The following is a 144,179-nucleotide window of genomic DNA, read 5'->3' as shown; positions in this document are numbered from 1 at the left end:
TTCTCATAATGATAAATTATATGATGACAATGTTATTCATACAAATCTTGAACAAGAAATTAACCTAACTAGGCCCAACCACGATAGTCATTTTGTCAAACAGATAGTGAACATGTGAAATATAGGTCACGATTGCATATTTGATCATAGGAGTCTGAAACTTATCTAAGAATCACCAAGAAGGTTTAATGCCTTCTCGTAATAGCTTCAATAACACTTGTTATCCCATGCATTCATTAACCTTCATATACCTATCAAATCATGAACAAAGCCATAGATAAAGTACATTACATATCCATGCTTATAACCAACATATAACTAGATTATTAACCATGACATAAAATCCATCAAATCATCTAATGTCAAGTATAAGTGCTCATAGAATACAATAGGAAAATAACTCTTCTTAACTAATGGAAAAGCCAGCCGAATCAGGGACTTCCAAGTACCACCTGACCATAAATTGAGTTGAACCCAATCTTTCTTTCAGCCAATCACCCACGTGCCATATTCCAAGCATGAATGTGGTATCTAAGGACATAAACAACTAGGGTTCTCGGAGATTAAACCACCTCCACCCTCAAGCTATCGTGATCTTGCCAAAACCGGTCAAGAGATCACGAAACCCAAACAAGTTTGGATGCCTCGGAGTTTCCTCACCATTACCTTGAGGAATTTTCCTGTCTCCACCTACCTATCGAGGGCTTCCTGAAGATTAAAGCACCTCCACCCCCAACCCTTAGGAAATTTCATGAGACCACCTCACTTGGTTCCAAAACCTTCCAACAATCCAAAGCTCAACTAGAAAAGAATCCCATCACACCATGGTTGTCAATCCTAGAGTTGGAACTTTGTTTCAGTGACCTAGACTCCCAATCGCATCCTTGACACTTCCTGCATGCGGTTGAAGGCCTTCAACCACACTCACAAGCCTTGATCCATGTGGTTATGACCTCAATTTCTCAGTTCAGTTGTGACCCCAAGTGGTCAATCCTAAATTTGGAACTTTGTTTCAGTGACCTAGACTCCCAACCTATTTACCTGCATGCGGTTGAAGGCCACCAACCACACTCACAAGCCTTGTTCCATGTGGCTGCGACCTAAGTTGCTCAGTTCAATGCCTGCGGTCCTCAGATTTGAGCCATAATTCCAGGCCAGCCTCCGACCCATACCCATAACTGCCTTAGACTTCTCATAATGATAAATTACATGATGACAATGTTATTCATACAAATATTTAACAAGAATCTAACCTAAGTATGCCCAACCATGACAATCATTTCATCAAACATATAATGAACATGTAAAATATAGGTCACCAAGCTCGTGGTGCTTGTTTGAGGCCATACAAGGACTTCACAAGTTTGCATACTTTATTTTCATGTCCTTTCACAACAAATCCTTCAGGCTGAGACATAAAAACATTCTCGTTTAGATCTCCATTTAAGAAAGCAGTTTTTACATCCATTTGATGGACTTTCCAACCGTTCTGAGCTGCTAGTGCAAATAGTGTCTGATTGGTAGCCCATTTTGCTGTGGGGGCAAAAGTCTCCTCATAATCGACCCCTTCCTTCTATGCAAAACCTTTTGCCACAAGCCTAGCTTTGTGCTTGTCAAGTGAGCCATCAACTTTATACTTGTTCTTGTAGACCCACTTGCAGCCAATTGGTTTGGTTCCTAATGGAGGATCAACCAGTTTCCAAGTGTCGTTCTTTATGAGGGCATCATACTCCTTTTGCATCGCTTCTTTCCATTCATCATGAGAAGCAGCTTCTTTGAAGGAAGTTGGTTCAAAATATGTAGACAAGTTCAATTCACAATCATAAGAAACATCCATATCAACAGGTGAATTAGAGTCATCTACATCACCTCCATTTTGTCGGTTTGAATTTCTAGTTCCTGTCTTTCCAACTTCATCAGGATGAACACTTTCAAGTGTCTTTGTCAGCCACTTTGGGGGACCTTTCTTAGATGGTCTAGGCTGCTCCATTGATTGAGTTGGGACTGAATCAAGATTGAGTCTCCCAATTCTATCAATCACATCACTTAAAGCATCATCTGTTGTTGGAGTTTCGTGCGGGGGAGAGTGTTCCTCAGAAGAAGATTCCACATGTTGATCTAGTATGGGAATTCCCCCTTCAAGATGTGGAATATGATTATCAAATTCTTGAAATGATTTTGCTTTTGCGAATCTATCAAAGCGATCAAGTTGCCGCTCAACGACATTGTTAGTTTTGGATGATTCAAGAAAAATTACATCTATAGATACAACAAACTTCTTATTTACTTCATCATAGAGACAATATGCTTTGGAGGTGTTTGAATACCCCAGAAAGATACACTTACGACTTCTAGCACCAAGTTTGTTTCTATGTACCTTTGGTATCAAGGCATAACAGGTGGAACCAAAGACCTTGAGATGCTTTACCGAAGGAACATGTCCATACCACATTTCATATGGAGTCTTGTTTCTTATAGCATTAGATGGACATCTATTCTTTATATATGCAACACATAAAACAACATCAGCCCAAAACATTATCTTTACATTTTTTAAGAAGAGCATGGATTGTACCATATTTAAGATTGTCCTATTCATTCTTTCAGCTACACCATTCTATTGGGGCTTATAAGGCACAGTTGTTTGATGTTTGATCCCATGTTGGCGAAGATAGTTTTCAAATTCATTTGATGTGTATTCTTTTCCATTATCAGTGCGAATAGACCCAATATGAGATTGTGCATCATTTTCAATCCATTTATGAAAACTCTTGAATGTTTGAAAAGCATCAGATTTGTTCTTCAATAAATAAACCCAACACATTCTGGTGTAGTCATCAATAAATGTCATGATATATTTATTTCCATTTGCAGAAGGAACAACCATTGGACCACATAAATCTGAATGAATGAGTTCAAGTTTTCTATATGCTCTTGAATGTGAATCATGAAAACACTGTTTGCTATGCTTTCCTAGAATGCAAGCATCACATGGCTTAAGTTTCCTAAGAATTGTAGGCAAACCAGCAACACCATTTTTCTTCAACAAGCGGAGGCTGTCATAGTTCAAATGTCCAAATCTAGCATGCCATAATAAACTTGATGGAAGTGTACCTTCTTCATGATGAGAATTGTATGAGAAATTTTGTGCATGAGCAGAGGTTCCTTGCAGCTTGAGAAGCCTTTCTTCTTCTATTCCCCTCATGACAAGTGAGTGGTCAGATGCTTTTCTTACCTCAAGCTTGCCATCAAACATATGAATGGAGTGACCTTGCTAGTGGATGTGGACCAAGGACAACAAGTTTCTCTTGAGATGTGGGAGATATAGAACATGATGCAGAAGAAAGTCTGGAAGACCAGGCAGTTTAAACCTGATTGTGTCAAGCTCTGATGGCTTGATTTTTTATTGGTCTGCAAAGTATACTGCTCCATCAACATTGTCAGTGAAATCTTCAAAAAAATATTTTTTATGAGTCATGTCGCAGGTTGCTCCTGAATTAAGCAACCAATCATTTTTCCAAGAAGCAAGTGAAGCATTAAATAAATATTCATTTACTCCAATATTACATTGTGCCACAACATAGTGAGCGGATTCAGGTGCTTTACCTTTGCCTGTATCATCAGTTTTACCTTTTTGTTGGTTTCTTTTCTGCTCAATTTTGTCCCATGGTAGCTTGCATGTAGAGGCATCATGTGATCCATTTCTTTTGCAGCGAATGCAATGCAAATATGCCTTTTCTCCTTGAGAATGTCTGCCCCCCCCCTGGCCTCTGAAATATCTTCCTCTTCCTCTTTGACCACTTCTTCCTCTTGAAGAATCTTGAGTAGGATGTTTTTCTTTATGAGCAAGGCACACAACCTCTTCAGAAGATTTAGGGGTTGTCTTCTTTCCAAAAGCTTTCTCTCTTTCAACAAACTTTTTCACAAGAGAGTCAAAGGTGATATCTTTGAGATTTCCATTTGCTTGCAATGACTCAATATAATTGGAGTAAGTAGGATAAAGTGCCTTGAGAAAAGCGATAAGAGGAATATCCAATTCAACCTTAGTGGATTTGATATCATGCATTATAGACTTTACTTCAGATGCAAGAGCAAGAGGATCATTATTTTGCAGTTCAAGAGTGAAGAGTTAATCATGAGTTGAACAACTTCAAGTGCAGAATGTGAGTCATAGAGTTCTTTCAGCTTTTGTAAGGCTTCAAAGGCAGTTGAATATGACGAAATATGGTGACTCGCCTCTTCATTTACAGATGCTGTGATTAATGCATAGGTTTTGCTATTCTTGTTTTCCCAAATGACGAGCTCTTTGTCTGAGGTAGGCTATACTCGTTCATTGTCTCCGTCTCCGACACACACTCCTTTCCACAACTCATTGAAAATGAGGGTGTGTTTTATCATCCCAGACCATTTAGGATAGTTCTCCTTGCCAGTGAGAATTATTCCCACCATGGATATGATTGAATGCATTCTGTAAAAAAAAATTACTTCTGCTGGCAAAAAATCTGTGTACTGTAAAAATACTTATGCTGGGAAAATGTGCTTCAAAATACTACAGCCTTATTTTCCTTCTTCATTTAATATACAAAGATCAACACTATGTTCTATGCATATAGACTATCACAATATTTTTATTTTTTTTGTTGTATTACAGTATGGTTGCAATTCAAGAGATATAATAATAAGTTATTATATAAGTCTTCAAACTCAGCTTCTGGATTTTTTTGAGCGAGTTTTCAAACTCAGCTTCTGGACTTTTGCATCTTCAAAACCTTCTTGACAATCTTTTGTTCTTCGACCAAAAATGCTCTAATAATTTGGTCACGTATAGCTGAACCAGATAAACGCCTCCATAGGCAACAGAACCAATATACCTATGTATATTGCAAAAGACTGTTGCGTGTTCAATCCACGCTCACCGCACTGTTCCCCGTTTCTTCCAAGAGGATCTACTATTGAATCAAGTCTTGTTTGCAAGTGGCAATCCAGTGTTGTTGAGTGGCTTCTGTAGGCTAAAAACAATGGTTTACAAACAAAGATAAAATACGATATCTACATTCAATTACTACTGCAACAACAACCATACATGTTGATTCCCAAAATAAAGCTTCTCAATTAAATATACGATATCTGACAACGGAACCATGAAGTCTCTTATCTTTCTGACTTAAGGTAATAAAATTCAGATAGACCGATGCACAGAGATAAAAGCATAATTCAGACTCCAAATTCCTCAAGCGATTCCGGTCACCCTATGAGGCAAACAGAATGGATTATATTGTCATATACAGCGAAACTGGAGGACACTTCACGTGGTTCAGTTTTCTTCTATAAAATCATGGAGGATCGCTGGACAGATTTCGGAAGATCTGGTTACAAGCTAGAAGAAAAAAATGATTCATAGCACCGACATTTCTGTCACAACCGGCAAGCTGGAGGCCAGCATATAGCTCTACTATCAACAGGATTATTACAGAACTTAAACATAAGACCACTTGCAGACAAAAAACTTTAGTGCAACATCAAGTTGGCTGAGTGGTCTAAGGCGCCAGACTGGGCGGACTGGTCTATGCGCAACATTTGGACAGTGGCAGTGACTGTGGAGGGGACAGAGGAACAGAGAGCCCAGCAGTGGACAGACTGCATGAAACTAATAGAAGGGAGTTACAAGACTATGCTGAAAATGGAGCTGGTTCTAATACCATGTCAGACCAGGCAGTAACTCCTCAAGGCAAAAATTGATTCTTGTATATTCCTTCAGGTAGGTCTTCATTAAATACATGAGGGAGAGATTGTTCAGTTCATCTCCCGATGACTGTTCATATTATTTATTTATCTATTTACATTATATTCACCCAATCATGAGGATTAGGTGTCAACAAAAACTAACAAAAAGCTCTCAACTAATCCTTTAATGCCTTTTTATTATTGATGCCTCTAATTCCTTCATTTTCCCTTCAATTTCCCTCTCATGTAAATTTGGGAACAGTTGTCTATAACGCGACTTTTTGAAAGCCTTTCCGGTCGAAATTCGGCAGGAATTTATTGGAATCGCAAGTTTGATAGCTAGTTTCTGCACAATGAAAGCGTCCCAGGGGTTTTCCAGGGTGCTGAATCCAAATATGCAGTTAAAAAACCATTTTAACTGCAGCAAATCAACATTTAGCCTCAATTTCTTCCGCCGGATTCCGTCACTGGAATCTCCAAAAAGTCGCATTATAGACAACTCCAATTTGGGACCCTTCATCTCCTTTTTCTCCTATTTTCCTTTATTTTTATAAATAAAATGCCAAATAATGCCTCTTTTCCTTTGCCAATTTCCTTAGCCATAAATAAACTGAAAGTGACACCCACTAGGATGTTTTTCCCAGCATTCAACTTGGAATACGTGTCTCATGAACTTGGTTTTATTTGGGCTTTTATTAAATTTTATTACATGAACTTTTAACCCAGGGCTATTACAATGATACAAGCTTTACACCATTTCAACTTGTTTATGGCCTAGAAGAAATTATGTCAATTGAGTGTTAGATCCCATCGCTAAAAGTAATTGTTGAACTTATATCTGACACCTCTGCAGAAGAGGAGTCTGACACCACTACATAAGAGGAATGTTTGTTATCAATGCATCACCTGGATGATACTCGTCGAGACACTACACTAGCTCTCGAAGCCCATAATTATGAGTTAAAACTCAATATGACAAACATGCTAAGCCTCGCTCTTACCAAGAGGGAGACCTTGTTTTAGTTTATGATCAAAAGCACAACCTCTTTGCGGGCATGAACACTTCAACCATTGTGAATTGGTCCTTATATTTTCACTAAGGTTCTTTTGAAAGGAGCCTATAAACTTCAGGACTATGATGGAATCTTGTTCGCTGGGCCCCGCAAAGGGCTTTATCTAAAAAATAAGTATGCCTAGTGTTTCATTAGGCATATGCTTTGTAATTTTTTGTATATAAGTTTTGTTTCTTTTGGCATGCTTGTTGCTTTGGCTTACTTTTGGTTATTTTTCCGATGCATGTTTCTATTTTTCACAGATGTCAACCTCACTCTCGCCATATATCGGATAATATGCAGATGGTTCCAATCGTCACACATGACACATTGCATCAATTGCTTGGGTACTTTATACACATGAATTAGAGATACTTAGTTTTGGAGGGGTCTTCCTTGGTTGTTCTACCAACAATATTGCTTAGTATAGGTTTGTCATCGAACTCCTTATGAAGTTTATATCTCTTGACATTTCAAATTTAGTGGTCAGATTAGACTCCCAACTCGTTGTTATGCATTTGAACAATCATTATCATATTCGTAATCCGATCTTGTTGAATCATTGTTAAAGAGCAAGGCTTTTGGAACGTAATTTCAATCTTTCACATTTAGTTTAGTTTCATGCATATGTGTACATTTTCATTGCAAAATTTATATTAAAAATATCAAATACACAAAATAACGCTAAAAGATATATATATATATATATATATATATATATGAATGATGATGATGATGATGATAGTGGTTAAAGTCCACTCAGACCAAATTGGTCTATTAGACCTACAATTTTCTTTGTTTTTAATTGTCTCGCTCCTCGTCTTTCTTGGCGAGATTGGTGTTGTAGCTTTCTTTTTTTTCCTCTACGGTCTTCAAACTTCCTTTATCTTGCATCTCCTTCATCTCTTTTGGTTCTTGATACATTTGTGTCTTAACTTCACGATCTATTGTGTTTGTCCTTTTGAAGATAGTCGGAGAAGAAGTTTGGTCTAGGAGATCTGCTTTGCTGTTAAATGAAGATTTATTTTATGCGGTATTCAAATCCTCATAACTGTTGTTGCTTGAGGGGTTGTCGCGTTCACTTTTTTGTTGTTGGGCGGGGATTTCTCCCTGCTTGTCTTGAGAGTTGTTTCTTTCTTGCCCGATTTCTTGTGATTCAGGGTTTTCTCTAGAGTATTCTTCTTTGATGACAGTGTAGTGTTCTTTTTGTGCTCCTTCCCACCATGTAGATCTGTGGTGGTTTTTTCTAACAGAATTTTTCTGGAGGCTTTTGGGCAATTTTTGGCTAGATGGCCTGTCTCAAAGCAGGATCGACACCTGAAGAGGATACTTTCATAATCGAGTTTCTGGTTCCACACATAGTCTTTACTTTTTAGGTTTATTTATGTTGGGAATCCGGCGCTGAAGTCCATTTCCACACAGATGCGTGCATATGTGGTTCTGGCATATTCCTCTGTTTCTCGACACCTGTAGTAAAATTTCCCAATTGCATTTCCAATGGCTTTTAGCGAGAAGAGATCCAGAGATGAGAGGATAGGCTTGGCAATCTCACCCAAACTAGTGCTGAGGTTATGACTGTTGTTGAGTGATTGAATGATGGGTTCCATGGCTTCACGAATAGGCCTGAGTTTTCCCAAAACCAAGGGTCAGAATCTAGAATACATTGTCTGCTTTCAGGATTTTCAAAATCTACTATAAAGAAACCCCTAGCACACGGGTAGATATTAATTTCATCAGAAATGACAGGCTTCCATACCTCCGAGATCCAATTGTGGAGAGCTGTCAGCCACGGCCAAAAACCATTGAACCGACAGATTAGGGCACTTTCGGACATCTTCAAAGCCTCATTGAGTGAGGCCTGGACCACCTGGACAGTGGGAGTTGGGGCTTCACTAACGATATGGGCAGGAGCTTGCCCTCCAGAAGCGGACGAAATTGAGCTAGCAGCTATTTTCGCAAAGCTCGGAGCCATATTTTACTTGCCTGTAGAACCCAACCGCAGAGAAATAAGGTAGAAGATTAGATCTAGATCTAGCCGCAAAAGATTGAACGGGTGGTTCGTCTATGAAATTGGTTGTTTCATTTGATAACCCCACAGCGTGAGTCAGCGGAGAGTGTTGAAGCACAAATTAGGAGTCGAGACCCAGCCGCAGAGAAATAAGGCAGAAGATTAGATCTAGATCTAGATCTAGCCGCAGAAGATTAGATCTAGAACCCAGTCGCAGAGTCTCAGTAAGCCTTTTAATCTACAAGAAACCCAAGATAATCAGAACCTCCAGCCACTATTATTAGGAAGTGAAGCCAGTGGAGGACCACTATTATTAGGAGGTGAAGCTAGCGAAGGAGACTATGCCCTAGCGAGTGGCTTCCTCTTCATCCAAAAACAAATCATCAGAGGTTCGCAACGCTCCATGGAAACGATCGCAAAACCCATTGCAACAGCGTTCAAGATCGTTCCCATAACCCTTGTCAACAAGAGTTCCAGGGCTGTGACCACGGTCAACCCCACCAACATAGCCCCGTCACCGAAGCTCCAATTAAAAACCACAAGCGGCTCGCTCCCAAGTCTTGTACATCCAAAAATTCCCAAAACTTGGGGTTTTTTATATAAAATGGCTTCATTGAGCTTGTCACTAACACCCTACAACTATCACCTATCCTCTTCTCCTATTGAGCCTACTGCTCATGGTATCATATCACAACCCAAAGTATCCTCATAAGATGTACCAAAAACCTTTTCGGGACACCCACTGTGTGCCGCTGTAAGTGTATTGATATCTCCCTCATGGGAAGAGGTGGCAACCCACAGTAAGACCCTAGAGGTTCCTAGCAACCTTGCAAATATTCTTAGTGGCATCTCCCCCTTTGGCATTTGTCAAAACCCTTACTGCTACTCCAACCCCAGGTAGCTTCTCATTATGCCTCTCCTGTCGAAGCACACCTGTAGGACGAACAGGTGCAACATCTGTGTCGTGACATCACTCATGTCAAAATGTTTCACCCTAACAAAAAAAAAATGCATAAAATTCAAAATTCAAAAAAACAATACTTTTGTCACTAATTTTCCTTCTTACCTACTGGTCCCCATTGAGTATTGGGTGGCAAAATCAACTTCAGATCCCTTGAGTAGTTCATCCTGGAATATGGGAAGTCCTCGATCATCGGAATCTGGCATTGCAACAGCTCAAAGAATTATGTATCAAAATAGTGTTTGATAGGTCCTTCGCTTATCCAATGTATCAAGGCTACCCATCTCTTTAGCCTGGGCTCCCTTGGACCTTCTATCGCCAAACTCACTCATGGTTTAAGAATGGGAACTCTCTCTAGCATGAAGGAAACCATTAGTGTACCATGCCAAAACTCTCTTTGGGCTAGAGTCTTTCACGCTGACAATTCTGCTTTCACCCGGATGAGAAAACTCTCACACGAATCAAATACATGTTGTTGCAGGCAATCCAACGCTAGAAGCATCTGGGATTTTTTTGCTACATGTTGACTCTTCGCCCCTACCAATCAAACTATCATACAAAGGATCAACCTCAATGGCCTTTCTCTCACTCATTTGATTGGAATTTTTTTACTAACTTTGAATACACCTCGTGTGCAATGGGCATTCATCAAATTAGTATTGGTTTTAATGCTCACATTTTCACGTGTTTATGCTCCTATGATCTAGATTGATGCTATGGTATTGATGCATTTAATGTTTATATGTCGTTATATGGTAGTATATTAAATTGTTAAGGTTTATATACGCTATGTAGATCACTTGTTGTGTGTTCTGTGTGTAGGTCTCATTCTTGGAGTTGGCTAAGCGATCTTTCTCTACTACACTAATTTCTCCAACAAAATTGTGTGAAGGATAAATAGGTCTACACTCATTGTTGCTTTGTCAATTCTTATCTACCATTAGTATGTTTGAGTGTTTCTTGCTTTGACAACCTTAGATCCCTTGATCCATCTTCCTTAGGTTCCGGGAAAACTGTGAGGGTTTCTTACTTATCTACCTATGCATTAACCCCTACAACAATAATGGTTGGCTAAGATTGAGAACGTGAAGATTGATGGCTTCCAAGGAATTTGAGATGAAATAAGCCCGAACCTTGAAAGCTGTAGGAGATCTCTCAAGAGAAACACTCGGGCTGATGAGGACTAGGATGGTGTGGCAAGGATTACAATGCAAGGAACATTAGGATGACATGGAGGTTATGCATAGACCAGCAGAGGAACCACTTCCCATGTAAGTGGGCTTATCGTAGCATTAGGAGGTTTAAAAATGGGCTCACATGGATGGGAATTTCAATGGCTATCGATAGGAACTTTCATGTCCCAAAATCTATTTCCTATAGGAGATTCGCATAATGTTTAAGGGGGAACTGGGATGACTAAGCACCGACCTACTACGAAAAAAATGAGGACCAATCAGAAGCACTGTCAGCACAATGGTGTGGACCCTCCAGGGAACATAAGCCTGAAGGTTCTTCCCTAGGAGTGCAAGTGAGATGCAAGTGGAGGGGAGCAAGATGATGTGAGACTGAGCTACGGTGGCATACATGCATTCCTGGAAACCCATTCATTGGAGCATGGAGTATGTGTGGACCGACATACATTATGCCCATAGGGTGACCCTGGCACTAATGTTAAGCATGAGATCGTAATAAGTTGAGTAACAGATCCTGAGTGACGGGAAGATTAGCGGCAGATAACAACCCGTTGTAAGTGGAACCACTTCCAACATAAGTGGGCCATATATATATATATATATATATATATATATATATATATAGATATATATATATATATGTACACAAATGCATATGATTTGCATTTTAATGGATAGTGTGGGGTTGCGGAACTTAAACCCATGAACGGGTTAGCATCCAATAAACAATTGCTCAATGGTGTCAAGAGACTAGCCAGATGGGTATAGCCACATGGTTGCCACTTGGCCAAGTTGATGACATGACATTTTCTGATGTGTTAGAAATCTGAATGGTCACGACTTTTAATCCGGAGGTTAGATTGAAGTATAAATTTTATATCACCATAATCATCCTGACAAGGCGAACACAATGGTGATGTTGAACTAAGGTTTTAAGTATTTTGAAGAGACTGAAATTTTTAGATCCCATTTCCATAACGACACATTTTTAGATCCCATTTCCATAACGACACCTTGGATCTTGGGTGAGTATAGTAACCACCCCCTCTTAATTAGTGTTATAGTGAGGATTAAGAGGGGGATAATATATACATCACATTGTTTACATGGCACCCATAAAGACTACGTGGGGCACCCAAAGGTAGCATCATGAAGATGCTATAAGGCTTGATTTGAGGACCCTTCCTCAAATTGATGGTTGATCAAGATATTTGGAAACTCATTTAGCCCTTCCAGTGCACCTTCAGAACATTTTGAGCCCTAAAATATCATGGCATCATGCTTATTAAGGGCTTACCACTCACACATGTGGGCATTTATTGGAATATTTTAGTTGTTGAACTGTTGGGTTGGCTTGTAACCCATTTACTTTGTGTCTACTCAAAATTAAACTTGTTTTAGAAACTTTTAGTGGATTGTTAGAGGTGATTAAACTCCTATAAAAGAAGAATCACCTCTTTTCGTTTATGATCATCACACTTGTGAATTTGAGACTCTCTAAAAGAGCTTGACTTAGCCTATTATACTTCACTTCTCGAGGAGATGTGATCTTCTATGGATTTTTGTTAAATGGAGACTAGTTTTTGTGTTGGAGACATCTTTTGGGATTGAAATAGCATATTCAGATAATTTGTGAGTGTTTATTACATATCTTTTATGGTTTTATACAATGAAATATTGCTAGGATTTTTATTGATTCCTTGTCTAACAAATTTTAATGGAAAATCTTGGTAAATTGTTGTATGCTTAATCTATATTCCTTGAACTCCCTAGAAAAACTCTTGGCGAGAATTTTTCTAGTTAATTTCCCCCCTCATAAAAATATAACTAAGGTTAGAAAGTGAAAACGAGGGTTTTCCCCCTTGCTCCTTGCAAAAAGTTGATATCTCCATGGTGTGAATCCTAAACACTCCATCACCCAAGTTGGGAAAAGGCATTAGGATGCCTTTGAAGATTAAAAAATAAATAAAAATTGAAAAACTTTTATCGTCCCTTTCTCTCTCTTTCTTTTTAATTCCTTCAAGGCAAGTTGCTAGGGCTAGGGCAGGGGCCAAATTTAACTAGGAGTTGAGCCACTAGAGAATTGGAGCTAATTTGGCATCTTTTCATTTTGTTCAACCTCACAAACTTAAAATTTAGTAGTTTTCTTAGTGAAATTTTCCTTATTAGGTCTGACATCATCAACCTTGGGTAAGTTAGTGCCTTAGTAAACCCTACTTCTACATAAGGCTTCTACCTAGGGCTTATTAAAGCTTTACCATTCCCTTTTGTTGATTAAATATTTGAACTAAACATTTTCATTGTGCTTCTATGACTAAAGGCACCCTTATTGAGTCATATCGTGAAACCCTATAACTTAGGTGCACTTTTATAGGCTTATTTTATGGTACGATGCTCCTTGACATAAAAAATTCTACCCTAATCCAATTAAGAATTCCCTTTATTAAGCCTTTCATTTGCATCACCTTAAACCTATTTACCTAGAATACCTCTTAGGTGACATATAATGGGAAGCCTCCCACGTGGTGAAATTCCATTAAAGAGCGGGAAATGGAGTGCTAAGGTGACAGTGACAACCACCTTATTATTGTGTCTTAGTTTGGTTCTTCCCCTTGTAAGGCTTGCTAGATTTTAAGGCAACAATACCCTAATGTCTTTCTCACTAGAAGACTTCTCTTTAAGACAATGATAAATATATAATGGAGATGGAATGGTGATGACATCATAAGAGCTCTCTTCTTCCTTATATATACAATATGAGAGGGAGTTTAATATAAAATAAGGATGCGTGTCCATGCGAGTAACCAACAAGGCAACCAAAAATGAAGCACCCTACAATAAAATAATATACAAATGCCATGCAATGGTTTATCCAACTCCTACAATAAAATCCCCTCATACATAATTCTCATTGGGCTAAATGCCCCTCCTCCAAGCTAATGTTCTCTCCAACAAGTTGTTATCCCAACACTCCCTCTTCCACGGTTTTTCGTTATCCAAGTGTCCACATGTAAGGCACTTCTCTAACAATGTGCCAAATTCCCTCCCATGCATAATGCTCCTCAACATGTGTTCCAATGTGGCCACTAAGATCCAATGCTCACCCCTGACATATGTGCTTAAGTCCATCACCAACCTCCATTAGTATGTTCCTTAACCCAACCATCTTCGAGGACACATGGACCTAAGCTCCAAGGGCCAAGTGCCCTCCTCCAAGTATCTAATAGTCCTCCTCCTAGATAGGTACCTCTCTTAATCAAGCAATCTACTCCTCCATTGTGTGAATTCAATGAGCTAGTGATGATGTCAATTAGAGTAATGACCTCCTAGATAAGGGTGTCATTTCAACACACTAACCAAGTTCCATAATCCACCCAAACTAAGACATTCATGACTCCATGAAGCATCGCCAAGGGGTTAAGAGTTCTTATATTCAATTATGGTGTGATCTTCTCTTGTGATGTTGTTATAAACCTATTGTGTTTTCTATTTTGGGTCACAGTTTGTTGAAGTCTTCACCACAAATATTTTATCTCCTAGTGATCTAAAAAAAGAACCATAGCAACAGCTTGTTATGTCACTCCTTCCACATATGAGCGATTAAATGATAATGATGCAAATTTCTTAAGCAATCCATCTCCTCGAACTACTCTTACATTGTTCAAGGACTATGCTCAAGTGGGCCATTTCCACACATTTATATGCTACCAATTTTCTTACAAACCCCTTAGGTATCTCCTCCACCATAGGCCCTCATTTCCATGGTCCATGACATGCCCACCAACTTTCGTATTCATTCACCTTTGTCCCTGTGGAGCACATTATCTACTACCAATGATCATGTTGGGTTACTAAGGTTGAGATATGGTGTTCAACAAGGGATGATATGCAATGCCATATTTATTGCAACCCTTGATTGACATTATGGAGGGGTATACTCTTAAGATGTATCGTCTTCTCTTCATGGACCCTAATTCAAATTAAGGGGAGACATTGAAACTAAGGTTGTATGTTACTCTTATAATGTAATCTCTTCTCTCCATGTTCCCCAATTCAAATTAAAAGAAGACGATGAAATTAAGGTAGTAATATTTGTTGAAATGGTAATAATCTTCAATTGTGATTACTTGTTATTATGACTAATTGCCTTCATTATTGTATTACCAAGATAAGGTTTAATAACTGACCTAGTCAACTTTATTTTATATTACGCTAGTTGGCTAAGGTTGGCCTAAGAATTTATGTGGGCCTATAACCCCCTTGTGGGGGAAGGGAACCACCACGTAAGTTATGCATAAATGAACACCTCATGAGTCATTTGCAACACCATATTCATTCATTTAGTGATTGATTATTTATCTTCTAGTCACTTACACCTTGTTCAAGGGTCATATTGTCTTCTCTTTTCAACCTCAACATTTCAGTTGTGTTTGGAATATCTCACACTACAACCATAGTGCTCTAGTTTAAGGGTATAATCAATGTTGTTGCTTAATCTTTCTGTGTGTGTGTGTTACTATAGGTTGGAGGGTTTTTTAGTGGTTCCATTTGTTATAAAAACAGAAAGGAAGAAAGATTCTCTTGTTTTGATAATTACTTGTGATATTCTTGTATTATTATTAACTTTCTTTATGTTCTTCTTTTATCTTCTTTGCATCAAGAGTAATCAAAAGAAAAACATGAATATATCCGACACGAGATATAGGCACTAAACCAAGGCTAAAACCCCTATGAATGGAAAAACCTAGTCAAACCCTTCCATGAGTAGATACACATAAAACTTTAGAAAATCCAAGACCTTAGACCAAACCAAAAGCCTCTCCTCACTCCACCAATTCAACCCTTCAAGATGATTAGAAAATATTCAATAGTTAACCTTAGTCAAACAACTTCTACCCAACTTCAACTTAGAATTTCGTCCCTCCAGCTTCTAGAATTTCAGCCCTATTGCAACTTTGAAATTTTGACCCTCTTGCAACAACCCAAAAAATTGCACATGTGGAAGAAAAGAGAGAAATTCAATTTCTTCTTACTTGGCAAGTGTCTCCTTCTCCTTTGCTAGGGTTTTCTCCTTCTCCTTAGGTATTTCGCTCTTCTTTTTCTTCTCCAGCAACTGCAGATCAAACTTGCTTTTCTTGTGGCCCAAATGAGGTTGAGTTGTTGCCTATATATAGTGGTTTATGGCTCCCAAATAAGGAGACTTGTCTTCTTTGAGGCCGACTTGGTGGAGGAGGCTTAATTGACTTATTTTACATCAAAATAATTTTCTCCCTTGATAGATAAAGCCCAAGAAGGGTCTATTACACGATGAAAAGAACTAGGACTCTGACATAAACCCTAGAAGCCTACAATGGAGGCTTTGACCTAAAAATAAATAAATAAAGCATGAAATCCATGTTAATAAATGAATTTTGTTTTACAAATAATTTTCCTTCTTCTTTCTTTTGACAAATATATTACATCACGACTCAAGTACAATTATGAAGATTGGCATTAGTTACATTCTTCAACACCATTCAATCCTCACCTGTCTTTCATGATCTCAATATGATATGAGAACCAACGTGATCCTTCTTGACCTTCTTCACTGTTGGTTAGGAATCTTTCTATGAATTTCATGTTGGGTTTTTAGAATTTGTAAACCTCACATGTGAAATGAAACCGCAACTTGAAGATGTTTTAGGCTAATTTCTCTCTCCAATGCACTTATACTAGCACATTGTTTCCTTTCTAAGGAGAGTACTACCCGAGAGATGCTATCTTCTATCCTTGGTGCAAGTTTTAGTGTGTCCACTTGCCTGGTCTTTTAGGTTTCAAAATTTACACACAAGATTGTCCTTAACCTATTGAGTGTTGGGACATTTTCTCCTATAATGTTTGTTGTACAAGGGCACCCTATTTAGAGAATTTTGGGCCCCATTTTATGCATAAAAATGGAAAATTTATGCATAGCTTCGAATGCCTAGCTTTGAAGCTTTCTTGTTGATTTATTTCACACCTATTGTTTTGGATCTCAAAGACTTTTTGGCTAGTAGGACACACCTATGCATCGCTGCTACTAGGTGGTTTTTAATGATAGGTATGTGCACAAGGGCCTTGGAAATGTTTTATGGAAGAAGATCATGCCTTAAGTCATAAAGAAAGATTTGGTGCATTCAAAGCACTCAAACAATCCTACAATGCCTTGTCCAATCACTTTAAACAACTTGCAAAATGTGTCACTGATTTGATAATCACCCTATGAGTGACATCAGTTGAAGATTTATTAAACAAAGGTATTACAGATTCATGTGTTGGTGTGTGTTCTATGTTATTTAAGCAACGGATCGATCAGATTACGAACACACAGACATTTAAATGGAAAGACAACAGAGAAATACAGTAAGCAAACACAAAGACACAAGAATTTTAATAAGGTGTTCACCCTATTCTCCAGGGCTACATCTTCAGTCCAGCTTTCTATGGTGGCCTTGTTTTATTGTGTCTTTAACATAGAATTACAATGCAGGGACTCAATGTGAGTTCTCCTCAAGCAGGTTTTCTTGGCAGGGTGGTTCTTGGATTTCCCAAGCCACTTGAGTACACAGACTTCTTCTTCCTACCAGCTTTGTGACCTTCTGGTCTACAGTGGAGAGCCCAATGTGGTGCTCAGCCCGGACAGATCCTCTATGGGATGGCTTCGATCTCTCAAGTCTTTGCTGCTTGACGCTGCCTCTAGTGAGCTCAGCCCTCTGACCTCTTTCTGCTCTTGCTTCACTGTCTTCTTTATCTGTGTATTCCATCCTCCTCTTAGGATTCTAGTCTCTCTGTCTTCTTTCTTCGTCTCTCGGACTGTTCTCCGACTTGACTGTGTATTTTTTCGTTATTCATGGCTTTGAAGCCATTCGAACCCATGGCTGTTTGGTTCCCCTTTCGCCTCTGTCGATTCGCTTTCTGCAGCTGTGCTTGGAGTTCCATGTTTGGCGTCATCATCAGTGCTCAGGGAGTGGCCACATGTCCTCCTCTAAATGCCACCAGCCTGCTTCATCGGTTCGTTTCTTCAGTTACGTCGTGGATGAAGTATTTCCTCCGCCGTGGCGGTCAAACGGATTCCAAATCTTTACAAATCACGACGAATTCCTTCGTTGATTCCACTTCCTCCATCGGGCGAAATCTCAACCCTCCAGATTTGATGCCATACGCATGTTTTATGTGGTTGACTTGCTCGACCGTTAGCACGCGATCAACAACGGTTTTCTATCACCCCCACTTGCCACGCGTCGATCGATGAATGGATTCGCTCTGGTCTCGTCCAAAACCACTTACCGTTTGAGGGCGCCCCAATCAATACCGCTGATTTTTCCAAAGTGTGGGTCCCGCCTTTGTACTTTTAATTCTTTTCGCTTTTTCGCTTGCGGTTCTCCGGCTCCCGACGCGACTGAGTGCTCGAGGCTCCTCCATTTTGGACTTATTCCCCCAACGAGCGCTAATCACGCATCAAATTCCACCTCCTTTTCCCAATCCGGGGCTCCTAGGGGCTACTTTGACCTCCTGCGCAGTCTCCATGGGCCTCAGTCAGCGCGCTTTGACTCAATGTGAGTTCTCCTGAAGCAAGATTGCTTGGCAGGGTGGTTCTTGGATTTCCCAAGCCACTTGAGTACACAGACTTCTTCTTCCTACCAGCTCTGTGACCTTCTGGTCTACAGTGGAGAGCCCAATGTTGCGCTCAGCCCGGACAGATCCTCTATGGTATGGCTCCGATCTCTCAAGCCTCTGGTGCTCGACGCTGCCTCTGGTGAGCTCGGCCCTCTATCCTCTTTCTACTCTTGCTTTACTGTCTTCTTAGACTATGTATTCCATCCTCCTCTCAGGATTCTGATCTTTCTGTCTTCTTTATTCGTCTCTCGGACTGTTCTCTGACTTGACTGTGTATTTTTTCGTTGTTCATGGCTTTGAAGCCATTCGAACCCATGCTTGTTCGGTTCCCTTTCCGCCTTTATCAATTCACCTTCTGCAGCTATGCTTGGTGTTCCCTATTTGGGTCATCATCAACGTTCAGGAAGTGGCCACATGTCCTCCTCTAAACGGTGCCAGCCTGCTTCGTTGGTTTGTTTCTTCAGTTACGTTGTGGATGAAGTCTTTCCTCCACCGAGGCGATCAAATGGATTCCAAATTTTTACAAATCGCGGAGTATTCCCTCGTCGATTCCACTTCCTCCATCAGGCGCAATCTCGGCCGTCTGATCTAGGGCCTCCAGATCCGATGCCATATGCACGTTTCATGCGGTTGACTTTCTCGACCGTTAGCACGCGATCAACAACAGTTTTCTCTCACCCCCTCTTGTAACGCGTCGATCGATGAATAGATTCGCTCCGCTCTCGAACAAAACCAATTATCATTTGAGGGCACGCCGATCAATACCGCTAGTTTTTCCAAAGCACGGGTCCCACCTTTTTACTTTTAGTGCTTTTCGCTTTTTCGCCCGTTGTTCTCTGGCTCCCGACATGACCGAGTGCTCGAGGCTCCTCCATTTTGGCTCTGTTTGCCCAGCTAAGCGCTAATCGCGCATCAAAATCCACCTCCTTTTCCCGATCCGAGGCTCTGAGGCGCTACTTTGACCTCCCACGCAGTCTCCATGGGCCTCGGTCAGCGCGCTTTGACCGAGGTCCTCGTTGTTCCACGCTGGCTGCCATTGCCACTGGTTCAAGGGTGTTTTTGATCGCGGTTCTAAACTTTAGAGATTTGTCCCGACCTAATATAGTCGTGGTTCTTTGACAGCCTTTTATGGATCCCATTCGGATCAGTCACGTGATTAGGTAATAATGGAACTGACCATGAGATATTTTCCAAATAAAATACAAATGAACGCACATGAACTTACAAGCATGCAAATGCTTAAAAAAGAACATGTGTTTAGTGTTGAAGAAAAAGGTTAACTAGGTTCAATATTTGTCAAATGTAATTTTGATCTTTGTGCTTGTGAAGAAAAGGAATTATTATTTTTATAAATTATATGAATGAGTTTCTTGCTCATTCTATAGGTCTAAGAAATTCAAAGAGTCAATATTATATTGAAGAGCTCTTCTTGAGCATTTATGTAATGAACATAAGTCAACCTAGTGTTAAGTAACCCTCCAAGACAAGCACCGTCCTTCAAAGAAGAAGCCTGCAAACAAAAGACATCATGTCGGCCTCAAAATATATATTAAATAATATATAGAGATGACATGTTGGCTCAATAAATAGACATCATTGTTCACAATGACACGTCGGCTAATATGGAAGATGAACCACTATATATACCCATTGGGGTATCTGCAAAACATAGTAAAGTTCAGACATCTCTGCAACTTCGGATGAGTACAAAGGTACAAAATTTCGGATGGGTATATTAGGGTGCAGGAACTCAGATTCATTGTAATTTTCGATGGGCACAATGCATACAGGACCTCAGATACTTCTGAAGTCTCGGTGGTGATTACAGTATGCAATTACAGTGTAACCTTCTCGGTGGTGACAGTCTCGACATAGCTGTAACAATAAGGATCTCAGTGCAGGGAAGAAAAACACAGTCATGTTCTTGGCTTAATTATTATGATGAGGATCTCAACTGTACTCTCTTGGTAAACTTCTAGATGTTGTCATAAGTCTTGGTATATTTGTGATAAGGATATCTAATATCTCGATATACTTCTAAATATAATCATGATCTTGATGGAAGACCATCTAGATGGAACACTCTTATATGTACATGTCTCAGTATAAGATATTATTGTTATGATCTCTATGAAGATGCAACAGTGTTGCAACATTAGTGATCTCAACGATGACCTTGATAGTGCAGCAGTAATGAAGAATTTAGTGAGGCAACAGTTTTGATGATGACCTCAACAACAACAAGAGGATTGGTGACTTGGTCTTGGAGTGGCCTAGTAGGTTAAGGGTTGTGGTCTTTGTGTTCATCAATTGAATCTCCATAAGAAGAATTTCGTGCAGGTTTTCCTCTCCAAGAGGGAGAGGTTTTGGCCCTGGCAAATGCCAACATCTTGAGTTCTTGTCTCTTTGTTTTTGGTAGTAGTTTGATGAAGTAAACACACACACTAATAATAAGAAGAAGATCAAGCTAAGATAAAGTGTAAAAGAACTTCACAAATTATTATCAAGTATAGAAGAATCTTACTAATCCTAACTGCCCTAGATTCTTCAACATGGTATGAGAGGTAAGGTGCTGAAGTCAAATGAAGGGCAACAAAAGAGACATACAATGATCTGTCTTCAAGGACATCAAAGCAGGTTGAAAGGATTAAAGGAGAAAGTATACAACAAGCAGGTCTACAACAGTGATGGAGTATCAACTTCAGTAATTACAGTCATGCACTCAGCTCATGTTCAATTTGATGGAGTATATGAGTGATCCTCACTTCTTGATCACTGAACTTACTCCACGCCAGAAGTAATCTAAAGAATACCTCTCACAATCCATGATTACATCACTGTATCAGTATAGTTATTACATCAACGCAATTTTGGTGATGAGACAGTCTATCTATATAGTGCCACCCACAATTTAGTTATGTTATTCATTGACAAGTTTGGGCTCTCAATACATTTCCTTTCTACACAATGCACATAGACATCATTGTCTCAGTATAGTACCATATCAATATACTTGTCACAGTCTCAAATTATGTCTACGAATATGATCTCAATAGAATGGTGCTCGGATCAGAACATAGTATCACTAACATGTCAACAATATGTTGAAGTCAAAAGTACCTTAAATGATTTGGGAAGGTCGCGAAGCAGTCCCGGTGATGTCAAGACCACTAATGTAATGGTGCTAGAAGGCCTCTAAGGAAGTCGTGATGAAAGGATACTAATGATGGGCAACTCAAGTATAAGAAGCATCAAGGTGAAGATCTCCTCTTCACACAACAAGTAAGTATTTTTCAATTTTATAATCAGATTTGGTTAAATGATTTCATGATTGCAAGGAGATTTATAAATCTGTTAGATAATAGAAAGTCCTTGCATAGAATAAGGAGGATTGTCATAATCCTCGTAGAAAAGAGTAATCATTGATATCTATGAAAAGGTCTATGAAGGTTAAGCATTGTTTGAATCCATCAAGAGATTCATAGGATTCATATGATATCACTCAAAAGTCCTCTCATACCTAAATAGCAGAAGAAGAGACATAAAGAGAGATATATGAAATGCTAGATATACGCTCGAAAATTAAATTAAAAAAAAAGTCACTTAGACCAACACAATAGTAAATGTATTAAAGAATGAAGGAATAACTTCATGAAGATCTAGCAAAGATGATAATAAGGTAGTCACCATTGATGAGCAAGGTAAAAAATATCAATGAACAAAGAAGGTTACCTCACCCAACAATTTGTGGTCTCTATGCTAGATAGAGAAAGACAAGTTGTAGTCTATAGTATTAAAGGATAAAATAATTCAACCATGTGCAGAAAGGAAAGGCAAGGTTGGTCCTCAAGCAAAGACAAAAATAACTATAGTTAAGATTCAATGATATAGAAAGATTTTGGAAGCTCATATCATTGAAAGATGGAGGCAGCTGAAGAAAAGGGCCAAAGAAAGAGGGAGTAACAAATCTCTCCTATGAGTAAGATAATATTCCTCGCAAAAGAGTCCTATCATAAGCTCCTAAATATTGTGTTATAAGATATGACAATAATAAGATGCATCATGGCATTGTGGAAGCATGAGAAACAAGAGCTCGTAACATCTCCATAAGGATCCTGAAGGATAAAAATCCATGGCAGACAACATGTAGGATATACAGCTCTTGGGAACCTTAGTGGACATTGAAGGAAAGAAAGGAGTCATCTAAGGTTGATCATACATCAAGTCAAAAAGTAAACATCTGCCAGTTGGGGATAAACAAGATTCTCAAAATTATCTAATGGAATCCTCATCGTAAGGTTCACTAATCTAGAGAGGAAGCAAGTCTTTCAACAAGAACTCCAACTTATGGAATCCATGAGATAATGGTGTGATGACATGAAGTAGATCAAGGGATTGGAGATCTCTTCAATCAAGGAAGCTGCTGGAAGAAGCTTCGATGACCTGAAGGTAAAATAAGGTATGTATGCTTGTGTTTAATATTATAATGACATGTCATATGGTTTCAGGTAAAATGGATCATTACTTCTATCTTGAGAAGCATGATCAAGAGACAAAGGATCTCCTCCTCTAAAAAGATGCAGGAAGGCACAAGTCACACTAGATTAAATCAACATAATATGTCCTCATATGAAGTATGAGGTGGTTGACTACAATTAAGAAACTCTGATTGTAAGCACCTGGGAAGGAAACATGTAAGGAAGGAAGAGATAGTGAGATATGCTACCCCAATGAAGGCAATCAACATCCAAAGACCAAGAAGACTTGACTAGGAAATCTCCCGGAAAGATATGAAGACTCTGATGGAAAAGATGAAGACCCTTGATAATGGACATCTTTGGGAGATGTGTTAACATGAATGAAGGATGTTGATACCTACAGGAAGATGTCATGATGAAGAGCCACCTAGTAAGGTATGATTTAAATTTATGTTATGATTTGATTTCTTGAATAATATGTGGATGAGTGCATGCAGGGCTACTGGAACAAGAATTGTAAATACAAGTACAACTGGCATTCATGTGGTGGATGGAAATTCCTGAAAGAAGCATGAAGGGAAAGAAGTAGTTACATGATGAAGGTTACAAATATGTATCAAGAAGGCTACTTTCCACGAAGAAATGAATGACATGGCAAAATAAGAAGGAAAGTGATCAATGGTTGTTGCCCTACACAAAAGAAGCTCAACTAAATTTCAAGACATCGAGGAGAGAAGTTGATCACGCTGCTGATGAACCCACAAAGAAGAAGTTGCTGATGTATAAAAGAGTCCCTAGATAAGAGGGAGCTTTGACAGGTCCTTGATCAAGAGGGAGTTTGAATTAGATCACCCTTGATTACAAAGGAGTGACAATTGTGTTTTTCCATTTCATGTGTCATGCACTAGACTAGGACTAACAACCTTAAGTCTAGATGAAGGCCATGAATGGAAATGTAGACACATTATAGACACAATATTCTTGTCTTCACTTGGGAAGAAAGAATGGGAGGATTGGGTAATCATCTGGCATCCGATACTCTTTGAGGATGTGTAGGGCATCCAAGATAATAGTAGGCAAGAGGATTGATATTCTTTGAGGGTTGGGAACCCAAGATAAGAATAGTCCTAGAATGTCATACTCAGTGAACACCCGGGTGGGTATGTACCTTGAGAGACAATGATGAAGGTGTCTATAAATCATTGGTCTCGTGAGCATTGTAGCTCATGATCTCATGGAGAGATGGAGCTGTTAGTCAAGCCCTTGCACTATGAGAATGTTGATTGATATGATGCTATACATATGGGATTACCAACTTGATTCTTCTTATGAGACATTCTTTAGATTGAGAATAACCAAGTACCATTGTAAATACCTGCCTAGTTAAGAGGGATTGTTGAAGAAAAAGGGTAACTAGGTTCGATATTTTTCGATCTTTGTACTTGCCAAGAAAAAAAATTATTATTTTTATAAATTATATGGTTGAGTTTCTTGCTCATTCTATAGGTATAGGAAAGTCAAAGAGTCAAAATTATATTGAAGAGCTCTTCTTGAGCATTTATGTAATGAACATAAGTTAACCTAGTGTCAAGCAACCCTCAAAGACAAGCACCATCCTTCAAAGAAGAAGCCTACAAACAAAATACATCATGTTGGCTTGCAAATATATATTAAATAATATATAGAGATGACATGTCGGCTCAGTAAATAGACACCACGGTTCACAATGACACGTCGGCTAATATGGAAGACAAACCATTATATATACCCAGCTGGGGTATCTGCGAAACACAGGAAAATTCAGACATCTCTACAACTTCAGATGAGTACATAGGTACAAAATTTTGGATGGGTACAAAGGTACAAAAATTCAGATGGGTACAACACGGTGCAGGAACTCAGTTTCACTGTAATTTTCGATGGGTAGAGTGAGTAAAGGATCTCAAATACTTATGAAATCTCGGTGGTGATTACAATACGTAATTACAATGTAACCTTCTTGGTGGCGACAATCTCGGCATAGATGTAACAATAAGGATCTCAGTGTAGGGAAGAAAAACACAGTCACGTTCTTGACTTAATTATTATGATGAGGATCTAAGTGATACTCTCTCGGCATACTTCTAGATGTTGTGATAAGTCTTAGTATATTTGTGACAAGGATATCTACTATCTCGACATACTACTAAATATAATCATGATCTTGATGGAAGACCATCTAGATGCAACACTCTTATATGTACATGTCTCAGTATAAGATCTCATTGTTATGATCTCTATGAAGATGCAATAGTGTTGCAACATTAGTGACCTCAACAATGACCTTGATAGTGCAGCAGTAATGAAGAATTCAGTGAAGTAGTAGTGTTGATGATGACCTCAACAACAAGAAGAGGATTGGTGACTTGGTCTTGGAGTGACCTAGTAGGTCAAAGGTTATGATCTTAGTGTTCATCAATTGAATCTCCATAAGAAGAATTCCATGCGGGTTTTCCTTTCCAAGAGGGAGAGGTTCTTGGCCCTCGCAAAATGCCAACATCTTGTGTTCTTGTCTCTTTGTTTTTGGTAGAAGTTTGATGAAGTAAACACACACACACTAATAATAAGAAGAAGATCAAACTAAGATAAATTGTAAAAGCACTTCACAAATTATTATCAAGTCTAGAAGAATCTTACTAATGTTCAATGCCGTGGATTAAGAGCATGCATCTACATAAAAATGTGTGCATGTTTTAATTATTGATTTATTGTTAAATTTTATGATAATAAGATTATGTTATGATAATAAGATTATGTTATCATATAAGATTATGTTAACAACGGGTCACTTTCTATCATTAATTTTTTTTTAAATGCCCAACTTGAAATATATAAATAGCAAACCTTAAGTCAAAATAAAACAATGTCTTTTAAATCCAAAGAGAACGACGTCCTTCCAAATCCACGATCGACGGCGGATTTGAAATTGGGAAAATTCGAAAGCATTTGAAATCCCTAAGCTCCGATATATCATTATCACATTTACACAGCAAACGAAGAGAGGAAGAGCAGAGAGTATCGGCCTTTCATGGCTGGGAGATGGTGGGCAAGCGAAGAGTAGAAAGTATCGGCCTTCCATGGCTGGGAGATGGTGGGCAAGGGGAAGAGTGGAGAGTATCGGCCTTCCATGGAGTAGAGGAGAACAGATTTAGGGTTTGTTGGAGAAGAGCAGAAGACATTAGAAATTGGAGTAGAACTTTGTGCTTTAGAACTCTGTGTATTTTAATACTGTGTTTTCTTTTTGGAGCATGGCCATGCTTACTTGTTTATACCTTGAATTCCCCCTGTGCATTTTTTTTGGTTTTTTTATTTAATTTGTTTCTGTTTTGAAATGGTGTGTTGGTTTAGATTTGGTTTGTCTGGTGTTTGTTTGGTTTTGGCTTGACGAGGTCGGGGTCAAGAGGGTTAAGAGGGAGAGTGACGAGGTCGGGGTCAAGAGGGTTAAGAGGGAGAGTGATGCTGCAATTAATTTAATGGTGAAGATGGGATCGCTGATTTAATGGTGAAGATTGAGAAGGTATATATAATATTTTAATGGTAATTTTACTGTCTTATGGATATATTATTATTTTGTAGAATATTTTATCTTGATTTTTTTGGGTTAACTTGTCCTGATTACTGTTCAATTGCAGATCAAGTGCAGAGGAAGGAAGAATGATACAATCAGGAAGGAAGAATTACACCACATATGCTCTGCATTTTTTTGGTTGCAGGTGAGTATTAATTTTTGGTTTCTCTGTTATCTAAATAATTTTTATTAGCATTAACTTGTGGTTTCTCTTATATCTAATTATATTTTATTGGGTATAAGGTAGGTGTGTTTAATAAGATCAGGGTTTAAATATACCTGTACGATACAGAAAGGTGGGGAAAAATTTCATAATCTTTGGTGTTTTTCTTGGTTATTCAATGTCTTTGGGTTTTATTTTTTGGTACTGGTTATTTTCAAAAGGGTTATTGATGCTGATTAGTGCTAGCATAAAACCTTCTAAACTTCTAATGCTTATATTTTATGAAGGAATTTGGTCTATCTATAAAAAAGAATTAGAAAGAACTAGAAACTTTTTGTGAGTAAAATTTTATTTGAATTTTATTATAATTCTTTTTCTCCCTGCTTTTTGCAAACATATTTCAGTCATTGGCCTTTCTTTATTTAGGGTTTAGATACACTTGTACTATGCAGGCCAAATGTTGGGAAAATTTCATAATCTTTGATGTTTTTCGTGGTTATTCAATGTCTTTGGGTTTTATTTTTAGGTACTGGTTATCTTCAATAGGGTTATTGATGTTGATCACTCCAACATAAAACCATTTAATGCTTAAATCTGAAGAAGAATTTGGGGTTTCTAGAAATTTTCTTGTAGAAACTGTTTTGTAGATGTTCAATATGTGAGTAATTTTTTATTTCAATTTTATTATAATTCTTTTTCTCCAGATTTTGGTTATTGGCAGTATTTTATTTAGGCTAGTGACCCAGTCAAAGCCATGTTGAGCTTATAAACTAATGGGCTGAGCTTATAAACTAATACTTATTTCTGGGTGAGATTATTAAACATTCAGTGACCTGTAGCAGTTAATTGGTGTGAACATAAAACCATCCTAAGCCCAAAGAAAATTTTGGGTTTCCAGAATTTTCTTTTTAGACTGTTTGAGTTTCTAGAATTTTTTTAGACACTATTTATAGGAGTTCAATAAGTAAGTTAAATTTTATTCCAATTCTATTATAATTCTCTTAGCTTCTGCATTTTGCAAACTGAATTTGGTCATTGTCCCTATTTAGCTGAGTGAACCACAATTGAGGCCATGGTGAGCTTATAAAGTATAGCACACATTTGGGGTGAGATTATTAACCAATCATATTCATCAATCTCCATTTATTGGTTTTCTAAACCAGCTTGAGCAAAGTACTTTTAGGGAGCATTGATAGACTTACTAGTCCTAGAGAAACAGTGCTGGTATGCCATCTAAGATGGATGGAATGAGACCTCCCAGGCACCTGCATTAGATGGAAACACATCAGGTAGGCAAAAGCACACTTAAAGCAAGACTTGTATGAAGTCATTTAGATTAGGCAACATCTCATTATGCAAGCGGACACTTTGAATTAAGTCCTATTTAGAAAATTATGGTTTCATGGATTTGTTGTTACCTATCTAAGTGTAAGCAAGTTGCCTGGGATCAACTCACAATAGGTGTGCTAGGGGTGACCTAGCATAGTTAAGGAAAGAGGGTTCAAATACTTATCTTTGACCTATCTTTTTCCAAAATCAATACCTACATTAATGGTTTGGAAAAGGTTGAAAAGGAGTGTAGTTCCTACATTTTCCTTCCTATTCAGTCTACCGCAAACATTTTTGTAGCCCATGCCCATAAAAATGCCTTTTATATTTTTCAATTTTAAGAGATTACTACACTTGTCTATAAGCATTGCATTCCCTTGCATATAGATCTTAGAGGGACAGAGCCCAACTCCTTGCTTATGTTTTAGTGTGTTTATTTATGTACCTAGTACTATCTAAGTGTAAGCAAGTTTCTTGGGATGAACTAAAAATAGGTGTGCTAGGGGTGACCTAGGTACTTGGCAGTGGTTAGCACCTTTGTTTAGTCTAAGGCCAGGAAAATCTTAGGTATGTGATTTTTTCTAATGAGTAGCTTCCTTTTTATTCTAGATAATATTAACTTTAAACAGATTCACCTGTCTTCTATTTCTATTTCTACCAAAGATATGGTAAGCAGCTCAGATAACATAGATAAGAAATCGACTGAAACATTATTTATGCCCTTCTTGTATTGAATTTCAAAGTAAAAAACTTGTAGTTTACTTTCCTACTTCACTAAAATTCCACTGGGAAAATAAATACTTCAAAGCTTCATGCTCCATTTGGATTTGGAGGTGCCGTCCGAATAAATATGGCTTGAATTTTTCTGTAACATAAACGTCAAAATTTCCTAATCATAGATGCATAATAACTTTTCCTTGTCAATCACAATAGGTTACTGAATTGCATGACCACTGTGTTTATGCCAGTTCCTAATACATCATATTTCACTTCAAAAGTCTATGAGAAATATGGCTGGGCCTTTTTCATTTGTCAGAAGGTAGTCCCCCTGCAACCTCCATCCATTGGCCACTGTGTTCATGCCAGTTCCTAAAGCATCATATTTCACTTCAAAAGTCTATGAGAAATATGGCTGGGTCTTTTTCATTTGTCAGAAGGTAGCCCCCTACCTTCTATTAATCCTTATTGGTAAGATCTGTGAGCTGCACCATGTTGCTTCCAAAAACATAACTTCCTATATAAATTATCCACACTCCTGGGAGATAACTTCCTATATAAATTATCCACACTCCTGGGAGTTGGTCCGTCAGGAGTGAAATTCAAGAAAAAAAAGACTGAAACAGAGCCCACCTTGGATGATTGAGAAAATTATCAGGCTTTAGGCTCCTTGATCAGGATTTGATGGGAAGCAAAACTAGCCGTTTTTCATTCTAAATATGTTGTCCTTTATACGGAAAAATAGTGAGGGAATCAATTGTAGAAAAACTTTAGTTACTAATAAAGTCATTAAGGTTAATCTTCTGTTATAAGTATTTGACAGATGCTTGAGTGTTAGAGTTTTCCTAGATAAGAAGGTAGCCTCTCTGTAGCCTCCAACCAGTTAACTCGATCCTTATTAGTAAGACAATTGAGATGTGCCATGGCTTCCAAAACCCCAGAAAAAATTCCTATGTAAATTGCATATTCTATTAAGTTCTCTCAATTGAGTCACATGTTTGGGAGTTGGCCAATCAAGGAAGTAGGTGTGAAATTCAAATAATAAAGAATGAAGTGGAGCAAGTCCTAGATGATTGAGAAAATTGTCAGGCTTCAGGTTCCTTGATCATCACAATTTGATAGGAAGCAAAACTAAACCCTTTTTCATTCTAAATATGGTGTGTTATTGCAACAATAATGTTGGGATAAATGGAACTAATGAAGTTATTTAGTTTCACCTTATGTACAAGTATATGACAGATGCTTGCTTGAGTGTTACAGTTTGCATAGGTAATAAGGGAGCCCTTTTGCAGCCTCCATCCATTTGAATCAATCCTCATCCGTTTGAATCGATCCTTATTGGTAAGATTGCTGATGTGTGCTATGATGCTTCCAAAACCCTTGACAGGCTATGTAAATTGGCTATGAGAGTCACATTCGTGGGAGTTGGCTAATCGAGGATTAAGAAGTGAAATTCAAGAAATAAAGCGTGAAACAAAGCTAGCTCTCTAGATGATTGAGAAAATTGTTAAGCCTCAGATTTACTGATCACAAGTTGATAGGAAGCAAAACTAATGGTTTTTCATTTTAAGTATTTTGTCTCCTTTGCCACAATAATGCCGGTGGGTTAAATGGAAATATACTGAGAAAATCAATTGTAGACAAACTTAAATTACTAATGAAGTCATTCGGTTTCATTTGCTGTTGCAAGTTTTTGACAGATTTCTGCTTGAGTGTTATAGTTTGCATAGACAAGAAGGTAGCCCCTTTGCAGCCTGCATCCATTTAAATCCATCCTTATTGATAAGATCAGTGAGGTGTGCCATGATGCTTCCTAAACCCCCCTTGATAAACTTCCTATATAAATTGCATATTCTATTAATTTCTCTCAACTAAGTCACATTGTTGGGAGTTGGGCAGTCGAGGAATAAGGAGTAAAAATTCAAAAAGAAAGAGTGAAACAGAACAAGCCCTGGATGATTGAGAAAAATCGTCAAAAATCGTCAGGCTTCAAATTCCTTGATCACAATTTGATAGGAAGGAAGCATAACTAACTATTTTTCATTTTAAGTATCATGTGTGTTTCTGCCACAATAATGTTGGGATAAATTGAAATATACTTGAGATAATCAGTTGTAGACTAAGTTAAGTTACTAATGAAGTCACTCAGTTTCATTCTGATACAAGTATTTGAAAGATGCCTGCTTTGCAGTGTCCACTGATTTAAATTGATCCTCGTTGGTAAAATCAGTGAGGTTTGCTATGATGCTTCCAAAACTCGTGACAAACTTTCTATATAAAATGTATATTCTATTAAGTTCTCTCAACTCAGTCACATTCTTGGGAGTTGGCCAGTAAAGGAACAAGGAGTAAAAATTAAAGAAATAGAGAGTGAAAAAGTGCAAGCTCTGAATGATCGAGAAAATTGACAGGCTTCAGATTCCTTGATCACAATTTGATAGGAAGCATAACGTTGGGATAAATGAAAATGTGTCTCAACTAAGTCACATTCTTGGGGGTTGGCCAGTCACATTCAAAAAGAAAGAGTGAAATAGAGCAAGCCCTGGATGATTGAGAAAATCGTCAGGCTTCCCATTCCTTGATCACAATTTGATATAGGGAGCGTAAAGTATTTTTCATTTTAAGTATCACGTGTTTTCTGCCACAATGATGTTGGGATAAATGAAAAGGTACCGAGAGAATCAATTTTAGACAAACTTAAGTTACTAATAAAGTCATTAAGTTTAACTTTCTGTTACAACTTTTTGACAGATGTTTGCTTGCCTGCTTGAGTGTTACTGTTTGCATACATAAGAAGATAGTGCCTTTGCAGCCTCCATCCATTAACTGATCTTATTGGTAAGATCAGTGAGGCGTGGCATGATGCGTCCGAAACCCTCGACAAACTTGCTATATAAATTGCATATTAAAGTTCTCTCGACTGAGTCATATTCTGAGTAAAATTCAGGAAATAAAGAGTGAAACACAGAGGCAGATGACAGAAAATTGGCAGGCTTCAAGTTCCTTGATCACAATTTGATTAGAAGCAATTTGTCAGGCTTCAGGTTTCTTGTGTTCTTGGCCAGAATGATGTTGGGATAAATAGAAATACACAGAGAATCACTTGTAGACAAGTTTAAGTTACTAATGAAATCATTTAGTTTCACCTTCTGTTAAAAGTATTTGACAGATCTTGAGCGTTACAGTTTGCCATGTAGAATGAGCTTTTCTTTTGTAATATTAATTCCTTGTATTTCCTTTACCTATTCAGTTGGACAAACTTTTTGAATAATGAATTACAAAAATGCAATGTGGTGAGTGTGAATTGAACATGCAACCTTCACATCTTCAGTCTAATGCTCTCCAAACTGAGTTGTCACACTACTGGATAGACAAAGGGGCTTTTACTAGGCACTATATGTTACAGGTCGAAAATTTTTGTCATCCTGTAAGGGGAATATTCTGTCATGGCCAGTATCAGTTAGTTGAGAAACAATATTTGACCCTGATAAAATAAAAACAGGTCAATTGTTGTACCATATGTAAAACATACTGAATGTTACAATGGGTTTTGTAATTTATAATGGGTGTACATCGCTATTAATTCAAAAAGGACTGAATTCAGTATGTCTTGCTATTTGGGCTTCGATCACTGTCCCATCAAGTTACTAAATTACTTACCTAATGATTCGAAGAGTTACTTCTCTGAGTGACTTGTGTGAGCGCAATGACCTCCCATCGGAGAGTCTGGCACACCTTTTGATAGTTTATGTTTTTATAACCAATTCATTATGAAATAAAAAATCCAGCAAGCAGCGACCCGCTCGCAATCAAAAATTAAATCAAGAGGTAACACACCCATGCATGTGAAAATCAAGAGATAGTTCCGTAGCGCTCAGCCTGTCTCGGCTCTTTCCCCACCCAGGCTGAACACCCAATCTAGGCAGGCTTAAAGCATATTTCTTATGGTATGTCTTTATCTCTCCAATAAGGTTTCCAGTCCAATAGGGAAACCAGAAGGAAATCCTTCAGTCGTTCGATATAGATGCCTAGTTGCTGTTCGCTTGGATTCAGTTGATTCAGTTCAGTTAATCTGATTCAGTTGCGCTTAACTTGAATCAGTTGCTTACCTTGATTCAGTTGAGCTTACCTTGATTCAGTTGCTGATATTGTTTTTGTAATGGTGAAAGTTAATATTTAATAGTAAATTTGTGATTGAAAATTTATTTATTTTCTATCTTACGAAACAGGTGTAAATTGACGGAAAGGGGAGATGGGGCTCTTGAAACAGGTATCAAGAAAGTAGATTAGAAGAAATTGGAAGTGTTTAGACTCAAAGCAGAGCTTTGAAAAGGTAAATTAAATTCTTCTCACAATTTTACGTGGGAGTGAAAAATTAATTCTTCTCACAATTTTACGTGGGAGTGAAAAATTATTTTGTATTGCATACTATTTTGAATGTCATCTTAAACCAATAATAATTGTTTTTGTTATTTATTTATTATTTTAAAATAGAGATATTATTAAAACTCTAATTTCCTTGTGGGATGAAACAGAGATCAAGAAGGTAAAATTGAAGATGGTATTACATTTGTAGAAGAATCACATATCAAGTGTTATTGAAGATGGTATTACATTTTGTAATTGTAAATTGTAGTGTATTTTTTGATGTACTCACTCACAAACTATACTGTTAATACATAATCAGATTTTTTTTTTTGAGAAGGGGTTGACCCTTCTCACAACCTCCCAAGATAGCATGGCCAAAGCTATCTTGGAGGAGTGTCATTTTTGTTTGTTTGTTTTTATTTTTATTTTTATGTTTTGGTGTATTTTCATTTTTTCCAAAGGTAGTGTTTATTTGTAAAATTTTAGTTATATTAATTCAGATGACTTTTAATGATAACTTCACATTTCAAAATTTGATTGATCATCATATTCACATTTTTTTCCAGGCAAACAATTGTTTTCACTTGATATTCTTATATAACACCTACAAATGGCCACCCATGATTTAGTGAAAATAAGCTCATAAACTTACATTATTCACAAATTTTTCACATTTACAAATTTTACAACTAGAAATGATCATAAATGATTCAGTAAAAATAAAATTATAATATTACATTATTCACATTTTTTTTACATTCACTTTTTCTTTTCACATGATACTATATAACAGACACAAATAATTTAGCAAAACTAACTCATAAAATTATATTATTCACATTTTTTTTTTCACATTTACAATTCTTTCATATGATACCCTTGTATAAAAACCACTAATAATTTTGAAAAAATGAACTCATAAATTATATCTAAAAATTTTGATTCAATATTAACTTTCACATTTAAAATAATTTTTAAAATTTTGTTATTTAAATAAAAATTAATATTTAAAATTTATACAAATAAAGACACCAAATTTTTAAGATATTACACTAATTTCTTTTATAGTTATTAATGTTGAGTTGTAATGTGCTGTGTTGTTGTGTTGTGTTATGTAATGTGTTGTTGTATTGTAATGTGTTAAGTGTTGTTTGTTTATATATTATACACATGACATTGTGTTCCATTTTAAATTAATTTAAAGTTGTGAAAAATTTAATGGTTAAAAGTAAAAATATTGGTTTTAAAAACATTTATACATTATGACATGGTTAACATGCATTAGTTATGAATAGGAATTTTGGCTAAATTTTTATTTCTATTATAATAAAAATAGACATGCATGTGGTTTTTAATTTTACATTTTAAAATTATACATTTACATCTCTTCATATAATATCATATTTATTGCAACAATAACAACAATTAAATCATTAAAAATAAATATATCAATTTTCAAAGGTCATAATATATCACCAGATACACATATTTTAAAAATGTTGCTCTTCACAACCTTTAGAAGTATAAAGGCTTTTTATTTTCAAGTAATTTTGTTTTTGTTTTTTTTGTTTACATTATAATATTAAAAATATTTATATTTTAATTTGATTAATTTGTACATGTTAAAATAATGAATTTTATGTCTTCTAAAATATGTTTATTTGTATTATTTTTTAACTTAATTAATTTGTAATGTGATATTGTGATGTGTGGGAGTAGTCAAATTTTATGGTATTTTTTAATTTATTTAATTTGTATATGTTAAAATGATGAATTGTATGTCTTTAAAAAATATAAATGAATAATATTTTTATTTATTTTTCTTCTTTCCAATGTAATTTGTTTTAGGTAAATTGAACATTGTAATATTAGAAATTTGTATATGTTTAAATGAAGAATTTTATGTCTTAAAAAAAATATAAATTAATAATATATTTATAATATATTTGATAAATATGATTATTTTTTAATTTTATTAGAGATGATATGTTTGATGAATATGTTTATTTTATTATTTTTTTAATTTAATTAATTTCTAATGTGATATTGTGATGTATTTGAGTAATGTGATCAGATTATTAAAAATTGATGTTTAATATATATATATATATATATATATATATATATATATATATATTAATAATTTAATTAATTAATTTGTGGTGTTAAATTGATGAATTTTGTCTTTTAAGAATATAAATGAATAATATATTTGATAAATATGTTTATTTTATTTTATTTTATTTGTATGAATTACTTGAAATAATAATGTATATAAATGTATATTGTCTGTAACTACTCATTTTAAAATTTGACTTTTAACAAGTTGACATTATCTTTATTTATATCAGTCATTCTTTATGTTATAAAGTATGACTATTAACCTATGGTATTTCTTTCATATGATACTTTTCATACCTAAAGTAAGTGAGTTGATACTTGAGTGGTTATTTCTTACAACATGTAAACATATTGCTAAAACTATCATGGTAAAGTCTATTTTTTAATTAAATTAATAATTTTATTACTAATTATTAAGTTTTAATTAAATTGACAATTTCAATATTAATATTAATTTTCTGGTTTTGCAAATAATAAATTTATGGTAAAAGGGATAATGATTTTGTGGCAAGTATTTTTTATTATTATTTAAATTAATAATTGTAATATTAATTTTAATTTTGTAGTTTGGCAAATAATAAATTTAGTGATAGATAGTTGAGTGATTCATTAAAATGAACTTATTGTGATTTATGGGAGTGATGTGATTAGGTTATTAAAAATTGATCTTTAATAAAATACTATTTTTTACAAATTTGTGCATTGTAATATTAGAAATTTGTATTTGTATTTTTATTAATTTTTAATTTAATTAAATTGTATATATTTAAATGAAGAATTTTATGTCTTCTAAAAATATAAATTAATAATATATTTGATAAATATATTTATTTTTATTATTTTTGAATTTGATTAACTGGTATATGTTAAATTGATGAATTTTACTCCTTATAAAAATATAAATGAATAATATATTTGATAAATATGTTTATTTTATTTTATTTGTGTGAATTACTTGAAATAATAATGTATATATTCTCTAACTTTTCATTTAAAAATTGGACTTTAACAAGTTCACATTATCTTTAATTATATCAATCACTCTTTATGCTATAAAGTATGATTATTAACCTATGGTATTTCTTTCATATGATTCCTTTCTTACCTAAAGTAAGTGAGTTACTTGAGTGATTATTTCTTATAACATGTAAACATAGCTAAAACTATTTTGGTAAAGTCTATTTTTTAATTAAATTAATAATTTTATTATTAATTATTAAGTTTTAATTAAATTGATGATTTCAATATTAGTATTACTTTTATGGTTTTGCAAATAATAATTTTATAATAAAAATGATATTTAAAAATGATTTTCCAAGTATTATTATTTTTTATTTAAATTAATAATTTTAATATTAATTCTAATTTTGGTGTTTTGCAAATAATAAATTTACAATAAAAACTATTTTTGATTAAGTGATATTGAGTGATTATTTCTTATAACATGTAAACATGGCTAAAACTATTTTGGTAAAGTCTATTTTTTAATTAAATTAATAATTATTAAGTTTTAATTAAATTGATGATTTCAATATTAGTATTAATTTTATGGTTTTGCAAATAATAATTTTATAATAAAAATGATATTTAAAAATGATTTTCCAAGTATTATTATTTTTTATTTAAATTAATAATTTTAATATTAATTCTAATTTTGGTGTTTTGCAAATAATAATTTTATAATAAAAATGATATTTAAAAATGATTTTCCAAGTATTATTATTTTTTATTTAAATTAATAATTTTAATATTAATTCTAATTTTGGTGTTTTGCAAATATTAAAAAAACAATAAAAACTATTTTTGATTAAGTGATATATAGTTGAGTGATTCATGAAAATTGAACTCATAAAGTTATATTTAAAAATTATAATTTTGGCATTTAAAATTATATTATTTAAAAAAATCATTGTACCTGTGTAACATTGTGCATAATATGATGTGTTTCAACCAATTTGAAGGTTATTAAAATTTAATGTTTAATAAAATATTATTTTTTAAAAATGTGTGGAACTCCATTTTATTAATTTGTATTTTTGTTATTTTTAATTTAATTAATTTGTATAAATTAAATTGATGAGTTTTATTTATTAAAAATATATAAATCAATAATATATATAACAAAATATGTTTATTTTAATTTTATTTATTTGTATAAATAAAGTATATGAATATATATGATTTTTAACTTATCATTATAAAATTTTATTTTTAACACATTCACATTATTTTATCTCTATATCAATCACTCTTTATGCTATAAAGTATGATTCTTAGTCTATTGTATTTTCATATGATACCTTTAATACCAAACATAAGTGATTTGATATAAATGCAATTGTGTTGTTTCTTCCCATGATATATAAAAGATTAAAACTATCTTGTTAGTTAGAGTTTACTATTTTTTAGTTAAATTAATTTTTTTATTAAAATATTTTATTTTTTATTAAATTAATAATTTTATTTTTAATTTTTAACTTTAGAGTTTTCCAAATAATAAATTTATAGTAAAAATGATTTTTGATTTAAGTGACATATAATTGAGTAATTTACTAAAAATGAGTTTGTAAAGATATTTTTAAAAATTATAACTTTGACATTTAAAATTGTATTATTTAATAAAAAATTGAAGTTTTATTAAAAATGAATTGATAAAGATATATTTAAAAATTATAACTTTGACATTTAAAATTATATTATTTAATAAAAATTGATGTGGTATATGTTTGTGTGTATATATGATTGTATTTATGTTTATTTATTATTTTTAATTTAATTAATTTGTAATGTGATATTGTGATGTATTGGAGTAATGTGTTTTATTTTAAGTAAATTGAAGGTTATTAAAAAATGATGTTTAATAATATTTTTTTTGTTGTTTAAGAATTGGTATATTGTAATATTAAAAATTTGTATTTTTATTATTTTATTATTTAAATTAATTTGTATATGTTAAAATGATGAATTTTATGTTTTTTTCAAATTATAAATGAATAATATATTTGATAAATATGTTTATTTTTATTATTTTTAATTTAATTAATTTGTATATGTTAAAATAATGAATTTTATGTTTTTTAAAAATATAAATGAATCATATATTTGATAAATATGTTATTTTTATTATTTTACAAATTTGTATATTAATTTAATTAATTTGTATATGTTGAAAAGATGAATTTTATGTTTTTTAAAATTATAAATGAATAATATGCTTATTTTTATTATTATTTTTTAATTTGTATACTTTAAAATAATGAATTTTATGTTTTTTTAAAATATAAATGAATTTTTTTCCGGGGAAAATAGAGTTCATAATTTCTATTAAGAGGTATAATAGAGATTACATGCTGTAGATGCCAAAGGCATATTCAATATAGTGGTATTTCCACCATTCAGTAGTACCATAAGATCTGTCCCATATGTGTCACTATGGATACGATAGGGCTGTATCCATTTACAAAAAGTTCAGATAAACATGTTGTTCTGTAGTGAGCAAAAGTAAATAGAGGTATAACCTCTGTTCGAAAAAATATATACATAATATGTCTGTAAGAGTCAGTCCAATATTTACATAGCATGGGCTAGAAAATTTTTAACACAAAACTCCAAAAATCAGTTGGGGAGGATTCCCCCTTGTAACAGTCCATCTATGTACGGTCGGTGGTAGAAAACGTGCATCCCCTCTGGACTGTGTTCCTCGATCATCCAATCGCCTAGAGGCCGAGCCGCCGCTTCTTTCGAGAGCCGGTCAGCAGTTGTATTTCTTTCCCTGTAGATATGTGAAACAGTGATCTGGTTAAAAAATGTTTTGAAAAAAACAATTTCTTCCAAGATATGTCTCAAAGAGTATGTGTGACAATGGGAAATATTGTTTGCCCAATCAATTACAATCTTAGAATCACCAAAAATTTGTATTTGTCTGCAGTTTTTAGAAAGAGCGAAATAGAGAAGATGTCTCAATGTGATAAGTTCGGCATGATTGTTGGTCCCCAGGCCAAGCCCCAGTTTCAGGTGAAAATAATGAGATTCTGTAATGTGGAAAAGGATACCCCCACCACACCCTTGTGCAGATGCGGCTCCATCAAAGTATGCCCACGGCATATTTCTGTTGATAATTTCGGAGGTGATCTGCCTGGGGGTATTGGTTTTATTGTCAAAGGGGATTTCAGAGAAGGCCGAAACAATAGATGGAGGAAGGTGCTGCCAGTTATCCCTGCCTGCCGCAAAGATAATATCATTACGCTTATACCAGATATACATGGCCACAATCAGAGGTAGATTCCTATCTTTTTCCGAGGAGACAGCTGACCACCATAAATCCCAGGCCGAAGAGATGTCGTCTGCGAGCCAGTCAGTTGTGATGTTTAGAATGTGTCTGACCTGCTGCCAGATTTCCCTGGTGATTTCGCAAGAGATGAATAAATGGTAGGTAGATTCCTCCGCCTTGTTGCAAAGGACACACCAGGTAGGGCCAGCGAATGAACGTCTTTTCAGTGTTTCCCCCGTTGGTAGTTTATTCGCCAGTATGTTCCACATTAAGAGCCTGGCTCTGGGCGGTGCCTGAATCTGCCAAATATTCGTCCACCATCTTTTTATCAAATCTGGCTTCTTGTCCTCAATGAGTTTCAAATAACCAGCTTTGGGAGAATATAAACCTGATTTTGCAGGTGCCCATATAAGTTCATCTTCATGCTCATGTAGCTTAATATGAGATTCAGAGAGAGCCTGTAAGTATTGCTGCCATAATACCATCCATTCATCTGTTAATTGCCACTGTTGGTCCGATCTCCAAGCTTGAGAGAAGATAGATGTTCGGATGGGGTCTCCGACCTGATCAAGGTATTTGATACCCATATAATTAAGATGTTGGATCATGTCTGCCGGGAGGAGGTGAGCATTTCCTGACCCAGGCCATGGGTCCAGCCCAATCCGCACCTGGGACCCATTGCCAATCTTCCAGAGCAGGTTTTCCTTGATGAGGGGCAGAGCTTTTAGGGTGGCTTTCCAGATGGCCGACACTCCTTGTAGTTGCCAGGTAGGTCTACGAAGCCAGTCAAGTATGTTTGAGGGCCAGATGTATTTTTTGTGTATGACTTCAGCCCATAAGCTATCCATCTTGAGGAGAGACCATCCCTGCTTTGCTGTTAAGGCGAGTGCAAAAGCGGGAAGGGATTTGAGTCCCCATCCACCCCACTGCTTGGGCATGGATACCAGGGACCATTTAGTCCAAGCAAAAATCTTTCCCTTTTTATTCCCATTCCACAGGAACCTGGAACAAATCTGTTGGATTTTCTGTAGAATGCCTTTCGGAACCCAGGTAAGGGACATCCAATATACCGGTGTGGCCTCGAGGACAGATTTGATCAGTTGTAATCTGCCCGCTTTTGAAAGTAGACGGTGGTGCCAACAAGTTATCCTCTGTTCTATTTTATTGATGAGCCACCCCCAATGTCCAGTATTGTATCCATCCGGCCTTAATCTGAATCCCAAGTATTTTATGCCCTCCAGGAGATTGTTCTCCTGGAAGGGAAAGAACTGAGCAGCCAAAAGAGATTCTTGTTGAGTGCATCTCATCACAGATCTAGTAGATTTGTCCCTGTTGATTTCCATCCCCGTCGCTTTGCAGAAGAGTTGAAGGATGCGGTTCAGGGCCGTACTATCTCTAACACTGCCATTAAGGAATATAAGAATATCATCCACGAACAGTAGATGTGTAATGGAGAGCTGTTCGGTAATTTTGAGGCCACTTAACTCCCCATTTCTTTTGGCATCCGCAATAAGCCTGCTCAAGCCTTCCATAACAATGAGAAAGAGTAGTGGGGAGAGAGGGCATCCTTGCCTGATACCCCTGTCGATGTAAAACCGATCTGATGCAGCTCCATTGATGAGAATGGAAAAAGAGACAGATGTAACACATCCCATGATCCAGTTAATGATAAGCAGGGGGAAGCCCAGGTGTATAAGCGTCATCTTAAGGTAAAGCCAATTTACCTTGTCGAAAGCCTTAGTAAGATCAATCTTTAAAGATACACTTTTCAGATTCTTCAGCTTGATGGAATGTAGGGTTTCCTGAGCAGAACCAATAGCCTCATAAATATGACGATTCCGGAGGAAAGCAAATTGTTCAGCAGATATGTGGGAGGAGAGAATCGGCTTAATACGATTGGCAATTATCTTGGCTATGATTTTGTATAGGCAATTGCAAAGGGAGATAGGCCGGAAGTCATTGTAAGATGAGGGTTCATCAGCTTTGGGGATCAAGGCTATATAGGTCCGATTCATAGGAGGGTGGATGTGCCCCGAGAGCCTGCTTTCCTCGACAACGGCTAAAATCTCCTCACCCAACAGTTCATAAAACGCCAGATAGAATTCCACCGGCCATCCATCCGGTCCCGGACTCTTCTCTTTCTTGAACCATTTGAGAGTATTCTCGAGCTCCAGAGATGTAACAGGAGCTGTAAGGTCTTCCAGATCCTCCTGGCCAACAAAACGAGGGAGTTTTTCAGCAGTTCTAATAATATCTGGAAGATTTATTTCTGGTGGAGCTGTAAAGAGACCCTTGAAATGGGATACCCCAAGACTAGCCAATTGCTGGTGGGTGGTAGCCCAACCATCTGGCACACTGGGGAGTCGCCAAATGGTGTTCGAAGCCTTCCTGCCGTTGGCTAAGTTGTGAAAGTATTTAGTGTTGCAGTCCCCCGCTTTGAGCCAAATGGCTCTACTTTTGAGCCTCCAATGCTCCTCCTTTTCCAGTAGAATTTTTGCTTTTTGTCCATACAGACCGTTGAGCAAGACTTTAGATTCATCAGAGAGGTAACCCGATCCATTTTCATCAGTGAGAGAGGCTATCTGTGATTCAGTGTCCGTCAAAATCTGTTCATCTCTTTTCCTCTTGGCTGTCGCCCACTCTTCAGTAAGCACTTTGAGTTTATTAAGCCTAATACAGAAATCATGGGCCTTGCGATGAGACCGCAGAGGGGGCTGGGCAACCCAGAAGTTCGTGACCATGAGGTTATAATCCGGATCCTTGAGAAAGCCAGCGAAGAATTTGAAAGGGGATCGCGGCTTGGGATTATTATCACTAATCTGTAAAAAAATTGGATGATGGTCAGAGAGACCCCCAATGCCAACCCATTGTCTGTATAGTGGACAAATCTGAATGAGATCCTGGTGCATCATGAATCTATCTAAACGCCTCCCCAGTGCAGCCTCCCCTATGCGTTGGTTGTGCCAAGTAGGAAGTTTCTTATTCATGGGGATGTCCACCAGGTGATGAGAGTCCAGCAGTAAATTCATTTGATCCGCAATGGTATCCGACTGGGCATTGTGACCCCAAGATTCGCCAACTCCCAGAGAGAAGTTGAAATCCCCACCAATCACTGTATGCTGAGTAATATGGTTACCAGATAGAAAGTCTTGCCAGAAGGGGAGACGATGCTGGTTAGGACCATATATGTTAATAAATCTTATCGGGAAGCCCAGATCCCCTGCCATGATATCCATACCCAGGAAACCTCTGCCCCCCCAGGTGGAGATTGACTTACACTTCCTTGGGTTGATACCAATGAGTAAGCCTCCGGATCGCCCACTTGCGTCCAGTCCATGCAGAGTCCACCCCGGAAGAAAACCTTGCAGGCAGTTCACCGCCATCTCAGCAGTGCATAGAGTTTCTTGTAGAAAGATAATATCACATCTAGATACATGAAGAAGTCTTTTTAGTGCCAGTCGTTTTTTGGGGTTGGCAAGTCCCCTACAATTGAAGGAGAGCCAGATCATGATTCACCACAATGTATGGGCTCGATAGCTCTAAGCGCCCTTTCAATAGTATATTGTCTCCCCATAGCAACGTCCGCCACTGCATTTAACTTAGCCGATGAGATCTGTGATGGTCTGCCCCTCTTCTGTTTATGGAGACGACCCGGGGAAGAACCCAGTCCTAGTATTCGAGGCCTAGCCCCAGATCGAAGATGATAGCGGTGGGAACCGGATAGCTCCGGAGAGGAAGATTGATCCACGACCCCCAGGAACTGGTTAGACATGGGAGGGGTAGTAGAAATGAAAGGCGGAGGGGGGGCAATAGAGCAAGTGATGGAGGGAATAGGAGCCGATTCAGAGCGGGAAGATTGTATGAATGAGTGAATATTAGATGTCATTACATTAGAGCAAGATTGTGAAAAAGAGGGGTCGGAGTCATTACCCGGTCTAGTAGGTACAGTTGCAGCCGGATTTGATTTCTTCCCAGCAGTCCGAGAGCGGGTCCGCGGAGGTCCAGGTGCAACCAGGTCCCTGCTGCGAGCCGTTTTAGATGTGCTATCCCCCTTCTTCGAGGAGGGGATCTCCTGCTGAGGCTGTACATCTTCCGATGGCTGGTGCTCTTCTTCATTTTGATTCACCGTGTTCTGTTGGCGTGGTCCCTTGGAGTCCTCCGAAATCCCCTTCGCAAGCAGTGGGCAGTCCTTGAAGAGGTGCCCAACTTTGTGGCATCTCCTGCACCGATAAGGTACTCCTTCGTAATCAAGTGGTTGTTTGCGCGAGACATGATTGTGGTGCAGAGTGATCTTTTCCACCAGCCCAGGTCTGATATCCATATTAACCAGAATTCTTGCCATAGTCCTGATGCCCGTCTTTTCATATGACCTATCATGCTCCAGATAGGTACCTAGAGTGTCACCAATCTTTTTGAAGATGAATTGATTCCAATATTGCCAGGGTAATCCAGGGAGCCGAACCCATATGGGGCCTTCGCCTAGATGCTCTCGCTCAGGATCAAACAGGGGATCCCACCTTTTAAGTAGCACCGGCGCGAGCTCAATATGCCAATATTGGGTAAGTACCCACTGAGTGTATTCTGGTCTCTGAAAGTGTAGGGCAAACCAGCCCCTTGTAAGCACCATGACCTCCGGGAGTTCTTTGAAAAAGGAACCCCAAATCTCATTTACCCAACGCTTGAGCCGCTCCGCAGAATAATTCCTACCTCTGACTCTGCCCACTAGCACTTTACGAGCCGCCTCCATCACGTCCGGAATAGGGTCTTCGGGTCCCAAGTTGATATTGTAGTCAGGATCAATGGAGCGGAGACAGCGTCCCTTGGTCACCTTCTCGGAGCGCCTCCCAAAAGGAAAACCCTTCAGCAGGTTCCGGCACGGATCAGATGTGCTGAGCTGTGCTGATGTAGCTGAACGAGCCGGAAGCGGAGTGGTGAAGCAACCAGAGGGAATAGGAGATCGAGGGGAGGGAGTAACAGAACCCGGGAGACCGGAAACAGGGGGGATGAAGGGCTGATGATGGGATTGTGGCATGAATGATACAGAGGGGGAGTGGGAGCTTGAGGGGGGAGGAGGCGGAGGGGGAGGGTGGAGCGCAGGCCGATTAAGTTCCTGTAAGGAGACATCGAGCAAAGGGGATCCCAGGAAGCATGATCCAAGTAACTGAGCAGTGGCCGGAGAGAGCGGAGGACAAGCAATGGGCGGGGATTCCGCTGTTAAGGAAGCCGGACCCTTGTTTTTATCCGCAGCAGACAAGTGTGGTTGCAGATTCGGAACACCTGTCGTAAATCCCAAAGCAACATTTCGCGGAGTCAAAAGAGGCCTGTTGGTGTGTGCCCAAATCTCTTGATGCGGCCTAGGGTCCGCCTCGTAATCAACCAAATCCTCGTCACCCATGATAAGATGTCGGAAAAGAGCCGCGAGCAGGGTTCGAACTGAGGGCCGGTATCACCAGGTGCAGGGTGGTCAGAGCGACAGTGGGCTCAGAGGTGGGTGCCCAGGGGGGACCGCTGAAAAAAAAAATAAACCGCCCAGAACTAAAAACCAAAAAATATAAATGAATTATATATTTGATAAATATATTTATTTTTATTATTTTACTATTTTTTTATTTAATTACTCTGTATATGTTAAAAATGATTCATTTTTTTTAAAATATAATTAAATAATATGTTTTATTTATATATAAATGTATATAGTTTTAAATTTCTCATTTTTAAAATTTGATTTTTAACAAGTTCATATTACCTTGCTTTATATATATATATTAGTCTTTATGTTATAAAGTATGACTATATAACATAAAATATAATCATGACATGTAAATGTGACCAAAACTATCTAGATACAATTTACTATTCTTTTTAGTTAAATTAATAATTTTATTATATATTATTGTTTTCTTAATTAAATTAACAATTTTATTTTTAATTATTAAGTAAATTATTAATTTGAATTTTAGAGTTTTACACTACTTGATTGACACTTAGTAGCAAAATATATAATTTACACTCCCCGATCGACAGTGGCCATGGGGCGGTTTTATTTACCACCCTCATGGTGCGTTAAACAACAACCATTTTGTTTGGAGCGATATGTTCCTTCGTCGTAGGATCTAGCCACATGAATCAGCTGTGATCTGTCGTGCATGTTAGTGGGGCCTCAAGGTTAAAGGACTGAAGTCTAGGAGGTGCTATATTTTCTTCGCCGTTGGATTGATTTGGATGAAACAACGAACAGGATCAATCACGCCTTTTGATGTTCCAAACAGTTTTGGCGTGAGTCATACATTCCACTTTGTGGGTATTTTTAAAGTTTCATTTGGGTGTCTAGATATTAGGTGCTTTTTTGGGGTGTGCAGGGTTATGGGAAGTCCTTCACTTAACAAGTGACCCTTTTCTTCTTGATTGTAGTGCTGGTCAGAGACCCATGTTTCCTCATGGGTAGTTGTACGCTATGTAAATAATTTTCTGATTTAATGATTATGAAGGTTCGACTCTTGCTCAAGATAAAAAAAAAGTATTAGAGCAGTTAAACTCGGTACCTGTGAAAATTGTTTAGCTGCTTCAAAAATATCGTCAAAACTATTGTTCTCATGAATAAAAACCTTAACTTTAACAGTTGAGGTAAAATCATACACGGCCTTAATAGGGTCATACTTCCTTTTCCGAAACTCAACAAGATTTAAATAGTGAATGTGTTTGAATTCAACTTGTGCATGTGTGGAGTCGTTTAAACAATAAATGCCACACCCTTGCTAACTGTCTTGTACCCATTAATAAGGGACATACAACGGAAGTACATGTGGTAGCAGTATTTCGAAAAAATATAATATATGTAAATAATTCCTCTCCAAACCATCTTGCCACAATTTGAATATCAACCTTGGCTTCTTCAGATAACCTTGGGGCTTTCTTGTCAAAGATAGCCTGATGAATAGGGAGCATAACCCCCTGAAAAATCTGATAGAAATGTTCATTGAAACAAGATTTCTAAAGAGCTTTATGATATACATGAATTGGTGTGGGATCATGTTTGGTCAATTTAGTGTGTTCTAAATTGCTGATTAAAATGTCAATCCGGGATTCGTAAACTGACGAAGTGAAGTGTACTATATGTACAAGATAACCATTTTCTTAGTCTTTTGTCGTGTTTGAGTTTTTTTTTAGTTTGTTTTTGAATTTATCTTTTATGGATTCCCTAGTGTGTGATGGCGAAAATGAAAGTTAAGTATGGATGGTAACGATGATTTCTACAGTGATTTTCCAAACTTAAAAGTGTTCAAGAAAAAAGCTCTAAAATAACTGTAATGAATTCAATTTTTAAGAGGAAGTGAATGTATCAAACAATGAACTAATGACAATGGCCCATTATGAAAAAGAAAGTAAAAACTGAACTTCTTTCAACTCAAAGACTGAAAGAAAAATCAACTAATTCACACTACTTCAACTCTTCTGATCCTTTACCCTTCAGCTCAATCTACCTTATGGGAAGCAATCATGAACAAGTTAAGTAATATGATATCTAAATTGCAAGAAATTAAATTGCATAAAGGAAACTAATCACACTACTTCAACTCTTCTGATCCTTTACCTTTGAGCTCAATCTACCTTATGGGAAGCAATCATGAACAAGTTAAGTAATATGATATCTAAATTGCAAGAAATTATATTGCATAAAGGAAACTAATCACATTACGTCAACTCTTCTGATCCTTTACCCTTCAGCTCAATCTACCTTATGGGAAGCAATTATGAACAAGTTAAGCAATATGATATCTAAATCACACTACAATAAGTAATATTCTGATTCCTTACTAATAGAGTCACTTGACTATAGAAAGAAACCATAAATGATATCTAAATCACACTACAATAAGTAATATTCTGATTCTTTACTAATAGAGTCACTTGACTATAGAAAGAGACCATAAACAAATTAGTAGTATGATGTCTAAGTAGCAGAAAAATAAATAATCAAAACACAATTTGAAAAATGACAGTGCTGGAATTAAACTTCAGAAAATGAAAATTAGCAGGAAGGACAGGATGATCTCATACGTCAGTAGTTATCAAAAAGATGAAAATTTGCCCGGGCTGCCTAAGAAAACCTGTAGAAAAGCATTGATCAGCTGACAACGATAAGAAAACATAAATGAAAATGTAAATAGCAGTGAATTAAAAACATCAAAACAACATGTTATATACAAGCTAATAATTATGAAAGCAGAGACATAAGAAAATTAAATGAGAACTATACAGGGCTTTAGTGCGCACGGGCCCTCTGCCACCTCAGCCAATCAACGAACAGTCACAAAAACGAGCTCAGGAAAGTAGTCTTCTCATGTATTAAAGCAACAACAGAATACCTAAAATAGTGTGCAATGGGGTAATAATAACAACATTTCAAAAATTACTTCTCCAAAAACTTCTATACAGCGTTTATCAACGCGCTAAAGTGTTGTAACTAACTCCTAAATCCTATGTTGTTAACTGCGTTTCGAGAGACACGTGTATTTTCATTTTTTCCAAAGGTAGTGTTTATTTGTAAAATTTTAATTATATTTATTCAGATGACTTTTAATGATAACTTCACATTTTTTCCACGCAAACAATTGTTTTCACATGATATTCTTATATAACACCTACAAATGGCCACCCATGATTTAGTGAAAATAAGCTCATAAACTTACATTATTCACAAATTTTTCACATTTACAAATTTTACAACTACAAATGATCATAAATGATTCAGTAAAAATAAAATTATAATATTACATTATTCACAATTTTTTTGCATTCACTTTTTCTTTTCACATGATACTATATAGCAAACACAAATAATTTAGCAAAACTAACTTATAAAATTATATTATTCACATTTACAATTCTTTCATATGATACCCTTGTATAAAAACCACTAATGATTTTGAAAAAATGAACTCATAAATTATATCTAAAAATTTTGATTCAATATTAACTTTCACATTTAAAATAATTTTTGAAATTTTGTTATTTAATAAAAATTAATATTTAAAATTTATACAAATAAAGACACCAAATTTTTAAGATATCACACTAATTTCTTTTATAGTTATTAATGTTGAGTTGTAATGTGCTCTGTTGTTGTGTTGTGTAATGTGTTGTTGTATTGTAATGTGTTAAGTGTTGTTTGTGTATATATTATACACATGACATTGTGTTCCATTTTAAATTAATTTAAAGTTGTGAAAAATTTAATGGTTAAAAGTAAAAATATTGGTTTTAAAAACATTTATACATTATGACATGGTTAACATGCATTGGTTATGAATAAGTATTTTGGCTAAATTTTTATTTCTATTATAATAAAAATAGACATGCATGTGGTTTTTAATTTTACATTTTAAAATTATACATTTACATCTCTTCATATAATATCATATTTATTGCAACAATAACAACAATTAAATCATTAATATATATCACCACATACACATATTTTAAAAATGTTACTCTTAACAACTTTCAAAAGTATGATGTTAGTATGGGAAATGTTTTTTATTTTGAAATATAATTTTCTATTTTGTAATAGTTTTAACATATTTTAAAAATGTTGCTCCTCACAACCTTTAGCAGTATAAAGGCTTTTTATTTTCAAGTAATTTTGTTTTTTTGTTTACATTATAATATTACAAATATTTATATTTTAATTTGATTAATTTGTACATGTTAAAATAATGAATTTTATGTCTTTTAAAAATATGTTTATTTGTATTATTTTTTAACTTAATTAATTTGTAATGTGATATTGTGATGTGTGGGAGTAGTCAAATTTTATGTTATTTTTTAATTTATTTAATTTATATATGTTAAAATGATGAATTTTATGTCTTTAAAAAATATAAATGAATAATTTTTTATTTTTTATTTCTTTTGACCAATGTAATTTGTTTTAGGTAAATTGAACATTGTAATATTAGAAATTTGTATATATTTAAATGAAGAATTTTATGTCTTAAAAAATATAAATTAATAATATATTTGATAAATATGATTATTTTTATTATTTTTTAATTTTATTAGAGATGATATGTTTGATGAATATGTTTATTTTATTATTTTTTAATTTAATTATTTCTAATGTGATATTGTGATGTATGTGAGTAATGTGATCAGATTATTAAAAATTGATGTTTAATATATATATATATATATATATATATATATATATATATATAGTTTAATTTAATTAATTTGTTGGTATTAAATTGATGAATTTTATGTCTTTTAAGAATATAAATGAATAATATATTTGATAAATATGTTTATTTTATTTTATTTTATTTGTATGAATTACTTGAAATAATAATGTATATAAATGTATATTGTCTCTAACTACTCATTTTAATACTTTTCATACCTAAAGTAAGTGAGTGGTTATTTCTTACAACATGTAAACACATTGCTAAAACTATCATGGTAAAGTCTATTTTTTAATTAAATTAATAATTGTATTACTAATTATTAAGTTTTAATTAAATTGACAATTTCAATATTAATATTAATTTTCTGGTTTTGCAAATAATAAATCTATGGTAAAAGGGATAATGATTTTGTGGCAAGTATTATTTTTTTTTTTTATTATTTAAATTAATAATTGTAATACTAATTTTAATTTTGTAGTTTGGCAAATAATAAATTTAGTGATATATAGTTGAGTGATTCATTAAAATGAACTTATTGTGATGTATGGGAGTGATGTGATTAAGTTATTAAAAATTGATCTTTAATAAAATACTATTTTTTACAAATTTGTACATTGTAATATTAGAAATTTGTATTTGTATTTCTATTACTTTTTAATTTAATTAAATTGTATATGTTTAAATGAAGGATTTTATGTCTTCTAAAAATATAAATTAATAATATATTTGATAAATATGTTTATTTTTATTATTTTTGAATTTGATTAATTGGTATATGTTAAATTGATGAATTTTACCTCTTTTAAAAATATAAATGAATAATATATTTGATCAATATGTTTATTTTATTTTATTTGTGTGAATTACTTGAAATAATAATGTATATATTCTCTAACTATTCATTTTAAAATCTGACTTTTAACAAGTTGACATTATCTTTAATTATATCAATCACTCTTTATGTTATAAAGTATGATTATTAACCTATGGTATTTCTTTCATATGATTCCTTTCTTACCTAAAGTAAGTGAGTTGATACTTGAGTGATTATTTCTTATGACATGTAAACATGGCTAAAACTATCTTGGTAAAGTCTATTTTTTAATTAAATTAATAATTTTATTATTAATTATTAAGTTTTAATTAAATTGATGATTTCAATATTAGTATTAATTTTCTCGTTTTGCAAATAATAATTTTATAGTAAAAATGATATTTAAAAATGATTTTCCAAGTATTATTATTTTTTATTTAAATAATAATTTTAATATTAATTCTAATTTTGGTGTTTTGCAAATAATAAATTTACAATAAAAACTATTTTTGATTAAGTGATATATAGTTGAGTGATTCATTAAAATTGAACTTATAAAGTTATATTTAAAAATTATAATTTTGGCATTTAAAATTATATTATTTTAAAAAATCATTGTACCTGTGTAACATTGTGCATAATATGATGTGTTTCAAGCAAATTAAAGGTTATTAAAATTTAATGTTTAATAAAATATTATTTTTTAAAAATGTGTGGAACTCCATTTTATAAATTTGTATTTTCGTTATTTTAATTTAATTAATTTGTGTAAATTAAATTGATGAGTTTTATTTATTAAAAATATATAAATCAATAATATATATAACAAAATATGTTTATTTTAATTTTATTTATTTGTATAAGTTAGTAAAGTATATGAATATATATGATTTTTAACTTATCATTATAAAATTTTATTTTTAACACATTCACATTATTTTATCTCTATATCAATCACTCTTTATGCTATATAGTATGATTCTTAGTTTATTGTATTTTCATATGATACCTTTAATACCAAACATAAGTGATTTGATATAAATGCAATTGTGTTGTTTCTTCCCATGATATATAAAAGATTAAAACTATCTTGTTAGTTAGAGTTTACTATTTTTTAGTTAAATTAAATTTTTTATTAGAAATTTTTATTTTTAATTAAATTAATAATTTTATTTTTAATTTTTAACTTTGTGACATGACACCGGAGGAAGCGGTGCCACATGGTCACCATGGTTAGCTCCATGCATAAGACGAGCATTAACTGCGAACCGCCGCGAGGGTACTCAAGCGTGGGTGCAGAGGCGATTAGGGACGACAATTCATTGCTGCGTCCGGGGTTCAATCGAGCATTCAGTGAGCAGTTATGGCTTGTGGAGGAGGCGCATAAGAATGGTGAGGCTTGGGAAGGTCAGGTGTTCAGTCGAGTTCAGATTTCGGGAGAGGGCTTACGGTCGTCGGCCCACAGAGCTGGAGCTCACATTGCCCCTTTGGCATTTGAAAGAGGTTTCAGGTCTGAGAAGGGAGTTTCAGGTCTCAATTTCTCTGTTTACTCTTATCCTGCTGTGTTTCGTTTTCCGGCTAACAGTGGCATCATGGTCAAGCTCCGTCAGCGCCTCCTCAGCCGGCGAGGCTCTAGCAGAGGCGGGTCCTCTCGCCCCTCAGTGGCAGCTCCCCCCTCCCGCTGCTGTAGATGTCTATGCCACCAAGTGGCCGAGGCTAATCCAATCGAGTCGAGCCACTTCCTGGACTCCAGCGATCCAAATCCGGATTCAGCTCCGTTACGTGCGTTTGGAACCGCAGTCTTCTTCTCTGGGCAATTCTCGCATCAACGCCCATGTCTAAGTCCTTTTTTTGGAAGAACTGAAGGAAGAGGGCGAGGAAACAGCCCAGCTCAAAGCTGCACCAAGCTGGAAGTTCTGTGGTCACTGAGGGTCTGCCAGAGGACCACCCAGAGCATGCTGACATTCCACCTTCGACCCAGGCAGCACCTCCGCCATTGACTCAGGCAGCACCTCCGCCTGAGAAGGATAAAGCCGCATGGGACCCTCTCCGAGAAGGAATGTGCCGGATCATCAAGGAGGAACCGGACGAATAGGACTCTGTTCGCTCCGGTCTTCCCCTTCAGGCGCTGCTCAGGTTCTCTTTTGTTATGTTTCATTTGTTATCATGGCCCTCTCTTCACTGTCGTTGTTCCTGTGTGGTTCGAGATTTTTCATGTTTAATGTTTGTTAATGCCCATGCAAGGGCTCCATATGATAGCTTTCTTTCTCCTTTTTGTGCCCCTGCCTGGGATGTTAATTATCGCTTTTGCTCCTCCTAATCGGTTTACCGCCCCTGTGTGGGTGCTCTGTCTCAATGGTGGCGCCCCTGCGTGGGTGGTTTTTCTCAATGGTGATACCCCTGCGTGGGCGATTTATCTTAGTGGTGATGCCCCTGCGCCGGTGAATTGTCTACGGGTTAGAGCCCCTGCGTAGGTGATATGTCCTGAAGCTATGGCACAGGTGTGGGAGGTTTTTCTGATTACTGTGAGTCCAGAATGCCATTCTTGGCTTCTGGCAACATGACCGCATGACTGTAAATGTTTTCCTGTTTATGTACATAATAGAATAACATAGTCTTAACGAGAAAAAAAAAACTTTAGAGTTTTCCAAATAATAAATTTATAGTAAAAATGATTTTTGATTTAAGTGATATATAGATGAGTAATTTATTAAAAATGAGCTTGTAAAGATATTTTTAAAAATTATAACTTTGATATTTAAAATTGTATTATTTTATTAAAAAATTGAAGTGTTATTAAAAATGAATTGATAAAGATATATTTAAAAATTATAACTCTGACATTTAAAATTATATTATTTAATAAAAATTGATGTGGTATATGTTTGTGTGTATATATGATTGTATTTATGTTTATTTATTATTTTTAATTTAATTAATTTGTAATGTGATGTTGTGATGTATTGGAGTAATGTGTTTTATTTTAAGTAAATTGGAGGTTATTAAAAAATGATGTTTAATAAAATATTTTTTTTAAGAATTTGTATGTTGTAATATTACAAATTTGTATTTTTATTATTTAAATTAATTTGTATATGTTAAAATGATGAATTTTATGCATTTTAAAATTATAAATGAATAATATATTTGATAAATATGTTTATTTTTATTATTTTTCATTTAATTAATTTGTATATGTTAAAATAATGAATTTTATGTTTTTTAAAAACATAAATGAATAATATATTTGATAAACATGTTATTTTTATTATTTTACAAATTTGTATTTTCGTTATTTTATTAATTTAATTAATTTGTATATGTTGAAAAGATGAATTTTATGTTTTTTAAAATTATAAATGAATAATATGCTTATTTTTATTATTATTTTTTAATTTGTATTTAAAATAATGAATTTTGTGGTTTTTAAAAATATAAATGAATAATATATTTTATAAATATATTTATTTTTATTATTTTACTATTTTTTAATTTAATTACTCTGTATATGTTAAAAATGATGGTTTTTTTTAATATAATTAAATAATATGTTTTATTTATATATAAATCCATATAGTTTTAAATTTCTCATTTTATAATTTGATTTTTAACAAGTTCATATTATCTTGCTTTATATATATTAGTATTTATGTTATAAAGTATGATTATATAACATATAACATGTTTTTATGCCCACGGTGTTTTGGATTGAATTGATGGTGATGGTGAATGGGTGCACTCTTAAGGCACTCTTTGTTATAGGTCACCTGTTCAAATCCCCGTGGGTGTACCTACCAAAATATATATGTATGTATGTATGTATTTTTATTATTTTTTAATTTAAATAATTTGTATATGTTAAAATGATGATTGTTTTAAAAAAATAAAAATAAATGAATAATATATATGATAATTGTGTTTATTCTATTTTTATCTATTTTTATGAATTAGTAAAGCATATAAATATATATGGTTTTTGGGTCCATATATTAGGTGCCTTTTTGGGGTGTGCAGGGTTATGGGAAGTCTTTCAATTAACACGTGACCCTTTTTCTCTTGATTGTATTGTTGATGAGAGACCCATGTTTCCTCATGGGTAGTTGTACGCTATGCAAATAATTTTTTGATTTAATGATTATGAAAGTTCAACTCTTGCTCAAGCAAAAAAAAAGTATTAGGGCAGTTAAACTCAGTGCGTGTGAAAATTGTCTAGCTGCCTCAAAAAGATCGTCAAACCTATCGTTCTCATGAATAAACACCTTAACTTTAACAGTCGAGGTAAAATCATACACGACCTTAATAGGGTCATAATTCCTTTCCCGAAACTCAACAAGATTTAAATTGTGAATGTGTTTGAATTCAACGTGTGCATGTGTGGAGTCGTTTAAACAATAAACACCACACCCTTGCTAACTGTCGGGTACCCAATTTCTCTGGCTAATAATTTATTAGGGACATACAACGGAAGTACATGTGGTGGAGCAGTACTTTGAAAATATATAATATATGTAAATAATTCCTCTCCAAACCATCTCGCCACAGGTTGAATATCAACCTTGGCTTCTTGAGATAACCTTGGGGCTTTCGTGTCAAAGATAGCCTGATGAATAGGGAGCATAACCCCCTGAAAAATCTGATAGAAATGTTCATTGAAACAAGATTTCTAAAGAGCTTTATGATATACATGAATTGGTGTGGGATCCTAAGGAGTCCACTTCCATCCCATAATTGGAAAAGGAAAAATGAAACACATAGCATCAATGATGTAGGTACACATAAAATTGTAGTGACAAAATGGTTCTTCCTATATTCTGTGATACAGTGGGCTAAGTTATCTGACAAAATTGTGGCCCAATCCATTATTAGAGAATATAAGTAACATCAATTAGAGGTAACCATTCAACTGAAAATTTGGTAGCGTCTACATATCCAAATAATCTACATAGCAATGTGGCAATGTATAAATAAGGAGCCGAAAGAGAGGCTACTCAATACATACCAGTTCTATCCATCTTGTGTTTGCTAGGATTTGACCTCCGTTTCTTTATAACTTCGGATGGTTCTTCATTTTCAGCAACAACTTTCTCAACAAATGCTTTATCATAAACCCTGTGCGATTGAGGTAAATGATACATTCTTCTGATATCCTCTGGTTTAAAAGAGTCAATGACCACTTGACTTGAGGTTACAAATTCTCTGTCTTCAATGTTCACATTTTCAATAACCCATTTCACCATATCAGTGCACGGTAATAATTTTGGCCTAGATGCTACCTTATACAAAACAAAGCATGTGACCTTAGAATAAGAAGCGTCTGAGGATTGAATTTCATCTATCATCACTTATGTATTTCCTTCTCGAATATATCATAAACATTCTCCCAGGAGCCGACACCACACTCTGGTAGACAAGTTGTATCAGAAAATAAATATGATGATTCCAGTACATCTTTAGTCGTGGACTGTGTAACCTTTCCCTTATTCATCTTGACCATCAAGTCGAGTAATCGAATCTCTGTTATAGTACTGTCACCACAAAGAAGACGAGAATGATAGTGCGGAGGATGAAAAATAGAAATATGACGACATGCAAATATGAAAACCTTATTCAAATTAATGAAACTGAAAAACTTAAATGCACCCGTAATGGTGAGAAGACATTTTTTTCGAACTACGGAGTCATAAACATCCAAAATATTTATTGGTATCTGCGTAAGATTCATATTAACTCACATTAATGAAGTCTATTGCAAACAATCTTTTCGGAGCATATCATTAAAACTTGTTAATGTACCATCCTTAATACGTGAAATGTAATTTAATGATGTGTCAGTGGGTTTGAATTCTCTCACAAATCGGCTCTTTACAATGCCACATAATAGTTTGATTGCTAGTTTTGTGATTTTGTGATTTGCGAGATTGCGATCTCATGGATGCGAATGTGTTTTAATATTATAGTTAATTCGTTTGTTGAGTCCATTGTCATATCGCAATACGTAAAAGAAGGTTTAACATGTTTTGTTGCTTTTTTGCAATGCGAAAAGTCTCACATGATTTGACCGGAAAGGAATATTCCTGTATTCTCTGCATATCGCAAATCGGTGATGTTTCAAATGGTAACGTTAAGTGTCGCACACAAGACTTTGAGAAATGCAAAATGCAATTTAACTTGGGATCGGGGTTCTGAATTTTATTTGGATTTTTAATGATTTTAAATCAAAATATTTTCTAAAGGGTCCCCATTTATTATCTAAATGAATTTACCAAATTCGGGGGTGTTGTTGTGCAACACAACAATTGGCGATTCACTGGGAGAACGAGTTATCTCTCATAATTTTGAAGTTTCTAAAACTTCCAAAGTAAAGATAGATGAGGAAATAGGAATTGAATGAAATTTTAGATAAGTAACATTTCTTTGAATAAAAACAAACTCACCTAATTATAATTCATTTAATATCCTCTTAAAGATGAAAATTCCTTTGTCTATATTAGTCTTTACCCAATTTAAAAATAAAGTAGGGGGCTTTGGCAGATCAGATTTTTAATATACTCATTTGTCAAAGGTAGAGCCTCTGTTGCTAGCAAGCGTCCATAGCCACGACAGGGTTACCTTTTAACCAACAATGATTCAATGTCCCATCGAGATAAGAGTGTAGTTTTTAGAGATAAATCCAAAATCATATACTTATTCTCTTTTTTTCTTTTCTAAACAGTTTATTTTTTGCAAAAAAATTGTTTTTATTACTCAAAAGTCATCGTCTTTGTATGGTGGCCAAATAATGACAATGCCATTCAACGGTTGTAATTCAAGTGAACAAGCTCACTTGTGATGAGACCCCTTGTCTTAAGATTCAAATAATCTCAAGCCATTACCCTATTTTGATATGCATCATTGACAATGTCAATCTATTACTTCCCTATGAACATGGTAAGCACGCTCTTGATGAGACCTCTTATCTTTTAAGTTTTAGTATATTTTAGAATTACACTCTAAAAAGAGAAAATTTTACTTGATGGGAGAACCATTGACTCCTTAAGAGTTTTGGATGACAATTATAGAGTTGAAGATGCTTATCTGCAAATAGTCTTTACTTTGTTAAAGATACTTTTCTTGACTCGTAGTAGAACAAAAGTTTTTTTTATAAAGTTGGGGGTTTCTCAAAGAATAAATAATTTTGGTGGAAAAGAAAATTTCACAGATTCATGGAACTTAGCTAATTTTCAAATATTATAATTGTTTCCTTAACAATCTCTACTTTTAAATGTGAAAAATAAAAAATAGTTCCAAAAGATTTATTGTGAACCCAAAAGTAAATATTATTCAACATTTATTTTCCTAGAAAGCATAAAACAATGAAAGAAGATAAATGCAATAATGTTACAATTAGGAGAGGTTATCTCCTAAGAAAATAATTTCTTCAAGATAAGCATGTTAATAGGAAGAGAATCTCTTCTTCCTGATAAATCTTTTAGTATGAAGTTCGATGGGACTACTTGTTCAACAATTTGAAATGGTTTGAGCCATAATCTTCAGAATTTGGTGTGTTTTCCTTTTTCCTCATGCGCTTTGTCCCATTTCAAGACGAGATCTCCGATTTGAAATGACTTGGTGGAAACTAAACTTGCATCAAAAGAAGTTTTAACTAACTGTTGATGATGGACATGTGTCATCTTTGCTTTCTCTCTTTCATCTTCTAATTTGAGAATTTGATCTTGCCTTAATTGTAATGAAGAAGAAGGAGTTTCTTCAATGAATTGCACTAGGGCCATAGAGGGAATAGCTAGATTTGATGGAATGACAACTTCTTTCCGATAAACCAAATTAAATGGAGAAGTGCCTATTGAGGCCTTCTCACTGATTTTGTCTATCCACAGAGCAAATGTCAAAGATTTGTGCCAATTCTTTTGGCTTTGATCGACGGTCGTTTAATGATTCTAATGAGATTTTTGTTAGTTGATTATGCTAACCTATTCAGTTGAGGATAGTAATTGGAAGAATACTTCACTTTAAAACCTCTTTTTAGTGCAAATCGAGTCATAATGTTTCCAGAAAAATAAGATGTGTTGTCGAACATGAGTGCATTGGGTAAGCCAAATCTGGTTATTATAAATTGATCTATAAATTCAATGATTGCATAAGAATTGACTATTCTTAGTGGAATTGCTTCCACCCACTTGGTAAAATAATTTCTAATAGTAAGAATATATTTGTGTTGTTTTGAAGAGTTAGGAATGATCTCACCTATAACATCCAATCCCCATTGTTCAAAAGGATGTTCAATGTTGACTGGCTGTAAAGGAAATGTTGGTTTCCTTTGTCTTGCAGCATTTGTTTGACATACTTTGCATTTTCGCACTTATTCATGAGTGTCCTTGAAGAGTGTTGGCCAATAATAACGAGCATGAAGAATTTTATTTGTTGTTGTATCTCCTCGAAAATGTCTACCAGCAGGGCCATCATGGAGTTCCTGCAAAAATTTTTATGCTTCAAATTTTTCGAGGCATCTTAATAAAATGGAATCATAATTTTTTCAAAATAAGACATTATCAATGATTTGATATTGATTAGATTTTAGCCTTAAATCTCTTTTCCCTTTATAACTAAGTTCAGGAGGAGCAAATCCATTTCTCAAATAGAAAGCTAAATCAACATATTGGGATTTAGACTTGTTTAGATTTAGCTAAGATATTTGCACAATATTACTTGAATCTTTGTCTACTGATATGTTGGAAGCTCGTGCTAACATCTTGCAAAACCCTTGTCCTTGGACAATTTTAGTTGGTTTAATTTCAATGTCATATTCCTGCAATGTTGTTACCCAATTTTCCCTTTTCTCTCCTAATTCTTTTTTCCCTAGTAACTTTCTCACAAATGAGAATGGGACTATTACTTTAGTGTGTGTTTTAAGAAGAAAAGGTCTGAAATGCTTTATAGATTTGAAAACAACAAGAGCTTGTTTTTCAACGTCTCAGTATTCAATTCAGTGCCTTGCAAATTGGAGCTAAAGAAAGAGATTGGTGCTTCAATTTTCTCATCACTCATTTGTGTCAAAATGGCTGCATATGATGTTTCTGAGGAAAAAGTATATAAAATAAAATGATTAAAAAAGTTTGGGGTTGCTAAAGAGGGAGCATTTATAATTGCCTGTTTGAGAAGATTGAAAGCTTCTCGCTCACTATGCCCCCATTTAAAAACCATTTTTTTCTTTATCATGGATTGCAAGGGTAAAACAATTTGTGAAAAGTCAAGAACAAATCTTTTAACAAGATTCTTCTGACCTACGATGGATTGCATGGATCTTTTGTTGCGAGGCAAAGAGATTTCAGAAATTTCTTTTATCCTATTAGGATCTATGTGAATTCCATCTTTGGATATAATAAATCCGAGAAGTTCACCTTCGCTTAAAGCAAAGTAAGACTCCTTTGGGTATAGAGAAATTCCATACGTTTTACAATGTTCAAAGATCTGTTTTAAGTCTTTTAAATGATTACCGCGTTTCTTTGAATATATTGTTATATCATCTAAATAAATGACCACAATTTTATTTACCGTACCTTTGAAAGCTATATCCATGGCTCTCTGGAAAGTCGCACCAGCGTTGATTAATCCAAATAACATCTTTTGATAGGCGTGTGTTCCCCATTTGGTTATGAATGTGGTTTTCAGTCAATCATCTGGATGCACAAGAATTTGATTATAACCTGACAATCCATCCAGAAAAGACATTAATTATGAACCTGCGACTGACTGCAGTACCTGTCCCATAGGAGGCAGTGGAAAGTTGTCCTTCTGACAATCCTTGTTGAGATTGCGGAAGTCTATGCAAATACGAATATCACCATTATTTTTCCTGACTCGTACTAGGTTAGAAACCCATCTTGAATGTCTAACAGGAAAAATGATTTTGGCTTTAAGAAGTTTGTTTAATTCAGAGTTGATTTGATTCTCGAAATTTGGATGAATCTTTCTCAACTTCTATTGTATAGGTTTTTCGTCGGATATCATATGAATAGTGTGATGTATGATAGATGCATCATACGTTTTAAGATCATCATAATTCCAAGCAAAAACGTTTTTATATCTTCTCAAAAAATGAATGAAAGCTAACCTTTCGTGAGGTGCAAGACCAAGACCTAGATTAATATTTTGTGGTTTTAGATCAATTCCAAGATTTACTAATTCAAACCTCCATGTTGAACTTTGAAGTTTTGAATTAGTTGGTTTCTTGAATGTATCTTAAAGATCATACAGATCCTCCAGCTTAACTACAAATTTGGGTATGGGATTTTCATTTGTCTTTTGTTTAAGCTGACTATCATGTTAGCCTTCATCTATTATTTGGTCATCATATGAGCCCTCCGATGTTAAGAAGTTTATGATATCCTGATCGTCATTAAAAACCAGCCAATTGGTGATATTATCGGGAATAGACGGTCTAAAAATTAACTCTATAGAAAATCGATCACGACTATAATCCTTTGATGGTATGAGTTTGGAAGCAATGTTAGCCAAGAGATCAACACTTGCATTCTGAAGTCTTGGTATTGGAGAGATATTAAATGCCAAAAATGCGAGGTAAGGTTGTGGACTAATGATTGATAATGATTTAAATGTCCATAAAGGCAGTGAATAGTGTTCCTTACCTGTTTGATCACAATTTGAAAGCCTCCAAAGACTTGGAGGTATTTGATATCAAGGCCTATGGCTTTGTACAATTCTTGAATTAATGCCTCATACTCAGCAGTGTGCATTCAAATTCAAGTCTGCATGCCAACATATTTTTCTCTCCTTCATGGCTAACTAATATGCAACTTGCCCCTGCCCCATCATTAGATTTAGACCCATCAAAAAATAATTTCCAAAACAAAGAATTAACTACTTGTTTATCTACAAATTGATACATTTGGAAGAATCTGTTTGCGAATAATTTTCAATCTGTGAGGTAACAAAATTCTCTAGAAAAGGTGAAGTTTGTGCATTAAAATTGCCCAAAAATGATTCAACAGAATAGTTTCCAATGATATTATTGTTGTATGCAACATGCTCATTTTCTCCTTCGAGTTCAGTCACAATGTACTTTAAATACTTCTCATGATTGACCCTTATTTGATTTGGCTTGTTGTTGTAAGGAAGCCACATATGAGACCAGGCTGTTGCGAAATAGCCATGAAGAATTTCGGACCAATCTCTGTTGAGGATCAAGTCGTAAAATTCACGAATAACAGTGACTAATATGTCAATTATTTGACATACTCTCAGATTTCATGAAAGTGTGATGGTAACCGAATTAATTTCTCCTATGACTTTGACTTGTGTCTGATCTAACTGTACAAAGTGATCAACATATTTATGGGGTAAAACATTTAATTTTGTGCAGACTATTTTTAGCATAATGTTGGATGAAGCCCGTGAATAAACTAAACAATTGTGCAAATTCTTATTAAATATTTCAAAAGTCAAAAGAAAAGGAGTATGAGAATGAGATCTACCACCAATTAAAACAACATCAGTTGATTTGACTTTATTTGATGAATTAGTGGGAGGCTTACCCATTCCTTGAGCAGCTTGAGAAATTACAACAACATGAAGAGGAGAAGTAGGAACTACATTTAGTTCCTTGAGCAATAGCTTCTACTGATGTTTCAGCTTGATAAGCTCATATAGCATAATATTAGCTCTGGTCTTCTTCATGTATTCAACTATGTTGTATTCCATATCATCATAAATTACCAAGGTTTCGGCTGAAAGCGAAGGTTAATATTGAGGCGGTGATGTTTGACTAGACTTGGAAGAAAATTTCTTACCGATTGCTTTTTCTTTGATAGCAAAAGTTGATGGTTTCTGTTTTTGACTTGATTGCGGTGAATCAGTAGCGCTCTTGCTTCTAGTGGCAATAGGTAAAGCTTCTTCTTCATCATTGTCTCACAAAGGAAGAATGAAATCCCACATTCCATGTACTTCAACCAACTCTTCATCATCAGTTTGTTCTGTTGATAAATGCAATTGTGTTGTTTCTTCCCATGATATATAAAAGATTAAAACTATCTTGTTAGTTAGAGTTTACTATTTTTTAGTTAAATTAATTTTTTTATTAGAAATTTTTATTATTAATTAAATTAATAATTTTATTTTTAATTTTTAACTTTAGAGTTTTCCAAATAATAAATTTATAGTAAAAATGATTTTTGATTTAAGTGATATATAGTTGAGTAATTTATTATACCATAGCGATCGATATCGCTTTGACTACGTTTGAATTTTTAAATATCAACCGCTATTCAATATTTTAACCAAAGTTTTATGCAAAAAAGTGAATTTTTAAAATTATTTAAATATTTTTCGATGGTTTTCATTGGCTATTCAACTTTGGGGTCTTATTGCCGAGTGGAACTTGCTTTTAAGCGAAATTTGGCCTTTATCCAAAGTTTTTGGAGTATCATATAAAAAACATTTCGTCAAACAAAATTTGTATCCAAAGTTTTGTTATTGCAGGGTTTAGTTTCCATATGTAATCGTCCCTTTTAACATATGCTAAGTTGCTAAGTTGCAGGATTTTGTTTTCATCTTGGGAATCTTCAATGAAAACTATACGATGATCCTAGCCTTACATTTGGAGAACCCTAAATCTAACACCTCTCACTCATTAGGGTTGGCTTGGTAACTCATTTCAAGGAATAGACTCCAGATGGCTAACATAGGTGGCTCTTAACACTATGAAATATGCGGCCATTAGTTCAGTTGAAGGTGTACCTAGGTTTGCAGGCTCACCCCCTCATCCGGAGAAGAATCAAGTCTGGAAAGGGGTTCCTTACGGTTTTTACCTTTTTACTTTCGCAACAGGGGTTTCACTTGTCTCAATTTCACCTGCAATCTCCAGGACTGCATGGTCGGAGCAATGTCCACCACTTGCGAAGTACTAAGGTGAGGGTTTGTAATTATTATGAAATTGTTACTATATTCTTTACTGCATAGTGAACCAACTCACAAACTGCAACGATGTTGACTACAGTCATCCCTCCTTGGGTGTGAGCCACGGTCCCTCTTGCAACAACAGGTAAGCATCGACTCTTAAACGCTCTTGTCCAATTTGGTCCTTCTATTGCATTGTTCATTAATTTTAACCCATCTCCCTTGTTTGCTGCAGGTAAGGGTTACCACGCTCAAATTCTGGGTACATTGAGGGCTATGTCCTCGTTTCTGTCTAACACATAACTTATTTTCCCAGGTTCTTTTCTTGCTCTGCTCCATCACCTTAAGTTATATGGTCATGGCTACTTTCCACGAGCGTTTTCTTAGTTTTTGTTTAAGTAATATAGTTTTGTCGGATGGTATCTATGCATCCCACCGGTTGTAGTCTTACGAACCATTCAATGGTCTGAAGATTTTCTTTTCTTTTTTGTTTAACTTATAAAGACTGTAATTTTATTTTGTTTTGTTAATTTCTCTTAGTTTTTTTCTTTTTTCTTTTCTAATTTATAGGGGTTCGGCATAATATTACGATTCCAGTTTGTATCTAAACGTAGACCCACAACGAGTTAATTAACTAAATGCAATTTTGTTTTCTATGGTTCACTTATTTAAATATTTTGGTGGTTATCTGATAGCGTTGTTTCCCTCTCTCAATATTTTGTTATGTTGTAATTTAGTTCGGATTATTTCCACATTACTCTCCAGGGTTGTATTCAAGTTTAGATATGTAGAATCCATATCAGAACTGTCACCATGGCTGACTTCACGGTTGGCCGGGGGACTTAATCTGGTGTGTTGTTTTTCAGATGAAAAATTGCATACTATTCTATCAGTTTGATTGTTTCTCGTTGGGAAATGATTATGTAATTTTCTTCATGCATAAATGTGGTATCTATATGTATATGCATTGAACCAGATATTTTCCATTTTATAATGTTTGGCTCGAACGCAACTGCCTAAGAGTACGTGTAGGCTTGCTTCTCAATCCTTTTTTGTTTAATGTTGTGTTTGTATTTCTATAATATCTATGAGTGAACTATGCAATTAGTACGAATATATTACGTGTATGATCTTATCTTTACTTTGCTAACAGTTCCATTCTGATTTTTTATGCAGCTCCGAACACAGTTCTATACCGCACTGGTAAATACAATTTGATTGTATACACTCTTTTGATTTCTATATGTATTGTCGTATTCTTGTTTTATTTATCAAGATTCCCTGTTTATTTTAATCTGTGCAGGTATATACAATTACCACAGTGGTCCTAGTTTGGCAAACTTTATATTATGGCCACATCCGCACGTGGCGGAAGACAAGGAAAGCGAAATCCTCTCCCGAGGTATGATGGTTGATATGAATTTGACATAACAGTAATCTTCTTGTATATCCTATCAGAGTTATCTTTCCATTGCAATCTGATATAGTTTTTAATGGATATAGAACCGTATAAAGTAACTTTAATGGATATATATAATTTTTTTTTTCTCTAAATCTGATGGGAAATCTGAGTACTTTCCATATTTTGTGGATGGTCATCTACTTTATCTAATGAAGGGGTTTGTTTGAAATGAAAGTAGGGAAATCTGAGTGCTTTCCATATTTTGTGGATAGCCATCTACTTTATCTAATTAAGGGGTTTCTTTGAAACGAAAGTTTGGAAATTTGAGTGCTTTCCATATTTTGTGGATGGATTAGTAGATTTCCATATTTTGTGGATGGCTATCTACTAATCTAATTAAGAGGTCTATTTTAAGGAAATCAAAGAGAGCCTAATTCATCATCAACAACCATATTAGTAACATTTTTTTAAAAGGGTTTATTTTAAGGAAATAAAAAAGAGTCTAATTCATCATCAACAACCATATCATTTTTTGTTATAATCTATTTCTTTAGACTATTAGACCAAATTCTTGAACTTACTTTAACTCATATATAATAATGTAAAGTTATAATAATGTAAAGTTAATGAGAATCAAATTCATCATCAACAAAAATATCAAAAACAAACCTTAAACTTACTTTAGCTCATATATAATAATTTAAAGTTATATTATTGTTGCTACTTTAATGGATATACAACAATGTAAATTTGTCTTATTGTTGCAGAAAAACAGCTCTCTTGAAGCAAGGATCGGTCAAACCACACAGAGCCCGTGAACATACCAGAGAATAAAGACTATTCTGAGGAGCTAGGCAAGAAAAATGATGCAGATAATTTCAAGAAATTATCTAATGGGACTCCTGCATCTAGTTTACCTACTCCCACTTTTTCGCTCGTGACAGATCGGTTGGAAGAAACCTATACTACATGTAAATGCGAGAATGGCCTCCCTGGTCTTTGGACTCCTTTTTTTATCAAATCCCCTCGAATTTTATAATGGTTCCACAACTTGAAAAAGTCATTTTATAGGTTATGAGATTCTAGCTTGAAGCGATGATCCGAGCAATATAGCTTTAAGGCAGAGCTATAATAATAGTAAATATTCCCTATGATGTGCGAATGCAAATTCAAGTTCACTATTGAAAATGCTCAGCCGTAATATCTGATGGCATTTCATACATATTTCAGCTCCCTATTTTATGCTGTTAGTCAAACCGAACTGAAATATAGATTGTTATTTTCTTTCAGAAATACAAATCAATTCCCAGAGATGGGGCTAGAAACCAAAAAGAAAACTTACTCAGGTATTCTGTCGTATTTTCACAGAAAGGCAAATCAATTCTGCCAGACAAATATAACTATAGGTTGTTATTTTCTTTCCAAAATACAAATCAATTCCCTAAGATGTGGCTACAAACAAAAAGTCCAACTTCGGTATACTGTAGGTAGATAAAAAGTAGAAAAAACGAAGTCCTACTATACGTATACTATGTGTGAATGTTTTTTTAATGGTTAATTACGGTGGAATGGTAATAATAGTAAATATCTTATTGTGTGCAGCTTTAAGGTGGAGTGATAATACCTGCAACGTTAAGGAAGTCATTTTTATGTACAACAATACTTCGAGGTACTGCTGAGGGACAATGCTCGACTTATCTTCCGATCATCTAAATTTCCAGGTAGCTGTTGTATTTTCTTTATTTTCATAGTTTACTTCGCAAAGACATGCCTTTTTTCCCTCAGATTTGAACAATTTCTGGGATTTTAGCTTGGACCGATGATAAGAGCTGCAGCTTTAAATGGGAGTGATAATAATAGCAAATATTTTATCCTGATTTAAGGTGGAGTGATAATACTAGTTAAAAAAAAATTGATAATTTTCCGCAGCTTTAAGCTGGGCTAAACATACGAATAACTATTCATGTCCGTTGATGTACATAGCATGCACTTTCAACTCGTCTGATTATGCCATGGTGAACATGCCTATGCCTAGCATCACACCGAGAATTAATCTGGTGGTTTCTTTTTGAAATACAAAAGCCTTCACGTGGATGGATTACATTTTGCAACAAGATGCATTCGATGAAGCATTGTTTTCTGTCTATTACACAATGTGGTTGATATAGTTCGAGAGAAAACAAAATGTCAGAGAAAATATTGTTCCAATTGTATTTAAATTTTGCATGCCATATATGTTTGTTAAAAAGGGAAATGGTACAGATTAAATATTGTTCCAATTGTATTTAAATTTTGCATGCCATATATGTTTGTTAAAAAGGGAAATGGTACAGATTAAATATTGTTCCAATCGTTGTTTTATTTTACACGATATATAAATTTGTTCAGCTTTATCCAAAAAAAGAGGTTAACTAAAAATTGAAATAGTTGGATTTAACACAATATATAGATTTGTTAAGCTTTAACTGATAATGAAGACCTTTATTAATGTTTTGTGCGAACAGGTGGGCAGACGGGCACACGCAATGGTTGTGTGTTTTGCATGTTGCTGGATGTCTAGGTGTCTCGCAATGGCGGGCTGAATGCTTCAGTTCATAGAGAAAGTCCTGTTGTGGAAACAATTTCACCTCTTGACTAGGTAGATACAGTTACGCTTCTCGTTGGATTTATTGAGTGGACTAATGAAGTTCCAGTCTAAGAAGCAGCCGAGCCGAAGACTAGCAATGTATGGTGAACTTGGTTAGTCATGTGTCCTATGCTTCTTTTGAACTTGGTCAATCTCGCTTATTATTTCAATCCAAATTAATATACAAGCTATTTTCGGCAGGTATGCCGTATGCAACGCGAACTTGTTAAAAATGAACTTGTAAAGATATTTTTAAAAATTATAATTTTGACATTTAAAATTGTATTATTTAATAAAAATTGATGTGTTATTAAAAATGAATTGATAAATATATATTTAAAAATTATAACTTTGACATTTAAAATTATATTATTTAATAAAAATTGATGTGGTATATGTTTGTGTGTATATATGATTGTATTTATGTTTGTTTATTATTTTTAATTTAATTAATTTGTAATGTGATATTGTGATGTATTGGAGTAGTGTGTTTTATTTTAAGTAAATTGAAGGTTATTAAAAAATGATATTTAATAAAATATTTTTTTTAAGAATTTGTATATTGTAATATTACAAATTTGTATTTGTATTATTTTATTATTTAAATTAATTTGTATATGTTAAAATGATAAATTTTATGTTTTTTAAAATTATAAATGAATAATATATTTGATAAATATGTTTATTTTTATTATTTTTAATTTAATTAATTTGTATATGTTAAAATAATGAATTTTATGTTTTTTAGAAATATAAATGAATAATATATTTGATAAATATGTTATTTTTATTATTTTACAAATTTGTATTTTCGTTATTTTATTAATTTAATTAATTTGTATATGTTGAAAAGATGAATTTTATGTTTTTTAAAATTATAAATGAATAATATGCTTATTTTTATTATTATTTTTTAATTTGTATTTAAAATAATGAATTTTATGTTTTTTAAAAATATAAATGAATAATACATTTGATAAATATGCTTATTTTTATTATTTTACTATTTTTTAATTTAATTACTTTGTATATGTTAAAAATGATGGTTTTTTTTTAATATAATTAAATAATATGTTTTATTTATATATAAATGTATATAGTTTTAAATTTCTCATTTTAAAATTTGATTTTTAACAAGCTCATATTATCTTGCTTTATATATATTAGTATTTATGTTATAAAGTATGATTATATAACATATAATATGTTTTTATGCCCACCGTGTTTTGGATTGATGGTGAATGGGTGCACTCTTTAGGCGCTCTTTGTTATAGGTCACCTGTTCAAATCCCCGTGGGTGTACCTACCAATCATATATATATATATATATATATATATATATCTATTATTATTTTTTTAATTTAAATAATTTGTATATGTTAAAATGATGATTGTTTTAAAAAAATAAAAATAAATGAATAATATATATGATAATTATGTTTATTCTATTTTTATCTATTTGTATGAATTAGTAAAGCATATAAATATATATGGTTTTTGGGGTCCATATATTAGGTGCCTTTTTGGGGTGTGCACGGTTATGGGAAGTCTTTCACTTAACACATGACCCTTTTTCTCTTGATTGTAGTGTTGGTGAGAGACCCATGTTTCCTCATGGGTAGTTGTACGCCATGCAAATAATTTTCTGATTTAATGATTATGAAAGTTCAACTCTTGCTCAAGCAAAAAAAAAAGTATTAGGGCAGTTAAACTGAGTGCTTGTGAAAATTGTCTAGCTGCCTCAAAAAGATCGTCAAACCTATCGTTCTCATGAATAAACACCTTAACTTTAACAGTCGAGGTAAAATCATACACGGCCTTAATAGAGTCATAATGCCTTTCCCGAAACTCAACAAGATTTAAATTGTGAATGTGTTTGAATTCAACCTGTGCATGTCTGGAGTCGTTTAAACAATAAACACCACACCCTTGCTAACTGTCGGGTACCCAATTTCTCTGCCTAATAATTTATTGGGGACATACAACGGAAGTACATGTGGTGGAGCAGTACTTAGAAAAGATATAATATATGTAAATAATTCCTCTCCAAACCATCTCGCCACAGGTTGAATATCAACCTTGGCTTCTTGAGATAACCTTGGGGCTTTCTTGTCAAAGATAGCCTGATGAATAGGGAGCATAACACCCTGACAAATCTGATAGAAATGTTCGTTGAAACAAGATTTCCAAAGAGCTTTATGATATACATGAATTGGTGTGGGATCCTAAGGAGCCCACTTCCATCCCATAATTGGAAAAGGAAAAATGAAACACATAGCATCAATGATGTAGGTACACACAAAATTGTAGTGACAAAATGGTTCTTCCTATATTCTGTGATACAGTGGGCTAAGTTATTTGACAAAATTGTGGCCCAACCCATTCAACTGAAAATTTGGTAGCGTCTGCATATCCAAATAATCTACATAGCAATGTGGCAATGTATAAATAAGGAGCCGAAAGAGAGGCTACCGAATACATACTAGTTCTATCCATCTTGTGTTTGCTAGGATTTGACCTCCATTTCTTTATAACTTCGGATGGTTCTTCATTTTCAGCAGCAAATTTCTCAACAAATGCTTTATCATAAACCCTGTGCGATTGAGGTAAATGATACATTCTTCTGATATCCTCTGGTTTAAAAGAGTCGATGACCACTTGCCTTGAGGTTACAAATTCTCTGTCTTCAATGTTCACATTTTCAATAACCCATTTCACCATATCAGTGTAGGGTAATAATTTTGGCCTAGATGCTACCTTATGCAAAACAAAGCATGTGACCTTAGGATAAGAAGTGTCTGAGGATTGAATATCATCTATCATCACTTATGTATTTCCTTCTCGAATATATCATAAACATTCTCCTAGGAGTCAGCACTACACTCTCGTAGACAAGTTGTATCAGAAAATAAATGTGATGATTCCAGTACATCTTTAGTCGTGGACTGTGTAACCTTTCCCTTATTCATCTTGACCATCAAGCCGAGTAATCGAATCTCTGTTATAGTCCTGTCACCACAAAGAAGACGAGAATGATAGTGCGGAGGATGAAAAATAGAAATATGACGACATGCAAATATGAAAACCTTATTCAAATTAATGAAACTGAAAAAACTTAAATGCACCTGTAATGGTGAGAAGACATCGATATTTTCGAACTACAGAGTCATAAACATCCACAACATTTAACGGTATCTGCGTAAGATTCATATTAACTCACATTAATGAAGTCTATTGCAAATGATCTTTTCGTAGCATATCATTAAAACTTGTTAACGTACCATCCTTAATACGTGAAATGTAATTTAATGATGTGTCAATGGGTTTGAATTCTCTCACAAATCGGCTCTTTACAATGCCACATAGTAATTTGATTGCTAGTTTTGTGATTTGCGAGATTGCGATCTCATGGATGCGAATGTGTTTTAATATTATAGTTAATTCGTTTGTTGTGTCCATTGTCATATCGCAATATGTAAAAGAAGGTTTAACATGTTTTGTTGCTTTTTTGCAAAGCGAAAAGTCTCACATGATTTGACCGGAAAGGAATATTCCTGTATTCTCTACATATCGCAAATCGGTGATGTTTCAAATGGTAACGTTAAGTGTCGCACACAAGACTTTGAGAAATGCAAAATGCAATTTAACTTGCGATCGGGGTTTTGACTTTTTATTTGGATTTTTAATGATTTTAAATCAAATTATTTTCTAAAGGGTCCCCATTTATTATCTAAATGAATTCACCAAATTCGGGGGGGGGGGGGGTGTTGTTGTGCAACACAACAATTGGCGATTCACTGGGAGAACGAGTTATCTCTGATAATTTTGAAGTTTCTAAAACTTCCAAAGTAAAAATAGATCAGGAAATAGGAATTGAATGAAATTTTAGATAAGTAATATTTCTTTGAATAAAAACAAACTCACCTAATTATAATTCATTTAATATCCTCTTAAAGATGAAAATTCCTTTGTCTATATCAGTCTTTACCCAGTTTAAAAATAAAGTAGGGGGCTTTGGCAGATCAGATTTTTAATATACTCATTTGTCAAAGGTAGAGCCTCTATTGTATTCCATATCATCATAAATTACCAAGGTTTTGGCTGAAAGCGAAGGATAATATTGAGGCGATGATGTTTGACTAGACTTGGAAGAAAATTTCTTACAAATTGCTTTTTCTTTGATAGCAGAAGTTGATGGTTTCTGTTTTTGACTTGATTGCGGTGAATCAGTAGCGCTCTTGCTTCTAGTGGAAATAGGTAAAGCTTCTTCTTCTTCATTGTCTCACAAAGGAAGAATGAAATCCCACATTCCATGTACTTCAACCAACTCTTCATCATCAGTTTGTTCATCAACTGTTGATACTTCTTCTTCTTCAAAATTTGATTCGACATTTAATATGGTATTTGGAGGTTTAGGATCAAAGATTGGATTTCTTTTAAAAGGTCTAAAAGGATTTCTAGAAGAAGTTCCAACTACTTGTTTCGTTATCTCAATCATTTCATTGGACATGTTTTTAAGTACTTTTTGTAGACCTTCAAGATCGAAAGGGTCTTTAAGTGTTTTATTCTTAGATTCGTCTTTGAAGGTGACCTTTTTGGATTTTCTTTCTTCTAATGCGTTTTTCTTTTCTAAGGCTAAAATTCATTTCTCTACAACTATAGCTTCTTTCATATTTTCAAGCAAGGTTGGTTTAGCAGATCTATCAACAAAAGTAGTTGTATTTTAAGGGAGAGCAAAAATGTACCATTCATTTTGTACTTTGGCACTTGGTCTAGATGCAACTAGGGTTTTATTTAACAATTTGTTAAAATGTGAATTGAAATCCTTAATTAGCTCTTTTGATTCAACTTTTAAGTTGGAGAGATCATTAAGAAGAGTAGTAGTTGAGCGATCATCTCCAAACTTGGTTAGGAATTGTTCTTGGAAGACGTTCTAATTATCAATGAACCAGATGGTAACGAAAAGTACCAAGATCCTGTTGATCCTTCGAAAGTATAAGGAAATAATTGTACAACAACATCTTCTTCAACAACTCCATTTAGATTTATAGATAACATGAAGTTGTTTATATGCTCTTCGATAGGAAGACCGTCATCAGGGTTAAATTTTAGCAACCATTTTTTCGGATGGGAAGGTAATGGATGTAATGGTCCTTCCATTTGAAAGGCTCTTGGATTTTTCCATGGTCTTTGAGCCATTATGGGTATCTGTGTGGAAGAAGATGCACCAGTAGTAGAAGGTGATTGGGTGGAGGAAGACTGTGCTCCTGTATCAGTGTAAATCACTATTTTATATAGTGAAGTGGATGATTGGATAGAGTGAGTTTGTGATGAAGATGATTGAATAAATGAAGGAGTTTGTGGTGATGGTGAGATAATATCACTAAGTTTCAGACTTAGATTTCTTGGTTTTCCTCCGAGGAGGAGGTAGAGGAAATTCATATGGAGGTATTCCAAAATTTTCACTCTGTGATCTAGTTAATCTTTGAGAGGAAGGAAAATATGAAGAAATGTTGGCTTCAGATAATTCAAATTCTTCTTGAGACCGAGAAATACCTTCTAATTTCTAGATTAAATATTGTACTTCAAGAGTTTCTGCAGAAGAAGGTTGATCTGATTTATTTGGGGAAACACTAGTGGATTTTAGAGATTTTTTCACAACTTCACATCTGGGATTTGGAGATCTGGAATGTGACCGGGAAGTTATAGGTTATGGTGAGGGAGTTTGACTCTTAGAATGGCTTTTGATTTAGATTTACTTGCCATTCATAGCCCTGGCCATCCTTCTAGTGCCAAAATGTTGAAGCCTCGAAATTCGCTTCAACAACATGGGGGATAATCACCCGGTTGGGGACTTGAATACCGTCCCTTAATAAAGCTTGCATACCAAAGATTATCATTAATTGTTTCTATCATATTGTTTCATTTTTCACTTGCGCTAGAAACTACCCTTTCACCCTGTTTTATTTGGATTTCCCAGTCAGTAAAGAGAATGCCCTTGTGAGATTCTTTGATCTTTGGAAATTTTGTTGTTTTTCCCTTTGAATTGTCCTGCCATGTGATCAAGTTTGAAATCTTTTCATCTATTTCCTCAAAGTTGATTTTAGCATCTGTGAATTCATTGACTAATGCATCAACTTCTTGGAACAATGGGCTAATCTCTACTAATTGCTTACAAAAGATTAATTGTTGCTTTGATAGCAATGAATTGAGTTCTGAAGCTTCTTTGATGAATTCATCAATTTTTGGGTAATCCTTCATTTGATCTACAGTAAATTGCAGCTGCGCGATTTCAACGTCTTTGACATTTAATTTTGCTTACCTTTAAAGTCTTAGGCTCTTGAAACTTTGCTGCATTTGTTCAAGCTATCATTTAACCTGTTCCTGTGTATTCACCTTTTCTCTTGTGAGTTGATCTTCCAGCTGCTTTATTCTTTCGTCCATTTCTTTGATCAATTTTCTCACTTCTTCTGCCTTGTTAATTGTTGGAGAAGCATAAGCTCCTACAAACTAGGATATTTTGGTCAAATTTTTATATGGATCTATCAGTGTATCTTTCCAGAAAACGTCCATTGGCTTGTTTTCTGGCAAGATAATAGCAACATGGTAAATCTTTCTCTTTTTCCTTTGTCTCTTCATGATTGCTCGATGTTTGGGGCTATATAAAATATATAAAGGAGGAATTTCCTCCTCTTTCAAAACAATCTTTGAAGAAGGAAAAGCAGGAATAACTTCGATATCTTCTGAAGTAGTGAGAGATTTTTTTGAATATTCCTCGGGAGGTTTTGATGTTTCAAGCAAAGTTTGTGTTTGACTCGTACCCCCTTGTGGTTCATTGATTATCTATTCAAACTGCCCCCATTCTTTCTGCATTTTCTCCTAATCAAGTCGCTTCTCGGTATTCTTTTTGTTGGAAGGTTCTTCTATGTCTTTCTCTATAGCAGACTCCTTTGGTGATTCAACATCTTTGGATGCTTTCTTTGCATCCTTCCCTGAGACATTAGTAGAAACCCTTTCTTCCTGAGATTCCTGTGGGATTATTTGAAGTAGATTTAAAGGCACATGCATTAACCTTTGGTTTTTGTACTCCTTAAATTATTCTAATTCAGTTGGATTTAGTCTTAGGGCAGCTAAACTCTGTACTTGTGAAAATCGTTCATCTGCTTCAAAAAGATCGTCAAAACAATCATTCTCATGAATAAACGCCTTAACTTTAACAACCAAGGTAAAATCATACACGACCTTAATAGCCTGGTCATGCTGCGTTTGTGAAACTCAAAAATATTTAAACAGTGAATGTGTTTGACTTCAACCTGTGCATGTCTGAAGTCGTTTAAACAATAAACACCACACCGAAGTGGAAAAGTGGGCTAGAGAGATTTTTTAGACTCTTTGAGAGACCTGGTTACACCCTTTGTAACTGTCTAGTATTCAATTTCTCTGGCTAATAATTTATTAGGTACATACCACAAAAGTACATGTGCTCGAGCGGTGCTTCCAAAAACTCTAATATATTTAAATAATTCCTCTCTAAACCATCTCGCCATAGGTTGAATATCGACCTTGGCTTCTTCAGATAACCTTGGGGCTTTCTTGTCAGAACAACCTGATCAATAAGGAGCATAACCCCCTGACAAATATGATAGAAAAGTTCATTGAAACAATATTTCCAAATAGGTTTATGATATACATGAATTATTGTGGGATCCTGAGGAGTCCACTTCCATCCCATAATTGGAATGGGAAAAATGAAACACACAGCATCCATGATGTAGGCACACATATAAAATGGAGGAATGGTTCTTGTAGTGACAAAATTCCTATATTCTATGATATGGTGGGCTAAGTTATTTGACAGAATTGTGGCCCAATCCGTTATTATAGAATTAGAAGCATCATCAAATAGAGGCACCCATTCAACTCAAAATTTGGTAGTGTCTGCATATCCAAATAATCTACATAGCATTGTGTCAATGTATAAATAAGGAGTGGCAAGAGAGGCTATCAAATACATACCAGTTCTATCCATCTTGTGTTTTCTAGGATTTGACATCCATTTCTTTATAACTTTAGATGGTTCTTCATCTTCAGCAGCAAATTTCTCAACAAATGTTTTATCTTAAACCTTGTGCAGTTGAGGTAAATGATACATTATTATGATATCCTCAGTTAAAAGAGTTGATGACCACTTGTGTTGAGGCTACAAATTCTCTGCCTTCAATGTTCACATTTTCAATAACCCATTTCACCATAACAATGTAGGGTAATAATTTTGGCCTAGTTGCTACCTTATGCAAAACAGAGCATGCGACCTCAGGATAAGAAGTGTCTGAGGATTGAATATCATCTATCATCGCTTCCTTATGTATTTCCTTCTCGAATATATCATAAACATTCTCCCAGGAGCCAGTGTCACACTCTGGTAGACAAGTTGTATCAGAAAATAAGGGTGATGATTCGAGTACATCTTCAGCCGTGGACTGTGCAACCTTTCCCTTATTCATCTTGACCATCAAGCCAAGTAATCGAATCTCTGTTATAGTCTTGTCACCACAAATAAGACGAGAATGATAGTGCGGAGGATGAAAAATAGAAATATAACGACATGCAAATATGAAAACCTTATTCAAATTAATGAAACTAAAAAACTTAAATGCACCCGTAATGGTGAGAAGACATCAAATTTTTCGAGTTGCGGAGTCATAAATATCCATATCTACGTAAGATTCAGATTAACTCACATTAATGTAGTCTATTGCAAACGATCTTTTCAGAGCAGATCATTAAAACTTGTTAACATACCGTCATTAATACGTGAAATGTAATTTAATGATGTGTCAGTGGGTCCGGATTCTCTCGCAACTCGGCTTTTCGCAATGTCACATAATAGTTTGATTGCCAGTTTTGTGATTTGCGAGATTGGGATCTGACTGATGCGAATGTGTTTTAATATTATAGTCAATTCGTTTGTGGGGTCCATTGTCATATCGCAATACGTAAAAGAAGGTTTAACATGTTTTGTTTCTTTTCTGCGACGTGAAAGGTCTGACATGATTTGACCAGAAAGGAATATCCCTATATTCTCTGCATATCACAAATCAATGATGCTTCAAATGGTAATGTTAAGTGTTGCACACAAACTTTGCGAAATGAAAAATGAAATTTAATTTTGGAGCGGGGTTCTTGGATTTTTTATTTGGATTTTTCATGATTTTAAATCAAATTATTTTCTAAAGGATCCCCATTTATTATCTAAAGGATTTTACCAAATGGTGGGGGGGGGTTGTTTTACAACATAGCATGATCACAAACTGACACCCTACAAAGACTACATATCACCTAGGAGTTGAAGAAACACCCCAGGTGGTCAATCCTAGAGTTGAAACTTTGTTTCAATGACCTAGACTCCCAACCGCATCCTTGACACTGCCTGCATGCGGTTGAAGGCCTCCAACTACACTCACAAGCATTGATCCATGTGGTTATAACCTAAATTGCTTAGTTCAGTGCCTGCGGTCCTGAGATTTGAGCCACAATTCCATGCCAGCCTCCAGACCCAAACCCATAACTGCCTGAGACTTCTCATAATGATAAATTATATGATGACAATGTTATTCATACAAATCTTGAACAAGAACTTAACCTAACTAGGCCCAACCACGATAGTCATTTTGTCAAACAGATAGTGAACATGTAAAATATAGGTCACGATTGCATATCTGATCATAAGAGTCTGAAACTTATCTAAGAATCACCAAGAAGGTTTAATGCCTTCTCGTAATAGCTTCAATAACACTTTTTATCCCATGCATTCATTAACCTTCATATACCTATCAAATCATGAACAAAGACATAGATAAAGTACATTACATATCCATGCTTATAACCAACATATAACTAGATTATTAACCATGACATAAAATCCATCAAATCATCATAATGTCAAGTATAAGTGCTCATAGAATACAATAGGAAAATAACTCTTATTAACTAATGGAAAAGACAGTCGAATCAGGGACTTCCAAGTACCACCTGACCATAAATTGAGTTGAACCCAATCTTTCTTTCAGCCAATCACCCACGTGCCATATTCCAAGCATGAATGTGGGATCTAAAGACATAAACAACTAGGGTTCTCGGAGATTAAACCACCTCCACCCTCAAGCTATCGTGATCTTGCCAAAACCGATCAAGAGATCACGAAACCCAAACAAGTTTGGATGCCTCGGAGTTTCCTCACCATTACCTTGAGGAATTTTCCTGTCTCCACCTACCTGTCGAGGGCTTCCTGAAGATTAAAGCACCTCCACCCCCAACCCTTAGGAACTTTCATGAGACCACCTCACTTGGTTCCAAAACCTTCCAACAATCCAAAGCTCAACTAGAAAAGAATCCCATCACACCATGGTTGTCAATCCTAGAGTTGGAACTTTGTTTCAATGACCTAGACTCCCAATCGCATCCTTGACACTTCCTACATGCGGTTGAAGGCCTCCAACCACACTCACAAGCCTTGATCCATGTGGTTATGACCTCAATTTCTCAGTTCAGTTGTGACCCCAAGTGGTCAATCCTAAATTTGGAACTTTGTTTCAGTGACCTAGACTCCCAACCTATTTACCTGCATGCGATTGAAGGCCACCAACCACACTCACAAGCCTTGTTCCATGTGGTTGTGACCTAAGTTGCTCAGTTCAATGCCTGCGGTCCTCAGATTTGAGCCATAATTCGAGGCCAGCCTCCGACCCATACCCATAACTGCCTTAGACTTCTCATCATGATAAATTACATGATGACAATGTTATTCATACAAATATTGAACAAGAATCTAACCTAAGTATGCCCAACCATGACAATCATTTCATCAAACATATAATGAACATGTAAAATATAGGTCACCAAGCTCGTGGTGCTTGTTTGAGGCCATACAAGGACTTCACAAGTTTGCATACTTTATTTTCATGTCCTTTCACAGCAAATCCTTCAGGCTGAGACATAAAAACATTCTCGTTTAGATCTCCATTTAAGAAAGCAGTTTTTACATCCATTTGATGGACTTTCCAACCGTTCTGAGCTGCTAGTGCAAATAGTGTCTGATTGGTAGCCCATTTTGCTGTGGGGGCAAAAGTCTCCTCATAATCGACCCCTTCCTTCTATGCAAAACCTTTTGCCACAAGCCTAGCTTTGTGCTTGTCAAGTGAGCCATCAGCTTTATACTTGTTCTTGTAGACCCACTTGCAGCCAATTGATTTGGTTCCTAATGGAGGATCAACCAGTTTCCAAGTGTCGTTCTTTATGAGGGCATCATACTCCTTTTGCATCGCTTCTTTCCATTCATCATGAGAAGCAGCTTCTTTGAAGGAAGTTGGTTCAAAATCTGTAGACAAGTTCAATTCACAATCATAAGAAACATCCATATCAACAGGTGAATTAGAGTCATCTACATCACCTCCATTTTGTCGGTTTGAATTTCTAGTTCCTGTCTTTCCAACTTCATCAGGATGAACACTTTCAAGTGTCTTTGTCAGCCACTTTGGGGGACCTTTCTTAGATGGTCTAGGCTGCTCCATTGATTGAGTTGGGACTGAATCAAGATTGATTCTCCCAATTCTATCAATCACATCACTTAAAGCATCATCTGTTGTTGGAGTTTCGTGCGGGGGAGAGTGTTCCTTAGAAGAAGATTCCACATGTTGATCTAGTATAGGAATTCCCCCTTCAAGATGTGGAATATGATTATCAAATTCTTGAAATGATTTTGCTTTTGCGAATCTATCCAAGCGATCAAGTTGCCGCTCAACAACATTGTTAGTTTTGGATGATTCAAGAAAAATTACATCTATAGATACAACAAACTTCTTATTTAATTCATCATAGAGACAATATGCTTTGGAGGTGTTTGAATACCCCAGAAAGATACACTTACGACTTCTAGCACCAAGTTTGTTTCTATGTACCTTTGGTATCAAGGCATAACAGGTGGAACCAAAGACCTTGAGATGCTTTACCGAAGGAACATGTCCATACCACATTTCATATGGAGTCTTGTTTCTTATAGCATTAGATGGACATCTATTCTTTATATATGCAACACATAAAACAACATCAGCCCAAAACATTATCTTTACATTTTTTAAGAAGAGCATGGATTGTACCATATTTAAGATTGTCCTATTCATTCTTTCAGCTACACCATTCTATTGGGGCTTATAAGGCACAATTGTTTGATGTTTGATCCCATGTTGGCGAAGATAGTTTTCAAATTCATTTGATGTGTATTCTTTTCCATTATCAGTGCGAATAGACCCAATATGAGATTGTGCATCATTTTCAATACATTTATTAAAACTCTTGAATGTTTGAAAAGCATCAGATTTGTTCTTCAATAAATAAACCCAACACATTCTGGTGTAGTCATCAATAAATGTCATGATATATTTATTTCCATTTGCAGAAGGAACAACCATTGGACCACATAAATCTGAATGAATGAGTTCAAGTTTTCTATATGCTCTTGAATGTGAATCATGAAAACACTGTTTGCTATGCTTTCCTAGAATGCAAGCATCACATGGCTTAAGTTTCCTAAGAATTGTAGGCAAACCAGCAACACCATTTTTCTTCAACAAGTGGAGGCTGTCATAGTTCAAATGTCCAAATCTAGCATGCCATAATAAACTTGATGGAAGTGTACCTTCTTCATGATGAGAATTGTATGAGAAATGTTGTGCATGAGCAGAGGTTCCTTGCAGCTTGAGAAGCCTTTCTTCTTCTATTCCCCTCATGACAAGTGAGTGGTCAGATGCTTTTCTTACCTCAAGCTTGCCATCAAACATATGAATGGAGTGACCTTGCTAGTGGATGTGGACCAAGGACAACAAGTTTCTCTTGAGATGTGGGAGATATAGAACTGATGCAGAAGAAAGTCTAGAAGACCAGGCAGTTTAAACCTGATTGTGTCAAGCTCTAATGGCTTGATTTTTGATTGGTTTGCAAAGTATACTGCTCCATCAACATTGTCAGTGAAATCTTCAAAAAAATATTTTTTATGAGTCATGTCGCAGGTTGCTCCTGAATTAAGCAACCAATCATTTTTCCAAGAAGCAAGTGAAGCATTAAATAAATATTCATTTACTCCAATATTACATTGTGCCACAACATAGTGAGCGGATTCAGGTGCTTTACCTTTGCCTGTATCATCAGTTTTACCTTTTTGTTGGTTTCTTTTCTGCTCAATTTTGTCCCATGGTAGCTTGCATGTAGAGGCATCATGTGATCCATTTCTTTTGCAGCGAATGCAATGCAAATATGCCTTTTCTCCTTGAGAATGTCTGCCCCCACCCGGACCTCTGAAATATCTTCCTCTTCCTCTTTGACCACTTCTTCCTCTTGAAGAATCTTGAGTAGGATGTTTTTCTTTATGAGCAAGGCACACAACCTCTTCAGAAGATTTAGGGGTTGTCTTCTTTCCAAAAGCTTTCTCTCTTTCAGCAAACTTTTTCACAAGAGAGTCAAAGGTGATATCTTTGAGATTTCCATTTGCTTGCAATGACTCAATATAATTGGAGTAAGTAGGATAAAGTGCCTTGAGAAAAGCGATAAGAGGAATATCCAATTCAACCTTAGTGGATTTGATATCATGCATTATAGACTTTACCTCAGATGTAAGAGCAAGAGGATCATTATTTTGCAGTTCAAGAGTGAAGAGTTTAATCATGAGTTGAACAACTTCAAGTGCAGAATGTGAGTCATAGAGTTCTTTCAGCTTTTGTAAGGCTTCAAAGGCAGTTGAATATGACGAAATATGGTGACTCACCTCTTCATTTACAGATGCTGCGATTAATGCATAAGCTTTGCTATTCTTGTTTTCCCAAATGACGAGCTCTTTGTCTGAGGTAGGCTATACTGGTTCATTGTCTCCGTCTCCGACACACACTCCTTTCCTCAACTCATTGAAAATGAGGGTGTGTTTTATCATCCCAGACTATTTAGGATAGTTCTCCTTGCGAGTGAGAATTATTCCCACCATGGATATGATTGAATGCATTCTGTAAAAAAAAATTACTTCTGCTGGCAAAAAATCTGTGTACTGTAAAAATACTTATGCTGGGAAAATGTGCTTCAAAATACTACAGCCTTATTTCCCTTCTTCATTTAATATACAAAGATCAACACTATGTTCTATGCATATAGACTATCACAATATTTTTATTGTTTTTGTTGTATTACAGTATGGTTGCAATTCAAGAGATATAATAATAAGTTATTATATAAGTCTTCAAACTCAGCTTCTGGATTTTTTTGAGCGAGTTTTCAAACTTAGCTTCTGGACTTTTGCATCTTCAAAACCTTCTTGACAATCTTTTGTTCTTCGACCAAAAATGCTCTAATAATTTGGTCACGTATAGTTGAACCAGATAAACGCCTCCATAGGCAACGGAACCAATATACCTATGTATATTGCAAAAGACTGTTGCGTGTTCAATCCACGCTCACCGCACTGTTCCCCGTTTCTTCCAGGAGGATCTACTATCGAATCAAGTCTTGTTTGCAAGTGGCAATCCAGTGTTGTTGAGTGGCTTCTGTAGGCTAAAAACAATGGTTTGCAAACAAAGATAAAATACGATATCTACATTCAATTACTATTGCAACAACAACCATACATGTTGATTCCCAAAATAAAGCCTCTCAATTAAATATACGATATCTGACAACGGAACCATGAAGTCTCTTATCTTTCTGACTTAAGGTAATAAAATTCAGATAGACCGATGCACAGAGATAAAAGCATAGTTCGGACTCCAAATTCCTCAAGCGATTCTGGTCACCCTATGAGGCAAACAGAATGGATTATATTGTCATATACAGCGAAACTGGAGGACACTTCACGTGGTTCAATTTTCTTCTGTAAAATCATGGAGGATCGCTGGACAGATTTCGGAAGATCTGGTTACAAGCTAGAAGAAAAAAATGATTCACAGCACCGACATTTCTGTCACAACCAGCAAGCTGGAGGCCAACATATAGCTCTACTATCAACAGGATTATTACAAAACTTAAACATAATACCACTTGCAGACAAAAAAATTTAGTGCAACATCAAGTTCGCTGAGTGGTCTAAGGCGCCAGACTGGGCGGACTGGTCTATGCGCAACATTTGGACAGTGGCAGTGACTGTGGAGGGGACAAAGGAACAGAGAGCCCAGCAGTGGACAGACTGCATGAAACTAACAGAAGGGAGTTACAAGACTATGCTGAAAATGGAGCTGGCTCTAATACCATGTCAGACCAGGCAGTAACTCCTCAAGGCAAAAATTGATTCTTGTATATTCCTTCAGGTAGGTCTTCATTAAATACATGAGGGAGAGATTGTTCAGTTCATCTCCCGATGACTGTTCATATTATTTATTTATCTATTTACATTATATTCACCCAATCATGAGGATTAGGTGTCAACAAAAACTAACAAAAAGCTCTCAACTAATCCTTTAATGCCTTTTTATTATTGATGCCTCTAATTCCTTCATTTTCCCTTCAATTTCCCTCTCATGTAAATTTGGGACCCTTCATCTCCTTTTTCTCCTATTTTCCTTTATTTTTATAAATAAAATGCCAAATAATGCCTCTTTTCCTTTGCCAATTTCCTTAGCCATAAATAAACTGAAAGTGACACCCACTAGGATGTTTTTCCCAGCATTCAACTTGGAATACGTGTCTCATGAACTTGGTTTTATTTGGGCTTTTATTAAATTTTATTACATGAACTTTTAACCCAGGGCTATTACAATGATACAAGCTTTACACCATTTCAACTTGTTTATGGCCTAGAAGAAATTATGTCAATTGAGTGTTAGATCCCATCGCTAAAAGTAATTGTTGAACTTATATCTGACACCTCTGCAGAAGAGGAGTCTGACACCACTACAGAAGAGGAATGTTTGTTATCAATGCATCACCTGGATGATACTCGTCGAGACACTACACTAGCTCTCGAAGCCCATAATTATGAGTTAAAACTCAATATGACAATCATGCTAAGCCTCGCTCTTACCAAGAGGGAGACCTTGTTTTAGTTTATGATCAAAAGCACAACCTCTTTGCGGGCATGAACACTTCAACCATTGGGAATTGGTCCTTATATTTTCACTAAGGTTCTTTTGAAAGGAGCCTATAAACTTCAGGACTATGATGGAATCTTGTTCGCTGGGCCCCGCAAAGGGCTTTATCTAAAAAATAAGTATGCCTAGTGTTTCATTAGGCATATGCTTTGTAATTTTATGTATATAAGTTTTGTTTCTTTTGGCATGCTTGTTGCTTTGGCTTACTTTTGGTTATTTTTCCGATGCATGTTTCTATTTTTCACAGATGTCAACCTCACTCTCGCCATATATCGGATAATATGCAGATGGTTCCAATCGTCACACATGACACATTGCATCAGTTGCTTGGGTACTTTATACACATGAATTAGAGATACTTAGTTTTGGAGGGGTCTTCCTTGGTTGTTCTACCAACAATATTGCTTAGTATAGGTTTGTCATCGAACTCCTTATGAAGTTTATATCTCCTGACATTTCAAATTTAGTGGTCAGATTAGACTCCCAACTCGTTGTTATGCATTTGAACAATCATTATCATATTCGTAATCCGATCTTGTTGAATCATTTTTAAAGAGCAAGGCTTTTGGAACGTAATTTCAATCTTTCACATTTAGTTTAGTTTCATGCATATGTGTACATTTTCATTGCAAAATTTATATTAAAAATATATAATACACAAAATAACGCCAAAAGATATATATATATATATATATATATATGACGATGATGATGATGATAGTGGTTAAAGTCCACTGAGACCAAATTGGTCTATTAGACCTACAATTTTCTTTGTTTTTAATTGTCTGGCTCCTCGTCTTTCTTGGCGAGATTGGTGTTGTAGCTTTCTTTTTTTCCTCTACGGTCTTCAAACTTCCTTTATCTTGCATCTCCTTCATCTCTTTTGGTTCTTGAGACATTGGTGTCTTAACTTCACGATCTATTGTGTTTGTCCTTTTGAAGATAGTCGGAGAAGAAGTTTGGTCTAGGAGATTTGCTTTGCTGTTAAATGAAGATTTATTTTATCCGGTATTCAAATCCTCATAAGTGTTGTTGCTTGAGGGGTTGTCGAGTTCACTTTTTTGTTGTTGGGCGGGGATTTCTCCCTGCTTGTCTTGAGAGTTGTTTCTTTCTTGCCCGATTTCTTGTGATTCAGGGTTTTCTCTAGAGTATTCTTCTTTGATGACAGTGTAGTGTTCTTTTTGTGCTCCTTCCCACCATGTAGATCTGTGGTGGTTTTTTCTAACAGAATTTTTCTGGAGGCTTTTGGGCAATTTTTGGCTAGATGGCCTGTCTCAAAGCAGGATCGACACCTGAAGAGGATACTTTCATAATCAAGTTTCTGGTTCCACACATAGTCTTTACTTTTTAGGTTTATTTATGTTGGGAATCCGGCGCTGAAGTCCATTTCCACACAGATGCGTGCATATGTGGTTCTGGCATATTCCTCTGTTTCTGGACACCTGTAGTAAAATTTCCCAATTGCATTTCCAATGGCTTTTAGCGAGAAGAGATCCAGAGATGAGAGGATAGGCTTGGCAATCTCAGCCAAACTAGTGCTAAGGTTATGACTGTTGTTGAGGGATTGAATGATGGGTTCCATGGCTTCACGAATAGGCCTGAGTTTTCCCAAAACCAAGGGCCGGAATCTAGAATACATTGTCTGCTTTCAGGATTTTCAAAATCTACTATAAAGAAACCCCTAGCACAGGGGTAGATATTAATTTCATCAGAAATGACAGGCTTCCATACCTCCGAGATCCAATTGTGGAGAGCTGTCAGCCACGGCCAAAAACCATTGAACCAACAGATTAGGGCACTTTCAGAAATCTTCAAAGCCTCATTGAGTGAGGCCTGGACCACCTGGACAGTGGGAGATGGGGCTTCAATAACGATATGGGAAGGAGCTTGCCCTCCAGAAGCGGACGGAATTGAGCTAGCAACTATTTTCGCAAAGCTCGGAGCCATATTTTACTTGCCTGTAGAACCCAACCGCAGAGAAATAAGGCAGAAGATTAGATCTAGATCTAGCCGCAAAAGATTGAACGGGTGGTTCGTCTATGAAATTGGTTGTTTCATTTGATAACCCCACAGCGTGAGTCAGCGGAGAGTGTTGAAGCACAAATTAGGAGCCGAGACCGAGCTGCAGAGAGATAAGGCAGAAGATTAGATCTAGATCTAGATCTAGTCGCAGAAGATTAGATCTAGAACCCAGTCGTAGAGTCTCAGTAAGCCTTTTAATCTGCAAGAAACCCAAGATAATCAGAACCTCCGGTCACTATTATTAGGAAGTGAAGCCAGTGGAGGACCACTATTATTAGGAGGTGAAGCTAGCGAAGGAGACTATGCCCTAGCGAGTGGCCTCCTCTTCATCCAAAAACAAATCATCGGAGGTTCGCAACGCTCCATGGAAACGATCGCAAAACCCATTGCAACAGCGTTCAAGATCGTTCCCATAACCCTTGTCAACAAGAGTTCCAGGGCTGTGACCACGGTCAACCCCACCAACATAGCCCCGTCACCGAAGCTCCAATTAAAAACCACAAGCGGCTCGCTCCCAAGTCTTGTACATCCAAAAATTCCCAAAACTTGGGGTTTTTTTTATATAAAATGGCTTCATTGAGCTTGTCACTAACACCCTACAGCTATCACCTATCCTCTTCTCCTATTGAGCCTAATGCTCATGGTATCATATCACAACCCAAAGTATCCTCATAAGATGTACCAAAAACCTTTTCGGGACACCCACTGTGTGCCGCTGTAAGTGTATTGATATCTCCCTCATGGGAAGAGGTGGCAACCCACAGTAAGACCCTAGAGGTTCCTAGCAACCTTGCAAATATTCTTAGTGGCATCTCCCCCTTTGGCATTTGTCAAAACCCTTACTGCTACTCCAACCCCAGGTAGCTTCTAATTATGCCTCTCCTCTCGAAGCACACCTGTAGGACGAACAGGTGCAACATCTGTGTCGTGACATCACTCATGTCAAAATGTTTCACCCTAACAAAAAAAAATGCATAAAATTCAAAATTCAAAAAAACAATACTTTTGTCACTAATTTTCCTTCTTACCTACTGGTCCCCATTGAGTATTGGGTGGCAAAATCAACTTTGGATCCCCTGAGTAGTTCATCCTGGAATATGGGAAGTCCTCAATCATCGGAATCTGGCATTGCAACAGCTCAAAGAATTCTGTATCAAAATAGTGTTTGATAGGTCCTTCACTTATCCAATGTATCAAGGCTACCCATCTCTTTAGCCTGGGCTCCCTTGGACCTTCTATCGCCAGACTCACTCATGGTTTGAGAATGGGAACTCTCTCTAGCATGAAGGAAACCATTAGTGTACCATACCCAAACTCTCTTTGGGCTAGAGTCTTTCACGCTGACAATTCTGCTTTCACCCGGATGAGAAAACTCTCACACGAATCAAATACCTGTTGCTGCAGGCAATCCAACGCTAGAAGCATCTGGGATTTTTTTGCTACATGTTGACTCTTCGCCCCTACCAATCAAACTATCATACAAAGGATCAACCTCAATGGCCTTTCTCTCACTCATTTGATTGGAATTTTGTTACTAACTTTGAATACACCTGGTGTGCAATGGGCATTCATCAAATTAGTATTGGTTTTAATGCTCACATTTTCACGTGTTTATGCTTCTATGATCTAGATTGATGCTTTGGTATTGATGCATTTAATGTTTATATGTCGTTATATGGTAGCATATTAAATTGTTAAGGTTTATATACGTTATGTAGATCACTTGTTGTGTGTTCTGTGTGTAGGTCTCATTCTTGGAGTTGGCTAAGCGATCTTTCTCTACTACACTAATTTCTCCAACAAAATTGTGTGAAGGATAAATAGGTCTACACTCATTGTTGCTTTGTCAATTCTTATCTACCATTAGTATGTTTGAGTGTTTCTTGCTTTGACAACCTTAGATCCCTTTATCCATCTTCCTTAGGTTCCGGGAAAACTGTGAGTGTTTCTTACTTATCTACCTATGCATTAACCCCTACAACAATAATGGTTGGCTAAGATTGAGAACGTGAAGATTGATGGCTTCCAAGGAATTTGAGATGAAATAAGCCCGAACCTTGAAAGCTGTAGGAGATCTCTCAAGAGAAACACTCGGGCTGATGAGGACTAGGATGGTGTGGCAAGGATTACAATGCAAGGAACATTAGGATGACATGGAGGTTACGCATAGACCAACAGAGGAACCACTTCCCATGTAAGTGGGCTTATCGTAGCATTAGGAGGTTTAAAAATGGGCTCACATGGATGGGAATTTCAATGGCTATCGATAGGAACTTTCATGTCCCAGAATCTATTTCCTAGAGGAGATTTGCATAATGTTTAAGGGGGAACTGGGATGACTAAGCACCGACCTACTACGACAAAAATGAGGACCAATCAGAAGCACTGTCAGCACAATGGTGTGGACCCTCCAGGGAACATAAGCCTGAAGGTTCTTCCCTAGGAGTGCAAGTGAGATGCAAGTGGAGGGGAGCAGGATGATGTGATACTGAGCTACAGTGGCATACATGCATTCCTGGAAACCCATTCATTGGAGCATGGAGTATGTGTGGACCGACATACATTATGCCCATAGGGTGACCCTGGCACTAATGTTAAGCATGAGATCGTAATAAGTTGAGTAACAGATCCTGAGTGACGGGAAGATTAGCGGCAGATAAAAACCCGTTGTAAGTGGAACCACTTCCAACATAAGTGGGCCTATATATATATATATATATATATATATATATATATATATATATACACAAATGCATATGATTTGCATTTTAATGGATAGTGTGGGGTTGCGGAACTTAAACCCATGAACGGGTTAGCATCCAATAAACAATTGCTCAATGGTGTCAAGAGACTAGCCAGATGGGTATAGCCACATGGTTGCCACTTGGCCAAGTTGATGACATGACATTTTCTGATGTGTTAGAAATCTTAATGGTCACGACTTTTAATCCGGAGGTCAGATTGAAGTATAAATTTTATATCACCATAATCATCCTGACAAGGCGAACACAATGGTGATGTTGAACTAAGGTTTTAAGTATTTTGAAGAGACTGAAATTTTTAGATTCCATTTCCATAATGACACATTTTTAGATCCCATTTCCATAACGACACCTTGGATCTTGGGTGAGTATAGTAACCACCCCCTCTTAATTAGTGTTATAGTGAGGATTAAGAGGGGGATAATATATACATCACATTGTTTACATGGCACCCATAAAGACTACGTGGGGCACCCAAAGGTAGCATTTGGACACATGAAGATGCTGTAAGGCTTGATTTGAGGACCCTTCCTCAAATTGATGGTTGATCAGGATGTTTGGAAACTCATTTAGCCCTTCCAGTGCACCTTCAGAACATTTTGAGCCCTAAAATATCATGGCATCATGCTTATTAAGGGCTTACCACTCACACATGTGGGCATTTATTGGAATATTTTAGTTGTTGAACTGTTGGGTTGGCTTGTAACCCATTTACTTTGTGTCTACTCGAAATTAAGCTTGTTTTAGAGACTTTTAGTGGATTGTTAGAGGAGATTAAACTCCTATAAAAGAAGAATCACCTCTTTTCGTTTATGATCATCACACTTGTGAATTTGAGACTCTCTAAAAGAGCTTGACTTAGCCTATTATACTTCACTTCTTGAGGAGATGTGATCTTCTATGGATTTTTGTTAAATGGAGACTAGTTTTTGTGTTGGAGACATCTTTTGGGATTGAAATAGCATATTCAGATAATTTGTGAGTGTTTATTACATATCTTTTATGGTTTTATACAATGAAATATTGCTAGGATTTTTATTGATTCCTTGTCTAACAAATTTTAATGGAAAATCTTGGTAAATTGTTGTATGCTTAATCTATATTCCTTGAACTCCCTAGAAAAACTCTTGGTGAGAATTTTTCTAGTTAATTTCCCCCCTCATAAAAATATAACTAAGGTTAGAAAGTGAAAACGAGGGTTTTCCCCCTTGCTCCTTGCAAAAAGTTGATATCTCCATGGTGTGAATCCTAAACACTCCATCACCCAAGTTGGGAAAAGGCATTAGGATGCCTTTGAAGATTAAAAAATAAATAAAAATTGAAAAACTTTTATCGTCCCTTTCTCTCTCTTTCTTTTTAATTTCTTCAAGGCAAGTTGCTAGGGCTAGGGCAGGGGCCAAATTTAACTAGGAGTTGAGCCACTAGAGAATTGGAGCTAATTTGGCATCTTTTCATTTTGTTCAACCTCACAAACTTAAAATTTAGTAGTTTTCTTAGTGAAATTTTCCTTATTAGGTCTGACATCATCAACCTTGGGTAAGTTAGTGCCTTAGTAAACCCTACTTCTACATAAGGCTTCTACCTAGGGCTTATTAAAGGTTTACCATTCCCTTTTGTTGATTAAATATTTGAACTAAACATTTTCATTGTGCTTCTATGACTAAAGGCACCCTTATTGAGTCATATCGTGAAACCCTATAACTTAGGTGCACTTTTATAGGCTTATTTTATGGTACGATGCTCCTTGACATAAAAAATTCTACCCTAATCCAATTAAGAATTCCCTTTATTAAGCCTTTCATTTGCATCACCTTAAACCTATTTACCTAGAATACCTCTTAGGTGACATATAATGGGAAGCCTCCCACGTGGTGAAATTCCATTAAAGAGCGGGAAATGGAGTGCTAAGGTGACAGTGACAACCACCTTATTATTGTGTCTTAGTTTGGTTCTTCCCCTTGTAAGGCTTGCTAGATTTTAAGGCAACAATACCCTAATGTCTTTCTCACTAGAAGACTTCTCTTTAAGACAATGATAAATATATAATGGAGATGGAATGGTGATGACATCATAAGAGCTCTCTTCTCCCTTATATATACAATATGAGAGGGAGTTTAATATAAAATAAGGATGCGTGTCCATGCGAGTAACCAACAAGGCAACCAAAAATGAAGCACCCTACAATAAAATAATATACAAATGTCATGCAATGGTTTATCCAACTCCTACAATAAAATCCCCTCATACATAATTCTCATTGGGCTAAATGCCCCTCCTCCAAGCTAATGTTCTCTCCAACAAGTTGTTATCCTAACACTCCCTCTTCCATGGTTTTCGTTATCCAAGTGTCCACATGTAAGGCACTTCTCTAACAATGTGCCAAATTCCCCCCCATGCATAATGCTCCTCAACATGTGTTCCAATGTGGCCACTAAGATCCAATGCTCACCCCTGACATATGTGCTTAAGTCCATCACCAACCTCCACTAGTATGTTCCTTAACCCAACCATCTTCGAGGACACATGGACCTAAGCTCCAAGGGCCAAGTGCCCTCCTCCAAGTATCCAATAGTCCTCCTCCTAGATAGGTACCTCTCTTAATCAAGCAATCTACTCCTCCATTGTGTGAATTCAATGAGCTAGTGATGATGTCAATTAGAGTAACGACCTCCTAGATAAGGGTGTCATTTCAACACACTAACCAAGTTCCATAATCCACCCAAACTAAGACATTCATGACTCCATGAAGCATCGCCAAGGGGCTAAGAGTTCTTATATTCAATTATGGTGTGATCTTCTCTTGTGATGTTGTTATAAACCTATTGTGTTTTCTATTTTGGGTCACAGTTTGTTGAAGTCTTCACCACAAATATTTTATCTCCTAGTGATCTAAAAAAAGAACCATAACAACAACTTGTTATGTCACTCCTTCCACATATGAGCGATTAAATGATAATGATGCAAATTTCTTAAGCAATCCATCTCCTCGAACTACTCTTACATTGTTCAAGGACTATGCTCAAGTGGGCCATTTCCACACATTTATATGCTACCAATTTTCTTACAAGCCCCTTAGGTATCTCCTCCACCATAGGCCCTCATTTCCATGGTCCATGACATGCCCACCAACTTTCGTATTCATTCACCTTTGTCCCTGTGGAGCACATTATCTACTACCAATGATCATGTTGGGTTACTAAGGTTGAGATATGGTGTTCAACAAGGGATGATATGCAATGCCATATTTATCGCAACCCTTGATCGACATTATGGAGGGGTATACTCTTAAGATGTATCGTCTTCTCTTCATGGACCCTAATTCAAATTAAGGGGAGACATTGAAACTAAGGTTGTATGTCACTCTTATAATGTAATCTCTTCTCTCCATGTTCCCCAATTCAAATTAAAAGAAGACGATGAAATTAAGGTAGTAATATTTGTTGAAATGGTAATAATCTTCAATTGTGATTACTTGTTATTATGACTAATTGCCTTCATTATTGTATTACCAAGATAAGGTTTAATAACTGACCTAGTCAACTTTATTTTATATTACGCTAGTTGGCTAAGGTTGGCCTAAGAATTTATGTGGGCCTATAACCCCCTTGTGGGGGAAGGGAACCACCACGTAAGTTATGCATAAATGAACACCTCATGAGTCATTTGCAACACCATATTCATTCATTTAGTGATTGATTATTTATCTTCTAGTCACTTACACCTTGTTCAAGGGTCATATTGTCTTCTCTTTTCAACCTCAACATTTCAGTTGTGTTTGGAATATCTCACACTACAACCATAGTGCTCTAGTTTAAGGGTATAATCAATGTTGTTGCTTAATCTTTCTGTGTGTGTGTGTTACTGTAGGTTGGAGGGTTTTTTAGTGGTTCCATTTGTTATAAAAACAGAAAGGAAGAAAGATTCTCTTGTTTTGATAATTACTTGTGATATTCTTGTATTATTATTAACTTTCGTTATGTTCTTCTTTTATCTTCTTTGCATCAAGAGTAATCAAAATAAAAACATGAATATATCCGACACCAGATATAGGCACTAAACCAAGGCTAAAACCCCTATGAAGGGAAAAACCTATTCAAACCCTTCCACGAGTAGATACACATAAAACTTTAGACAATCCAAGACCTTAGACCAAACCAAAAGCCTCTCCTCACTCCACCAATTCAACCCTTCAAGATGATTAGAAAATATTCAATAGTTAACCTTAGTCAAACAACTTCTACCCAACTTCAACTTAGAATTTCGTCCCTCCAGCTTCTAGAATTTCAGCCCTATTGCAACTTTGAAATTTTGACCCTCTTGCAACAACCCAAAAAATTGCACATGTGGAAGAAAAGAGAGAAATTCAATTTCTTCTTACTTGGCAAGTGTCTCCTTCTCCTTTGCTAGGGTTTTCTCCTTCTCCTTAGGTATTTCGCTCTTCTTTTTCTTCTCCAGCAACTGCAGATCAAACTTGCTTTTCTTGTGGCCCAAATGAGGTTGAGTTGTTGCCTATATATAGTGGTTTATGGCTCCCAAATAAGGAGACTTGTCTTCTTTGAGGCCGACTTGGTGGAGGAGGCTTAATTGACTTATTTTACATCAAAATAATTTTCTCCCTTGATAGATAAAGCCCAAGAAGGGTCTATTACACGATGAAAAGAACTAGGACTCATGACATAAACCCTAGAAGCCTACAATGGAGGCTTTGACCTAAAAATAAATAAATAAAGCATGAAACCCATGTTAATAAATGAATTTTGTTTTACAAATAAATTTCCTTCTTCTTTCTTTTGACAAATATATTACATCACGACTCAAGTACAATTATGAAGATTGGCATTAGTTACATTCTTCAACACCATTCAATCCTCACCTGTCTTTCATGATCTCAATATGATATGAGAACCAACGTGATCCTTCTTGACCTTCTTCACTGTTGGTTAGGAATCTTTCTATGAATTTCATGTTGGTTTTTTAGAATTTGTAAACTTCACATGTGAAATGAAACCGCAACTTGAAGATGTTTTAGGCTAATTTCTCTCTCCAATGCACTTATACTAGCACATTGTTTCCTTTCTAAGGAGAGTACTACCCGAGAGATGCTATCTTCTCTCCTTGGTGCAAGTTTTAGTGTGTCCACTTGCCTGTTCTTTTAGGTTTCAAAATTTACACACAAGATTGTCCTTAACCTATTGAGTGTTGGGACATTTTTTCCTATAATGTTTGTTGTACAAGGGCACCCTATTTAGGGAATTTTGGGCCCCCTTTTATGCATAAAAATGGAAAATTTATGCATAGCTTCGAATGCCTAGCTTTTAAGCTTTCTTGTTGATTTATTTCACACCTATTTTTTTGGATCTCGAAGACTTTTTGGCTAGTAGGACACACCTATGCATTGCTGCTACTAGGTGGTTTTTAATGATAGGTATGTGCACAAGGGCCTTGGAAATGTTTTATGGAAGAAGATCATGCCTTAAGTCATAAAGAAAGATTTGGTGCATTCAAAGCACTCAAACAATCCTACAATGCCTTGTCCAATCACTTTAAACAACTTGCAAAATGTGTCACTGATCTGATAATCACCCTATGAGTGACATCAGTTGAAGATTTATTAAACAAAGGTATTACAGATTCATGTGCTGGTGTGTGTTCTATGTTATTTAAGCAACGGATCGATCAGATTACCAACACATAGACATTTAAATGGAAAGACAACAGAGAAATACAGTAAGCAAACACAAAGACACAAGAATTTTAATAAGGAGCTCACCCTATTCTCCAGGGCTACATCTTCAGTCCAACTTTCTGTGGTGGCCTTGTTTTATTGTGTCTTTAAACAGAGAATTACAATGCAGGGACTCAATGTGAGTTCTCCTCAAGCAGGTTTTCTTGGCAGGGTGGTTCTTGGATTTCCCAAGCCACTTGAGTACACAAACTTCTTCTTCCTACCAGCTTTGTGACCTTCTGGTCTACAGTGGAGAGCCCAATGTGGTGCTCAGCCCGGACAGATCCTCTATGTGATGGCTTCGATCTCTCAAGCCTTTGCTGCTTGACGCTGCCTCTAGTGAGCTCAGCCCTCTGACCTCTTTCTGCTCTTGCTTCACTATCTTCTTTATCTGTGTATTCCATCCTCCTCTTAGGATTCTAGTCTCTCTGTCTTCTTTCTTCGTCTCTCGGACTGTTCTCCGACTTGACTGTGTATTTTTTCGTTATTCATGGCTTTGAAGCCATTCGAACCCATGCCTGTTTGGTTCCCCTTCCGCCTCTGTCGATTCACTTTCTGCAGCTGTGCTTGGAGTTCCATGTTTGGCGTCATCATCAGTGCTCAGGGAGTGGCCACATGTCCTCCTCTAAATGCCACCAGCCTGCTTCATCGGTTCGTTTCTTCAGTTACATCGTGGATGAAGTATTTCCTCCACCGTGGCGGTCAAACGGATTCCAAATCTTTACAAATCACGGCGAATTCCTTTGTTGATTCCACTTCCTCCATCGGGCGGAATCTCGGCCCTCCGATCTGGGGCCTCCAGATCTGATGCCATACGCATGTTTTATGTGGTTTACTTGCTCGACCGTTAGCACGCGATCAATGACGATTTTCTCTCACCCCCACTTGCCACGCGTCGATCGATGAATGGATTCGCTCCGGTCTCGTCCAAAACCACTTACCGTTTGAGGGCGCCCCAATCAATACCGCCGATTTTTCCAAAGTGTGGGTCCCGCCTTTGTACTTTTAATGCTTTTTTCTTTTTCGCTTGCGGTTCTCCGGCTCCCGACGCGACTGAGTGCTCGAGGCTCCTCCATTTTGGCCTTGTTCCCCCAACGAGCGTTAATCACGCATCAAAATCCACCTCCTTTCCCCAATCTGGGGCTCCTAGGGCTACTTTGACCTCCTGCGCAGTCTCCATGGGCCTCAGTCAGCGCGCTTTGACTCAATGTGAGTTCTCCTGAAGCAAGATTGCTTGGTAGGGTGGTTCTTGGATTTCCCAAGCCACTTGAGTACACAGACTTCTTCTTCCTACCAGCTCTGTGACCTTCTGGTCTACAGTGGAGAGCCCAATGTCGTGCTCAGCCCGGACAGATCCTCTATGGTATGGCTCCGATCTCTCAAGCCTCTGGTGCTCGACGCTGCCTCTCGTCAGCTCGGCCCTCTATCCTCTTTCTACTCTTGCTTCACTGTCTTCTTAGTCTATGTATTCCATCCTCCTCTCGGGATTCTGGTCTTTCTATCTTCTTTATTCGTCTCTGGGAGTGTTCTCTGACTTGACTGTGTATTTTTTCGCTGTTCATGGCTTTGAAGCCATTCGAACCCATGCTTGTTCGGTTCCCTTTCCGCCTTTATCAATCCACCTTCTGCAGCTATGCTTGGTGTTCCCTATTCGGGTCATCATCAACGTTCAGGTAGTGGCCACATGTCCTCCTCTAAACGGTGCCAGCTTGCTTTGTTGGTTTGTTTCTTCAGTTACGTTGTGGATGAAGTCTTTCCTCCACCGTGGCGATCAAATGGATTCCAAATCTTTACAAATCGCGAAGTATTCCCTCGTTGATTCCACTTCCTCCATCAGGCGCAATCTCGACCGTCTGATCTAGGGCCTCCAGATCTGATGCCATATGCACGTTTCACGCAGTTGACTTGCTCGACCGTTAGCACGCGATCAACAACAGTTTTCTCTCACCCCCTCTTGTAACGCGTCGATCGATGAATGGATTTGCTCCGCTCTCGTCCAAAACCAATTATCATTTGAGGGCACCCCGATCAAAACCGCTAGTTTTTCCAAAGCACGGGTCCCGCCTTTTTACTTTTAGTGCTTTTCGCTTTTTCGCCCGCTGTTCTCTGGCTCCCGACATGACCGAGTGCTCGAGGCTCCTCCATTTTGTCTCTGTTTGCCCAGCTAAGCGCTAATCGCGCATCAAAATCCACCTCCTTTTCCCGATCTGAGGCTCTGAGGCGCTACTTTGACCTCCCACGCAGTCTCCATGGGCCTCGGTTAGCGCTTTTTGACCGAGGTCCTCGTTGTTCCACGCTGGCTGCCATTGCCACTGGTTCAAGGGTGTTTTTGATCGCGGTTCTAAACTTTAGAGATTTGTCCCGACCTAATATAGTCGTGGTTCTTTGACAGCCTTTTATGGATCCCATTCGGATCAGTCACGTGATTAGGTAATAATGGAACTGACCATGAGATATTTTCCAAATAAAATACAAATGAACACACATGAACTTACAAGCATGCAAATGCTTAAAAAAGAACATGTGTTTAGTGTTGAAGAAAAAGGTTAACTAGGTTCAATATTTGTCAAATGTAATTTTGATCTTTGTGCTTGTGAAGAAAAGGAATTATTATTTTTATAAATTATATGAATGAGTTTCTTGCTCATTCTATAGGTCTAAGAAATTCAAAGAGTCAAAATTATATTGAAGAGCTCTTCTTGAGCATTTATGTAATGAACATAAGTCAACCTAGTGTTAAGTAACCCTCCAAGACAAGCACCGTCCTTCAAAGAAGAAGCATGCAAACAAAAGACATCATGTCGGCCTCAAAATATATATTAAATAATATATAGAGATGACATGTTGGCTCAATAAATAGACATCATTGTTCACAATGCATACAGGATCTCAGATACTTCTGAAGTCTCGGTGGTGATTACAGTATGTAATTACAGTGTAACCTTCTCGGTGGTGACAGTCTCGACATAGCTGTAACAATAAGGATCTCAGTGCAGGGAAGAAAAACACAGTCATGTTCTTGGCTTAATTATTATGATGAGGATCTCAACTATACTCTCTTGGTAAACTTCTAGATGTTGTCATAAGTCTTGGTATATTTGTGATAAGGATATCTAATATTTCGATATACTTCTAAATATAATCATGATCTTGATGGAAGACCATCTAGATGCAACACTCTTATATGTACATGTCTCAGTATAAGATATTATTGTTATGATCTCTATGAAGATGCAATAGTGTTGCAACATTAGTGATCTCAGCGATGACCTTGATAGTGCAGCAGTAATGAAGAATTTAGTGAGGCAACAGTTTTGATGATGACCTCAACAACAAGAAGAGGATTGGTGACTTGTTCTTGGAGTGGCCTAGTAGGTTAAGGGTTGTGGTCTTTGTGTTCATCAATTTAATCTCCATAAGAAGAATTTCGTGCAGGTTTTCCTCTCCAAGAGGGAGAGGTTTTGGCCCTGGCAAATGCCAACATCTTGAGTTCTTGTCTCTTTGTTTTTGGTATTAGTTTGATGAAGTAAACACACACACTAATAATAAGAAGAAGATCAAGCTAAGATAAAGTGTAGAAGAACTTCACAAATTATTATCAAGTATAGAAGAATCTTACTAATCCTAACTGCCCTAGATTCTTCAACATGGTATCAGAGGTAAGGTGCTGAAGTCAAATGAAGGGCAACAAAAGAGACATACAATGATCTGTCTTCAAGGACATCAAAGCAGGTTGAAAGGATTAAAGGAGAAAGTATACAACAAGCAAGTCTACAACAGTGATGGAGTATCAACTTCAGTAATTACAGTCATGCACTCAGCTAATGTTCAATTTGATGGAGTATATGAGTGATCCTCACTTCTTGATCACTGAACTTACTCCACGCCAGAAGTAATCTAAAGAATACCTCTCACAATCCATGATTACATCACTGTATCAGTATAGTTATTACATCAACGCAATTTTGGTGATGAGACAGTCTATCTATATAGTGCCACCCACAATTTAGTTATGTTATTCATTGACAAGTTTGGGCTCTCAATACAATTCCTTTCTACACAATGCACATAGACATCACTGTCTCAGTATAGTACCATATCAATATACTTGTCACAGTCTCAAATTATGTCTATGAATATGATCTCAATAGCATGGTGCTCGGATCAGAACATAGTATCACTAACATGTCAACAATATGTTGAAGTCAAAAGTACCTTAAATGATTTGGGAAGGTCGCGAAGCAGTCTCGGTGATGTCAAGACCACTAATGTAATGGTGCTAGAAGGCCTCTAAGGAAATCGTGATGAAAGGATACTAATGATGGGCAACTCAAGTATAAGAAGCATCAAGGTGAAGATCTCCTCTTCACACAGCAATTAAGTATTTTTCAATTTTATAATCAGATTTGGTTAAATGATTTCATGATTGCAAGGGGATTTATAAATCTGTTAGATAATAGAAAGTCCTTGCATAGAATAAGGAGGATTGTCATAATCCTCGTAGAAAAGAGTAATCAAGAGATTCATAGGATTCATATGATATCACTCAAAAGTCCTCTCATACCTAAATAGCAGAAGAAGAGACATAAAGAGAGATATATGAAATGCTAGATATACGCTCGAAAATTAAATTAAAAAAAAAAGTCACTTAGACCAACACAATAGTAAATGTATCAAAGAATGAAGGAATAACTTCATGAAGATCTAGCAAAGATGATAATAAGGTAGTCACCATTGATGAGCAAGGTAAAAAATATCAATGAACAAAGAAGGTTACCTCACCCAACAATTTGTGGTCTCTATGCTAGATAGAGAAAGACAAGTTGTAGTCTATAGTATTAAAGGATAAAATAATTCAACCATGTGCAGAAAGGAAAGGCAAGGTTGGTCCTCAAGCAAAGACAAAAATAACTATAGTTAAGATTCAATGACATAGAAAGATTTTGGAAGCTCATATCATTGAAAGATGGAGGCAGCTGAAGAAAAGGGCCAAAGAAAGAGGGAGTAACAAATCTCTCCTATGAGTAAGATAATATTCCTCGCAAAAGAGTCCTATCATAAGCTCCTAAATATTGTGTTATAAGATATGAGAATAATAAGATGCATCATGGCATTGTGGAAGCATGAGAAACAAGAGCTCGTAACATCTCCATAAGGATCCTGAAGGACAAAAATCCATGGCAGACAACATGTAGGATATACAGCTCTTGGGAACCTTAGTGGACATTGAAGGAAAGAAAGGAGTCATCTAAGGTTGATCATACATCAAGTCAAAAAGGAAACATCTGCCAGTTGGGGATAAACAAGATTCTCAAAATTATCTAATGGAATCCTCATCGTAAGGTTCACTAATCTAGAGAGGAAGCAAGTCTTTCAACAAGAACTCCAACTTATGGAATCCATGAGATAATGGTGTGATGACATGAAGTAGATCAAGGGATTGGAGATCTCTTCAATCAAGGAAGCTGCTGGAAGAAGCTTCGATGACCTGAAGGTAAAATAAGGTATGTATGCTTGTGTTTAATATTATAATGACATGTCATATGGTTTCAGGTAAAATGGATCATTACTTCTATCTTGAGAAGCATGATCAAGAGACAAAGGATCTCCTCCTCTAAAAAGATGCAGGAAGGCACAAGTCACACTAGATTAAATCAACATAATATGTCCTCATATGAAGTATGAGGTGGTTGACTACAATTAAGAAACTCTGATTGTAAGCACCTGGGAAGGAAACATGTAAGGAAGGAAGAGATAGTGAGGTATGCTACCCCAATGAAGGCAATCAACATCCAAAGACCAAGAAGACTTGACTAGGAAATCTCCCGGAATGATATGAAGACTCTGATGGAAAAGATGAAGACCCTTGATAATGGACATCTTTGGGAGATGTGTTAACATGAATGAAGGATGCTGATACCTACAGGAAGATGTCATGATGAAGAGCCACCTAGTAAGGTATGATTTAAATTAATGTTATGATTTGATTTCTTGAATAATATGTGGATGAGTGCATGCAGGGCTACTGGAACAAGAATTGTAAATACAAGTACAACTGGCATTCATGTGGTGGATGGAAATTCCTGAAAGAAGCATGAAGGGAAAGAAGTAGTTACATGATGAAGGTTACAAATATGTATCAAGAAGGCTACTTTCCACGAAGAAATGAATGACATGACAAAATAAGAAGGAAAGTGATCAATGGTTGTTGCCCTACACGAAAGAAGCTCAACTAAATTTCAAGACATCGAGGAGAGAAGTTGATCACGCTGCTGGTGAACCCACAAAGAAGAAGTTGCTGATGTATAAAATAGTCCCTAGATAAGAGGGAGCTTTGACAGGTCCTTGATCAAGAGGGAGTTTGAATTAGATCACCCTTGATTACAAAGGAGTGACAATTGTGTTTTTCCATTTCATGTGTCATGCACTAGACTAGGACTAACAACCTTAAGTCTAGATGAAGGCCATGAATGGAAATGTAGACACATTATAGACACAATATTCTTGTCTTCACTTGGGAAGAAAGAATGGGAGGATTGGGTAATCATCTAGCATCCGATACTCTTTGAGGATGTGTAGGGCATCCAAGATAATAGTAGGCAAGAGGATTGATATTCTTTGAGGGTTGGGAACCCAAGATAAGAATAGTCCTAGAATGTCATACTCAGCGAACACCCGGGTGGGTATGTACCTTGAGAGACAATGATTAAGGTGTCTATAAATCATTGGTCTCGCGAGCATTGTAGCTCATGATCTCATGGAGAGATGGAGCTGTTAGTCAAGCCCTTGCACTATGAGAATGTTGATTGATATGATGCTATACATATGGGATTACCAATTTGATTCTTCTGATGAGACATTCTTTAGATTGAGAATAACCAAGTACCATTGTAAATACCTGCCTAGTTAAGAGGGATTGTTGAAGAAAAAGGGTAACTAGGTTCGATATTTTTCGATCTTTGTACTTGCCAAGAAAAAAAATTATTATTTTTATAAATTATATGGTGAGTTTCTTGCTCATTCTATAGGTATAGGAAAGTCAAAGAGTCAAAATTATATTGAAGAGCTCTTCTTGAGCATTTATGTAATGAACATAAGTTAACCTAGTGTCAAGCAACCCTCAAAGACAAGCACCATCCTTCAAAGAAGAAGCCTACAAACAAAATACATCATGTTGGCTTGCAAATATATATTAAATAATATATAGAGATGACATGTCGGCTCAGTAAATAGACACCACGGTTCACAATGACATGTCGGCTAATATGGAAGACAAACCATTATATATACCGAGCTGGGGTATCTGCGAAACACAGGAAAATTCAGACATCTCTACAACTTCAGATGAGTACAGAGGTACAAAATTTTGGATGGGTACAAAGGTACAAAAATTCGGATGGGTACAACAGGGTGCAGGAACTCACTTTCACTGTAATTTTCGATGGGTAGAGTGAGTAAAGGATCTCAAATACTTCTGAAATCTCGGTGGTGATTACAATACGTAATTACAGTGTAACCTTCTTGGTGGCGACAATCTCGGCATAGCTGTAACAATAAGGATCTCAGTGTAGGGAAGAAAAACACAGTCACGTTCTTGACTTAATTATTATGATGAGGATCTAAGTGATACTCTCTCGACATACTTCTAGATGTTGTGATAAGTCTTAGTATATTTGTGACAAGGATATCTACTATCTCTACATACTACTAAATATAATCATGATCTTGATGGAAGACCATCTAGATGCAACACTCTTATATGTACATGTCTCAGTATAAGATCTCATTGTTATGATCTCTATGAAGATGCAGTAGTGTTGCAACATTAGTGACCTCAACGATGACCTTGATAGTGCAGCAGTGATGAAGAATTCAGTGAAGTAGCAGTGTTGATGATGACCTCAACAACAAGAAGAGGATTGGTGACTTGGTCTTGGAGTGACCTAGTAGGTCAAAGGTTATGATCTTAGTGTTCATCAATTGAATCTCCATAAGAAGAATTCCATGCGGGTTTTCCTTTCCAAGAGGGAGAGATTATTCGCCTTCGCAAAATGCCAACATCTTGTGTTCTTGTCTCTTTGTTTTTGGTAGAAGTTTGATGAAGTAAACACACACACACTAATAATAAGAAGAAGATCAAGCTAAGATAAATTGTAAAAGCACTTCACAAATTATTATCAAGTCTAAAAGAATCTTACTAATGTTCACTGCCCTGGATTAAGAGCATGCATCTACATAGAAATGTGTGCATGTTTTAATTATTGATTTATGTTTTTATTACAACGGGTCACTTTTTATCATTAAATTTTTTTTAAATGCCCAACTTGAAACATATAAATAGCAAACCTTAAGTCAAAATAAAACAATGTCTTTTAAATCCACTTCACTTCCAAATCCAAAAAGAACGACGTCCTTCCAAATCCACGATCGACGGTTACATTGGGCTCCGTGCGCAGCGGGTGTATTTCAAAATTTAATAATCTCTACGGCTACATTGGGCTCTGTGCGTGGCGGATGTGAAAGAGTTAAAATTCGAATGCATTTGAAATCCCTAAGCTCCGATATATCATTATCACATTTACACAGCAAACGAAAAATGAACAGGGCAACCGCACTTGCAAGCTTGGCCGACAAACAGAGGAAGAGCAGAGAGTATCGGCCTCTTTCATGGCTGGGAGATGGTGGGCAAGCGGAAGAGTAGAAAGTATTGGCCTTCCATGGCTGGGAGATGGTGGGCAAGGGGAAGAGTGGAGAATATCGGCCTTCCATGGAGTAGAGGAGAACAGATTTCGGGTTTGTTGGAGAAGAGCAGAAGAAATTAGAAATTGGAGTAGAACTTTGTGCTTTAGAACTCTGTGTATTTTAATACTGTGTTTTCTTTTTGGAGCATGGCCATGCTTACTTGTTTATACCTTGAATTCCGCCTGTGCATTTTTTTTGGTTTTTTTGTTTAATTTGTTTCTGTTTTGAAATGGTGTGTTGGTTTAGATTTGGTTTGTCTGGTGTTTGTTTGGTTCTGGCTTGACGAGGTCTTTTGCATATTCAGTTGATAATGTTTTTTCCATCCCATTTCTACCATAGATATATGTGCAATTCTTATTAAAAAATCAGATTGCCTTTTTGAGTTTTTGTAGCATATCAACAGACCTCTCATCTTTTGCATATTCAGTTGATAATGTTTTCTCCATCCCATTTCTACCATAGATATATGTGCAATTGTTATTAAAAAATCAGATGGGGTGAAAATGTATACCCATTGCCTTAGTCTTTGGATCCTTTTTGAGTTTTTTAGCATATCAACAGACCTCTCATGTTCAGTTGATAATGATTTTTTCATCCCATTTCTACCATAGATATATGTGCAAATCTTATTAAAAAATCAGATTGCCTTTTTAGTTTTTGTAGCATATCAACAGACCTCTCCTCTTTTGCATATTCAGTTGATAATGTTTTTTCCATCCCATTTCTACCATAGATATATGTGCAATTCTTATTAAAAAATCAGATTGCCTGAAAATGTATACCCATTGCCCTAGTCTTTGGATCCTTTTTGAGTTTTGTAGCATATCAAAAAAACCCCTCATCTTTTCCATATTCAGTTGACAATGTGTTTTCCATCCTATTTATATTTCTACCAAAGATATGGTAGGCAGCTCAGATAACATAGATAAGAAATCTACTGAAACATTATTTATGCCCTTCTTGTATTGAATTTCAAAGTAAAAAACTTGTAGTTTACTTTCCTACTTCACTAAAATTCCAGTGGGAAAATAAATACTTCAAAGCTTCATGCTCCATTTGGATTTGGAGGTGCTGTCCGAATAAATATGGCTTGAATTTTTCTGTAACATAAACGTCAACATTTCCTAATGATAGATGCATAATAACTTCTCCTTGTCAATCACAATAGGCTACTGAATTGCATGACCACTGTGTTTATGCCAATTCCTAATACATCATATTTCACTTCAAAAGTCTATGAGAAATATGGCTGGGCCTTTTTCATTTGTCAAAGGTAGCCCCCTGCAACCTCCATCCATTGGCCACTGTGTTCATGCCAGTTCCTAAAGCATCATATTTCACTTCAAAAGTCTATGAGAAATATGGCTGGGTCTTTTTCATTTGTCAGAAGGTAGCCCCCCTACCTTCTATTAATCCTTATTGGTAAGATCTGTGAGCTGCACCATGTTGCTTCCAAAAACATAACTTCCTATATAAATTATCCACACTCCTGGGAGTTGGTCCGTCAAGAAATAAGGAGTCAAATTCAAGAAAAAAAGACTGAAACAGAGCCCACCTTGGATGATTGAGAAAATTATCAGGCTTTAGGCTCCTTGATCACGATTTGATGGGAAGCAAAACTAGCCATTTTTCATTCTAAATATATTGTCCTTTATACGGAAAAATAGTGAGGGAATCAATTGTAGAAAAACTTTAGTTACTAATAAAGTCATTCAGGTTCATCTTCTGTTATAAGTATTTGACAGATGCTTGAGTGTTAGAGTTTTCATAGATAAGAAGGTAGCCCCTCTGTAGCCTCCAATCAGTTAACTAGATCCTTATTAGTAAGACAATTGAGATGTGCCCTGGCTTCCAAAACCCTAGAAAAAATTCCTATGTAAATTGCATATTCTATTAAGTTCTCTCAATTGAGTCACATGTTTGGGAGTTGGCCAATCAAGGAAGTAGGTGTGAAATTCAAATAATAAAGAATGAAGTGGAGCAAGCCCTAGATGATTGAGAAAATTGTCAGGCTTCAGGTTCCTTGATCATCACAATTTGATAGGAAGCAAAACTAAACCGTTTTTCATTCTAAATATGGTGTGTTATTTGCCACAATAATGTTGGGATAAATGGAACTAATGAAGTTATTTAGTTTCACCTTATGTACAAGTATATGACAATGCTTACTTGAGTGTTACAGTTTGCATAGGTAATAAGGGAGCCCTTTTGCAGCTTCCATCCATTTGAATCAATCCTCATCCGTTTGAATCATCCTTATTGGTAAGATTGGTGATGTGTGCTATGATGCTTCCAAAACCCTTGACAGGCTATGTAAATTGGCTATGCTAGTCACATTCCTGGGAGTTGGCTAATCCAGGATTAAGAAGTGAAATTCAAGAAATAAAGCTTGAAACAAAGCTAGCTCTCTAGATGATTGAGAAAATTGTTAAGCCTCAGATTTATTGATCACAAGTTGATAGGAAGCAAAACTAATGGTTTTTCATTTTAAGTATTTTGTCTCCTTTGCCACAATAATGCCGGTGGGTTAAATGGAAATATACTGGGAAAATCAATTGTAGACAAACTTAAATTACTAATGAAGTCATTCGGTTTCATTTGCTGTTGCAAGTTTTTGACAGATTTCTGCTTGAGTGTTATAGTTTGCATAGACAACAAGGTAGCCCCTTTGCAGCCTGCATCCATTTAAATCCATCCTTATTGATAAGATCAGTGAGGTGTGCCATGATGCTTCCAAAACCCTTGATAAACTTCCTATATAAATTGCATATTCTATTAATTTCTCTCAACTAAGTCACATTGTTGGGAGTTGGGCAGTCGAGGAATAAGGAGTAAAAATTCAAAAAGAAAGAGTGAAACAGAACAAGCCCTGGATGATTGAGAAAAATCGTCAGGCTTCAAATTCCTTGATCACAATTTGATAGGATGGAAGCATAACTAACTATTTTTCATTTTAAGTATCATGTGTGTTTCTGCCACAATAATGTTGGGATAAATTGAAATATACTGAGATAATCAGTTGTAGACTAACTTAAGTTACTAATGAAGTCACTCAGTTTCATTCTGATACAAGTATTTGAAAGATGCCTGCTTTGCAGTGTCCACTTATTTAAATTGATCCTCGTTGGTAAAATCAGTGAGGTTTGCTATGATGCTTCCAAAACTCTTGACAAACTTTCTATATAAAATGCATATTCTATTAAGTTCTCTCAACTCAGTCACATTCTTGGGAGTTGGACAGTAAAGGAACAAGGAGTAAAAATTAAAGAAATAGAGAGTGAAAAAGAGCAAGCTCTGAATGATTGAGAAAATTGCCAGGCTTCAGATTCCTTGATCACAATTTGATAGGAAGCATAACGTTGGGATAAATGAAAATGTGTCTCAACTAAGTCACATTCTTGGGAGTTGGCCAGTCACATTCAAAAAGAAAGAGTGAAATAGAGCAAGCCCTGGATGATTGAGACAATTTGATATAGGGAGCGTAAAGTATTTTTCATTTTAAGTATCACGTGTCTTCTGCCACAATGATGTTGGGATAAATGAAAAGGTACAGAGAGAATCAATTTTAGACAAACTTAAGTTACTAATGAAGTCATTAAGTTTAACTTTCTGTTACAAGTTTTTGACAGATGCCTGCTTGCCTGCTTGAGTGTTACTGTTTGCATACATAAGAAGGTAGTCCCTTTGCAGCCTCCATCCATTAACTGATCCTTATTGGTAAGATCAGTGAGGCTTGCCATGAATGATCCTTATTGGTAAGATCAGTGAGGCGTGCCATGATGCGTCAGAAACCCTTGACAAACTTGCTATATAAATTGCATATTAAAGTTCTCTCGACTGAGTCATATTCTTGGGAGTTGGCCAGTCAAGTAAGGAGTAAAATTCAGGAAATAAAGAGTGAAACACAGAGGCAGATGACAGAAAATTGGCAGGCTTCAAGTTCCTTGATCACAATTTGATTAGAAGCAATTTGTCAGGCTTTAGGTTTCTTGTGTTCTTGGCCAGAATGATGTTGGGATAAATAGAAATACACATAGAGAATCACTTGTAGACAAGTTTAAGTTACTAATGAAATCATTTAGTTTCACCTTCTGTTAAAAGTATTTGACAGATCTTGAGCGTTACAGTTTGCCATGAGCTTTTCTTTTGTAATATTAATTCCTTGTATTTCCTTTATCTATTCAGTTGGACAAACCTTTTGAATAATGAATTACAAAAATGCAATGTGGTGAGTGTGAATTGAACATGCAACCTTCACATCTTTAGTCTAATGCTCTCCAAACTGAGTTGTCACACTACTGGATAGACAAAGGGGCTTTTACTCGGCACTATATGTTACAGGTCGAAAATTTTTGTCATCCTGTAAGGGGAATATTCCGTCATGGCCAGTATGAGTTGGTTTAGAAACAATATTTGACCCTAATAAAATAAAAACAGGTCAATTGTTGTACCATATGTAAAACATACTGAATGGTACAATGGGTTTTGTACAATGGGTTTTGTAATTTATAATGGGTGTACATCCCTATTAATTCAAAAAGGACTGAATTCACTGTCCCATCAAGTTACTAAATTACTTACCTAATGATTTGAAGAGTTACTTCCCTGAGTGACTTCTGTGACTTCTGTGAGCGCAATGACCTCCCATCGGAGAGTCTGGCACACCTTTTTGATAGTTTATGTTTTTATAACCAATTCATTATGAAATAAAAAATCCAGCAAGCAGCGACCCGCCTAGTTGCTGTTCGCGTGGATTCAGTTGCTTGCCTTGATTCAGTTGCGCTTGCCTTGATTCAGTTGCTTACCTTGAATTTTGTAATGGTGAAAGTTAATTATTGTGTTTTGTTTTTAATATTTAATAGTAAATTTGTGATTGAAAATTTATTTATTTTCTATCTTACGAAACAGGTGTAAATTGACGGAAAGGGGAGAGAGGGGCTCTTGAAACAGGTATCAAGAAAGTAGATTAGAAGAAATAGGAAGTGTTTAGACTCAAAGCAGAGCTTTGATGCAGAGTGCTGTGACAGAAAGTCATATGTGAAAAGGTAAATTAAATTCTTCTCACAATTTTATGTGGGAGTGAAAAATTATTTTGTATTGCATAATATTTTGAATGTCATTTTAAACAAATAATAATTGTTTTTGTTATTTATTTATTATTTTAAAATAGAAATATTATTAAAACTCTAATTTCGTTGTGGTATGAAACAGAGATCAAGAAGGTAAAATTGCATAGAGGCTCAAACTCTTTGTAGAAGAATCACATATCAAGTGTTATTGAAGATGGTATTACATTTTGTAATTGTAAATTGTAGTGTATTTTTTGATGTACTCACTCACAAACTATACTGTTAATACATAATCAGATTTTTTTTTGAGAAGGGGTTGACCCTTCTCACAACCTTCCAAGATAGCATGGCCAAAGCTATCTTGGAGTGTCATTTTTGTTTGTTTGTTTTTATTTTTATTTTTATTTTTATGTTTTGGTGTATTTTCATTTTTTTGAAAGGTAGTGTTTATTTGTAAAATTTTAATTATATTTATTCAGATGACTTTTAATGATAACTTCACATTTCAAAATTTGATTGATCATATTCACATTTTTTTCCAGGCAAACAATTGTTTTCACATGATATTCTTATATAACACCTACAAATGGCCACCCATGATTTAGTGAAAATAAGCTCATAATAAACTTACATTATTCACAAATTTTTCACATTTACAAATTTTAAACTACAAATGATCATAAATGATTCAGTAAACATAAAATTATAATATTACATTATTCACAATTTTTTTACATTCACTTTTTCTTTTCACATGATACTATATAACAAGAACAAATAATTTAGCAAAACTAACTCATAAAATTATATTATTCACATTTTTTTTTCACATTTACAATTCTTTCATATGATACCCTTGTATAAAAACCACTAATGATTTTAAAAAAATGAACTCATAAATTATATTTAAAATTTTTGATTCAATATTAACTTTCACATTTAAAATAATTTTGAAAATTTTGTTATTTAATGAAAATTAATATTTAAAATTTATACAAATAAAGACACCAAATTTTTAAGATATCACACTAATTTCTTTTATAGTTATTAATGTTGAGTTGTAATGTGCTGTGTTGTTGTGTTGTGTAATGTGTTGTTGTATTGTAATGTGTTAAGTGTTGTTTGTGTATATATTATACACATGACATTGTGTTCCATATGATGTATTTTAAATTAATTTAAAGTTGTGAAAAATTTAATGGTTAAAAGTAAAAATATGGGTTTTAAAAACATTTATACATTATGACATGGTTAAATTTTGTTATTTAATGAAAATTAATATTTAAAATTTATACAAATAAAGACACCAAATTTTTAAGATATCACACTAATTTCTTTTATAGTTATTAATGTTGAGTTGTAATGTGCTGTGTTGTTGTGTTGTGTAATGTGTTGTTGTATTGTAATGTGTTAAGTGTTGTTTGTGTATATATTATACACATGACATTGTGTTCCATATGATGTATTTTAAATTAATTTAAAGTTGTGAAAAATTTAATGGTTAAAAGTAAAAATATGGGTTTTAAAAACATTTATACATTATGACATGGTTAACATGCATTGGTTATGAATATGTATTTTGGCTAAATTTTTATTTCTATTATAATAAAAATAGACATGCATGTGGTTTTTAATTTTACATTTTAAAATTATACATTTACATCTCTTCATATAATATCATATTTATTGCAACAATAACAACAATTAAATCATTAAAAATAAATATATCAATTTTCAAATGTCATAATATATCACCACATACACATTATTTAAAAATGTTACTTTTAACAACTTTCAAAAGTATGATGTTAGTATGGGAAATGTTTTTTATTATGAAATATAATTTTCTATTTTGTAATAGTTTTAACATATTTTAAAAATGTTGCTCCTCACAACCTTTAGAAGTATAAAGGCTTTTTATTTTCAAGTAATTTTGTTTTTGTTTTTTTTGTTTACATTATAATATTACAAATTTTTATTTTTTAATTTGATTAATTTGTACATGTTAAAATGATGAATTTTATGTCTTTTAAAAATATGTTTATTTGTATTATTTTTTAACTTAATTAATTTGTAATGTGATATTGTGATGTGTGGGAGTAGTCAAATTTTATGTTATTTTTTAATTTATTTAATTTGTATATGTTGAAATGATGAATTTTATGTCTTTAAAAAATATAAATGAATATATATATATATATATATATATTTTTTTTCTGACCAATGTAATTTGTTTTAGGTAAATTGAACATTGTAATATTAGAATTTTGTATATGTTTAAATGAAGAATTTTATGTCTTAAAAAAAATATAAATTAATAATATATTTGATAAATATGATTATTTTTTAATTTTATTAGAGATGATATGTTTGATGAATATGTTTATTTTATTATTTTTTAATTTAATTAATTTCTAATGTGATATTGTGATGTATGTGATCAGATTATTAAAAATTGATGTTTAATAAAATAATTTTTTTTTTTTTTAAATTTAATTAATTTGTTGGTGTTAAATTTATGAATTTTATGTCTTTAAGAATATAAATGAATAATATATTTGATAAATATGTTTATTTTATTTTATTTTATTTGTATGAATTACTTGAAATAATAATGTATATAAATGTATATTGTCTCTATCTACTCATTTTAAAATTTGACTTTTAACAAGTTGACATTATCTTTATTTATATCAATCACTCTTTATCTTATAAAGTATGACTATTAACCTATGGTATTTCTTTCATATGATACTTTTCATACCTAAAGTAAGTGAGTTGATACTTGAGTGATTATTTCTTACAACACGTAAACACATTGCTAAAACTATCATGGTAAAGTCTATTTTTTAATTAAATTAATAATTTTATTATTAATTATTAAGTTTTAATTAAATTGACAATTTCAATATTAATATTAATTTTCTTGTTTTGCAAATAATAAATTTATGGTAAAAGTGATAATGATTTTGTGGCAAGTATTATTTTTTATTATTATTTAAATTAATAATTGTAATATTAATTTTAATTTTGTAGTTTGGAAAATAATAAATTTAGTGATATATAGTTGAGTGATTCATTATAATGAACTTATTGTGATGTATGGGAGTGATGTGATTAGGTTATTAGAAATTGATCTTTAATAAAAATACTATTTTTTACAAATTTGTACGTTGTAATATTAGAAATTTGTATTTGTATTTCTATTAGTTTTTAATTTAATTAAATTGTATATGTTTAAATGAAGAATTTTATGTCTTCTAAAAATATAAATTAATAATATATTTTATAAATATGTTTATTTTTATTATTTTTGAATTTGATTAATTGGTATATGTTAAATTGATGAATTTTACCTCTTTTAAAAATATAAATGAATAATATATTTGATAAATATGTTTATTTTATTTTATTTGTGTGAATTACTTGAAATAATAATGTATATATTCTCTAACTTTTCATTTTAAAATTTGACTTTTAACAAGTTCACATTATCTTTAATTATATCAATCACTCTTTATGTTATAAAGTATGATTATTAACCTATGGTATTTCTTTCATATGATTCCTTTCTTACCTAAAGTAAGTGAGTTGATACTTGAGTGATTATTTCTTATAACATGTAAACATGGCTAAAACTATCTTGGTAAAGTCTATTTTTAAATTAAATTAATAATTTTATTATTAATTATTAAGTTTTAATTAAATTGATGATTTCAATATTAGTATTAATTTTCTGGTTTTGCAAATAATAATTTTATAGTAAAAATGATATTTAAAAATGATTTTCCGATTATTATTATTTTTTTATTTAAATTAATAATTTTAATATTAATTCTAATTTTGGTGTTTTGCATAATAAATTTACAATAAAAACTATTTTTGATTAAGTGATATATAGTTGAGTGATTCATTAAAATTGAACTTATAAAGTTATATTTAAAAATTATAATTTTGGCATTTAAAATTATATTATTTAAAAAAATCATTGTACGTGTGTAACATTGTGCATAATATGATGTGTTTCAAGCAAATTGAAGGTTATTAAAATTTAATGTTTAATAAAATATTATTTTTTAAAAATGTGTGGAACTCCATTTTATAAATTTGTATTTTTGTTATTTTTAATTTAATTAATTTGTATAAATCAAATTGATGAGTTTTATTTATTAAAAATATATAAATCAATAATATATATAACAAAATATGTTTATTTTAATTTTATTTATTTGTATATGTTAGTAAAGTATATGAATATATATGATTTTTAACTTATCATTATAAAATTTTATTTTTAACACATTCACATTATTTTATCTCTATATCAATCACTCTTTATGCTATAAAGTATGATTCTTAGTCTATTGTATTTTAATATGATACCTTTAATACCAAACATAAGTGATTTGATATAAATGCAATTGTGTTGTTTCTTCTAATGATATATAAAAGATTAAAACTATCTTGTTAATTAGAGTTTACTATTTTTTAGTTAAATTAATTTTTTTATTAGAAATTTTTATTTTTAATTAAATTAATAATTTTATTTTTAATTAAATTAATAATTTTATTTTTAATTTTTAACTTTAGAGTTTTCCAAATAATAAATTTATAGTAAAAATTATTTTTGATTTAAGTGATATATAGTTGAGTAATTTATTAAAAATGAACTTGTAAAATGTATTTAAGAATTATAATTTTGACATTTAAAATTGTATTATTTAATAAAAAATTGATGTGTTATTAAAATTGAACTCATAAAAATATATTTAAAATTATATTATTTAATAAAAATTGATGTGGTATATGTGTGTATGTATGCTTGTATTTATGTTTGTTTATTATTTTTAATTTAATTAATTGGTAATGTGATATTGTGATGTATTGGAGTAATGTGTTTTATTTTAAGTAAATTGAAGGTTATTAAAAAATGATGTTTAATAAAATATTTTTTTTTAAGAATTTGTATATTGTAATATTATAAATTTGTATTTTTAATATTTTATTATTTAAATTAATTTGTATATGTTAAAATGATAAATTTTATGTTTTTTAAAATTATAAATGAATAATATATTTGATAAATATGTTTATTTTTGTTATTTTTAATTTAATTAATTTGTATATGTTAAAATAATGAATTTTATGTTTTTTAAAAATATAAATGAATAATATATTTGATAAATATGTTATTTTTAATATTTTACAAATTTGTATTTTCGTTATTTTATTAATTTAATAAATTTGTATATGTTGAAAAGATGAATTTTATGTTTTTTAAAATTATAAATGAATAGTATGCTTATTTTTATTATTATTTTTTAATTTGTATACCTTAAAATAATGAATTTTATGTTTTTTAAAAATATAAATCAATAATATATTTGATAAATATGTTTATTTTTATTATTTTACTATTTTTTAATTTAATTAATTTGTATATGTTAAAAATGATGGTTTTTTTTTTTTCTTCTAAATAATATGTTTTATTTATATAAATGTATATAGTTAAAAATTTCTCATTTTAAAATTTGATTTTTAACAAGTTCATATTATCTTGCTTTATATATATTAGCCTTTATGCTATAAAGTATGATTATATAACATATAATATGTTTTTATGCCCACAATGTTTTGGATTGATGGTGAATGGGTGCACTCTTAAGACACTCTTTGTTATAGGTCACGTGTTCAAGTCCCCGTGGGTGTACCTACCAATATATATATATATATATATATATATATATATATATAGATATTTATGTATTTTTATTATTTTTTAATTTAAATAATTTGTATATGTTAAAAAAGTATTAGGGCAATTAAACTAAGTGCGTGTGAAAATTGTCTAGCTGCTTCAAAAAGATCGTCAAAACTATCGTTCTCATGAATAAACACCTTAACTTTAACATTCTAGGTAAATCATACACGGCCTTAATAGGGTCATAATGTCTTTCCCGATACTCAACAAGATTTAAATTGTGAATGTGTCTGAATTCAACCTGTGCATGTCTCAAGTCGTTTAAACAATAAACACCACACCCTTGCTAACTGTCGGGTACCCAATTTCTCTGGCTAATAATTTATTAGGGACATACAACGGAAGTACATGTGGTGGAGCACTACTTCGAAAAGATATAATATATGTAAATAATTCCTCTCCAAACCATCTCGCCACAGGTTGAATATCAACCTTGGCTTCTTGAGATAACCTTGGGGCTTTCTTGTCAAAGATAGCCTGATGAATAGGGAGCATAACCCCGTGAAAAATCTGATAGAAATGTTCATTGAAACAAGATTTCCAAAGAGCTTTATGATATACATGAATTGGTGTGGGATCCCAAGGAGTCCACTTCCATCCCATAATTGGAAAAGGAAAAATGAAACACATAGCATCAATGATGTAGGTACACATAAAATTGTAGTGACAAAATGGTTCTTCCTATCTTCTGTGATACAGTGGGCTAAGTTATTTGACAAAATTGTGGCCCAATCCATTATTAGAGAATATAAGTAACATCAATTAGAGGTACCCATTCAACTGAAAATTTGGTAGCGTCTACATATCGAAATAATCTACATAGCAATGTGGCAATGTATAAATAAGGAGCCGAAAGAGAGGCTACCGAATACATACCAGTTCTATCCATCTTGTGTTTGCTAGGATTTGACCTCCGTTTCTTTATAACTTCGGATGGTTCTTCATTTTCAGCAGCAAATTTCTCAACAAATGCTTTATCATAAACCCTGTGCGATTGAGGTAAATGATACATTCTTCTAATATCCTCTGGTTTAAAAGATTCAATGACCACTTGACTTGAGGTTACAAATTCTCTCTCTTCAATGTTCACATTTTCAATAACCCATTTCACCATATCAGTGCAGGGTAATAATTTTGGCCTAGATGTTACCTTATGCAAAACAAAGCATGTGACCTTAGGATAAGAAGCGTCTGAGGATTGAATTTCATCTATCATCACTTATGTATTTCCTTCTCGAATATATCATAAACATTCTCACAGGAGCCGACACCACACTCTCGTAGACAAGTTGTATCAGAAAATAAATGTGATGATTCCAGTACATCTTTAGCCGTGGACTGTGTAACCTTTCCCTTATTCATCTTGACCATCAAGCCGAGTAATCGAATCTCTGTTATAGTCCTGTCACCACAAAGAAGACGAGAATGATAGTGCGGAGGATGAAAAATAGAAATATGACGACATGCAAATATGAAAACCTTATTCAAATTAATGAAACTGAAAAACTTAAATGCACCCGTAATTGTGAGAAGACATCGATTTTTTCGAACTGCGGAGTCGTAAACATCCACAATATTTAACGGTATCTGCGTAAGATTCATATTAACTCACATTAATGAAGTCTATTGCAAACAATCTTTTTGGAGCATATCATTAAAACTTGTTAACGTACCATCCTTAATACGTAAAATGTAATTTAATGATGTGTCAGTGGGTTTGAATTCTCTCACAAATCGGCTCTTTACAATGCCACATAATAGTTTGATTGCTAGCTTTGTGATTTTGTGATTTGCGAGATTGCGATCTCATGGATGCGAATGTGTTTTAATATTATAGTTAATTCGTTTCTTGTGTCCATTGTCATATCACGATACGTAAAAGAAGGTTTAACATGTTTTGTTGCTTTTTTGCAATGCGAAAAGTCTCACATGATTTGACCGGAAAGGAATATTCCTGTATTCTCTGCATATCGCAAATGGGTGATGTTTCAAATGGTAACGTTAAGTGTCGCACACAAGACTTTGAGAAATGCAAAATGCAATTTAACTTGGGATCGGGGTTCTGACTTTTTATTTGGATTTTTAATGATTTTAAATCAAAATATTTTCTAAAGGGTCCCCATTTATTATCTAAATGAATTTACCAAATTTGGGGGGGTGTTGTTGTGCAACACAACAATTGGCGATTCACTGGGAGAACGAGTTATCTCTCATAATTTTGAAGTTTCTAAAACTTCCAAAGTAAAGATAGATCATGAAATAGGAATTGAATGAAATTTTAGATAAGTAACATTTCTTTGAATAAAAACAAACTCACCTAATTATAATTCATTTAATATCCTCTTAAAGATGAAAATTCATTTGTCTATATTAGTCTTTACCGAGTTTAAAAATAAAGTAGGGGGCTTTGGCAGATCAGATTTTTAATATACTCATTTGTCAAAGGTAGAGCCTCTGTTGCTAGCAAGCGTCCATAGCCACGACAGGGTTACCTTTTAACCAACAATGATTCAATGTCCCATTGAGATAAGAGTGTAGTTTTTAGAGATAAATCCAAAATCATATACTTATTCTTTTTTTTTCTTTTCTAAACAGTTTATTTTTTGCAAAAAAATTGTTTTTATTACTCAAAAGTCATCGTCTTTGTATGGTGGTCAAATAATGACAATGCCATTCAACGGCTGTAATTCAAGTGAACAAGCTCACTTGTGATGAGACCCCTTGTCTTAAGATTCAAATAATCTCAAACCATTACCCTATTTTGATATGCATCATTGACAATGTCAATCTATTACTTCCCTATGAACATGGTAAGCAGGCTCTTGATGAGACCTCTTATCTTTTAAGTTTTAGTATATTTTAGAATTACACTCTAAAAAAAGAAAATTTTACTGGATGGGAGAACCATTGACTCAAGAGTTTTGGATGACAATTATAGAGTTGAAGATGCTTATCTGCAAATAGTCTTTACTTTGTTAAAGATACTTTTCTTGACTGGTAGTAGAACAAAAGTTTTTTTTTATAAAGTTGGGGGTTTCTCAAAGAATAAATAATTTTGGTGGAAAAGAAAATTTCAGAGATTCATGGAACTTAGCTAATTTTCAAATATTATAATTGTTTCCTTAACAATCTCTACTTTTAAATGTGAAAAATCAAAAATAGTTCCAAAAGATTTATTGTGAAGCCAAAAGTAAATATTATTCAACATTTATTTTCCTAGAAAGCATAAAACAATGAAAGAAGATAAATGCAATAATGTTACAATTAGGAGAGGTTATCTCCTAAGAAAATAATTTATTCAAGATAAGCCTGTTAACAAGAAGAGAATCTCTTCTTCCTGATAAATCTTTTAGTATGAAGTTCGATGGGACTACTTGTTCAACAATTTGAAATGGTTTAAGCCATAATCTTCGGAATTTGGTGTGTTTTCCTTTTTCCTCATGCGCTTTGTCCCATTTCAAGACGAGATCTCCGATTTGAAATGACTTTGTGGAAACTAAACTTGCATCAAAAGAAGTTTTAACTAACTGTTGATGATGGACATGTGTGATCTTTGCTTTCTCTCTTTCCTCTTCTAATTTGAGAATTTGATCTTGCCTTAATTGTAATGAAGAAGAAGGAGTTTCTTCAATGAATTGCACTAGGGCCATAGAGGGAATAGCTAGATTTGATGGAATGACAACTTCTTTTCGATAAACCAAATTAAATGGAGAAGTGCCTATTGAGGCCTTCTCACTGATTTTGTCTACCCACAGAGCAAATGTCAAAGATTTGTGCCGATTCTTTTGGCTTTGATCGACGGTCGTTTAATGATTCTAATGAGATTTTTGTTAGTTGATTATGCTAACCTATTTAGTTGAGGATAGTAATTGGAAGAATACTTCACTTTAAAACCTCTTTTTAGTGCAAATCCAGTCATACTGTTTCCAGAAAAATAACATGTGTTGTCGAACATGAGTGCATTGGGTAAGCCAAATCTGGTTATTATAAATTGATCTATAAATTCAATGGTTGCATCAGAATTGACTAATCTTAGTGGAATTGCTTCCACCCACTTGGTAAAATAATTTCTAATAGTAAGAATATATTTGTGTTGTTTTGAAGAGTTAGGAACGATCTCACCTATAACATCCAATCCCCATTGTTCAAAAGGATGTTCAATGTTGACTCGCTGTAAAAGAAATGTTGGTTTCCTTTGTCTTGCAGCAGTTGTTTGACATACTTTGCATTTTTGCACTTATTCATGAGTGTCCTTGAAGAGTGTTGGCCAATAATAACGAGCATGAAGAATTTTATTTGTTGTTGTATCTCCTCGAAAATGTCTACCAGCAGGGCCATCATGGAGTTCCTGCAAAACTTTTAATGCTTCAAATTTTTGGAGGCATCTTAATAAAATGGAATCATAATTTTTTCAAAATAAGACATTATCAATGATTTGATATTGATTAGATTTTAGCCTTAAATCTCTTTTCCCTTTATAACTAAGTTCAGGAGGAGCAAATCCATTTCTCAAATAGAAAGCTAAATCAACATATTGGGATTTAGACTCCTTTAGATTTAGCTAAGATATTTGCACAATATTACTTGAATCTTTGTCTACTGATATGTTGGAAGCTCTTGCTAACATCTTGCAAAACCCTTGTCCTTGGACAATTTTAGTTGGTTTAATTTCAATTTCATATTCCTGCAATGTTGTTACTCAATTTTCCCTTTTCTCTCCTAATTCTTTTTTCCCTAGTAAATTTCTCACAGATGAGAATGGGACTATTACTTTAGTGTGTGTTTTAAGAAGAAAAGGTCTGAAATGCTTTATAGATTTGAAAACAACAAGAGCTTGTTTTTCAACGTCTGAGTATTCAATTCAGTGCCTTGCAAATTGGAGCTAAAGAAAGAGATTGGTGCTTCAATTTTCTCATCACTGATTTGTGTCAAAATGGCTGCATATGATGTTTCTGAGGAAAAAGTATATAAAATAAAATGATTAAAAAAGTTTGGGGTTGCTAAAGAGGGAGCATTTATAATTGCTTGTTTGAGAAGATTGAAAGCTTCTCGCTCACTATGCCCCCATTTAAAAACCGATTTTTTCTTTATCATGGATTGCAAGGGTAAAACAATTTGTGAAAAGTCAGGAACAAATCTTTTAACAAGATTCTTCTGACCTAGGAAGGATTGCATGGATTTTTTGTTGCGAGGCAAAGAGATTTCAGAAATTTCTTTTATCCTATTAGGATCTATGTGAATTCCATCTTTGGATATAATAAATCCGATAAGTTCACCTTCGCTTAAAGCAAATTAAGACTCCTTTGGGTATAGAGAAATTCCATACGTTTTACAATGTTCAAAGATCTATTTTAAGTCTTTTAAATGATTACCGCGTTTCTTTGAATATATTGTTATATCATCTAAATAAATGACCACAATTTTATTTACCGTACCTTTGAAAGCTATATCCATGGCTCTCTGGAAAGTCGCACCAGCGTTGATTAATCCAAATAACATCTTTTGATAGGCGTGTGTTCCCCATTTGGTTATGAATGTGGTTTTCAGTCAATCATCTGGATATACAAGAATTTGATTATAACCTGACAATCCATCCAGAAAAGACATTAATTATGAACCTGCGACTGACTACAGTACCTCTCCCATAGGAGGCAGTGGAAAGTTGTCCTTCTGACAATCCTTGTTGAGATTGTGGAAGTCTATGCAAATACGAATATCACCATTATTTTTCCTCACTCGTACTAGGTTAAAAACCCATCTTGAATGTCTAATAGGAAAAATGATTTTGGCTTTAAGAAGTTTGTTTAATTTAAAGTTGATTTGATTCTCTAAATTTGGATGAATCTTTCTCAACTTCTATTGTACAGGTTTTTCGTCGGATATCATATGAATAGTGTGATGTATGATAGATGTATCATACGTTTTAAGATCATCATAATTCCAAGCAAAAACATTTTTATATCTTCTCAACAAATGAATGAAAGCTAACCTTTCGTGAGGTGCAAGACCAAGACCTAGATTAATATTTTGTGGTTTTAGATCAATTCCAAGATTTACTAATTCAAACCTCCATGTTGAACTTTGAAGTTTTGAATTAGTTGGTTTCTTGAATGTATCTTAAAGATCATAGAGATCCTCCAGCTTAACTACAAATTTGGGTATGGGATTTTCATTTGTCTTTTGTTTAAGCTGACTATCATGTTAGTCTTCATCTATTATTTGGTCATCATATGAGCCCTCGGATGTTAAGAAGTTTATGATATCCTGATCGTCATTAAAAACCCGCCAATTGGTGATATTATCGAGAATAGAAGGTCTAACAATTAACTCTATAGAAAATCGATCAGGACAGTAATCCTTTGATGGTATGAGTTTGGAAGCAATGTTAGCCAAGAGATCAACACTTGCATTCTGAAGTCTTGGTATTGGAGAGATATTAAATGCCAAAAATGCGAGGTAAGGTCGTGGACTAATGATTGATAATGATTTAAATGTCCATAAAGGCCGTGAATAGTGTTCCTTACCTGTTTGATCACAATTTGAAAGCCTCCAAAGACTTGGAGGTATTTGACATCAAGGCCTATGGCTTTGTACAATTCTTGAATTAATGCCTCATACTCAGCAGTGTACATTCAAATTCAAGTCTGCATGCCAACATATTTTTCTCTCCTTCATGGCTAACTAATATGCAACTTGCCCCTGCCCCATCATTAGATTTAGACCCATCAAAAAATAATTTCCAAAACAAAGAATTAACTACTTGTTTATCTACAAATTGATACATTTGGAAGAATCTGTTTGCGAATAATTTTCACTCTGTGAGGTAACAAAATTCTCTAGAAAAGGTGAAGTTTGTGCATTAAAATTGCCCAAAAATGATTCAAGAGAATAGTTTCCAATGATATTATTATTGTATGCAACATGCTCATTTTCTCCTTCCAGTTCAGTCACAATGTACTTTAAATACTTCTCATGATTGACCCTTATTTGATTTGGCTTGCTGTTGTAAGGAAGCCACATATGAGACCAGTCTGTTGCGAAATAGCCATGAAGAATTTCGTACCATTCTCTGCTGAGGATCAAGCTATAAAATTCAGGAATAACAGTGACTAATATGTCAATTATTTGACATACTCTCAGATTTCATGAAAGTGTGATGGTAACCGAATTAATTTCTCCTATGACTTTGACTTGTGTCTGATCTAACTGTACAAAGTGATCAACATATTTATGGGGTAAAACATTTAATTTTGTGCAGACTATTTTTAGCATAATGTTGGATGAAGCCCCTGAATAAACTAAACAATTGTGCAAATTCTTATTAAATATTTCAAAAGTCAAAAGAAAAGGAGTATGAGAATTAGATCTACCACCAATTAAAACAATATCAGTTGATTTGACTTTATCTGATGAATTAGTGGGAGGCTTACCCATTCCTTGAGCAGCTTGAGAAATTACAACAGTATGAAGAGGAGAAGTAGGAACTACATTTAATTCCTTGAACAATAGCTTCTACTGATGTTTCAGCTTGATAAGCTCATATAGCATAATATTAGCTCTGGTCTTCTTCATGTATTCAACTATGTTGTATTCCATATCATCATAAATTACCAAGGTTTTGGCTGAAAGCGAAGGATAATATTGAGGCGGTGATGTTTGACTAGACTTGGAAGAAAATTTCTTACCGATTGCTTTTTCTTTGATAGCAGAAGTTGATGGTTTCTGTTTTTGACTTTATTGCGGTGAATCAGTAGCGCTCTTGCTTCTAGTGGCAATAGGTAAAGCTTCTTCTTCATCATTGTCTCACAAAGGAAGAATGAAATCCCACATTCCATGTACTTCAACCAACTCTTCATCATCAGTTTGTTCTGTTGATACTTCTTCTTCTTCAAAATTTGATTCGACATTTGATATGGTATTTGGAGGTTTAGGATCAAAGATTGGATTTCTTTTAAAAGGTCTAAAAGGATTTCTAGAAGAAGTTCGAGCTACTTGTTTCGTTATCTCAATCATTTCATTGGACATGGTTTTAAGTACTTTTTTGCAGACCTTCAAGATCGAAAGGGTCTTTAGGTGTTTTATTCTTAGATTCGTCTTTGAAGGTGACCTTTTTGGATTTTCTTTCTTCTAATGCGTTTTTCTTTTCTAAGGCTAAAATTCATTTCTCTACAACTATAGCTTCTTTCATATTTTCAAGCAAGGTTTGTTTAGCAGCTTTATCAACAAAAGTAGTTGTATTTTAAGGGAGAGCAAAAATGTACCATTCATTTTGTATTTCGGCACTTGGTCTAGATGCAACTAGGGTTTTATTTTACAATTTGTTAAAACGTGAATTGAAATCCTTAATTAGCTCTTTTGATTCAGATTTTAAGTTGGAGAGATCATTAAGAAGAGTAGTTCTTGAGCGATCATCTCCAAACTTGGTTAGGAATTGTTCTTGGAAGACGTTCTAATTATCAATGGAACCAGATGGTAACGAAAAGTACCAAGATCCTGCTGATCCTTCGAAAGTATAAGGAAATAATCGTACAACAACATCTTCTTCAACAACTCCATTTAGATTTATAGATAACATGAAGTTGTTTATATGCTCTTCGACAGGAAGACCGTCATCAGGGTTAAATTTTAGCAACCATTTTTTCGGATGGGAAGGTAATGGATGTAATGGTCCTTCCATTTGAAAGGCTCTTGGATTTTTCCATGGTCTCTGAGCCATTATGGGTATCTGTGTGGAAGAAGATGCACCAGTAGTAGAAGGTGATTGGGTGGAGGAAGATTGTGCTCCTGTATCAGTGTAAATCACTATTTGATATAGTGAAGTGGATGATTGGATAGAGTGAGTTTGTGATGAAGATGATTGAATAAATGAAGGAGTTTGTGGTGATGGTGAGATAATATCACTATAAGTTTCAGACTTAGATTTCTTGGTTTTCCTCCGGGGAGGAGGTAGAGGAAATTCATATGGAGGTATTCCAAAATTTTCACTCTATGATCTAGTTAATCTTTGAGAGGAAGGAAAATATGAAGAAATATTGGCTTCAGATAATTCAAATTCTTCTTGAGACCGAGAAATACCTTCCAATTTCTAGATTAAATATTGTACTTCAGGAGTTTCTGCAGAAGAAGGTTGATCTGATTTATTTGGGGAAACACTAGTGGATTTTAGAGATTTTTCACAACTTCACATTTGGGATTTGGAGATATGGAATGTGACCGGGAAGTTATAGGTTACGGTGAGGGAGTTTGACTCTTAGAATGGCTTTCTGATTTAGATTTACTTGCCATTCATAGCCCTGGCCATCCTTCTAGTGCCAAAATGTTGAAGCCTCGAAAAATTCACTGCGACAACATGGGGGATAATCACCAGGTTGGGGACTTGAATACCGTCCCTTAATAAAGCCTGCATACCAAAGATTATCATTAACAATTTCTATCATATTGTTTGATTTTTCACTTGCACTAGAAACTACCCTTTCACCCTGTTTTATTTGGATTTCCCAATCAGTAAAGAGAATGCCCTTGTGAGATTCTTTGATCTTTGGAAATTTTGTTGTTTTTCCCTTTGAATTGTCCAGCCATGTGATCAAGTTTGAAATCTTTTCATCTATTTCCTCAAAGTTGATTTTAGCATCTATGAATTCATTGACTAATGCATCAACTTCTTGGCACAATGGGCTAATCTCTACTAATTGCTTACAAAAGATTAATTGCTGCTTTGATAGCAATGAATTGAGTTCTAAAGCTTCTTTGATGAATTCATCAATTTTTGGGTAATCCTTCATTTAATCTACAGTAAATTGCAGCTGCGCGATTTCAACGTCTTTGACATCTAATTCTGCTTACCTTTGAAGTCTTAGGCTCTTGAAACTTTGCTGCATTTGTTCAAGCTATCATTTAACCTGTTCCTGTGTATTCACCTTTTCTCTTGCGAGTTGATCTTCCAACTGCTTTATTCTTTCCTCCATTTCTTTGATCAATTTTCTCACTTCTTCTACCTTGTTAATTGTTGCAGAAGCATAAGCTCCTACAAACTGAGATAATTTGGTCAAATTTTCAGATGGATCTATAGGTGTATCTTTCCAGACAACGTCCATTGGCTTGTTTCCTGGCAAGATAATAGCAACATGGTCAATATTTCTCTTTTTCCTTTGTCTCTTCATGACTGCCTGATGTTTGGGACTATAGAAAATATATAAAGGAGGAATTTCCTCCTCTTTCAAAACAATCTCTGAAGAAGGAAAAGCAGGAATAACTTCGATATCTTCTGAAGTAGTGAGAGATTTTTCTGAATATTTCTCAGGAGGTTTTGGTGTTTCGAGCAAAGTTTGTGTTTGACTCGTACCCCCTTGTGGTTCATTGATTATCTATTCAAACTGCCCCCATTCTTTCTGCATTTTCTCCTGATCAAGTCCCTTCTCGGTATTCTTTTTGTTGGAAGGTTCTTCTATGTCTTTCTCTATAGTAGACTCCTTTGGTGATTCAACATCTTTGGATGCTTTCTTTGCATCCTTCCCTGAGACATTAGTAGAAACTCTTTCTTCCTGAGATTCTTGCAGGATTATTTGAAGTAGATTTAAAGGCACATGCATTAACCTTTGGTTTCTGTACTCCTTAAATTCTGCTAATTCAGTTGGATTCAGTCTTAGGGAAGCTAAACTCTGTACTTGTGAAAATTGTTCATCTCCTTCAAAAAGATCGTCAAAACAATCGTTCTCATGAATAAATGCCTTAACTTTAACAACCAAGGTAAAATCAAACACGACCTTAATAGGGTCATGCTGCCTTTTGCGAAACTCAAAAATATTTAAATTGTGAATGTGTTTGACTTCAACGTGTGCATGTCTGCAGTCGTTTAAACAATAAACACCACACCGAAGTGGAAAAGTGGGCCAAGGAGATTTTTTAGACTCTTTGAGAGACTTGGTTACACCCTTTGTAACTGTCTAGTATTCAATTTCTCTGGCTAATAATTTATTAGGTACATACCACAGAAGTACATGTGGTGGAGCGGTGCTTCCAAAAACTCTAATATATGTAAATAATTCCTCTCCAAACCATCTCGCCACAGGTTGAATATCGACCTTGGCTTCTTCAGATAACCTTGGGGCTTTCTTGTCAAAGACAACCTGATGAATAGGGAGCATAACCCCTTGACAAATCTGATAGAAACGTCCATTGAAACAATATTTCCAAATAGGTTTATGATATACATGAATTGGTTTGGGATCCTGAGGAGTCCACTTCCATCCCATAATTGGAAAGGGAAAAATGAAACACACAGCATCCATGATGTAGGCACACATATAAAATGGAGGAATGGTTCTTGTAGTGACAAAATGGTTCTTCCTATATTCTATGATATGGTGGGCTAAGTTATTTGACAAAATTGTGGCCCAATCCATTATTATAGAATTAGAAGCAGCATCAATTAGAGGCACCCATTCAACTGAAAATTTGGTAGTGTCTGCATATCCAAATAATCTACATAGCATTGTGTCAATGTATAAATAAGGAGTGGCAAGAGAGGCTACCAAATACATACCAGTTCTATCCATCTTGTGTTTTCTAGGATTTGACATCCATTTCTTTATAACTTCAGATGGTTCTTCATTTTCAGCAACAAATGTTTTATCTTAAACCTTGTGCAGTTGAGGTAAATGATACATTATTATGATATCCTCAGTTAAAAGAGTTGATGACCACTTGTGTTGAGGTTACAAATTCTCTGCCTTCAATGTTCACATTTTCAATAACCCATTTCACCATAACAATGTAGGGTAATAATTTTGGCCTAGTTGCTACCTTATGCAAAACAGAGCATGCGACCTCAGGATAAGAAGTGTCTGAGGATTTAATATCATCTATCATCGCTTCCTTATGTATATCATTCTCGAATATATCATAAACATTCTCCCAGGAGCCAGTGCCACACTCTAGTAGACAAGTTGTATCAGAAAATAAAGTTGCGGATTCGAGTACATCTTCAGCCATGGACTGTGCAACCTTTCCCTTATTCATCTTGACCATCAAGCCGAGTAATCAAATCTCTGTTATAGTCTTGTCACCACAAATAAGACGAGAATGATAGTGCGGAGGATGAAAAATAGAAATATAACGACATGCAAATATGAAAACCTTATTCAAATTAATGAAACTAAAAAACTTAAATGCACCCGTAATGGTGAGAAGACATCAAATTTTTCGAGTTGCGGAGTCATAAATATCCATATCTGCGTAAGATTCAGATTAACTCACATTAATGTAGTCTATTGCAAACGATCTTTTCAGAGCAGATCATTAAAACTTGTTAACATACCATCCTTAATACGTGAAATGTAATTTAATGATGTGTCAGTGGGTCCGAATTCTCTCGCAAATCGGCTTTTCGCAATGTCACATAATAGTTTGATTTCCAGTTTTGCGATTTTCGAGATTGGGATCTGACGGATGCGAATGTGTTTTAATATTATAGTTAATTCGTTTGTGGGGTCCATTGTCATATCGCAATACGTAAAAGAAGGTTTAACATGTTTTGTTGCTTTTTTGCGATGTGAAAAGTCTGACATGATTTGACCGGAAAGGAATATTCCTATATTCTCCGCATATCACAAATCGGTGATGTTTCAAATCGTAACGTTAAGTGTTGCACACAAACTTTGTGAAATGCGAAATGAAATTTAACTTTGGAGCGGGGTTCTTGGATTTTTTATTTGGATTTTTTATGATTTTAAATCAAATTATTTTCTAAAGGGTCCCCATTTATTATCTAAAGGATTTTACCAAATGGGGGGGGGGTTGTTTTACAACACAACATGACCACAAACTGACACCCTACAAGGACTACATATCACCCAGGAGTTGAAGAAACACCCCAGGTGGTCAATCCTAGAGTTGGAACTTTGTTTCAGTGACCTAGACTCCCAACTGCATCCTTGACACTGCCTGCATGCAGTTGAAGGCCTCCAACCACACTCACAAGCCTTGATCCATGTGGTTGTGACCTAAATTGCTTAGTTCAGTGCCTGCGATCCTGAGATTTGAGCCACAATTCCAGGCCAGCCTCCAGACCCATACCCATAACTGCCTGAGACTTCTCATAATGATAAATTACATGATTACAATGTTATTCATACAAATCTTGAACAAGAACTTAACCTAACTAGGCCCAACCATGACAGTCATTTCGTCAAACATATAGTGAACATGTAAAATATAGGTCATGATTGCATATCTGATCATAGGAGTCTGAAACTTATCTGAGAATCACCAAGAAGGTTTAATGCCTTCTCATAATAGCTTCAATAACACTTGTTATCCCATGCATTCATTCACCTTCGTATACTTACCAAATCATGAAAAAAGCCATAGCTAAAGTACATTACATATCCATGTTTATAACCAACATATAAATAGATTATTAACCATGACATAAAATCCATGAAATCATCATAATATCAAGTATAAGTGCTCATAGAATATAATAGTAAAATAACTCTTATTAACGAATGCAAAAGCCAACCAAATCAGGGACTTCCAAGTACCACCCGACCATAAATTGAGTTGAACCCAATCTTTCTTTCATCCAATCACCCACGTGCCATATTCCAAGCATGAATGTGGGATCTAAAGACATAAACAACTAGGGTTCCCAGAGATTAAACCACCTCCACCCTCAGGCTACCGTGATCTTGCCAAAACCGATCAAGAGATCACGAAACCCAAACAAGTTTAGATGCCTCGGAGTTTCTTCACCATTACCTTGAGGAATTTTCCTGTCTCCACCTACCTATCAAGGGCTTCCTGGAGATTAAACCACCTCCACCCCCAACCCTTGGGAATTTTCCTGAGACCACCTCACTTGGTTCCAAAACCTTCCAACAATCCAAAGCTCAACTAGAAAAGAATCCCATCACACCATGGTTGTCAATCCTAGAGTTGGAACTTGTTTTCATGACCTAGACTCCCAATCGCATCCTTGACACTTCCTGCATGCGGTTGAAGGCCTCCAACCACACTCACAAGCCTTGATCCATGTGGTTATGACCTCAATTTCCCAGTTCAGTTGTGACCCCAAGTGGTCAATCCTAAATTTGGAACTTTGTTTCAGTGACCTAGACTCCCAACCTATTTACCTGCATGCGGTTGAAGGCCGCCAACCACACTCACAAGCCTTGTTCCATGTGGTTGTGACCTAAGTTGCTGAGTTCAATGCCTGTGGTCCTCAGATTTGAGCCACAATTCCAGGCCAGCCTCCAACCCATACCCATAACTCCCTTAGACTTCTCATAATGATAAATTACATGATGACAATGTAATTCATACAAATATTGAAAAAGAATCTAACCTAAGTGTGCCCAACCATGACAATCATTTCATCAAACATATAATGAACATGTAAAATATAGGTCATGATTGCATATCTGATCATAGGAGTCTGAAACTTATCTGAGAATCACCAAGGAGGTTTAATGCCTTCTCATAATAGCTGCAATAACACTTGTTATCCCATGCATTCATTAAAATTCATATACTTATCAAATCATGAACAAATCCATAGCTAAAGTACATTACATATCCATGCTTATAACCAACATATAACTAGATTATTAACCATGACATGAAATCCATCAAATAATCATAATATCAAGTATAACTGCTCATAGAATACAATAGGAAAATAACTCTTATTAACTAATGCAAAATCCAACCAAATCAGGGACTTCCATGTGTTATCACCAAAATAATACCCTGATAGGTTGTTGATCAGACTATCTTAGTGTAACTATTTCAAACCAATCTTTTAGCTAAGGCTTAGCCTCCTCAGCGTGAAAGGGCTCTCTAAAAGGGTTAAGGATATTGGTTAAAGATATTGATAGATGGCTAACTCTATGGTTTGTGATTTTATATGTTTATAGGTTGAAAGATGAAGGTTGGCTACCATTGGGCTATGGAGTCAAAGTATGTTTTAGTACCACAGCAAGATCAACTTAACATGAAAGTCAGGGCATAGAGAATCTTTATACATCAACAAAACAAAGATGCAATGCAAGGAAACACAGTTCATAAATACATGAAGGAAGTTAGAGCATCATTGATGATTTCTAAGTAACATGTATTCATACCACTACAAGTAAGTGAAAGAGGAAATCCATGAGAAAATAGGACATTAAAAACCCTCTTTGAATCCTGAGTAGTGAAGCCAAAACATTCTACCTAGCATGGAAGTCAAGGCATTATAGAGTTCAAGTGCATAAATGCAAATATAAAACAGTGAAACACAGTTAGTTTATCTATGAAAGAAATCAAAGCATCATTGATGAGTTATGAGTATCATAAGTAAACATCACTGCCATGTAAGTATTGGAAGATGCCATCAAAACAAGAACATACAAGAACTCTTCATGAATCTTGAGTTGTCTAAGTAGAAACCCTGCATTAGGTTAAAAATATACACAGTCTCCAACCGTTTGTTAATTCGACCTCTTGCTCTATATATAGAATTTAAAACATGTATTCCTTCATCCCTCATCAAGAGAATTCGAATTTGCTATGAGTGACACCTATTCTAACCATAAAACAAACCATTAATTAGAACTAGTTGGTAACTAGCAGTGCTAGTGACCTAATACAACTAGGAGTGTAACTCCTTATTATGATTACAACAACCTTATCTAAACATTGAAAGCATTCTTTGACAGATGCAACCTCATGAGGTCAAATTTTATGAAGCCTCCCACGTTGTCACCTTACTGCTGATGATAAACCCTAGAAATTAGGGAACATGTTTCCTTGTTTTTAGGTTTAGGATCCTTGAAAATTGGCACGTGGGATAGAGCCTTTATCTTCTCATCCATGACATAATTTACAAAACTGAAGGAGGTTTTTGTAGTCCATGCTATCTAGAACAAAAAAATTTCTTGGTTTTTTAAAACACTTCTCCAGCTGTCCAGAATATATCCTTGAAAAACACGTGTAAAACAAGAAAAAATTGTTCTCTGAAATTAGGGTTTCAAAGAAAGCTTAGTATCTCCCAACTGAAAACACTTTTGAAGAAAGTGAGATAGGCTATTTTAGTTGGATTTGATCAAGGGAAACCTCCTTTAAAATTCCAAAATACCTTTTCCTGTGCCCAAAAACTGATCTTGAAAACATTGCTCAAACTAGAAGACAAAGCTTGACTTTCAGCAGTTTCATAGCACAAGTTTAACCATAAATTCCTCCCACCTCAGAACGAATTTGAAGAAACTGAAAGAGATTTTTGTAGTTGAGTATGTTAGGAAGAAAAACCTCTTTCAGTTTTGAAAATTGAGTTCTCAGCTGCTCAGGAACCCTTCTGGAAGTTGACTAGTAAAAGCAAAAAATAGTCTTTTATGCTGAAACAGGCTGCTTCAGGGGTTTCGTAGTGTGCTACGAAAACTCCTAGTTCAGAATCCCCGATTTCGTAGTGCAGCCAGTGAAAATTCTGGGTTTTGCGCTACGAAAACACCTAGAGTGAGTTTTGCACTACGAAAACCTTGACACAAGTTTGACACATGGAACTTATGTGTGATGTGGGACCAGTGATAGGCAAGAACAGAGTATTGAACCTATTTGACCATACCAACAAGACTCTCTTTTAGATCTTAGACTCTAAAACAACCATGGAAAGACTAGACCAAGACTAACATCAATCCTTTGGAATCAAACTGATGTCAAAACACATGGTGAGGCTTCTAGGACATGGAATGAGGCTGTGAAACTTTTTTTTGGAAAAGAGAATGACACTTATTGAGATGAGATGACTCAAAACCTATAAGACTATGACTAGAAACAAGGCAAACTTTCCAAAGCTTAGAAAATAAAAATTTAGGGTGATAAGAGTGGCTCCACTAGGGATAGTGTGCCCTTGTGGTATACTAAGAACTTGTAGCTTCAGTGCCGCTATCCATCCTCTAGAATAAAACTCTGAACCTCTGCCCAATTTTCTCCTCAAGCCTTTAATGATTTGTTGCAAGAAGAATTCAAACTGCACCTACTGAAATATATGCTCAGTCAACCTACCCTGAGCTTATTTGCACATTCCTACCTACCCTATCAGCTGCAATCTCCACTTGTAGGTCAAGGAACATGAAATTTCCAGTGAAGCCAGTCATCGATCTGATTTGACCCTTGAATCTCTTGACTGCATTCAACCTCAAAATAACCATGATAGTGAGATGAAAAAATCAAGTTGTAATGTATATGATCTTCATAATGCAAATGAAAATGAAATAATGATGTGCAAAACTTTGACATGTATTCATTTATAGGTTCAAAGAGGACGTGGTTATTTTGATGATCATCATAAAATTCTATATCTTCAGACAACTAATTCTCAGCCACACAAAATTCCTTTGATATGCTATCCAACTGCCTTTCTGCATGATTCCCATAGACAATGTAATTTTCCTCACTATTATGATCATTCTTTGAAGTAATTTGCTGCAAGGAATTACATAAATGAACAACCTTTTCCTCTACCTGAGGGTTATAAAAAATTTCTTCCAGTATTTCTTCTTGGTGTTTGCAATTATTTTCATCTTCATTATGATATGAAGACTAACAAGTCTGATGCATCTCTACATTAATCTCGGAGGATGTAACATGATTTTCATAAGTAAACCCCAGCTAATTTTCATGCTGCATTTCACGGGATGTTATCCTTTCTTCTTGGTGTTGAAATGTATTGTTATGAAGAGCTTCTAAAATTTCTTCATCCATGAATTCATCATCATCATAACAATCCTCCAAATATTGAATAAAACTCATAGAATGTTTACAACAATCTTTGACCAGCAATAAGGAGGGATGACACTCTTTATACATGTCATAGAATACATCATGGAAATCAGCAAGAGAATATAATGAACCATTTTCCAAGATTTTATACCAAGACCATGCTTTTCCTTCTAAAGTGGTCATAAACATATTCATGAGACAATCTTTAGGGAACTGAACCTTAAGACTGCGTACATGCATATGGAACCTAACCAAATGAAGAGCAGCATTGTCCTTCTTTTCATATTTGAATATTGGAATATCATCTAACCAATCAACCTTTGGCATAGGATTTGGAAAACCAGGGATATGAGACCGATTCATAGGGGCATACCTGGCATTCATTCTTGCAATGGAACTCATCTTGAAACCTCATCAAGCTACTGATCTTCTAGCAGTGGAGTCACCTTCCAATTTGTTATTCGATGTGTGGAGTCGCCAAGGTAGTTTTGCAGCCTCGAAAAGATGTCTGAGCTCCTGCTACCTTCAGAAGTTCAGCTTCTTAATTTCGGGAATGAATAGACTTCAGGCTCCCGGTAGACGCACCAAAATGTTATCACCAAAATAGGACCCTGATAGGCTATTGATCAGACTATCTCAATGTAACTATTTCAAACCAATCTTTTAGCTAAGGCTTAGCCTCCTCAGCTTGAGAGGGCTCTCTCAAAGGGTTAATGATATTGATTAAAGATATGGATAGATGGCTAACTCTATGGTTTGTGATTTTATATGTTTATAGGTTGAAAGATGAAGGTTGGCTACCATTGGGCTATGGAGTCAAAGTATGTTTTAGTACCACAGCAAGATCAACTTAACATGAAAGTCAGGGCATAGAGAGTCTTTATACATCAACAAAACAAAGATGCAATGCAACGCAACACAGTTTATAAATACATGAAAGAAGATAGAGCATCGTTGATGAGTTCTAAGTAACATGTATTCATACCACTGCAAGTAAGTGAAAGAGGAAAGCCATAAGACAATAGGACATTAAAAACTCTCTTTGAATCCTGAGTAGTGAAGCCAAAACATTCTACCTAGCATGGAAGTCAAGGCATTATAGAGTTCAAGTGCAGAAATGCAAATATAAAACAGTGAAACACAGTTAGTTTATCTATGAATGAAGTCAGAGAAACATTGATGAGTTTTTAGTATCATAAGTAAACATCACTGTCATGTAAGTATTGGAAGATTCCATCAAAACAAGAACATACAAGAACTCTTCATGAATCTTGAGTTGTCTAAGTAGAAACTCTGCAATAGGTTAAAAATATACACAGTCTGCACATAGAGCAGCAGCTGACCCAAAAAGTCTCCAACCCTTTGCTAATTCGACCTCTTACTCTATATATGGAATTTAAAACATGTATTCCTTCATCCCTCATCAAGAGAATTCAAATTTTCCATGAGTGACACCTATTCTAACCATAAAACAAACCATTAATTAGAACTAGTTGTTAACTAGCAGTGCTAGTGACCTAATACAACTAGGAGTGTAACTCCTTATTATGATTACAACAACCTTATCTAAACATTGAAAGCATTCTTTGACAGCTGCAACCTATTGAGGTCGAATTTGATGAAGCCTCCTACGTTTTCACCTTACTGCTGATGATAAACCCTAGAAATTAGGGAACATGTTTCCCTGTTTTTAGGTTTAGGATCCTTGAAAATTTGCACGTGGGACATAGCTTTTATCTTCTCATCCATGCCATATTTTATGAAGAAGGAGGTTTTTGTATTCCATTCTGTCTAGAACAAAAACCTTTCTTGGTTTTTTTAAAAACTTCTCCAGCTGTCTAAAATCTATCCTTGAAAAACACATGTAAAACAGGAAAAATATGTTCTCTGAAATTAGGGTTTCAAAGAAAGCTTAGTATCTCCCAACTGAAAACACTTATGAAGAAAGTGAGATAGGTTATTTTATTTGGAGAGTTTATGAAGAGAAACCTCCTTCAAAATTCCAAAATACCTTTTCCTGTGACCAGAAACTGATCTTGAAAAAGACTGCTCAAACCAGAAGACAAAGCTTGACTTTCAACAGTTTCGTAGCGCAAGTTTAACCATAAATTCCTCCCACCTCAGAATGAATTTGAAGAAACTGAAAGAGGTTTTTGTATTTTAGTATGTTAGGAAGAAAAACCTCTTTCAGTTTTGAAAATTGAGTTCTCAGCTGCTCAGGAACCCTTCTGGAAGTTGACTAGTAAAAGAAAAAAACAGAGTCTTTTATGCTGAAACAGGCTACTTCAGGGGTTTCGTAGCGCGCTACGAAAACTCCTAGTTCAGAATCCCTGATTTCGTAGCACAACCAGTGCAAATTCTGGTTTTTGCACTACGAAAACACCTAGAGTGAGTTTTGCACTACGAAAACCTTGATACAAGTTTGACACATGGAACTTATGTGTGATGTGGGACCAGTGATAGGCAAGAACAGAGTATTGAACCTATTTGACCATACCAACAAGACTCTCTTTTAGATCTTAGACTCTAAAACAACCATGGAAAGACTAGACCAAGACTAACATCAATCCTTTGGAATCAAACTGATGTCAAAACACATGGTGAGGCTTCTAGGACATGGAATGAGGTTGTGAAACTTCTTTTTGGAAAAGAGAATGACACTTATTGAGATGAGATGACTCAAAACCTATAAGACTATGACTAGAAACAAGGAAAACTTTCCAAAGCTTAGAAACAAAAATTTTAGGGTGATAACACCACGTACCACTCAACCATAAATTGAGTTGAACCTAATCTTTCTTTCAACCAATCACCCACGTGCCATATTCCAAGCACGAATGTGGGATCTCAAGACCTAAACAATTAGGGTTCCCAGAGATTAAACCACCTCCACCCTCAGGCTACCGTGATCTTGCCAAAACCGGTCAAGAGATCATGAAACCCAAACAAGTTTGGATGCCTCAAAGTTTTTTCACCATTACCTTCAGAATTTTCCTGTCTCCACCCAGCTATCAAGGGCTTCCTGGAGATTAACTCACCTCCACCCCCAAACCTTGGGAATTTTCCTAAGACCACCTCACTTGGTTCCAAAACCTTCCAACAATCCAAATCTCAACTAGAAAAGAATCCCATCATAGAATGGTTGTCCAATAAATCGCAAGGCAAGGCCAAAACCAAGCAAAAACCATGTCAATGACAACAAATAAACCAATGCATGTACCATGCATTCACACATCATCTAGGAAATCACACATGCAACTTGTTACTTGAAATATCTTCCTGTTGAAGTTATTGATCCACCCTTCTCGTTGCTTTCCTTACCTATCCTTGTTTGTCCTTTCCCTTGCTTGATAGCTTTCTCCTCTTGGTGTTATTCTCTCTCTCTCTCTTTGAAACTAATTCCAAAACAAAACTGTCAGACTAGGCAGTAACTCCTCAAGGAAAAAATTGATTCATGTATATTCCTTTAGGTAGGTCTTCATTAAATACATGAGGGAGAGACTGTTTAGTTCATCTCTCGATGACTATTCATATTATTTATTTATCTATTTACATTATATTCACCCAATCATGAGGATTAGGTGTCAACATTCCCCCCCTTAATCTGAAGGGATGTTGGTGAGTCCAAGCATCATTATGAATCGTTCAAGCTTTTCTCTTCCAAGTGCTTTGGTGAAGATGTCTGCAATTTGCTCATTTGTGGAACAATGACGGAGATGGATAGTTTTGGCCTCAACATGATGTCGAATAAGATAATATTTAGTATCAATGTGCTTCGTTCGATCATGGAACTTTGGGTTCTTCGCCAATTTTATTGCAGAGGTATTGTCAATCATGAGTGGAGTTGATTGTACTTGTTTTACCTACAAATCTTCAAGAATTCTCCTAAGCCACACAATTTCTTTTGTTGCTTCAGCTGCTGCCACGTATTCTGCTTCTGTTGTGGAATCTACTAGAACTGATTGTTTGCGTGATCTCGAAGAGACAGCTCCTGATCCAAGACTCATAGCATATCCTGAAGTAGATACCCCAGTTTATTTGTCTCCATCGAAGTCTGAATCAGAGTATCCAATCAAGCTGAAGTCGTCCACCTATATATACTTGATTCCAAAGTCTTGAGTTCCCTTCAAGTACCTTAAAACTCTTTTTGCAGGAGACCAATGTCCCTCACAATGATTTTGCATAAACCTGGTGAGAATTCCAACAGAAAACGAAATGTCTGGTCTAATAGTAGTTACGTAGTTGAGACTTCCTACAAGCTGTCTATACTTTGTTGCATCCTCAAATTCTTTTCCTTCAATAGATGTTATCTTTAAGTTTTGTTCCATTGGAGTAGTAAGAGGATTGCATTATATCATGCCAAACCTGTTCAAAAGATCTCCAATGTATTTCTTTTGAGAAAGAAATATGGACTTCAGATGTTGGGTTACTTCAATGCCAAGATAGTAATGAACATATCCCAAATCAGTCATTTCAAAACTTTTTCCCAATTCCTTCTATAAGGATGCAATGTAGCTTTCATTGTTCCATGTCATCAAAAGATCATCTACATATACCACAAGATATACAACTGTTTTGCCAGCTTTCTTGACAAATAAAGTTGCATCATCAAGATCATAATGTTTAAAATTGAGTTTCAGAAGATGCTCAGTTAGTTTTTTCATACCAAGCTCGTGGTGCTTGTTTGAGGCCATACAAGGACTTCACAAGTTTGCATACTTTATGTTCATGTCCTTTCACAGCAAATCCTTCAGGCTGAGACATAAAAACATTCTTGTTTAGATCTCCATTTAAGAAAGCAGTTTTTACATCCATTTGATGGACTTTCCAACCGTTCTGAGCTGCTAGTGCAAATAGTGTCTGAATGGTAGCCCATTTTGCTGTGGGGGAAAAAGTCTCCTCATAATCGACCCCTTCCTTCTGTGCAAAAACTTTTGCCACAAGCCTAGCTTTGTGCTTGTCAAGTGAGCCATCAGCTTTATACTTGTTCTTGTAGACCCACTTGCAGTCAATTGGTTTGATTCCTAATGGAGGATCAACCAGTTTCCAAGTGTCGTTCTTTATGAGGGCATCATACTTTTTTTGCATCACTTCTTTCCATTCATCATGAGAAGAAGCTTCTTTGAAGGAAGTTGGTTCAAAATCTGTAGACAAGTACAATTCACAATCATAAGAAACATCCATATCAATAGGTGAATTAGAGTCATCTACATCACCTCCATTTTGTCGGTTTGAATTTCTAGTTCCTGTCTTTCCAACTTCATCAGGATGAACACTTTCAAGTGTCTTTGTCAGCCACTTTAGGGGACCTTTCTCAGATGGTCCAGGCTGCTCCATTGATTGAGTTGGGACTGAATCAAGATTAAGTCTCCCAATTCTATCAATCACATCACTTAAAGCATCATCTGTTGTTGGAGTTTCGTGCGGGGGAGAGTGTTCCTCAGAAGAAGATTCCACATGTTGATCTAGTATAGGAATTCCCCCTTCAAGATGTGGAATCTGATTATCAAATTCTTGAAATGATTTTGCTTTTGCGAATCTATCCAAGCGATCAAGTTGCCGCTCAACAACATTGTTAGTTTTGAATGATTCAAGAAAAATTACATCTCTAGATACAACAAACTTCTTATTTACTTCATCATAGAGACAATATGCTTTGGAGGTGTTTGAATACCCCAGAAAGATACACTTACGACTTCTAGCACCAAGTTTGTTTCTATGTACCTTTGGTATCAAGGCATAACAGGTGGAACCAAAGACCTTGAGATGCTTTACCGAAGGAACATGTCCATACCACATTTCATATGGAGTCTTGTTTCTTGTAGCATTATATGGACATCTATTCTTTATATATGCAGCACATAAAACAGCGTCAGCCCAAAACATTATCTTTACATTTTTGTAGAAGAGCATGGATTGTACCATATTTAAGATTGTCCTATTCATTCTTTCAGCTACACCATTCTGTTGGGGATTATAAGGCACAGTTGTTTGACGTTTGATCCCATGTTGGCGAAGATATTTTTCAAATTCATTTGATGTGTATTCTTTTCCATTATTAGTGCGAATAGACCCAATATGAGATTGTGCATCATTTTCAATCCATTTATGAAAATTCTTGAATGTTTAAAAAGCATCAGATTTGTTCTTCAATAAATAAACCCAACACATTCTAGTGTAGTCATCAATAAATGTCATGATATATTTATTTCCATTTGCAGAAGGAAAAACCATTGGACCACATAAATCTGAATGAATGAGTTCAAGTTTTCTATATGCTCTTGAATGTGAATCATGGAAACATTGTTTTCTATGCTTTCCTAGAATGCAAGCATCACATGGCTTAAGTTTCCTAGGAATTGTAGGCAAACCAGCAACACCATTTTTCTTCAACAAGCGGACGCTGTCATAGTTCAAATGTCCAAATCTAGCATGCCATAATAAACTTGATGGAAGTGTACCTTCTTCATGATGAGAATTGTATGAGAAATGTTGTGCATGAGCAGAGGTTCCTTGCAACTTGAGAAGCCTTTCTTCTTCTATTCCCCTCATGACAAGTGAGCGGTCAGATGCTTTTCTTACCTCAAGCTTGCCATCAAATATATGAATGGAGTGACCTTGCTAGTGGATGTTGTTGAGATTGCAACAAGATGATGGAGCTTAGTGAAAAGAGTCGCCTTCACTAAGTGGGCCCGCAGGCAAATTATGGCGCAAGTTCTATTTTTGATCACAGTGTGGATGATCACAGTGTGGGTGATCACAGTGTGGGTGACCACAGTGTGAGTGATCACAGTGTGAGTGATCAAAGTGTATTTTTAGACTGGCTGTCAAAAATAGAAAAGTCAAATATTATTGTCTCATAATAATATTTGGACTATAAACTTGATCTTATTCTCTTGGAGCACTTCAGTTTGAGCTACAGATGTGGCCCATGCAGCTGTCAGAAGGAAGTACGCTTTTCTTATGAGTCAGTTGAGTTGTTGCATGCATGACTTCAGTTAGAACTCAATCAGTTGAGTTTGGTGGAGTTGATTTTGGAGTTGATGGAGTTGTGTTCAGTTTGACTTGGTTAAACTAGTTGTAGTTAGTCTAACTGCAAATAGACTAATGATGAGTTGTTAAACTAATTATTAACTCATAATACAACTATAGAATACATCAGTTAACTCAGTTGCATGTCAGTGCATGTTCAATTCAGCAGGGACATGTGTTAGAGAATCAGATTGCTATCAGTTGTGACTATAGTTGTGCATCAGATCTTGCACAATCAAGGGATTGAGTGTGCTAATGAGTTTGCTCATGTATTTGCCTAGTTTGTAGCTTCTGCTCACGTATTACACATTGTGAGTGATTCTTTGGAGCTGAAATATGAGTTTGGTAGACCATTCTCATTCATTCTTAAGCAGGTATTGAGCAGTGGAGGCAGGCAAGCAGTGGAATATATTTGGAGATCAGATATTAGTTGTATTGTGTGTAACAAGTGGAGCTGGTACTGGATTGCTTGTGATAAGCATTCTACTTTGTAATGTTACATGGTCTCAATCATTAATATACAGATAGTGTGGGGTTTTTAGTGAGATGCTTTCCCCGGGTTACATACTGTGTTAATGTGTGAATGCTCTTGATGTTTTATTGTTATTGATGTTGCTATATTGATGATCAATGTAGAGGAGCTTATGTATTGTGTATGTATTCCTCAATAGTACATGATCAGGATAATCTCTGTTGAATATGTGTTAAATTATTCAAAATTTCTACAGATGTGGACCAAGGACAACAAGTTTCTCTTGAGATGTGGGAGATATAGAACATGATGCAGAAGAAAGTCTGGAAGACCAGGCAGTTTAAACCTGATTGTGTCAAGCTCTGATGGCTTGATTTTTGATTGGTCTACAAAGTATACTGCTCCATCAACATTGTCATTGAAATCTTCAAAAAAATATTTTCTTTGTGTCATGTCACAGGTTGCTCCTGAATTAAGCAACCAATCATTTTTCCAAGAAGCAAGTGAAGCATTAAATAAATATTCATTTACTCCAATATTACATTGTGCCACAACATAGTGAGTGGATTCAGGTGCTTTACCTTTGCCTGTATCATCAATTTTACCTTTTTGTTGGTTTCTTTTCTGCTCAATTTTGTCCCATGGTAGCTTGCATGTAGAGGCATCATGTGATCCATTTCTTTTGCAATGAATGCAATGCAAATCTGCCTTTTCTCCTTGAGAATGTCGGCCCCCCCCGCCTCTGAAATATCTTCCTCTTCCTATTTGACCACCTCTTCCTCTTGAAGAATCTTGAGTAGGATGCTTTTCTTTATGAGCAAGGCACACGACCTCTTCAGAAGATTCAGGGGTTGTCTTCTTTCCAAAATCTTTCTCTCTTTCAGCAAACTTTTTCACAAGAGAGTCAAAGGTGATATCTTTGAGATTTCCATTTGCTTGCAATGACTCAAGATAATTGGAGTAAGTAGGATAAATTGCCTTGAGAAAAGCGATAAGAGGAATATCCAATTCAACCTTAGTGGATTTGATATCATGCATTATAGACTTTACTTCAGATGCAAGAGCAAGAGGATCATTGTTTTGCAGTTCAAGAGTGAAGAGTTTAATCATGAGTTGAACAACTTCAAGTGCAGAATGTGAGTCATAGAGTTCTTTCAGCTTTTGTAAGGCTTCAAAGGCAGTTGAATATGACGAAATATGGCGACTCACCTCTTTATTTACAAATGCTGCGATTAATGCATAAGCTTTGCTATTCTTGTTTTCTCAAATGACGAGCTCTTTGTCTGAGGTAGGCTATACTGGTTCATTTTCTCCGTCTCCGACACATGATGAGCCCCAAATTTGGTAACATTTTGGGCTCATTTGGCCTAATTACCCTTGTTCAATCCTTCATTTTCCATAACTTATGCATTATTTTTTAGTATGTTTATGTCATTTGTACGAATACGGGTAGTCACTATTCCTAGGTGGCTAACACGTGCTCATTTCAGGATTTTTTGACACATGTTGGAGCAAAACCGAGCAGACATGGGCTAAGAGACAGCCAAGCTTGGGTTGAGGATTTGTAGGGGGGTTGTCTATGGCATTAAATATCCTCCCTCGGGATCTTCACCCCCAACTCTGAGCTCCAAAGGCCACCACCAAACCGGATATAGAAGGCAGCCAAACAGATTTCTTGGAAGGAGTTGTTCACTCACAGTTTGGGCAGCCAAGTCCCATAGATTTAGGAGGTCAGCTAGGGCCTCGTGGTGTATAAATGTTAAGGCCTCAGCCTTCGAAAAGGACTTTTGAAAAACTCTTGCATATTTTGTACTACAGTGTTGCTAGCTCTGTTTTCTTCTTTTGTAGCCATTGTTGGCATAACTCTTGACTTATGATTATTTTTTGATAATGGGAAGCAGTCAAATTTGATATCAGCTCTGAGTTTTCTATAGGAGCCATAGCTCTCGGCGTTGGGCCCAACCTGAGAGCCTAGGGCCTCCTTCTTTGTATTGTTATCTTTCCTTTAAGCACTGTGATTTTCCTTTTATGCATTTGAAACGTGGTTTTGTTGAGGAAGATTTAGTTGTGTTGGTTAAATAGGTCATTGTTGAGGAATAGAATTGCTTCAGATGTGTAGAATAGATTGATAGGATAATAATTGATAAAGCTCTAGAAAAAGGGTTGCCTGCACTCTCAGTTTCACCTCTCCCTTATTGGATCAGGGGCTGGAATTTCAGAAACAGTGCTGCCCAACAAAAACACTAGTTTGCTTGACCATGCAATCTTTGGTGTAATGTCTTCATTTGTAGAAGTTAGTCATGCGTTCAGACCTTTGTGGATGTTTCTTTGATTAAGTGTTGTACATGGTTCTCTTTGGAAATAAAGTTGTTTTTCATTTGTTTCGTTGATAGTTAGGATAGATTAGCTAAGATTTTGATTGTGTGCAGGATTTAGTTGATTCGGTTAAGTGCACACTGTGCAGGGCATATCCATCTCTCTCTCGTCCACCTAAGCTTCGTCCAAGCCAGTTTCTCCATCTCCTAGTTAGCTTCCTCGTCTCACAACTACTCTTCTGCCCACATAACCCTACCTTCTTGCTCTTCCATTGCCTTAGCCTTCCTTAAGTCAAGTTAGCTTTCCACATCCTCTCATCACTTCATCCATCAGTCACTGGGTCATTTCAGACCCCTACCCTACCTCTCTATCCATTCATGCATCCTCTTTCACTCACCCATCCTCCAAAATCCAATTTTAGAACATCCTGTAGAAATTCCTGAACATCCTGTAGAAATCCCTGAAACATCCTGTAGAACCCCTGCAGGCTTCCTGTAGAAGCTCAAGTGAGGTTGCTGGATAGCCAAACTTTGTGAAACTCTCTGGAAGGGTGTTAGGGACTCCTTAGACCTTCTTTGAGCCTTCCCAACCTTTTCCAAGCAGTCCCCTTCCTTGATCCACCCCTGCACAGTAAAAAGCCAGTTAAAACACATGCATGATAATTCTGATAACTTATTTGAAAACACAAAAAGTCGTTTCTTTTAGATAGAGATAGCCTAGGCATGTGCATTTTACCTTCATAGAAGTAATGGCATCTCTTCTAATAGTTTGCATTCTCTCATATGCATTAGTAGGACTAGCTGGTAGAATTAGGGTTTGCTAGGGTTTATGTTACTTTTTGGCTTTCAGTTTCTTTCTGCAAGTAGATTAGCCTCCTTTGAGTTATCTTTCATCCATCAATTAAAAAGATTTTTCTAAGAGCTCATAGAAGTTGGCTTAAGCTCCTAGCGGACTTGTGCCAGTTGACCAAGTGACAGCTGTGGCAAGAGCTAGTACTTGTGCATACAGCACCGTCGCTTCCAAGTTTTTTACGAACTACCGGGTTGATAAAATTAAAGAAGGGAGTTTCAGGAGTTGCAGCATTATTGCTGCAATACTGGGGCCCACCATCTTTTTGGTGCCGTTGCCGAGGAAGCGTCAGAGTATGGGTGATTGTTGCTTTTCTTCTATTTTCCTACACTCGCTTTCTGCTAGATAGTTTATTTCATTTCCATCCTGCAATTTCATTTCCGCAAAAGTAAAATAGATATTTCCTGCTTTCATATATTAGCATTTCAATTCTGCAAGCGTAGATTAGCAATTTCAATTCTGCAAGCGTAGATTAGCATTTCATTCCTGAAATTTCATTTGAGCAAAATTGATTAGCCATTTACTACTTTCATTTCAATTCCGCATTTTCATTTCAGCAAGATAGCTAGTTGCAATTCAATCTATTTCAGTTTTGTAGGTACAAGCAGAAAAAGCAAAAAGCAATCAAAAGCCTTTCCATTTCATGCCTCGTAGGAATAGAGATAAACCCGGCAAATTCTTACCCAACACCCCCACCACTTCATTGAATCACCCTTCTCTCTTCTCTGGTGACAGTGATCCAGAAGAACCTATAGGCGAGCCTCCTGAGATATACAAAGATCCTATACCAGAAGAAGAGTTAGAAACCACTCCACCTGAAGCCATGGCTGAGAATGGAAGAGAAGATGAGAGAATAGAAGGTGCCTTTCCCATCCGAGAGACCAATGGAGACATGAAAATGAAAAACATAAGCCCCTCCGCTTTACCTCACTTCCATTGATTGACTACTGAAGACCCTGATACCTTCCTGTTTGAGTTTGCTATCCTTTGTCGAACCTATGACTATACAGAAGATGAGAAAAAACTGAAACTCTTTCCCTCTACCCTCAAGGATGCAGCATTACGCTGGTTCATGGGCTTACTTGGAAACAGTATCACCACTTGGGCTCAGATGCAGCAAGCTTTCAATACCAAATACCGGGACTACTGTAGGTCCAAGGAAGCCAAGGGAGAGATCTTTCGAATGACCATGGGAAATGATGAGTCTTTAGAAGATTATGAGGAAAGGTTCCAACTTAGCTATAAACGGGCCAGGTGCACACTTGACCCTGAATCTCTCAAGTTGGTCCTGCTCCGAGGAGTCCCTGAAGACCTTTTAGATACCCTTCACATGTTAGCTGGAAGAGATATTTACCAACTACCTTATGAGGATATAAAGACAGTGTTTAGAAACCACTCTAGGGCAGCCCGGAAAAGAGGTAGGGGAAAACCCTTTTAGCTAGTGCTACTTTCTCCAAGCATGAGTTTGTTAATCAGCTGGAGGACCTCAAAAGTGAGGTGAGATAGACCATTACCATGCAACTTGATACATTCCGAATCCAGCAAAAGAAAGAGGAAGCTGAGAGGGCTTTGGCCATCTTCTGTCCTAGGTGTACAAGGAAGCACCCTAAGAACGAGTGTCCATTACACTCGGTAGAGGTATGTTTCATTTGTGAGGAGGATCACCCCACAAACCAATGCCCAACCTTACCTGGGTTCAAGGCCATGTACCAAGGAACCGAGGCACCCACTGAACCTCTCTACTTCCTCAACCAAAGGAGGCCACATGGACCTAGACCTTACCAGCAGGGGATGCAAGGGACATCCCAAGCTTATTATAGCCCCAACCAATCTGCTCCTATGCCTTCTTGGGGTCCCCCTGCTCATCCTTCCTGGTCTGTGCCTCCTCCATGGTCTTACCCACCTTAATACCATACTCAACCCACTACTCATTCATTTCACTCCCATGTCTAGCCACAGCGTCAGTGGAATGCACCTCAACCGGGGTGGAGGC

General features: G+C 35.3%; 3 long non-coding RNA genes across 6 annotated transcripts; all 3 read left to right on the top strand.

Annotated features, from left to right (window-relative positions):
• Positions 1-26,037: 26,037 nt before the first annotated feature.
• Positions 26,038-108,261, top strand: LOC149145606 (uncharacterized). 4 transcript variants are annotated; one of them, XR_016264469.1, is made up of 4 exons: positions 26,038-26,479; positions 26,516-26,607; positions 26,723-26,803; positions 26,906-27,268. It is a non-coding gene; the product is annotated as an uncharacterized LOC149145606 (long non-coding RNA). The 4 variants fall into 4 exon arrangements; XR_016264471.1 differs by lacking the exon at positions 26,906-27,268 and adding exons at positions 107,839-107,975; positions 108,142-108,261 and having other exon boundaries at positions 26,061-26,607; XR_016264470.1 differs by lacking the exon at positions 26,906-27,268 and adding exons at positions 33,097-33,200; positions 33,403-33,555 and having other exon boundaries at positions 26,062-26,607.
• Positions 63,383-64,935, top strand: LOC149145608 (uncharacterized). The gene is made up of 5 exons (XR_016265245.1): positions 63,383-63,545; positions 63,634-63,678; positions 63,769-63,849; positions 64,687-64,736; positions 64,837-64,935. It is a non-coding gene; the product is annotated as an uncharacterized LOC149145608 (long non-coding RNA).
• On the top strand, positions 65,755-66,640 carry LOC149145607 (uncharacterized). Its single transcript, XR_016264663.1, has 2 exons — positions 65,755-65,906; positions 66,538-66,640. It is a non-coding gene; the product is annotated as an uncharacterized LOC149145607 (long non-coding RNA).
• Positions 108,262-144,179: the final 35,918 nt, after the last annotated feature.

Source organism: Pinus tabuliformis, chromosome X (genome assembly GCF_031772625.1).
Source record: "Pinus tabuliformis cultivar Carrire ecotype Pingquan chromosome X, CPIR1, whole genome shotgun sequence".
Taxonomy (NCBI): Eukaryota; Viridiplantae; Streptophyta; class Pinopsida; order Pinales; family Pinaceae; genus Pinus; species Pinus tabuliformis.
This window is presented reverse-complemented; position numbering and strand designations above follow the sequence as displayed.